Source organism: Pecten maximus, chromosome 11, assembly GCF_902652985.1.
Source record: "Pecten maximus chromosome 11, xPecMax1.1, whole genome shotgun sequence".
NCBI lineage: Eukaryota > Metazoa > Mollusca > Bivalvia > Pectinida > Pectinidae > Pecten > Pecten maximus.
Window position 1 is genome coordinate 22894891 of NC_047025.1, and position 144179 is coordinate 23039069.

Genomic DNA, 144179 nt, shown 5'->3' on the forward strand with positions numbered 1-144179 from the left:
TAAAATGAGAACTGGGATAGGGACTAAGGAACTATCAGGTATGACGATGAGTATCGAAACATCTAAATTATAAAGTCGCACAATGAAATATAATATATTTCGATAAGACAATAATGTCGAGCATAAAAAGGTGCTCTTAGTTTTCATTAACTTGCGTTCCATGACATCTAGATGGATGTGAGTAATTTTTAACCTATCAACAGTCTACATCTTTCAAGAAAAATATGATGTTCGAAACAATCGCGACGATCCTGTTTCTACCTTCAAATGAAGCAGACACAATTGGTCAACTCCAGAAACAGGAAAGGTCCTGAGCGAGGTAAGTTCTATTTCTGAGAGGCCGAAACCGCTCAGAATGACGCTGGAACACGATCCATATTGGGCCACGTGACATATATAGCCAACATATGACAACACTAACTTTTTATCTTTACTGAGTTATACTAGGGTACTGATTATCTGTAATACATACTAGCTATCTCTATTGTATATAAGTAGATTAGGTTAGTGAGAAGACTAGATATTCACCATGATGAGGGTACACACATTGGTGCTGGGTGTCCTGGAAATACTCACCTTGGCTCACTGTTCACAGATCCGATATGAAGGGTAAGGATGATAACTATACCACATATGATACGATACAAAATTACACGCTAAGGGTTATTTTCATTTTCATTTTCATTTTATCACCATGATTTTTTCAAGTTTTCATTTTTCCATAAAAAAGCATTACTGGAATTTAGGAAAACGTCTAAGACAAGGAACCTTCTTCCGTAGTGCTTTTCTACGGGTAAAGTTTAAGCTAAGAAATGTTGAGGAACGCCGGAACCTCATATTATACAACATGGAAGGTGTTTATGGTGTAGTTGGCTTATCTTCATAATTTGCAATGTGACAGACACAACAACAATATGCACATCCAATCACAGATACTACGACAATAAGTACATCAAATCACAGATACTACGACAAAAAGTACATCAAATCACAGATACTACGAAAATAAGTACATCCAATCACAGATACTACGAAAATAAGTACGTCCAATCACAGATACTACGAAAATAAGTACATCTCATCACAGATACTACGAAAATAAGTACATCAAATCACAGACACCACAAAAATAGTGACAGATTTATGTTGTGCAAGATAGAGCTCGGCGTTGAGAAGGTATATAACAAGTATCAGGACGTCACTATACAGGGAAATAGTTACAAAGGGAAATCCTTTAGGCCAACGTTTTGTAGAGAAACTATTTTGCAATGTCAATACGCTGATTGTAATGACATATACTTAGATAATGAACATTTATGGAAACTCTTCAATTTGACCCAGTTGTCTGACATTGGCTAAGCGAAATACAACATAGTTATCAGATATATATATTAGCTTTTATCTATGTCAGATAGACGATAACCTCGCTGATGTAAAAAGTATAACACAAAGCCGAGATTATCGCCCTGTAAATGGGATGTACGATGTAGCATGATAATGCCTTATTTTGTGTGTCATATAAAGGACGAATCGTTCTATGCATTTTGACTGGCCTGTCCACGTGATGATCATGTTACGTAAGACCTCTCAAATGAAAATGTAGTAAAGGTCTGAGTTGTTTTGATATACTACTACGGGCGTTTGTGAAGGAGGCATCCCAGCTATGTTACAGTGCGGATATCAAAACAATGTTAATTTGAAAATAACTCTTATTGATCGATATATCGATACGGGAGGGCAAGCGCTTTGTAAAATGAGTAGTATTGTCAAGAAGCTGTATGAAATTGTATCACTTCATTATATCAATGACAGGACAAGGATATATACATATTTTTAAATTGCATATATTTAAAATTCTGTCAGATATACACACTACAATATCAATATAAAAGTCAAATTCTTTGTGTTGTTTCCCGGAAGTTTGTGTCGTAAGAAAATTCACAGTATAATGTTTTTACAGTTTAATTGGAATGTTAGGATTAGCAAATATTAAGCGTCGAATCACAGTCATGTTTTTGTTAAAAGTATACCGGTCTTGCCTTCACAAATTATACGTGCGCGTGATTTTACAAAAATGTCATGGAATATAGATTTAAAAGTTTAATATGTTTCTTTGATGACGACCATGACTCAGTTAATTGTAAACTATCGTATCGGTGTAATTCACTAAACGTAGTATCAGTCTTTGTGTCAAGCTCTAGACATAATTAACAGTGTACTAATGATATCGTGGTAAAGGATTGTTAAATCAGAACAGTAAACATGGTTCATGGTTCGGGTTACGTTCAATATCTCTACCACATAAAATATATATCTGAAAGATAAACGTATAAAAAAGTAAACATCAAAGACTTAAAAATAAACTACACAAACTATTAAGATCTCCTCTGTACAATAGCATTACTTCATGCCAAAATACTATTACAACATACATTATAGTCATGTACGTGACGATGACATATACATATATACTAAAGTAATATCTAACTCATCGTTTCTCATATAAACTTCTAGAGATAATTTATAAGGGAAACTATTAAAATCAGGAAAAGTGAGTAGATTCATTTTTAGAATACAAAATAAATTCGCTGTCTTATTCCTGGCTAAACTTGTAATGTGATGCCTTGTGGACAGATTTAATAGGTATGACAATATTGATAGTTAATTTGGTAACTAGATAAGAGACGTACATGACCCTGATGTAAATACACTGGATTGCATACAGTTCCACATAATTAAATAACACAACAATAATAATAAAAGTTTAAAGCATTGATTTCAGACATTTTTCTATCTCTATGTAGCTACAAGGTAGTGAGGGTTGTTCCACAGAAAGCTGAACATTTGTTGGCTCTCAAATCACTTCAAGAACAAACCGGGCATGATAAGGTATGTCAGATATATCACATATACATATATTGAAACCAATATTCAAATTGTTCTGATCACAGAAAACAACATGGTACTCGAATTAAACTGGCTCATTTAATCATCGTTATTTGGAATACAGTGTCAATACCAACAATTGGATTAATCAGAATTAAAGCGGACAGCATACCTTACATGTATGTACAGCTTTTATGACTTCTGTTTCACTTTTTCTATTTTGATTATGCAGATAGATTTCTGGATCGCGCCTCGCCAGGTAGGTGTACCCGTAGACATCAGTATAGCCCCAGCGCTGTTTCAGCATCTGTACGCCTCCTTCACTTTGTGGGGAATCTATCCGGTTGTCCTCATCAACGACCTTCAGGAGAAGATAGACGCCCAGACACAACATGTCCCCATTAGAACAGAGGCTGACTTCGATTATGGAAAGTATCATCGTCTAAATGAGGTATTGCAGAATAGTTGATGTGGGTTACTGTAGATTGCATAACAGACTTGCGCAAAAAATAATAAATTCATAATATGAGGTATTCTTTATTACTATTTATGATTCATTTTACATTATGCGTGGTTGGAATAACAACAGGCAATAAAGGAGCAATGTTATATACATATTGTAGCACACATCATTTGGAAAATATTCGATTATTTTCAATAACAAAGTTTGTAACCTTCTTGCAATTCTTTATTGATATATGTTCTACTTGCTGTGGATTCAACAATCTCTAAAATTGTGTATATGTTCGGTGTACCGGTCACTGCAAGAAACAGACTATATCGTTTTATCCCGTAAATCGTATGTAAAGATGAACTCCCCTTTGCGGAAACTTTCTTTGATCTTCGAAAAACGTTTTTAAAAATCAACTCAAATAATGTAGTTAAATGATATCAGTTAACTGATCCAGGACCAAGGGCTGGGAGCTACTCTAACCAGCTGAGAACAAATAACAAAGAAATTGCTTTGTAAAAACACAAAAACTTAATATGATAGAAATATCGATATATGTATGGATATTGACTCATATCTTTTCACGGCAAAAAACTGTAAATGGACATACTTTGGCTCACGTAACGTTAAGCACCTAACAGAAAGCAGCGCAGCGGTAAAATAAGGTTACCGCGAAAACATGTACGGTAGTCTGCTATATTTCATGTTAAGTAACCGGTTGAAGTTGTTGCCTTTATGTCAGACAATAAAATTAACATTATACACTAGTAATTCAAGTCCGTGTTTCTAGAAATATGGTTTAGACGTTTACAGAGGGTACTTCAGATATTCTAGATACTCTGAAACAATGCGGACTGAAGCGTTGTCATGTGGACAAATGACCTTGTTTTCAGTGAACTCCCAAGCTTGTCGCTATCGTAGGTTAGGATGTCAAAACACGAGATGATTTATATTAATTGGTAGATGAGAACGTGCTTTATGCTCTATGTTTCCTTTTATAAGATTGAGTCGTGGATGAAGAACATCACTGATACGTACAGCGACAAAGCTTCATTGTTTGAAATAACGAAATCCTACGAGGATCGTACCATCAATGGCATCAAGGTAATCTAAGACACGCATTCTCAAGGACAGATTCTCAAGAAACAAGAGCCAATTTTTTAATGTGACATGACATTCTCAGGGACAATATCTACTTTTGACATGACATCTTTTAAGTTGAGTTTCCTAAATATGACAGGAACTTCTTAGCGACATTTTCTATATGTGACATGACGTTCTCAATTAGAGTTTCCTAAATACAACAAGAACTTCTTAAGGACAGTTTCTGAAAGTGACATGATCTTGTCAGGGACAATTTCTACATGTAACATGACATTCTCATGGACTCTTTCTAAATCAGGCATGACCTTCTTAATGAGAGTTCCCTAAATAAAAAAAAAACTCTCAAGGAGAGTTTCTAAATCTGACATGACCTTCTCAAAGCCATAATATTTAAGTATATTTTCTAATTCTGACATCGCATCTGACATTGGTGGAGAATATGGTCCCAAGAAAATTCGGGAATGTAGATGTTATCATTTGCTACCTGCCTTATACGAAGTATTTGTTTGATTGCATTTCAATCTGTCAAATTGAGAGTAACCAGTCTGGAAGATTGCCAGTGTTGAATTACAGAATCTTAAAACTTATACTTTATCGAAGGAATATTTATAGTGTAAATTTTGAATTGTTAATTTAACCGAAATTTAATCAAACCTCTTTAAGATAAAATACATAATGATGGACGCAAGTGCAATTTATTAAAACGAGATGATTAAACTTTCTAATACAGTTATTCATTCATCTTTTCTTTATAGCTCAGGTGTGTTATTTATGATGTTAAATCTGTTTGATGTTACATGATATCAATATATACTATGTTTTGTATCAATATATACATAGTTATATCGAGAAAAAAGTTCGTGTCCATGTAGAGTTGGATATATAAAAAAAACAAACAAAACTTAACGACAAACTTTCTAGCGCTTTCACAGCTCTTGCTGCTCTTCAGTAAATTATTTTATATAAATAAATAAATATATATATATATATTTATACAGATCAGCACCAAGAACACTCCTAATCCTAGACCAGCATTCTGGATGGAAGGAGGGATCCATGGTCGGGAGTGGATATCACCAGCCACTGTTGTATACATGACATCACAGGTAAGTTGTTTCTCTGACTATACATGTCACAAATAGGTATTTCTCTGAAAGTCAATTATTCTGCAGGTTCCTTCGGCAATGGTTTTGTTGTGTTGCGTTTTTCAGCTTTCTCGATCTTCACCAATGTTTTGTTATCGCATGTTTCAGTTTTATCATCACCAATGTTTTGTTATCACATTTTTTCAGTTTTCTCTTTCACATTGGTCTGTTGAGTGGCGATGTTCAGCTTTCTCTTTACCAATAGTTTATAATACTGCCGTGTCCAGCTCTCTCACTTTCGTCCTTTTTCTCTGTTGTCGGTAAAAAATACCATTCCATGACATCTTATCTTATCTTTCATGTACTTTATCATGGTCTTCATGTGAACTCACATAATATTTATATATGTTTTTTCGTTGTATCGTGTTTTCTTGTTCGAATTACCGTTTCGTTGTCATGTATTTGATGTGCTGTAGATGCTGGACACATACGACAGTGACTCGGCTATGAAAGAATTTGTTGACAGCTATGACTGGTACATACTCCCTGTCTTCAATGTGGACGGATACGAACGCACCTGGAACGGGGTACTGTTATCTTTATGACATCTATGATATGTGTCTTCATAATTCAAAATAATTCAAATAATTGTTAAACATTTTCGTAGAGTACACTTCCTCAAATTAACATATTCGTAAGCTTAAATATTGTGCATCACTATTCATTGTTGTCTCTTCTTTAATACAGAGACATCATTTCTCTCTTTTATGGTCATGTTCAGTTTGCCCATGTAAGACTTTTATGTAAAAAAGATATTCCTCTTATATCTCATGGATCGAGGTTACTTTTGTAAGATTGCTATGTAAATAGACCAAATCGTAATAGTATTTCACGCGTGTGGTAAAATATTCGTTTAAGGGAGACAGCTCTTGTAACGTCTACTTGTGTCAACATCTGTCAGTTGTCATCGTTGTGACACGTTTACCTTACTAAAAACACCATGCGAGATAAGTGTCCAATTCTCTTATAACAAACACACTTGAAGTATACTAACATCTAACACTTCTTTGTCGAATGGTGCTGCAGGACCGGATGTGGAGGAAGACTATGTCTAAACACGGATTGTGTACCGGAGTGGATCCGAACCGAAACTGGGATTACAAATGGTGCGGTAAGTGTTGGTGATGTTGCAGTGTTTGTGTTTACTAAAGTAACACCAAATAGTAGATTGTTATCAGACGGATACTAAGCAAACAATTAAAATAAATTGAAGCATGTTTTAGTAACAGCAGTAGGTAATGAAGATATAGATATATTGAATAATGTATACAACTGTATCATGTAACGTTCTTCAAGGAGTATTCCATGATGAGGTGTGGAAACTCAAAACCGACTTAAACAAGGGATATTATCGATATATTTACATTTTGGTGGCAAAGCCACGATATAAACTAAGTAAAAAGATTTTCAGTCTATGTGACCATAATTGACACCCAAAACGTGACATCAATCCATGCCGTGCATGAATATATTCACCCACCGGAACTACTTGTAACTAACGTAAATCGTTTTTTTATGTTAATTAAAAAGTATCAAAAAGACATTTTATACAATATTGTTACACAAATAATAAAAAAAAATTGAACAGACTGTGTTTTTTTCGTATTATTTCAATGCACTTTTTTGTTTGCCAATCTGCACGTGACAAATGAATTTTGAAAAAATAGGCTGTTCTATTTGTCGAACCCCATTGACGAAATCGCTGAATATTGGCATTTTTTATGCTAACTCAATTTTAATTTTCAAAAATAACAAAACGAATATGTCGAGAATGTAAATATAAACATCAAACTTTCTTTTTTTGGTGTCTATGGTCGATATGGATGCCAGAGCTTTGCAAACAAACATGTCATGTTGTGCTAGCGCACAATATGACGTTTGTTTGCAAAGCTCTGGCATCTATATCGACCATAGACACCAAAAAAAGACAGTTTAATCCTTAAATATTAACGAAACTTTATTTCTAAAGATCGTTTGAACGAGTGAAAAATACAAACAAAAAGTATAGATTTGCATGGAAATAATATAAGGAGAATAAACCAGGAGTTCCTGGAAGATAAGCGATATTTCTGCTTCATCGACGTCACCCGTCGTACAAATCCTGCTCAAATCCAGTCATACTCTCAAAATGAAATCTAGGTTGACGCATACGTGAATACAAATGTTTACATTTCCTTTGTTTGCGCATGTCTTGTTTTGACAGAGGAGGGAGCAAGTAAAGACCCGTGTTCTGACCTATACTGCGGTCCTAAAGCATTCTCCGAGGTCGAAGTCAAAGGAGTTGCGGACTACATCAAGACAATCAAAAACATTAAAGGATTTATCGATTTTCACAGCTATTTCGAGCTTTGGATGAGTCCCTGGGGGTGGACAACTGAGCTGCCAGAGGATTATAAAGATTTGGTATATCTAACGTTGTCCCTAATTTCCTAATGTATTCAAGTAAGAAAGTTATTTTTTTGTTGAAGTTCCAGCTATTCTTCCTCTGTGTCGTATACATAAGCATTTTCCCAATAAAATACCTAAATTAGATTAGTGTCAATTAAGCCTACTTATAGGACACTCATGTTTTTATTCTCAATCCGGACATTAGAAGGAAAAAAAAAAGAACAATAGAAGTCACTCTCGCTTATCAGTATTGTTATTTTATTGTTCGAACATATTTCCTTTCCAGGACGCCGGGGGGAAGGCCGCTTGTGACGCATTGGAAGCCGTCCATGGAACAAAATATGAACACGACAGTATTGCTAACTTATTAAGTGCGTATTATTGTCTCACATTCTGTAGTTCCTATCGCAACTGTATTTTTGTTGTCCTATTGTTGCTGTTTTCCTTTTGTTACTGTATTGCTGTTGTCCAATTGTCACTGTATTGTTGTTTGCCTATTGTTACTGTTTTGTTGTTGTCCTATTGTTACTGTATTGTTGTTTTCCTATTGTCACTGTATTGTTGCATTCCTATTGTCACTGTACTGTTGTTTTCCTATTGTTACTATATTGTTGTTTTCCTATGGTTATTGTATTGTTGCTTTCCTATTGTCTCTATACTGTTGTTGTCCTATTGTTACTGTATTGTTGTTGTCATATTGTTAATATATTGTTGTTGTCCTATTGTAACTGTATTGGTGTTTCTATATTGCTATTGTATTGTTGTTTCTCTATTATTTATTAATTGATGTTGTCCTATTGTTACTGTATAGTTGTTTTCCTATTGTCACTGTATTGTTGTTGTCCTATTGTTACTGTATAGTTGTTGTCCTATTGTCACTGTATTGTTGTTTTCCTATTATCACTGTATTGTTGTTTTCCTATTGTCACTGTACTGTTGTTGTCATATTGCTACTGTATAGTTGCTTTCCTATTGTCACTGTGTAGTTGTTTTCCTATTGTCACTGTTTTGTTGTTGTCCTATTGTCACTGTTTTGTTGTTTTCCTATTCTTACTGTATTGTTGTTTTCCTATTGTTACTGTATTGTTATTGTCCTATTGTTACTGTATTGTTGTTTTCCTATTGTCACTGTATTGTTGTTGTCCTATTGTTACTGTATTGTTGTTTTCCTATTGTCACTGTATTGTTGTTGTCATATTGCTACTGTATTGTTGTTTTCCTATTGTCACTGTTTTGTTGTTGTCCTATTGTCACTGCATTGTTGTTTTCCTATTGTCACTGTTTTGTTGTTGTCCTATTGTCACTGGATTGTTGTTTTCCTATTGTCACTGTTTTGTTGTTGTTCTATTCTTACTGTATTGTTGTTTTCCTATTGTTACTGTATTGTTGTTTTCCTATTATCACTGTATTGTTGCATTCCTATTGTCACTGTACTGTTGTTTTCCTATTGTTACTGTATGGTTGTTTTCCTATTGTCACTGTATTGTGGTTTTCCTATTGTCACTGTATTGTTGCATTCCTATTGTCACTGTACTGTTGTTTTACTATGGTTATTGTATTGTTGCTTTCCTTTTGTCTCTATACTGTTGTTGTCCTATTGTTACTGTATTGTTGTTGTCATATTGTTAATATATTGTTGTTGTCCTATTGTAACTGTATTGCTGTTTCTATATTGCTATTGTATTGTTGTTTCTCTATTATTAATTAATTGCTGTTGTCCTATTTTTACTGTATAGTTGTTTTCCTATTGTCACTATATTGTTGTTTTCCTATTGTCACTGTTTTTTTGTTGTTGTCCTATTGTTACTGTATTGTTGTTTTCCTATTGTCACTGTATTGTTGTTTTCCTATTGTCACTGTACTGTTGTTGTCATATTGCTACTGTATTGTTGTTTTCCTATTGTCACTGTATTGTTGTTTTCCTATTGTCACTGCATTGTTGTTGTCATATTGTAACTGTACTGTTGTTGTCATATTGCTACTGTATCGTTGCTGTCCTATTGTTACTGTATTGTTGTTTCCCTGTTGTTACTGTTTTGTTGTATCCCTATTGTAACTGTATTGGTTTTGTCCTATTGTTACTGTAATTTTGCTTTCCTATTGTCACTGCATTGTTGTTTTCCTATTGTCACTGTTTTGTTGTTGTCCTATTGTTACTGTATTGTTGTTTTCCAATTGTCACTGTATTGTTGCATTCCTATTGTCACTGTACTGTTGTTTTCCTATTGTTACTATATTGTTGTTTTACTATGGTTATTGTATTGTTGCTTTCCTATTGTCTCTATACTGTTGTTGTCCTATTGTTACTGTATTGTTGTTATCATATTGTTAATATATTGTTGTTGTCCTATTGTAACTGTATTGCTGTTTCTATATTGCTATTGTATTGTTGTTTCTCTATTATTAATTAATTGCTGTTGTCCTATTGTTACTGTATAGTTGCTTTCCTATTGTCACTGCATTGTTGTTTTCCTATTGTCACTGTTTTGTTGTTGTCCTATTGTTACTGTATTGTTGTTTTCCTATTGTCACTGTATTGTTGTTTTCCTATTGTCACTGTATTGTTGCATTCCTATTGTCACTGTACTGTTGTTTTCCTATTGTTACTATATTGTTGTTTTCCTATGGTTATTGTATTGTTGCTTTCCTATTGTCTCTATACTGTTGTTGTCCTATTGTTACTGTATTGTTGTTGTCATATTGTTAATATATTGTTGTTGTCCTATTGTAACTGTATTGCTGTTTCTATATTGCTATTGTATTGTTGTTTCTCTATTATTAATGAATTGTTGTTGTCCTATTGTTACTGTATAGTTGTTTTCCTATTGTCACTCTTTTGTTGTTGTCCTATTGTTACTGTATTGTTGTTGTCCTATTGTTACTGTATTGTTGTTGTCCTATTGTCACTGTATTGTTGTTGTCCTATTGTTACTGTATTGTTGTTGTCCTATTGTTACTGTATTGTTGTTGTCCTATTGTTACTGTATTGTTGTTGACCTATTGTCACTGTATTGTTGTTGTCCTATTGTTACTGTATAGTTGTTGTCCTATTGTCACTGTATTGTTGTTGTCCTATTGTTACTTTATTGTTGTTGACCTATTGTCACTGTATTGTTGTTGTCCTATTGTTACTGTATTGTTGTTGTCCTATTGTTACTGTATTGTTGTTGTCCTATTGTTACTGTATAGTTGTTGTCCTATTGTCACTGTATTGTTGTTGTCCTATTGTTACTGTATTGTTGTTGACCTATTGTCACTGTATTGTTGTTGACCTATTGTCACTGTATTGTTGTTGTCCTATTGTTACTGTATTGTTGTTGTCCTATTGTTACTGTATAGTTGTTGTCCTATTGTCACTGTATTGTTGTTGTCCTATTGTTACTGTATTGTTGTTGACCTATTGTCACTGTATTGTTGTTTGCCTATAGTCACTGTACTGTTATTTTCCTATTGTCACTGTACTGTTGATTTCCTATTGTTACTGTATTGTTGTTGACCTATTGTCACTGTATTGTTGTTGACCTATTGTCACTGTATTGTTGTTGTCCTATTGTTACTGTATTGTTGTTGTCCTATTGTTACTGTATAGTTGTTGTCCTATTGTCACTGTATTGTTGTTGTCCTATTGTTACTGTATTGTTGTTGTCCTATTGTTACTGTATTGTTGTTGTCCTATTGTCACTGTATTGTTGTTGTCCTATTGTTACTGTATTGTTGTTGTCCTATTGTTACTGTATTGTTGTTGTCCTATTGTTACTGTATAGTTGTTGTCCTATTGTCACTGTATTGTTGTTGTCCTATTGTTACTGTATTGTTGTTGACCTATTGTCACTGTATTGTTGTTTGCCTATAGTCACTGTACTGTTATTTTCCTATTGTCACTGTACTGTTGATTTCCTATTGTTACTGTATTTTTGCTTTCCTATTGTTACTGTATTGTTGTTGACCTATTGTTACTGTATAGTTGTTTTCCTACTGTCACTGCATTGTTGTTTTCCTATTGTCACTGTTTTGTTGTTGTCCTATTGTCACTGCATTGTTGTTTTCCTATTGTCACTGGATTGTTGTTTTCCTATTGTCACTGTTTTGTTGTTGTCCTATTGTTACTGTATTGTTGTTTTCCTATAGTCACTGTATTGTTGTTTTCCTATTGTCACTGTATTGTTGTTGTCATATTGTTATTGTATAGTTGTTTCTCTATTATTAATTAATTGTTGTTGTCCTATTGTTACTGTATAGTTGCTGTCCTATTGTCACTGCATTGTTGTTGTCATATTGCTACTGTATAGTTGCTGTCCTATTGTCACTGTACTGTTGTTGTCATATTGCTACTGTATAGTTGTTGTCATATTGCTACTGTATAGTTGCTGTCCTATTGTTACTGTATTGTTGTTTCCCTGTTGTTACTGTTTTGTTGTATCCCTGTTGTAACTGTATTGGTTTTGTCCTATTGTTACTGTAATGTTATTGTATTTTTGTTACTGTATATATTTGCTTTCATATTGTCACTGTTTTGTCATACATCTAATTGTTACTGTATTGTTGTTGTTCTATTGTCACTGTATTGTTGCTGTCATATTGTTACTGTATTGTTGTCATATTGCCACTGTATTGTTTTTTCCTATTGCTACTGTACTGTTGTTTTCCTCTTGTTACTTTATTTTCTCATTGTGGTTTACCAGTCGTTGCTATAGTACTTTGGTTCCTATTTTCTATGTTTGGTCCCTAATTGACGTGAATTTGATCTATATTTACAGGCGTTGCTAGTGGCAGCAGTGCAGACTGGACGTACGGAGACTTGCAAATCAAGTATTCATATGGAGTTGAGCTGAGGGACAAAGGTCAGCACGGATTCCTACTGCCAGAGGACCAGATTCTTCCTACTGGTCAGGAGACAATGCAAGCCGTTATAGCGCTAGCTAAATTCATCACTGAAAATCCATAAATATCATCGGATTAGTGACATCAGAATTATCTGGTGGAAATATTGGACTTGTGGAGAAGAAACAAAATATAAATGTAATATTCTGGTGAAAGTACTAGTAGTTACAGAGGTAACTAGTTGTTGAGGTTACTATGAAAATTGTTAGTTTAATGTTATACGATTATCGATGAAGTTAAGAAAAGTATAGGTATTTGATATATATATATATAACACTTCTCCAAAGTGTTACTCTGTGTTAGTTGCATGGGTTCCAATCAGTTTACCAGTTTATATAAAATACCAATTATACAGAAGATTTATTGTACTGTATATTAGTTTGTCGCATAATAAAATGTTGTGATTTGACAATTGGTTTATTATGATAATCGCTTTAACAAATTAACACACCAAACAAAATACACAGCAGCATTTAATGGGATTAACGCAAGTGATGTACTGTGGCTTAAAGTTTTCTTATAACTCTACAAAAATCACTGCTTTCAACGTAATAAACAGGAGCAGTTTTGTTCTAATCTGTAACGTAATTGTAATGTTTTCGATTTTATTATGATCAATTACCCATTTCTAGATAGTAACATCCCTGCTTTCTCAGTCAAAGTATCACAGTTGATTTAATATTCTTGCCTATAAAACCAAATCGTCACCAACTGGTCTTCATGGGTTTGTTCAAAATATCAAGATTTATTCAATCTGATTAAATTGTACATAATTATGATACGCTACGTTATAAAATATATAGTGATGATCTGTATTTTAATTAGATTGAAGATTTTCTTGATTAATATCCACAGCTAAGGGAAATATTTTTGATATAGGGTTTCAAGGGATGCACGTTGATAAAAGCAAATATATATATAGTTGATAAAGTAATCATATTGGAGAGGATCTATATTTCCTTTTCGTAATGAAGTTTGACGTGTTCGGAGCTCGTGGTTACACGTAATGGTTCCGTTGTTATCACGGCGGCATGATTTTGGGAACATCACATTACTTATTTGTTTTTAAATTTACATGGTGGGTCATCTTTTATGAAGCATAAAACACTGTAGTATCTTTCCCGAACATTTTTGCGTCCCCGAGTAAATATTTCATTCGTTTATCGCAATTATAGCGTTATTGTCTTTTACAGTTTTTATCAAAAACAAATTAACTGCAATGGTATTGATTTGTACGTAACCAACAAGCAAATACATTATTTACTATATCTGAAAATGCTGGTTGTACTATGATATCTCCGTTAAAGTGTGGAAATGCTTGACACACCTTTTGTCCCCTTGGAGTTATATTCTCTCAGATGATCAATTTTGAATGGAACTTTCCTCGACCTAGTCACACAATTATTGAGTAGTAAGAGAACAATAAAACACACTTCATTGTGTAATATCAAGAGCTAGAAGTTGATGTATGGCCATGTTACAATACTCTCTAGCAGGAAAACATAACATTCATCATAAACTTAAGTAATTAAGGTCAGTATTTACTGTCGGTGATTATGCGAAGCACCGACAAGTAAGAATCACACTTGATTACAGGTAACAACAGCGAGACAGCTGGTAATGAATGTATCATACCCTTACCTCACGCAACCAATAACGACCCAACCAACAAGTGATGCTGACAGTGTTGTACCGATCAGGTAATATGAACATACTTAAGTATCAAGAATATTGGCCAGGCTGAATATGTTCACGTGACTGCGGTACCATGACAATGGTATATAAAAGTTCGTTATAGCTACTTTATATGGAAGTGAACGCGTCAGTTCATATATGGTATTGTGTTAGCGTCCGGAAACTACATAGAGTCTATAATGGATACAGAAAGTTTATAATGGACGAATGAAACTTGTGTGGCATTGTGGGGCAAGTGTATTGTAGTGATGGAGTCAGCCTGGATGACAATAACAGTGATCTGCATCATAACTTACAACTTCAAAGGTGGGTATACGTCTAATTGCATGATTCAGGTCTTCTGTACAAAAATATTCAGCAACAGGCAATACATAAAAAAATCGCCATCTTGTTTTTCCCGAGAGAGCAGGCGATTCATAATCACTTTATAATGTTAAAGGTATGACCTATTAATATTAAAAATCATCTAAATAGTAAACGTCATGCGAGAGTTGTCACAAATCAATTGATAATATAAACTCGATTCTGTTACATATTTCTGGAAACATACACGGTGACTGTTTTACAGTATTGGTATTTATGAACTGTTTGATCGAACATTAAATGTTAGGAATGTATCCGTCATTAATTAAATGCTTTCTCTTACTTCAAATGAAACATAATACTTGCTTGATAACATATTCTAAAACTTCATTTACATTTTATAGAATATTTTGTCATATCAACAGTTATCACAGCTATTCAATGAGTATACAGACATTAACACTTAATAAGAAGATAATTAAAAACAATTATGTTTATCAGAGGCACTGAATTATCATCAGGGTTATGGGAATTGTGTTGGTTGGTGCTCGAATGACTTTTGGCAACGTTTGTCAATGAAATAACATGGTTATCTCCACATATGTTTTTTGGTTTTTGGAAATCTCAATTTGCTTTTAAGATTTCACTACAAATGTTTTTGGCTTTCGACATCCTTAACGCATGATTTTGGTTTTCGAAATCCTCAACCTATGTTTTTGGGTTTCGAAATCCTCAACATATATTTTGTTTTTCGAAATCCTCAATAGATGTGTTTGGTTCTCGTAATCTTCAACATTTATTTTGAGCCTGCGGCATTCTCCTTGTATGGTTTTGGTTCTGGGTTTTCTCAACAATGTTGTTTTCTTTAACAGTCTTGATATATGTTTTTGGCACTTGGTATTCCCAACAGATGTATATATTTTGTTGTTTGGTCTTCTCAACATGTTGTTCTGGTATCTGTTTTCGGCATATATGTTTCCCCTAAAATGTTAAAAGATATAAGAAAGCATATCGATATTTTTTACAACTACATTTCCAGACTTTTCATGACAATGTAGTTACAGTACTACTTTTGTAAAGTCATGTTAATGTACATTTAATATCTCGCATCGTGACTGGCGATAAGTTACGTGATATTTTCAGCATACATTTCTCACTCCGTATGATTCCGCTTTCCTGTTGAAGTGGTACCAATTCGTATTATTTCATTTTGTCCAGTTTACTCATGTAGAAAACCAAGGTGTAAAAACATAATTTCACGCTATTTTGACATGAATAGTAACAAGGATGTTACTGCATATTGGATACATATCAGAATGACATAAAACATTAACAATGGAATTTTCCACCGATCAATGCAATATGTACTCTGAATATCCGCAATATGAATGAATTGGGGACGGTGATAATGATACTGTCGTCATCCACACTACGAAAATGTCATTTGATCAACTTTGAATTAAATCATTCTATAAAGTTCGAAGGATAACCAATCCTTATAGTATAGAAAACACTGTACCTGTCATTGACATACCATTGAGTCCTTCTTTCTAAATACCGTTGAGAATATAAACACATGGCTAAGATATTATAACAATATATCAATGACAATATCAACACACGACAGTCCACCGCCCGTCTATATACAGTTGAGAATACACACATGACAAGGTATTATGGTAATATATGTATCATTTACGATATAAACACATGAGAGTCGCTCTTTCGTTTAGATTGTATATAACACACACATTTGAATCGCACCTAAAGTAATGCAGAAAAAAAAATCTCAAACCACATCATAAAATTGCTTCGTCCAAATATCATTAAGGAAAATAATGAGTAACTTAAGACATGATCGACTGAAAACAATAAAAGGTTTCTGTAAATTTCATATTATATCATAAGTCATATATATTATATTATATATATTACCGCTCTACTTAAATTTGAGCTGCTGTTATTTCGAGTTCAAAGTAAATTACCTATGTTGGTGTGTTTACCCAGTAACAGATTCAGCGTCCACTCGTCTCGCCTGTGATGGGGATTATCTCTCTTTAGCTTGTTCCGACGGTCTTTCGATACATATCCTTGATGCCAATTTCGGTCGAACGGAAGTGGCGCCATGTGCCGGGAACACGTCTGTGACGAACTGTATGATGCCGGGCACTCAAGATATCATCATAGAATTCTGTGAGACATCATATACCTGTAAGATCCTGTCATCATCTACCGTCTTCGACGATCCTTGTCCAAACGTTACAAAGTACCTCAATGTCACATTCGAGTGTGTAGGGGGTAAGTAAGGTCAAACTTAATTATTTAGCAATTACATATGATAGGCGTTATATATCACAAACAATTCATTTTTGCAAATGTTACGTTTAGATGACTCCACTGTCACCTTCATCAGACGAACGACCAATGTAAAGCATACTAGCACTGACATTGGCCAAAATCGGAGACACTGGATTGCTCATGGCTCTACCATACTGCTGCTACAGATGGTGTCTCGGAACACAAACTATGTTGTTGTGAGTGCAAATTATAGCAAATCCATGATGTTTTGGATATGGTGCTTTATCAGTGGGTGTGTTGGTCTTGGGTGTGCAGTACATTATTAGGTTGTTCCCTGCATTGGTGTCTATATTGTGATTCGCTGATCTCATTTTCTTGCTTACGTTTTGCTAGCTACCAGTCGCCGTTTGAATCTTTTGGGAGGGGTTTTTCATATGTTTTGATGTCGTCAAGCATAGTGACAACTTTGTTCTCGTATTCGTCAGTGTCCATGACAACTGTGGCTTTACCATTGTCTGATGGTAAAACATGATTGATTTTTCCTGGCATAATTGTCGGAGTGCCACTCACACTTCCATTGATATGTTGTCTGCTGGTAAAATTGTGATTGATTTGTCCTTGCTTAACTGCCTGAGTGCCAGTTGTTCTTCCTTTGATATGCTGTCTGCTGATAATTTCGTAGATTTTAAGACACCTGTGTAGCATGGTATTTTGAATCATGGTGAAATGACCCCGGGGTCAAAATACCATTATAGTGAAATGACCGCCGGGGTCAAAATACCATTATGGTAAAATGACCCCCCCTTCAAAAAAAAGTCACCCTAATTTGTTTTTCATATATTATCTAACATATTTTATTATTAAAACTATGTTGTATCAGATAAGTGATTTTGATGTGAGTCAGGGGCAGGGAGGGGTTCACTTTACCATGGCCATGGTAAAGTGACCTCTCCCCCCTTTCCTGCTCCTTACATGAATCACATCAAAATCATTTATCTTAGGCCAATTTAGATTGATATAATGTAAAGATTGATGAATTGAGGTTTATTGAAAAAATATTCTGTGAAAAAAGTCAATCACAATAAAAAATAAAGGTAAAATATTTATTTCATTATAATCATAGTAAAGTGACCCCCACCTGTCCCAGCTTGCAATGATCTACCCCAAACTAATATTGTAAATACTTTTTATTTTTTTTTAAAGTAAACTTATAAAAGATTTAAAAGTATTGTAAAGGTAGTGGAAGGGAAGTGTGTGTGTGTGTGTGTGTGTGTGTGTGTGTGTGTGTGTGGGGGGGGGGGGGGGGGGGGGGGGTGGGGTAACTTTACCATGGCCATGCTAATGTGACCAACCCCCTCCTCCTCCTTACATGATCACATACATCAAAAACTTATCTCAGACCAATTCAGTTTTAGTTTTCGTATAATGTATAGATTAAGGTTTACTGAATAGATATTTTCTGGAGAAAAATATATAAAAAAATGGTGAAGTACTTTATTTCCTTGTGTTCATGGTAAAGTGAAAACTAGCTGACCCATTATCACTTTCTTCGTTTCTATCACCTGCCTATCTCAATTTATATTTTTCAAGTTTTGATGTATAGAATAATTGAAGTAAACTAATAAAAGGTTTAGTAAAAACATAATTAATGCTTAGTTTCTTGATGGGGAGAGAGGGGGGGGGGGGGGGGTGACTTTACCATGGAGGGGGGCATTTTACGATAATGGTACTTTGATTTTGACCCCGGTGTCAATTTACCATGGGGGTTTGGTTTGGTTTGGTTTATTTTGTTTAACGTCCTATTAACAGCTAAGGTCATTTAAGGACGGACTCCCGTGCGTGCGACATGCATGCGTGTGGTGAGTGCGTATGTGTGTTTTGGGAGGCTGCGGTATGTTCGTGTTAAGTCTCCTTGTGATAGGCCGGAGCTTTTGCCGATTTATAGTGCTACCTCACTGAAGCATACTGCCGAAGACACCCAGCAGGACACCCCACCCAGTCACATTATACTGACAACGGGCGAACCAGTCGTCCCACTCCTAATATGCTGAGCGCTAAGCAGGAGTAGCAACTACCATGGGGGTCAAAATACCATACTACACCGGTCACTTGTGATCTCCACTGATCAGCCTCGGCGTAGCTCAATTTCATGCACGCTTGTTCTGCGGCTATTAATATGAAGACTTTAAGGTGTTCATTCTAAATTCCTACACCGTAGCGTAAACATCAGGTGATGTTTGTGTCTCGTTAACTTCTTTTCAAGGTCCTCGGTTTTCGCACATATTTGACAAAAACTTGCCAAACTAAGATTGGATATTCTGGAACATTCCGTTCATGTTGGTAATGCACATTATTATGTAGTGTCAAAGATAATAATAGACTCGACTGACTCTCACACATCTATGACCAAGTGTTGAACAAAGCGTAGCCATTTCGACTACAGTACATCATACAATCTTTTACACATTTTTTTGTTTAAAAACCATTCTTTTGCTATTTTATTTTACCATATCGCCACAATGTTTTCAAATTCGTTGTCTATATAATCATATCTAGAAACGAAACATCCTACTAAGTCAGTCGAGCCTATTACCATCTCAAACACTACATATGTCAGTACTAGTACGCTTCACATTGGTCGTTAGTCTGATGAAGGTGACAGTGTAGTCACCTACATGTAACATTCTCAAATGTCATACTGGTTGTGTTATATGAAATCTATTAGATTTACATTATATATATCTTGAACTCACCCTCTTTGAGTATATTTAGAAACCGTATTTCTCTGAAACCACGAATTACCTGATGATTTTAATATCAACATTCTGGAATCTGTTCAAGAATATATCAAAGATACAAAACGTTTTGAATTATAGTATTTTGAGAAGTTTTCTGACCTTTCAATGTTATAATGATAAAAACACCATTTTTGTAATATATTGACATTGTACAAACAACTTTCTTCATAGATTAGTTCAGTTAATAGATTAATTCATAGATTAATTGATTTATGTATGTTTACATTTAATTAATTCACTATTGTTTAATTTATACATGATACTGTTCACTTATGAATTTTCATTTGTTTAATGTACGTTATAGTATTCATGAAAGCTTTGATGGGGTGTTGGGCCAACCGGTCTGAATCTAGCACAACTGGGTGGAAGGCTAGAGGAGGTGGAGTTAAGGACATTTAAGCCAGAAACCCTTGTGTTGCTAGATTCATGACTTGATGCCATTCAAACACTCCAATTACAGCTACATGTAATATCTCTTTTAAACTTTAATAAAAATATAAAGATATTTATTTTTGGATACTGCATATCTAAATGAAATTATTACCTCCCTTAAACCAGTAAGCTTATCAGTACAGATATGGCATTCCTATATTGACCAACATTTATTATATGTATATATATAATCTGTTCAATTCCTTATATTTATCTATATTAAGAATTATTTCTTTATACCTGGAGAAGATTAATATAGGCCTAGCCTGCTATCTGATCCTTTTGTGTACATGTATAATAACAATAAAATTTGTTGAAATGAAATATAATTTAGTGATTTAACAACCACCCCCCCCTCCCCCCCTCCCCCCCCCCCCCCCCCCCCCCCCCCCCCCCACACAAAAAATATATATATGATAATGATAAATTAACGATGTTAACAGAACCCTAACTCTAAATAAATTACCGTTAAGTGCGATTACTGAAATGATGCTAGATAAATGTTTTAGTTTCGATATGATATAACACATATTGTGTTTTGCATACATAATGACAAAATTGTAATATATTTCTTAAGGGACTACAAAAGAAACCATCAGAATACCAGATCTCACCACAACACCGGATGTAACGTCTGTTCCTACGCCATGGAGTGTTATTAACACAGACATATCTCTGCCAGCTACCCAGGATGCTTCGCAAGGCCAAACAACATGTTCTTGTGCCGAGTGTTGGAAACAGTCTAGAAATCAGCTGTCTTCAGTAGATCTGACAGCTAATCCAGAGATAGTAAAGCAACTAACCAAGAATATCACCGCGGAATTGAGGATAGATAAAAAGACATTGTCTTCCACCAAGAGACGGACGACATCCGTTCGAGACGACAGGATTAGCGCCACCTTCATGGGGTACATAGGCGTCGGAGTTCTGACCGTCGTATTCGGACTAATTGTCTTCACTGATGTCGTCAACATTGTAATTCCGTGTGTCCTTGGCCAGCGGACTCTACTATACGAACGCGACATCTAGTTATCAACCTCATTATACCCAATATATTCGTCGGTTGGCAATTGTCATACAGTGTGTCATTGGATTGCTGACTATTGTCATACCGTGTGTCCTTGGGAGCTGACTAATGCCATACCGTGTGTCCTTGGAGAGCTGGCTGATGCCATACAGTGTGTCTTTGGATTGCTGACTATTGTCATGCCGTGTGTCCTTTGGGAGCTGACTAATGCCATACCTGTCCTTGGAGAGCTGACTAATGCCATACCGTGTGTCCTTGGAGAGCTGACCAATGCCATACCTGTCCTTGGAGAGCTGATTAATGCCATACCGTGTGTCCTTTGGGAGCTGACTAATGCCATACCGTGTGTCCTTGGAGAGCTGACTAATGCCATACCGTGTGTCCTTGGAGAGCTGACCAATGCCATACCTGTCCTTGGAGAGCTGACTAATGCCATACCGTGTGTCCTTGGAGAGCTGACTAATGCCATACCGTGTGTCCTTGGAGAGCTGACTGATGCCATACAGTGTGTCTTTGGATTGCTGACTATTGTCATACCGTGTGTCCTCGGGTTGCTGACTATTGTCATTGTCATACAATAGTGTTTCGAAAATGTTTGCCTGTAAACTGTGCAATATATTGAATCTTCATCCTTTCGATACTTGTGCATAAAAATTGTACCTAGCGCCGCAGGTATAGGATCGTAAAAGACATCTAAGTCTGTAAACAGTATATCTCTTCGTCTCGAACGACATTGACTCACACTTGATACTTGAGCAACGCGTTCTTCATGTGCTGATGGCTATGGATTATGTAACCATGCCGGTATATACCTGTCAAACCTCTCTGAAAAACGACTTAATATCCGGCTAGATGTTTAACGCAAGGACACGTAACTTGCCAAATCCTTTGTCAGTGGAAGAGTTCAGCAGAGTAAAATCGAAATATAAAAGTTTCGTTACTTTATTCAAGTAGGCACACTCTAAGACCTAAATGTGTTCATGCTAAACTTTCCCCCAAAAGACGCTTTGTTTTGTGTAAATATGAACAATAAAAATAGGCATATTATCATATATACGAGTGTTTAAAGACTCTTAAAAAGGCCTAAACCTTTTCAGAACGTTCTTGAAGAATTAATGTTAGTTTTTTGTATTTGTTTGTTGTTGTTATTTTTATAAGTTTTAGTGTTAATCAACAAGTGGTTGTATATAAGGTGTATCTAGAGAATTCATGAAAGGAGATGCTTGGAGAATGTACTTAAAGGATTTGGTAGTATAGTACATTCAGAACTGGTTTACAATTGTCAAGGAGAGCTATATGAATTATGTTAGATTATTAATTGCCATGAGCTGTGAAATGTTGAAATAATTCTTCATTCTGGAGAAACGGATGGGGAAGGACTACTCAAGGTCAGCTGTTATACTATAAGTAATTGACAATGTTGATTTAATACACCACCTTGCACACCACTTAAATACAATTGTGAATGATCTCTGTAACTTGCTTAGCTTTGAATATATCATAATATTGTGTTTTGAACTTAGTCCTGGTTTTCATCATTCTGTTATTATCACGTAACAATATTGTCTTGAGGTATAAATATTTCTGTATGTTTTTTCATCAAGCCAAAGATTAAATCTTCTCTATGTTTTTGTTTTGATATTGATATGAACAATTATCATACTAAAATTCAAAATCCCCTATGGGTTTTTCTTCATTTAAATTTCCTTAAGATCAGCTCAGTAACGTCAACTATCCAAATTTAGAATATGTAATAAGCATCTAAAATAGAACGTGAACACATATTTATATTTGTGCACCATCTTAGAGACGCCCCGTTATAAGTAGACAGTTTCCCGGTTTTAATTGCCATCATATAAAATAATTACGACATGATTCTATTATTCGACATATCTTTTTTTTGTAATTTTGTCATGATTTATATATTACGAAATCATAGAGAATCTTTAAATTCACATATATCTTCATATGAATCAAATGCAACCATCGTCGGTACCCATGTGATCTGTCCCACATCGATCCCGTTGGGCACTGACACAAAAAATTCGTATTCATGACTTATGTATGAACTAAATCCGGTTATCTGATTTGTCTGACCAATCAGAAACATCGTTTGATATGCTCTTTGGTTTATTTCGCAAGATGTCAGATTATAAACCATGCCGATACATGAACGCAGCCATCTTGGTGTACAGTTTCTAAATTCGAAGAAGAGCTTCATTAATAAGAAGCATTTTGATTGGTCGATATAAATATGAATACTCACGTCAAACCGATGGTTTTCAAGCCAGTGTTCCCTCGGGTCAAACGCGCGAAGCGTAGAGAAGACTCCGAAGGGGCTAAAGATGAGGGAAACAGGAATACGTTGCAGGCGTTTGCAGCACTATACAGAGTTCAGAATAGATGCAAGTACATTTCTGTATGCATTAATCGAATTAGTGAATATATGCAGCTATCAGTTAGATGAGAGGTATTGGACCATACAGAAATTTCAGTTCCTTTGCACATAAGTCATGATTTTATATGTACACTGTTCAGTTTTAAAACAAACTTGAATGGGAAGGTGCTAGATTTTATGATTTTCACTCAAGATGGTTGGTGCCATATTTGATTTAAAATATTTAAGCTTGGCATATACAATCAGCAGCATGTTACATCACTGTGTTTACATTTGATTCTAATATTTCTTAGACTCAACCATATTTTGTAAATTTTGCACAAAATGACTTAATGGATATAATTTAAGGAATATTTCCCAATTTAGAATCCAAAAAGGTAGCATAACAATAGAAACGATATCATATTTGCGATTTAGGCCACTCCTCCTGTACAAAGATGTTTAATTGGCCATGCAATCATAATGAAATTTTTTAAAGTGAGGTCTAGTTAGAACTACACAATACGGACCGGTGTTTCAAATCTGAGATCATTCGAGTTAGTTAAGTGGCTGTTCAGACACTATAGATAATCCAGCGTTTTATTGAGAGTTCCCGATGACGTCAAATGATGAGGGGGTGCATCTTGATCTACTGGCTGGCAGGAAGGATGGAGAGGAGGAGCTGCCCCGAAGGGAGGTGTGGTCAAACAAGGTAGAATATACCCTGGGATTGATCGGGTACACTGTAGGCCTAGGCAGTGTGTGGAGGTTCCCGTACTTGTGCATGAGAAATGGAGGAGGTAATGTACTACATTATTATATAGTAACAAAGGTATAACTGGAAGTAGCATATCGTATTGTAACGTTTTTTCATGGAATGTTTAGTGTTTTGCGTATGAAATGTAATGTCATTGGTCGTAATGGCATGCAGTGGGCTCAGTGCACAATAAGTTAGTTATTGTAGAATTACTTCTTTCTGAACGGCCCGTCAGCACTGTCAAGGTCATTAGGGCCAAACAAGTGGTATACAGACATTCCATGCTTGCTGTATTATGGTGATAATAATACAGTTCATGTTGAAACCCTTAACAAATATTCGCTCATTATTGAAACAGAATATTCGAACAATACCTCACCACAAAGCATACTAGTAATAGACGTCACGTGATTACCACTGTTATTGCATAATCGACATCGCGTGACGACCTAGACAGCAATATAGCTGTCGAAGTAATTATAGTGAGCGTCGTTTTAATTTTAACTTCTGAAAGAGATCGTTTTTGTTGTAGTGACACTATTACTTTTGTCCGTAACATTTGCATTGCTGGTTTCTTACGTTCGATCTGTAACGTGGCTTCATTCAGTTGATAATAATATAATATTCCATTGTAGACTCATCACACATGCTGCATTATACGTATTGAAATTAAAAGAATATAATAGTTCTTCACACCTTAAGAACAGAAAGAGAATACCAAGACAATTGATGATAACAAAATAGTACTTCAAACATTTTCATTTAGATTAATGACATTATGAATCGTTACATTGTTATTGTTTTAACGCCACATAGAACCGCTGTATTTACTGATCATAATAGATCATAATAAAAGAAAACAAACAAAGTTTTTCTTTGATTAAATCTGCCTGATATAATACGTACTTCTTCAAAGCCACTGAAGTTCCCGAACATAATCCTCTTTGGACTGTGGCAGTAAGTGGTTTATTTCCTACACTTTTCCATTGTGAGAGGTATGAAGTATGCAGTAAGTAAGGATTATTGCACCGCCAAAAATAACCAAATAGAATTAGAAGTGATGATTTTTTTTTATTAAAAACAACATTTGCTTTTGCGAAATTACACACTATTATTTGAAAAACCAGATAGGAAATACTGAAGCTCCTTCGAGATAGGTAATTCCTTATGAATGAAAAGGATTTCAATCTTCTGAAAATGTAGGATTTCACTGCCTCTGTCTAGCTTCTGAACATTTTGTTTCCCATAGTTTGTTCTAATTGTTCAACAGACACTCCTTACCTTCCCAGACACCGGATCTGGATAGTAATCCAAAAGTTTCATACAATAGAAATACCCAAACTTCTCGTTATGCAGAAATTGACTCCAAATGAAAATATCTTTGTGTCCATTATGATGCGGAATGGCAGACTGTGTTGTTGTTATTGAGCCTAAATTCCCTGGTAGTGAGAAATACACATAGACATGTACTTTTTACAGAAAACAATAAAGACTGACACAGTGATTTTATTTCACTCACTCTTTTTGCTTGTTCGAGGTGAGAAGTATGCTGTAGGTCAGTTATTGCATGATTTATCGTCACTCGGGACTTATTACAACCTGTCTTAGCTCGGGTGTGGTATATCCTTTATTACTCGAAAGCCATGCAATAACCTATATATGAACTTCTGTTCTATAACGTGATGGAATGTGTGTTGTGCCGCCGTTTATCCGGTAATTGTTTGGCCACGACACCTGTATAAACACGACCACGACGCAGCCATTCTTAACACGAGTCTGGCACCTGTTCGACGAAAACATAGGCTGATGTGGGTATGAATGGAAGGGAAAAATGATAGTTCGAGTAATGGAGGGTATTCAGCGAATATATAAGTAGTTGGGCCCAGGTGAACATGCAGTTCGACTAAAAGGGTAATTCGAGTGATGTGGGTTCGAGTAAGTGATGTTTATAATATATACATTTGTGATATAAACATATATTGTATAAGTTTGGCCCGCCTGACAAGAGGCCAAAGGAAGAGAAGTAAAAAGCGATATATAATGAGACAGCACGTATATACTTGTAGTTGCCCCACGAATTGCGTAAAGTGTAACTAATACAAAAATTTAAAATGTTTAATAAAAGGTACTAGCCTCGTCCGTCAATACACCTGATATATAATGATTATATCATGGTTTTATTGACAGAGAGGGCTAGTATTACACCTGTGGTTTAATTAAATGACGTGACTACTACACCAGTAATAACATAAAGCAACTCTTTTTTTACATAAACTAAGTTAAAAAAAAACAAAAAACATTCCATTGGCTTTTTGTGACACGTGCAGACAGCTAAATATACATAATTATCAAGTTATGTTTATGTTGAAATTGAAATGACATAATTGAAGACGCTATATAAAATGGCCTATAGCATTGCAAGTCGTGAAACACGACAGGTACACGTCGGTTGACATAACGGGAAGAAATTAATTGGAAATATCAACAAAAGAAAATTATAATCTTGTGTGAAAAACATCTTATTTGGTAACTAAAACATTGTCCTTCCTTTCCACTATAGTTTATTGATGATGAATTGTGACGGCTAATTTCCAAATAGAAAATAAAAAAATAAACACTTTGTAGGTATAATTTGTAGGTCCATGAACACAAAGAAGGCGTGTACTTCGTTCTGTAATTTCAATCTTACAAGCAGGGATGCCTTAATTTCAATTAGGGTTTATAGCTAGCGTTAGATTTTCAATATACTTGTTGTTAATATTCCATTCCTAGACAGTAACATCCTCATTTTACATGTCTTATATGATACGATATTCAAGGACAATATCATAATTTCTGTGACAGATGTTGATTGCGGAAGGGGAATATCAAAGCAGGGTTTCATTGGGAGGATTTATGGTAAACAACATGTTCATTGGGAAATGTTCTCCCTATTCGATCTGATGATGCGTTTGACGGTCAATTATATGCCTACTGGTTATATATGTTGCCACCTGTTTTATTCAAAACATGCATTAATCTCTTATGGAACACTTATTCTCCTTGTACTATCTGGTATGATATAGATTAATGTTTTAACGAATATGAGAATTAAAATGTCGTCGTATATAGACATTTTTTTGTTTGCTTTTGTAATGAGATTTTAAATATTCAAGAAATTGACCATCATCACATATGTATAACACGAGATGAAAATAAATTGATCCATCATTATTAAATTACTGCTAACGAATGTATCGATAAAATAACATTAGTTTATTAGGATGTGTATCCTAACGATTTCAATGTTATTTAGAATAAATGGCTTTAATTTGCTTTAATGAAAAATTGTTAAAATGAATCGCTTACAATACAAAATGAATAGACAATCATGTGTAATTGAATGTTGTTGGTTATTTGAATATAAGATCGGTAACAGGTTAGCGTTAAAAAACATCGTTTTTACATATGCTATATCTAATATGTGATAATATTTTATAGTGCCAGATCCATCTGTCAAGTTTTCACTTTAGCAAAATAATTTAGTATGGAAGACGAGTATTGGTAATGAATCAAATGGAATTTGTTTTTAGATATTTCACTACCACAGGAATTAGTCACTCCCCTTGGATCCCCAAATAGATATACAGAAGTATGGTTGGAGCAGGACCCCATTGGAAAGGACTTCATACTACGAACCTAAATATAAACTTTATTTTCTTTACAACAATAACAATACAGGTTATACCAACATATATTAATCACTCTTGTTGGCCTGGATAGAATAAATAGAGGATATCTAACAGTGTTTTCAGTAATACCAAATATATTTCACGAGTGGGGCTAATATTTTGATATTTTTCACGAGTGCGCAGCACGAGTGAAAAATATCTAAATATTAGCCACACGAGTGAAATATATTTGGTATTACTGAAGACACTGTTAGATATTCTGTTTATTACATTTTTTATCAACGAAAAACCTACCCCGTATGCTAACTAGGCCTACAGCGATAATTTGTAAACAAAAAATGTAGTTCCCCCTGTCCAGGTGCTGAGATATATGTCGGGCTTTCTGATTGGTCAATTATTTTAGTATTTTCTAATCATTAATTTGATTGGTCAAATCAGCAAAAGTGATATTTTTCACTAGTGATAAATATGATATTTTTCACTAGTGATAAATATGATATTTTTCACTAGTGAAAAATATCACTTTTATAGAATGCATATTTTTTGATATTTCACTGGTAAAAATGTAATAAACTGGAGTACCCGGAAAAAACACGTACCAAGTACCTACAGAACGGTATTTTAGACTTTTAGATAAGATGAATATTTTACTAAGTAAATCAAATCACGTTTCCGTCTGAGAGTAGCGTAATTCATTTATATGTTTACTATTTATATATCCTCTTACTTACTCTTCTCTCTGTCATGTTTCTCAACCCCATTTTACTCCTTGTGATATATCACGGACGCATCCCGCGATGAATTGTGCTGATATCTTCCTTTTGTACAATCCTTGTTATATAGCCCTTGTGTCTATTTGTTAGGTGCATTCCTCATCCCATTCTTCACATTCACGCTGCTATGTGGATTCCCTCTATATTATATGGAGCTATGCCTTGGCCAGTTTTCCGGGAAAAGTGCACTGGTTTCCTGGCCACTTTGTCCGCTTCTTGAGGGTAAGTGAATAAATTCAATAAAGCCATGACACGTCAGAGTTCGTCGGAATGTTTATCCTGTGTGAGATTTATGATCAAAATTGGGTTTGCATACTTGATGTCCTGTCATGACTCATTCCTTGAAAATGGCACCGTTTTCCCTGATTGTCCGTAATTTATTGACGACACATTATCACGTGTATGACACTGACTATTGTTGCCCAGGTATCGGCTATTCCATGGTCTTGATGACTATGATATGTACATGGTACTACGGACTGATCGTGGCCTGGGTGCTATTGTACTTGGGCTATTCATTCTACCCGACCCAGCCCTGGGCCAGCTGTAATAATGACTGGAATACAGACGAATGTGTGGTACTGAGGTCGGGGATGCGGATGTCCAACACCACTCTGTTGAACTCTTCTTACTCCTACAACATATCTGGGGAAAGTCGGGACTTTTACCCGACAGCAGCGACCGAGTTCTGGAGGTAAGAATGACAACAATACGGATTCCCGTGATCGCGTCATCGCCAGATCCACGTGTTCGCGTCATCGCCAGATTCACGTGTTCGCGTCATCGCCAGATTCACGTCGTTTGCGGACTTTGTCCATATAATGCTACATTTCAAACATATTGAAGTTATTCGGTTTTTTTCTGAATAATTCATAACTTTCTACTTTTACATTTCCTGGACCCTAACCTATCATAGATCCAAGCCGATCACTTAGAAGAAGAGTTTTGCAATGTCTCGGTTTGTTTGAGAAGACGTAGAAATTATAACATGATTTGCTCCTTTTCATTTAATGATAACCGATATTTAAAACATTATTTTCGTCGATTTAAATGGGCCAAAGGAAGTATATGTATGGAAGGATCCTTCTGCCGGTAGGTGGTCCTCATATGTTTGATGTCCGATTAAGCAAAGTGCATAGTTTTAAAAGATCCATGTTATTTAAATGATGATATTGACATCATTGAATCGAAAAGGTTCAAAGTATATACCATGGTGCTTAGTTTTATAATAAATAATAAACACGCGTGATTTAACTAATTATAAAAATTAGTGTATGGATGTTTCGAAATGCATTTTATGTATCATATAGCCTACATGTTCTGTATTCTTTAATTCATATGTTAAAAAAGACATGTAACATTTGGCTGGTTTACGCAAGTGGTGGATATATATTCGCATCTTGGTCTATGTCAACTTTCATTATAATTTATTGATAATATGTAACTCGATCTATTTTACAACAATTGCGAAACAAGTTATACCAGCTTATATTAATCACATATTTTGGCACGGGTGGAAGCACGAGAGTATTGGGAAAACCCACGTGGTCGAAAAGATGATCCCTTACCTTTTCACTGTGCCACCCGACCAACGAAAATTTTAATATCGATCATGGTATATTTCCAGGTACAAGTTATTACAGGCATCAGCTGGAATAGAAGACTGGGGGACACCGCAATGGCACATTATTCTAGCGTTGTTCTTCTCATACGCGTCAATGTTCCTTTGCATCGTAAAGGGAGTTAATTCTGTCGGAAAGGTAAAGTTAAAACATAACATTGGTTTGTTATATTTTTTTTATTAAATGATTATAGAAACGATATACAAGTAAATTGAACGTTGAAGCTTATTTCACTGGATTTTAACCTCGTCAAACGTCATAACAATGAAAGGTATCGTAGTTCAGTTTTTGTTAATTGGTCGCTTTTGTGCTGTAATTATTAATTGTTTTCCGACATTTTCTCGGGTTTTTTCAGGTTGTTTACGTGACAGTGTCGACGCCGTTTATTCTCCTCCTTGTCATCCTAATTCGGAGTCTGTGTCTAGAAGGTTCTTTAGACGGAGTACTGCTGTACTTAACACCAGATTTTTCAAGACTGCTCCACATTCAGGTACATCCTTATACATACCAATATGACGTCCATGCTGAATATTGGTTTACTAATCAATAATTAAACGTATTGCTTTTACAATGGTATTATACTATGCAAGTGTATGAATATTAATATACTCAGCCATCAGGATTTTACATAAAAATCTGAAAGATCAACAATCATGATAATCACTATATCTTAAGAGGAGAATGTTTTGGGCACCATTCATTCAGATTTGGAGTACTTTCTCCGATGTTGTAAATAAACCATTAATCATTGGATATGTATGAGAGTGAGCTGTGTATATATGTGAGCTATATTTGCGGGGGTCATCTAATAACTTTTTTGGCCTTGCAAAGAAAACAAATCATGATAATAAGCCGCTGCGTTCTACCAAGCCATAGAACTGCTTGGTGCGATACAATACCAGGGTGCGATCACATGTCACTATGTGAGCTGTATATTATAATATGGTCTACCAGATCTTATCCAGGAAGAAGTCGATATTCACGAAATTGATATTAGAAGTAGAAATGTTTGTATTACCAATGATATGTTACTCTCTTGAAACTAAGCCTGACTCTAAAGAGTAAAGGCGATAATATATTGTATTCCCATTGAGAAAGCATGATGCCATATTTATATATGACTGCAGTATCTGATCACCAGGAGTCTACTCAGATTTCGTTTATATTTGATAGATATAAGATGTAAGTTTCATACGCATGGAGTAGCCCACAGATTATTGCATCGCTTTCGAGTAAGAAGGGATTTACTTTACCCGAGCAAAGCGAAGCTGTGATAAGTCCCGAGTGACAAGAAATTAGGCAACAACTGACTTACTGCATGCTTTCACCTCAAACAAACGGAGTGTGTTAAAAACCTACCTTGACATTCCCCATACCCCACATCTTGATTGTTTTTTTCTGTAAATTTTACCTGTGCCTGCATGAGCCAGGGAAGCTTGGCTAATACCACCGTCTGTCTTTATGCATCTTATAAAAGGACAAAATGGAATTTTCATTTGAAGTGAATTTCTGGCTTAATATTTCAGCATAAAATATAACCGGAGTTTTGGAAAAAATTCGACAGTATAGAAGTTTTGGATTACTATCCAGTTCCGATGTCAGGGAAGGAATGATGAGTCAACGTTTAACAAAATATGGGAAACAATATGTTAAGAAGCTAGAGATGGATTGTCCTTAACGGTCACCGGACTTCTGGAATTTACAGACATACATTCTACGTATACATGCGTGTGTGTCTTAGTAAATATTAGTCACTTCAGACCTAAAAGAAGCCTATATTTTCATTTTAGATGTGGCAAAGTTACAATATATTGACACCATTTTCATGCATTACTAATTACCAACCCCTTAGGAAATCTAGTAATTCAAATATATACATTTTAAAGAATTGTATATTTGAACGTGTAATTTTGTATAAGGAAGTAGCTTCCGAATGTTATAGATAGATAAGGGAAGTTTCGGTAAAAGTGGATTTTTTTAATCAAGAAATTATTATCCTGATTTGATTTGATTTGATTTATCTATTTTTATTTATCTATTTTTTTAATGTGTCAACTAAGTTTATCCTTTCCATTGTGTTGACTCCTTTTTGATGATTATATCCCATTTCATGCAGAATGTGTTCCTACAGTCCACTGCACACGTGTCTTTCATGATTATATATCCACCGTAGGCCATGAAAGGGGATCATGTATGCAGTAGACTGTCTTCAATTGATTTATTGCCCAAACTTTGCATTGCAGTTAACAAAATGAAAGGTATTCAGACGGATCCATTCGATAATGACCGAGGTTTTTTTTTCTAAAGTTTGTGATTGCTTATACAATAATATTACTTCCGTGACCGAAATAGAAAATTGTACTCGGGTAAGATGGATTACAATGTGACCATGCATTACTTATGCAGCAGTTAGGCATTCATTTATCATAAAGCAGATTAGGATTCATTTCTTAAACATTCATTTCATCCTAGGAATGACTCTGTCTCTCGCCGACTTGCTCGAAGTAATATAATGCATGCGCATACTTGAGATAACGAGTATTTGTTTAAATATGCATGGGATATTACAGCATTATCATTTATTTCTATCAATTATAAAGTTTGGAATAAAATCCTGATCCATATATCGTACTGCATTTTGAAAACTCATTCAACAAATTCACACGTTTACTGCACTGGCATAAACGTCTGCCATGTTAAATTTGCAGATAGATTCAAACATTTCGGACGGAAACGTGATCTAACATTGAACGCCATCGTGGAATCGTTCGGCATTTTCTGTTTTACTTTGACGTCAAATCGCGATGGGCTTCACGTGACATGCTTTCTACATAACGTCATGTTTTTGGGGTTTTTTACGTTCATTCTAAAAAAGATTTTGCGTTTACGAGGCTTAATTTTTCTTCTCTTATTACGTGCCACCGATCAACGTACCTGAATTAGTTTTTAATTAAGATGATTCAAAATCATACACCTATACATTCAATATTGTTAATTTTATACAAATTATTGTATTGTAAAATTGTTTATCGTAATGCAGAAATTAAATGTGTTCTAACCATTGTCAACTGGACAGTATGGTTTATATAGCGTACGTACATACGACGTGTTGCGTACAGGGCGGTGATGTAAGGCAGGATGTACGGTTATCTGGTCATAATGCTCCAAACGTTTCGGATACGGCTACAGCTACGGACAAGGTTTCCCCCAATAAATCTAAAAAGAATACAACCCGCCTCTCCAATGGTATTATTACAACTATAAGACGATCCGTTAGATGCTCACATTCACAGCTCATTTTCACATTCACCAGTTGATGGAAATGTCTGATAGGATTCACAAGGAACCGATAACAGAAATGGTTACCCCATTGTAAAGGGTCACTTATGAAACAGGTCATCATCGTCTGTGTCTATAGTAAGAATATTAGAGAAACTAATATTACAGCTGGTTATGCCACTCTTTACCAATATGATCAACTCCACATCAGGGGTTTCTGTCAAATCTTCAATAAAGGCTTCGTTGGCGTTGATTCAGATTCCGGTCATATTATACCCTGGCTGTATCAAGGAGCTTAAATCCTATCAACAGATCGCTTTGCCCTAATATGCTCTGTCCTAATATCCTCTGTACTAGTATACTCCTTACTAATTTACTCTGTACTAACATACTACTGTATAGTTGTTTAATTTCGCGGGGTGAAAATTTCGCGTTTTTCTGTATAGAATGTATTTTGTTAATATTTTTTTCTCGAGTGAATGCCATCATGTGTATACCCTCCACTTTTACACTTGTACCAACCTTTGGATGGGTTCAGATATTGACATTATAAACACAGTATATTAACAAGCCACATTCACACATATTGGAAAGGTATCCATATAAAAACACATAATAAAACAAGGATATTGTTTTTTATATAGGTATGGTTGGAGGCGGCTTTACAAGTGTTCTATTCTCTAGGACCAGCATGGGGTGGAATAATCACCATGGCCAGTTTCCACAAATTCAAGGGCAACTGTCTAAGGTAGGATTTTTCATAATTCCGCTCTATATAAATATGCATGACATGCAATCATAGCACAATTTTAATGAGGACTGCGATCAACTCGAAATTAACTCACAAAAGCAAAATATAACGTCATACTGTAACAGAGCGTATGATTGATTAAATTAAAATCACTGCCTCCGCTAGGGCTCGACCGCGGCTAGTATTCACCAGGGTTACTTCCCCTCCAGTAAAGAACTCGTCCTCGAGTGTCCAGGGGTGACACAAATAACGCTAAGTATAATTCCCGAGTGACTACGTTGGCGTCAATGTAACAAAGCGCATGGTTTAAATCACTGCCTCTGCGAGGGATCAAACCTGGGACCTTTAGCTTACCAGTGTAGACCATCTTTCTAGACGAACTGTATATTGCGGCTAATTGCGCATGTTCAAAACTATATTCATGACACGATTTTAACGATGTTATAACTACCTAACGTTGTGTACAAGCCACAAGATGTATTTCGCTTGACACGCCTTCAAACTCCGTTGATGGGATAGAATAGAATTGTCGCCAGGATGGCTGATTGATACCTCACTCACAATCATACCTGATCCCCGTGCCAACGCTATCTGAAACAATTATTGATAAAGATGAGAAGGAAACAAATAGTAGATGAAAACATTAAGCGAATGTACACAACGTAAGTGTGCTGATTACATAAGTTTCTAAAAGTTTGGATAAGATATTATCTGCAAACATGGGGAGATGAGAATAACCACAACATTAACGGTTGGATTAAAGGCATAAGCTGACTACGTCTATGAAGTTGGGAAACGTTTACATATAAGCTATAGCAATTGCACGGACAAGATTCTATCTGCAAAGATAAAGGTGAGAATAACTACCATATAAATAGTTGAATCGAAAGCATCAGCTAACTACATAGGTGATGTTTGGAAACGATTGTATAAAAACTGTAGAAGTTGTCCGGACACAACTATGTTTACAACCATAAGCGAAAGGGTGTACCTGCCATATACTTAGTATTATTAAAATAATTATGACAAATAGTATGACAAATAAGAGTAAGTTATATGAACATGACAAATATCTTGGCTAGGATTTATCAACAACCGGGTATTTTAGGGAAATAAACTCATACACTCCACGATATATCATCCCGATTAGCCCTGCAGGTTGGGAATAAGATTCCACAAATTCATTTAGTCATAACAGGCGATTAACTTGTATATATAATTTTGTTTGTAAACCACGGGTCTCTATCCCCTGGCCTTTAGTTGAGCGCTCGCCCCTATAAGGAAGGATATGGATTCATCCACTGACCTTTAGTTGAGCGCTCGCCCCTATGAGGACTCTATCCCGTGCCCTTTAGTTGAGCGCTCGCCCCTATGAGGAAGGTTATGGATTCATCCACTGACCTTTAGTTGAGCGCTCGCCCCTATGAGGACTCTATCTCCTGACCTTTAGTTGAGCGCTCGCCCCTATGAGGACTCTATCTCCTAACCTTTAGTTAAGCGCTCGCCCCTATGAGTAAGATTATGGATTCATCCACTGACCTTAAGTTAAGCACTCGCCCCTATGAGGACTCTATCCCCAGACCTTTAGTTGAGCGCTCGCCCCTATAAGGAAGGATATGGATTCATCCACTGACCTTTAGTTGAGCGCTCGCCCCTATGAGGACTCTATCCCCAGACCTTTAGTTGAGCGCTCGCCCCTATGAAGAAGGTTATGGATTTCATCACCTGGCCTTAACTTAAGCGCTCGCCCCTAACGTACAGGTTATGGTTTCCATACCCTGGCCTTTAGTTGAGCGTTCGCCCCTATGGAGAAGGCTATGAAGTATATCCCGTGGCCTTTAGTTGAGAGCTCGCCCCATAACGATCAGGTTATGGTTTCCATACTACGGCCTTTAGTTGAGCACTCGCCCCTATAAGGAAGGTTTTGGTTTCCATCCCCCGGCTTTTGGTTGAGCTCTCGCCCCTATAAGGAAGGTTGTGGATTCCATCCCCTGGCCGAGTCTTGCTGTTCTCTGTTTAAGGCCTAGCTTTACAGCTAGGGTTAAAGATGGATGTATCCTCTTAAACGGCTTTGTTGACAGGGACGCCATTATTGCTGTAAGTGTGGATACCTTCTCAAACTTTCTGTGTGGTCTCGTGGTTTTCTCAATCCTGGGATTTCTGGCTCGGGAAGCTAACGTATCCATAGAGCAGCTAGCGGAATCCGGTAAGTAATAACTTCATCAATGAATAGCATTACATGGGTATCATTGAAAAAGGACAAGGAGAATATGACCATAAGTTTCCTAATTGGTGAGCTTCTTTTGGTTATTGGCACCATCCACCATGTAAATCTAGGTCAAATCCAAGCAATGTTACATTCTCAGCAAGGGTGGTGACAACAAGTATCGAACGTCTTAATTAAGTTCCCTAAGGAAAGGAAATAGAGTTTTGTCCCAATGATATCTTCTTAATGTCGACAATAAAAGTTATTCATGAACCCTGGAAACACTGCGATGCTTGTGTTTTCTGCCAGTCACGAAAAGAGTGTAATTTAACCAGCTGACTGTTGACAGGTCCCGGCCTAGTGTTCCTGGTATATCCCGAGGCTCTCACCCGCCTGCCTTTTCCACAACTGTGGGCTGTCATATTCTTCTTCATGTTGTTTACTGTAGGACTCGATAGTCAGGTATGTCATAGAAAATTATCCTAATAAACAATATATAGCTATTGCACATATACTTGTAATGTCACTTTCTCTCATTATGTCATAGACAGCGTGACGTTCATATCGAGCCATTCATATTGATTATATTGTGTCTAATTTTCGCCGTCCACAATGATTATGGAATAAATTGATCGCTCTTTTTAGGTTTCGAAATATATTATTGAAATATAACCGTTCACAGATTCTTTCAAATCATCACTATTATCATTTCATCAAACTGAATAATAGTTACCCAGACATTCAAGAATTGTTATGTTGACATTATTGTAATTGACAACACCTAATTATGACTGTTTTAAAGTGGAATGTTACACTGAAGCAGAATCTATTTACATCTACAGTTTAGTATGTTGGAAGAGGTTATCAGTGGACTAACGGATAAATTCCCTAAAACCTTACGAAATCACAAGATGTATGTCCTGTTAGCGGTGTTTCTACTCTTCTTCCTGACCAGCATCATGTTTTCAACACAGGTAATATTAATAGTATAAATTGTGTTACATAGGACATTTCAGTGCATTTGGAATTTTGTTGATATTATTGTGATGTTTTAACTTCTTTGATGTCATTTCAGTGTCATTAATGACAATTTTAGCAAAAGATGTACTTTATGATATGTGATTGCATGTATTCTGGATAATGATAAGCATGAATCTAACAATACGGTCTTTCAGTAACCTGATTATATTAGGGTTTTCTGTTGTCAGAACATTTTATTTATGTACGTATCTGTCTTCTGTCGAGATCGTTCTGAATATCAGTAGTTAGGACACATTTTTTTAATGTTGTATTTCAGGCAGGGGTATATATCTTCCAACTTGTAGACTGGTACTTGTCCACATTTTGTCTTTTCATGATTGCAACCCTAGAATGTATCGTAATTGGATGGTTGTACGGTGAGAATGCGAACGAATTTATATCTTTTATTTACATTTTTCATTTAAATGAAAGTTTTGGTGAATATAGCACAGATCAATTAAAGATTTGGTAATATAGAAGATAAATTAAAGTTTTGGTAATAAAGAAGATAAATTAAAGTTTTGGTAATAAAGAAGATTATAAGACTCTTTCATATGTGTATATGTAGGATAGGGACATTCCACCCGAGGGGTCACAAAATGTGGTGAAACCCGAGGCTTGCCGAGGGTTTTACCACATTTTGTGATCCCGAGGGTGGAATATCCCTATCCTACATACACACATAATGAAAGAGTCTTTTTCTCTCATATCATTACCGAATTTCTGGCGAAAGTGTCCCTCAGCCATCCATTTTCTTCAATTTTTTAATTTCTTTATTTGACGTTTTTACTAAATATACTTGTGATATTCTGAAAGATCATACCCTATTTTTTTAGCAAACGATGTTTGCACACAAATTTCATTCATTTTGTGGTTAAGTGATGAACGAATGAACAATTCGCCGATAAAAATTACCGTAACTTGACCGACTTTTACGTGGCCGTGATCAAATTGTCAACATCCGAGAAAAAGAAGTTCTATCAACAATACTGAAAGCCAACGCTGAAATGAGTTTCCCAACTTCACATATAATTTGATTTGCACCTCGACATATTTAATCATTTCACAGAACACACTGTACTTTTAAATGTCAAGTCAAATTTTTTTTTATAAAATACTACGTCACTGCATGACGTCACGACTGTCATTGGAATTCCATTCATAGTTCGATGAGAGTGATGTCGATCTCGATCGCCATGACGCGGCGATGTTTCGTGGCTGGTAATTTTAAATTCACTGTGATTTTGGCAACTTCGTGTGTGAACCAGCGAACAGTGACTCTATACGAGTATTCGATCTTTTCTGTGACATAGGATTATATGTGTTTAACCGGTTGTCTTGATGGAATGACGAAGGTAGGTCAGTCGATAGGCTAACGATGATCATATTGAAAGGCTAGGATGGCAGTTAGTTTTCATGGTTAGGTACTCTACACAAATATAGACTCTGAGTTACAATTGAAATAAATATTTTTTATATGAACATCGAGGGGTGTCATTTTTACCGAATGTTCGTTCATTTAAGAGCCAATTCCCAACTTCAAAATACACAGGTTACTGAGTAGGCCTAACAGTTACTGACAGTACCGTAGAGTAAACAAATTCCAGGGCCCCCTGCTGACGCAAACGGAACCATTTCATAGGTTGTGACGTTGGACATTTTCTTTTTTATATTTTTTTATGTATGGCTTTTATTTTACTTCCTGTCATTGCCAGGTGATTGTGTGTGTTTACATGTTTTTAATGACAAATGACAAATCTGTCGGGTAGGCAAGTCTGTATTGTACTGTAACTGCTACAACAGGCCTGTAACGTTAGGCGTAGTCTAACTGTTTGTTACAGTAACGGAGTTATATGTTCGCTCAGATGAAATGTCTAATCGTTTAACCGTGTAGCCCTATTGATTTACTGCTGATATGATATATATTTATCTAAGAATGTATGTATTTTTATAGTTAAGTCCAACGTTTCAAAACCGACACCGACGATAAGGACTGTCGGATGTGAACACAAGCAGACGACGTTGTGAGAGTTGTCCCCCTTGAACGCAGATTAATCCGCGCGCGTGAAATGCTATGTAAGATTATAAGACTCTTTCATATGTGTATATGTAGGATAGGGACATTCCACCCGAGGGGTCACAAAATGTGGTGAAACCCGAGGCTTGCCGAGGGTTTTACCACATTTTGTGATCCCGAGGGTGGAATATCCCTATCCTACATACACACATAATGAAAGAGTCTTTTTCTCTCATATCATTACCGAATTTCTGGCGAAAGTGTCCCTCAGCCATCCATTTTCTTCAATTTTTTAATTTCTTTATTTGACGTTTTTACTAAATATACTTGTGATATTCTGAAAGATCATACCCTATTTTTAGCAAACAGTGTTTGCACACAAATTTCATTCATTTTGTGGTTAAGTGATGAACGAAAGAACAATTCGCCGATAAAAAATTACCGTAACTTGACCGACTTTTACGTGGCCGTGATCAAATTGTCAACATCCGAGAAAAAGAAGTTCTATCAACAATACTGAAAGCCAACGCTGAAATGAGTTTCCCAACTTCACATATAATTTGATTTGCACCTCGACATATTTAATCATTTCACAGAACACACTGTACTTTTAAATGTCAAGTCAAATTTTTTTTTATAAAATACTACGTCACTGCATGACGTCACGACTGTCATTGGAATTCCATTCATAGTTCAATGAGAGTGATGTCGATCTCGATCGCCATGACGCGGCGATGTTTCGTGGCTGGTAATTTTAAATTCACTGTGATTTTGGCAACTTCGTGTGTGAACCAGCGAACAGTGACTCTATACGAGTATTCGATCTTTTCTGTGACATAGGATTATATGTGTTTAACCGGTTGTCTTGATGGAATGACGAAGGTAGGTCAGTCGATAGGCTAACGATGATCATATTGAAAGGCTAGGATGGCAGTTAGTTTTCATGGTTAGGTACTCTACACAAATATAGACTCTGAGTTACAATTGAAATAAATATTTTTTATATGAACATCGAGGGGTGTCATTTTTACCGAATGTTCGTTCATTTAAGAGCCAATTCCCAACTTCCAAATACACAGGTTACTGAGTAGGCCTAACAGTTACTGACAGTACCGTAGAGTAAACAAATTCCAGGGCCCCCTGCTGACGCAAACGGAACCATTTCGTAGGTTGTGACGTTTGACATTTTCTTTTTTATATTTTTTTATGTATGGCTTTTATTTTACTTCCTGTCATTGCCAGGTGATTGTGTGTGTTTACATGTTTTTAATGACAAATGACAAATCTGTCGGGTAGGCAAGTCTGTATTGTACTGTAACTGTTACAACAGGCCTGTAACGTTAGGCGTAGTCTAACTGTTTGTTACAGTAACGGAGTTATATGTTCGCTCAGATGAAATGTCTAATCGTTTAACCGTGTAGCCCTATTGATTTACTGCTGATATGATATATATTTATCTAAGAATGTATGTATTTTTATAGTTAAGTCCAACGTTTCAAAACCGACACCGACGATAAGGACTGTCGGATGTGAACACAAGCAGACGACGTTGTGAGAGTTGTCCCCCTTGAACGCAGATTAATCCGCGCGCGTGAAATGCTATGTAAGATTATAAGACTCTTTCATATGTGTATATGTAGGATAGGGACATTCCACCCGAGGGGTCACAAAATGTGGTGAAACCCGAGGCTTGCCGAGGGTTTTACCACATTTTGTGATCCCGAGGGTGGAATATCCCTATCCTACATACACACATAATGAAAGAGTCTTTTTCTCTCATATCATTACCGAATTTCTGGCGAAAGTGTCCCTCAGCCATCCATTTTCTTCAATTTTTTAATTTCTTTATTTGACGTTTTTACTAAATATACTTGTGATATTCTGAAAGATCATACCCTATTTTTAGCAAACAGTGTTTGCACACAAATTTCATTCATTTTGTGGTTAAGTGATGAACGAAAGAACAATTCGCCGATAAAAAATTACCGTAACTTGACCGACTTTTACGTGGCCGTGATCAAATTGTCAACATCCGAGAAAAAGAAGTTCTATCAACAATACTGAAAGCCAACGCTGAAATGAGTTTCCCAACTTCACATATAATTTGATTTGCACCTCGACATATTTAATCATTTCACAGAACACACTGTACTTTTAAATGTCAAGTCAAATTTTTTTTTTATAAAATACTACGTCACTGCATGACGTCACGACTGTCATTGGAATTCCATTCATAGTTCAATGAGAGTGATGTCGATCTCGATCGCCATGACGCGGCGATGTTTCGTGGCTGGTAATTTTAAATTCACTGTGATTTTGGCAACTTCGTGTGTGAACCAGCGAACAGTGACTCTATACGAGTATTCGATCTTTTCTGTGACATAGGATTATATGTGTTTAACCGGTTGTCTTGATGGAATGACGAAGGTAGGTCAGTCGATAGGCTAACGATGATCATATTGAAAGGCTAGGATGGCAGTTAGTTTTCATGGTTAGGTACTCTACACAAATATAGACTCTGAGTTACAATTGAAATAAATATTTTTTATATGAACATCGAGGGGTGTCATTTTTACCGAATGTTCGTTCATTTAAGAGCCAATTCCCAACTTCCAAATACACAGGTTACTGAGTAGGCCTAACAGTTACTGACAGTACCGTAGAGTAAACAAATTCCAGGGCCCCCTGCTGACGCAAACGGAACCATTTCGTAGGTTGTGACGTTTGACATTTTCTTTTTTATATTTTTTTATGTATGGCTTTTATTTTACTTCCTGTCATTGCCAGGTGATTGTGTGTGTTTACATGTTTTTAATGACAAATGACAAATCTGTCGGGTAGGCAAGTCTGTATTGTACTGTAACTGTTACAACAGGCCTGTAACGTTAGGCGTAGTCTAACTGTTTGTTACAGTAACGGAGTTATATGTTCGCTCAGATGAAATGTCTAATCGTTTAACCGTGTAGCCCTATTGATTTACTGCTGATATGATATATATTTATCTAAGAATGTATGTATTTTTATAGTTAAGTCCAACGTTTCAAAACCGACACCGACGATAAGGACTGTCGGATGTGAACACAAGCAGACGACGTTGTGAGAGTTGTCCCCCTTGAACGCAGATTAATCCGCGCGCGTGAAATGCTATGTAAGATTATAAGACTCTTTCATATGTGTATATGTAGGATAGGGATATTCCACCCGAGGGGTCACAAAATGTGGTAAAACCCGAGGCTTGCCGAGGGTTTTACCACATTTTGTGATCCCGAGGGTGGAATATCCCTATCCTACATACACACATAATGAAAGAGTCTTTTTCTCTCATATCATTACCGAATTTCTGGCGAAAGTGTCCCTCAGCCATCCATTTTCTTCAATTTTTTAATTTCTTTATTTGACGTTTTTACTAAATATACTTGTGATATTCTGAAAGATCATACCCTATTTTTTAGCAAACGATGTTTGCACACAAATTTCATTCATTTTGTGGTTAAGTGATGAACGAATGAACAATTCGCCGATAAAAATTACCGTAACTTGACCGACTTTTACGTGGCCGTGATCAAATTGTCAACATCCGAGAAAAAGAAGTTCTATCAACAATACTGAAAGCCAACGCTGAAATGAGTTTCCCAACTTCACATATAATTTGATTTGCACCTCGACATATTTAATCATTTCACAGAACACACTGTACTTTTAAATGTCAAGTCAAATTTTTTTTTATAAAATACTACGTCACTGCATGACGTCACGACTGTCATTGGAATTCCATTCATAGTTCGATGAGAGTGATGTCGATCTCGATCGCCATGACGCGGCGATGTTTCGTGGCTGGTAATTTTAAATTCACTGTGATTTTGGCAACTTCGTGTGTGAACCAGCGAACAGTGACTCTATACGAGTATTCGATCTTTTCTGTGACATAGGATTATATGTGTTTAACCGGTTGTCTTGATGGAATGACGAAGGTAGGTCAGTCGATAGGCTAACGATGATCATATTGAAAGGCTAGGATGGCAGTTAGTTTTCATGGTTAGGTACTCTACACAAATATAGACTCTGAGTTACAATTGAAATAAATATTTTTTATATGAACATCGAGGGGTGTCATTTTTACCGAATGTTCGTTCATTTAAGAGCCAATTCCCAACTTCAAAATACACAGGTTACTGAGTAGGCCTAACAGTTACTGACAGTACCGTAGAGTAAACAAATTCCAGGGCCCCCTGCTGACGCAAACGGAACCATTTCATAGGTTGTGACGTTGGACATTTTCTTTTTTATATTTTTTTATGTATGGCTTTTATTTTACTTCCTGTCATTGCCAGGTGATTGTGTGTGTTTACATGTTTTTAATGACAAATGACAAATCTGTCGGGTAGGCAAGTCTGTATTGTACTGTAACTGCTACAACAGGCCTGTAACGTTAGGCGTAGTCTAACTGTTTGTTACAGTAACGGAGTTATATGTTCGCTCAGATGAAATGTCTAATCGTTTAACCGTGTAGCCCTATTGATTTACTGCTGATATGATATATATTTATCTAAGAATGTATGTATTTTTATAGTTAAGTCCAACGTTTCAAAACCGACACCGACGATAAGGACTGTCGGATGTGAACACAAGCAGACGACGTTGTGAGAGTTGTCCCCCTTGAACGCAGATTAATCCGCGCGCGTGAAATGCTATGTAAGATAGATTTATCTTACATAGCTATCTTACATGGGCAAACTCTATCCAACATGGCGAGATATGAGAGAAAAATTAAAGTTTTGGTGAATAAAGTATAGATATAAAGGTTTAAATGAATACAGTACAGATCAATTTAAGTTTTTAGTGAAAATGGATCAGAAAAATTAATGTTTTGGTGAAAATAGTACAGATAAATTAAAATTTGTAAAGTGTGTATGACAACTTTTGATGTTCCTGTAGGAGCTGAGCGGTTCAGCAGAGATGTAGAGATGATGACTGGATCCCCAGTACCGGTGTTTATACGGATATCCTGGTGTATTGTTACTCCGTCAGTGATGCTGGTGAGTTTAAAAACAGATGTGTCTTAGTTATATTGACAGGGTGGTAGTTTCTTCTATTCTGTTTGTTCTGTAGCTTATAAGCGAACATAATCAGAATTACGTTGGACAACATGTTATAAAATTTAGTATTGCTGTGCTGGTGAACTTCGACATTGATTTGACAGGCCTGCGTTCATTGTTATGTTAGTAATCTTTGGCATTGTGTCGGGAGGTTGCATTCATTGATTTATTCAACTTTAACATTATTGTCTGGATCGGCTGCATTTATTTTTGTTTTGGTGATCTTTGATATTGTTTTGGTAGCTTGCGTTCATTGTTTTGTTGGTGATCATTGATATTGCTTTGGTAGGTTGCGTTCATTGCTATGTCGATGAACTTTGATATCGTTTTGATAGGTTGCGTTCGTTGCTGTGTCGATGAACTTTGATATTGTTTTGATAGGTTGCGTTCGTTTCTGTGCCAATGAACTTTGTTTCTGATTGGTCCATGCCTCAGTCTTGAGGCGGGGCCAATTTCAAATGTGGGCGTGACAAATGAACAAAGACAGGAAATACATTTTAAACAAAATTTAATGAAATACGAGTGCCGTTTAGAAATGTTCTTTGTTGTCTTCTTTCTTCACCTTGTATGAACGTACAGCCGTGCTGCGATGTTCCGTCCTGTCCATATTGAGTTGTTCATCAAAACCTGACGAAACAGAATATAAAACCCTGTTCAGTATATTTTAACAGATCAGTAAAAAAATGCATTCATGATTACATATAAAATTTCAGTCATTTAAAAAAATGGTTATTCAGATTACGCCAAATATAATCGTACATTTTCGTTGCACAAAAATCTTATCATAAACAAAATAGTGATGAAAATAATAACAGGACGAGTGGATAAAAATACCGATTAACCGATTCATCCATGTATCTAAACAATTTCATGGACTTTGAAAGATTCGTGACATCGTGAACGTCGAAATTTACGAAAAATATTTCATTTCACAATTTGTTCAAACAATATGATTTTAGACTTACCTGCTTGGTAAAGGGAAGTAGCGCAGGTCCTCTTTCCGGAGCAGTTACCGTTTGTGTAATTTCCCTCGAATCCTGCAGTCTTTCACATGTTTTTCACATTACCATTCAGTTTGTTTACAATTGGTTGCGTTAATTCCTTGGTATCAAATAATCCAATGTCAGTAGCTACCGTGTCACTATCTTCCAGTTCATACTCATACTTGGTCGAGGTCGGTAAACACATCGACATCAATGATCAGTACCTGATCCGCCATGGTTGACAGTCTCACTAGAAATGAATAGGCTACTGTGACAGAATGAAACGTGTCAGAAATTGGCGGGAAACATATCACAGTGACAGGTTTTTATCAATTGTATAGCTCCACCCCTAGGCACGTGGGTGACAAAACCTCGGCTGTCATTGGATAAAACAGATACAAAATGGGTACTCGTGACGTATCGCATATAATATCGTTTTGAGAGGTTGCGTTCATTGCTGTGTCGGTGAACTTTGATATTGTTTTGAGAGGTTGCGTTCATTGCTGTGTCGGTGAACTATGATATTGTTTTGAGAAGTTGCGTTCATAGCTGTGTCGATGAACAACTTTGATATTGTTTTGATAGGTTGCGTTCATTGCTGTGTTGGTGACCTTTGCTATCTTTTTGATAGGTTGCGTTGATTGCTGTGTCGGTGAACTTCGACCGTCCTGTATACAAAGGTTACATATACCCAGAATATATCGGCATCATAGGGATCTTGATTGGCATTGTCTCCATCGTACCAACACCATTCATCTTCCTGAAGAGAATGATCTCCAAGCGAGGCACACTTATACAGGTACATATGCAAAATTAATTCATAAGCTATGATTGCCGAACTATTAATCATTATCAGTTTTCAAGTCATCTCACAATCGATACAGTCCGATTATACGAAGTTACACACATCCAGTGTCATTTTAATATGGAAAAGTATAAATACCATGCATTTTTAGGTTCAATCTGTAGGGCTTCGTTCTGCGTCATTTTTATAACGTACAGTGTCACATAAAGGCGATTGTCGTAGACGATTTAACAGCCATTGTTCCTTGATTTTTTTTTTTTTACATGGAGAATGGTCTCATATTTCCAAAGGTATCTATTCAGGGTGTCCTATTTTGGAAAGAATAAGTCCAAATTGTGAAGATGATACTTATCCGTCACCTGTTACCAGTATACATGCAAAAGCATGTCAGTTCAAATTACAAATAAATAAGCCTTTAATTGATATTCCAAAGTGTCATGACACCCTCTCTGCGGAAGATGTACTCACTGTTCTCGATTGCTTTATTAACAGCCTCACGACTTTAATTTGTAAATTCTTATAACCCTGCTTTCTTGATGGGATATGAAACATTCAAAAAATGCCATCTCCCTTGAAAAAGTTTGAGTATAGCTTGTAAGAGTTATTCCCCATTGAGCGCTGAGACAGAGCAACGTGATTTATGTGACAAAAAGAAAAAAAATACATCGATGTGCTGTATTGTTTTTGTTCTCCATTATGTAATATTTATCATATTTATCATAACATATCACGGTGAGAAAGTTTGTATGGTTCTCTTTAAATCCCCTCACCCTCTAAAACGTCTCTCAACTCGCTTTATTGAAAAAAAAATCCGAAACGTCTACATACATATGTAGAAAGACATACGCTATTTTGCAGCAAAGATCGCTTGTATTGTTTTTATGACAATAGGTTCATTATTTCCTAACCGTGTCGTATCATCTTAAAAGTGATTTCTGTTATCTACTGTTATTTACTGTTATCTACTGTTATTTACTGTTATCTACTGTTATCTACTGTTATTTACACACTGAGTATTACTTAGTATTGGTGTTTTGTTTCAGAGATTCAGAGGCTCGATTGTACCGTCTACAGACTGGGGCCCAAACGACGAACGTGCGCGTCATACCTATACTACATACAAGTACAAACAATCATTTTGCCATGCATTCAAAGTCAACTTAACAGGCCGTCCTTCACAAAACGACATTTAGTTTTATCCGTTAATCATAGCGTAAACTACAGCCCAATAACCTAATAGTAGTTTAAAAGCATTCCAAGGAAGTTCTGTCTGTAATCATGGAATATATAAATCATTGTTTTATTGGTATCTCTTTTATACGTATATGTCAATGAAATAGAACAAGTCCATTTTGGTTTACTATATTTCATAATGACCTTTCACTTAGAAGAATTACACTAGTCAAATCATAGAACGTGTGGTGACACCAAAATAAAGTGACCGATACAGTTGGGTTATCTCAAACATAAAACAATCGTCGGGAGCATCTGGAATAAAAGAGCCGATTGTGAGGCAATATTATCTAGCGTTCACAATATATATCGCTGATTTAAAACTTACAGTTTCTTATTTTAAACCATTAGTTTGATACATGTCAACTAAAATGTATTAATCATAATCCAATCAGAGAGCCTGAGGATAGAATGCTATCAAAATGACAATTTATGACAGGCATCCCGGCTACAGATACGACAGACAGTTTGGCTGGTGTATTACATGTAAAAAAGTATATTCGTTAATATATATATTTTTTTAAATACATGGTCATTATGTTTGTGCAACGAACATCTAACTTTATCACCCTTGTGATGAGTATTTTTAACATGTTACAGGTAAGATGATTAACATTACAATATAGTTTACTATTATGCAAGGTAAGAAGCAAGCATTAACACGAAAAACGAATTAGATTCCAATGCTGTCAATTGGTATCAGTGCTGAAATGTACGCTTGGGAAGTTTATTGAATGATTGTTGAAAATGTATCAAATAAAATAAAAATATACAAACATCTAACCAGCCAGCATTGTACCAGTAAAATCATTTACCGTACAAAATGAAGAAAGTATAGCATGCTGGTTGTGTCATATGAACACGCATTACTGACTTTATCGGTAGGATTGGTGTTTCATGTGAGGCACATGTTAAGTTTGTTATAGTCACCACAAAGTTCATAGTTCACTGTCAGACTTCCAGTTTTCTCGTATATGTAATAAAATAACATTATAATGGACGGTCAGATTGATATTTGTATAAGACTGTGTTAACGCTATTTACAGACTGAATTTACTACTTGTTCCCCACGACCCTGTTACAGGATGTTTGGTGCACATGTAAAGCTCTCTATTCTTTCCGTTTCATAATTACATGTTTATCAAAGTGTGCATCGTAATACATTTTCAGTAGCTTAGCAACTATTTTAAATCATTGAAATATTTAAAGTATTTGTGTATATTTTCTTTTTAACATTTAAAGGAGTGAGCAAGAAAATAAGGTAACACATCCTCAGTATTCTATGTAATTTGAATTAAACTCGCAAATTAAACGATTCACAGAACAATGTTATCATCCTTCTACTTCTAACAGGCTATCGTCATGACAAGTTTTCATAATCATTAAATGGCCAAGATAGGGACTTGATTTTATAGTCAATAACGTGATAAGGTGACCGACCCAGAAAGCTGATTGATATCAAATTAAGTTATAGTAATTGATTTACATACAGAAAATGTTCAGTTCGAAATAAACAAACTACAAACTGAGCTGTATGGTCCTAAGGAGATAAGGACCTATCAAATATAATGTCATTGCTGAAATATTAGTTTTCACAACTAAAATACGTAACATTGAAACAAAACTTTGTAATATTTTGCTGACAAAGACAATATAGGGTATGATTTGTTTAGCTAATGTTACACCTGTAAAACACGATGCATGTCTATAACGTTACCATTGTAGTTGTGAGCAAAAACAATGTACTAACCCTATGTCAGCTGCGTGGTTATGAAACGAGGATGAAATGTCAGATTGTTTATTACTCGGAGATTAGAACAGGTAGTTTTCGTTACAGGTTTTAAATCGTGTCGTGCACAACATGTACCCATTGTCATATCAATTAGGACAGAGGTTGTGAGTCTGACTATACAATGTATGTCAGTACATTGTGTTGTAACAGCCTCTAGATAGGTTATCTTGTGTAAACGTTTGTACAGCTCCGGTATTACCTTGCCAGGATGTAAAATGGCGGGTATAGCTTACTCACGCCGACTATTTTTTTTTTTATTACGAGACAAAAGTATTGATCGCCACATTTGATGTTGTGCGGAGGCAGTGTGAATGAAAGTTGTAAATGTATCGGTCTGCTGAGCTGCACTGCGTGTGTGTGTAAAGCTGGTAAAATCGATTTATACAAAGGACATGTCGGAAACAAGGAATCCGTTTGAATTTCTGGATAAGCCAGCTGTGATTTCACAGTTTAACTATCCCAGTAACATCACCTCCATCCATCCTACTGAGGATGGACACGCCTGGATATCGGACAGTCAGTCCAAGACAATCGTCCTTGTGGATAACAAAGGCACCGTGGAAAGGAGGGTGAGTCATCAAAGTAGCATAGCGGACATCAGTATATCACCCGATACAAATCATCTGTGGTTCTGTTGTTTGAATGAGAAAGCGGTGTACGAAGTGCCTACAACTTCAGATCAGCCCATACAAGCGATTCAAAACTGACGACGAACCTTTCTATCTGTGTGTCAGCAAAGAAGGTAATGTCGTGGTAGGGTCGGAGTGCAAGGTTACGGTTTACGACGGGGAGGGTTTGGTACTACATCAGACTACACGTGACGTCTCGGGGGTCGTGTCCCCTGCTTCTATCGCTCAGTGCCCAGTTACAGGGAACATAGCAATCGTGAATGGGGAACCTACAGGAAGTGACACAGAAAACATCAGTAGCTGGAGGAGTCATGTTGTAGTGTTTGATAAAACCCTCGGCGTGAAGTTCCAATACAGAGGGGAAGGAATTCAAAACCAGGAAGCGGCACCAACTGATTCATTTGGTCCGAATTCAATTTCTTACGACTCTTTTGGGAACTTGGTAATTGCCGATTACAAAACCTATACAGTGGAGTTAATTAATGGGTCTGGACAGTTCCTTAAAACGCTACACAGAAATAGTCTTGAGCAAGGATCCATAGGGATAGGTATCGGCAATGTTTTGTGGACAGAGTTGGAGTTGGATTCTGGAAATTGGATGATACAGCTTATGAAGTATTACAAAGAATGATTCGTCGACGGTGTGTTTCTGTAGAACAGATATAACAGTATCCCATGTGTTTAATGCCCCATCTTCAACAAGATACATTTAACGGAACACGTTTCAGAATAGTCCGAAATGTGTGAAAATTACTGCACTTTTATTTGCCTCAAAACATTTACTGTGAAATATCAGCTTACATTCAATGCCCATTTATATTTAATTTTCTGTAAACATATAATCTGCACAGTGATAATAATTAAAGGTTCTAACTTAATTTTGATTTGATTTCTACATCACCTTCATTACGATTGACCTTTCTTTTCGTATATATACACAGTATCTTATTGTTCCAGTTTGGGAATCCACATTGTGTCTTGTTTGTCCAATCAATGAAATATTCTAAATTTCATACCCGTTAAACGATCGACATGTTTTGCTTGGGTGATAATGTTAATACGTATCGTAGTAAGATATCGGTTTTTTTTAGTTACAGGCACAAAGTATGATAAGGTAAAGTTGTCATTTATTCAAAGAGCAAGTTTGTTCCAGTATTTAATTTTTTTTAGTTACAGACACAAATTATGATAAGGTAAAGTTGTCATTTATTCAAAGAGCAAGTTTGTTCCAGTATTTAATTAAAGTCACTAAGATTTCTGTATCATTTTTCATTCAATACGGAATTCACATGCTCCATGAATGACAATTTGGCTTGCTATACCAAAGTCATTGACAAACGAAAACAAAGAGACAGAACAGTCTAAATACACAGGTATTCGTCACTTAATAGTATGACATTACGTGTGCTGAATATCTTATTCACAAAAACAATTTTTATACTGATGTAGTAATATAAAAATATATAGAGTGTGTTCGTATTGTATAACTATGAGTGTTAACGTGGGAGTCACGGCGCTATATTTATGTGGATCATGTGTTTTTGACACACTGATACATTCAAAGTGAACGAGAAATGTGTGCGGACTGAGATTACATGCTATTTGTCGTAGATATTACATAGGACAACCAAGCTATGTTCTGTTTAGTGTGCTATATACCTGTCATCTATGGACCAAACATGTAAGTTTGAAGCAGTGTATATTTTATAAAAACCGCCTTATCCGTCTGTGGTAGAGCTTACCTAGCATCTTATTTAGTTGTTCTAGTTTAGTAGATAGTTAGGCTCGGACACGTTCTCGGGGGAACTGTAACGCAAGAATTAACAGTTAGCAGCATTAAGGATAATATCTAAATAAGATTTTAAATCATGTTTAGGCTATACATCTGACCATAAAATGTATAGTAAACCAAAAACCAAAGGCTAATACCGACATGCAAACATATATGAGACACACAAGATATTAGCACCTTACAATAAACAATGAGAGTAATAGTGGAATCGAGAATGAATTAAACTCCATCATACATAATACACATAAGAATGGAGACCCAAGGGTAGAATGGAGACCAAAGGGTAGAATGGAGACCCAAGGGTAGAATGGAGACCCAAGGGTAGAATGGAGACACAAGGGTAGAATGGTGACCCAAGGGTAGAATGGTGATCCAAGGGTAGAATGGAGATCCAAGGGTAGAATGGTGACCCAAGGGTAGAATGGTGATCCAAGGGTAGAATGGAGACCCAAGGGTAGAATGGTAACCCAACGGTAGAATGGTGACCCAAGGGTAGAACGGATACCCAAGGGTAGAATGGTGACCCAAGGGTAGAATGGAGACCCAAGGGTAGAATGGTAACCCAACGGTAGAATGGTGACCCAATGGTACATGTAGAATGGTGACCCAAGGGTAGAACGGATACCCAAGGGTAGAATGGTGACCCAAGGGTAGAATGGTGATCCAAGGGTAGAATGGTGACCCAAGAGTAGAATAGTGACCCAAGGGTAGAATGGAGACCCAAGGGTAGAATGGTGACCCAAGGGTAAAATGGAGACCCAAGGTTAGAATGGTAACCCAACGGTAGAATAGTGACCCAATGGTACATGTAGAATGGTGACCCAAGGTTAGAACGGTGACCCAAGGGTAGAATGGTGACCCAAGGGTAGAATGGAGACCCAAGGGTAGAATGGAGACCCAAGGGTAGAATGGTGATCCAAGGGTAGAATGGAGACCCAAGGGTAGAATGGAGACCCAATGGTAGAAAGGTGACCCAAGGGTAGAATGGAGACCAAAGGGTAGAATGGTGACCCAAGGGTAGAATGGTGACCCAATGGTAGAATGGAGACCCAAGGGTAGAATGGTGATCCAAGGGTAGAATGGAGACCCAATGGTAGAATGGTGACCCAAGGGCAGAATGGTGACCCAAGGGTAGAATGGTGACCCAAGAGTAGAATTGAGACCCAAGGATAGAATGGTGACGCAATGGAAGAATGGAGACCCAAGGGTAGAATGGTGATCCAAGGGTAGAATGGTGACCCAAGGGTAGAATGGTGACCCAATGGTAGAATGGTGACCCAACGGTAGAATGGTGACCCAATGGTACATGTAGAATGGTGACCCAAGGTGGAACGGATACCCAAGGGTAGAATGGTGACCCAAGGGTAGAATGGAGACCCAAGGGTAGAATGGAGACCCAAGGGTAGAATGGTGACCCAATGGTAGAATGGAGACCCAAGGGTAGAATGGTGATCCAAGGGTAGAATGGTGACCCAAGGGTAGAATGGAGACCCAAGGGTAGAATGGTGACCCAATAGTAGAATGGTGACCCAAGGGTAGAATGGTGACCCAAGGGTAGAATGGTGACCCAAGGGTAGAATGGTGACCCAATGGTAGAAAGGTGACCCAAGGGTAGAATGTTGACCCAAAGGTACAGGAATAACAAGACCAGGTGTTCCGGAAGAGTAGGCGTAAAAATGAGAACAAGGGTTGTGACAACAGAACCAACATAATCAATTGTGTACGACTTCATATCGTAAAATGAAATAGAATATTTCCCAATGAGATGATGATGTCGACCAGACAACTTGTCCAGTCTTCATTAACCTTTATTTCTGGTGTTAAGTTTTCCTACAGTAGTAGACATCTGTCTCAGAAATCGCCTGTTTTGGAAACAAGTCATTGTATATCGAATAAACCAAGATAAGTGAACATCGTTAGGTAAGGGTAGCATGGATGTTACTGTCTAGAAATGGAAAATCGTCAGTTGACAGAGGATAGTTTCCTTTTATTTTCCGTGTTGGCACCGCCCTTCTATTTCCCTCTGTAACATCTCTTAGATGATTTCGAGTTCCAGCAACCGTTTTGATGAAGTATCCATAATGGACTCCCTCATCCTTCTTTCCCACCATAGAGTGTAACACTCGTACACCATTAAGACCGTTGTCCACTCCGGTCCATACCTTACCTACCAGAAGTGTAGCGATTATGGAGTAAAGTTTTTTAACGAAAGAGTTAAAAGATACACATTGTATAATTTTGATTTTCAGGTTTATGGTGCTATTATGAAAAGGTCAATCGTTGAATCCACCAGACAATAAATTACACAAAGGATGTTTTGTTGCTACGGCAGATGTTTATAGGCCCCACCTTTGAAATTTGGAAAACAATGAAAATATGTAAGCTTCACTCACGAAATGATGTAGATATACCTAAAGAATTAGAAGTCAAGGACACCACAAACTCTTCCTCATGAACTAGAAATTAAGGACACCACAAACTCTTCCCCATTAGCCTCCTACTTCAACCTTTACTTCAAACGTAATTACAACAGAGGGAACATGAAGATTAAATCTTCCTTTTATTGCTAAATTTTCCTGTTCAAGATAATGACATTTCTGCTTCTCCTAATAACGTTGTTTACAGACACAGTTGATTCAATATTCTAGGGGTAGTTTCCCGATGCCGTCAGAGAGGTCAAATGTTGACTGAGAAATCAAGCACAAGTTTAGAGAAATGCACTTTGTAAAGATTACTGGAAGACATCGGAATCTCATTCGGAGGTGTTAGATTTCCTTGTGAGAAATATTTGACAGGGCTGTTGTCCGTTATTATGTCTGATGGGTTCATTGTCATCCGATTCTTATTGTGAGAATGTGACATTCGCTAGATTTTAACTTAGATTTGAATGGCAAATGTCTTTACTCTTAGAAGATGCTTATCTTTTCAAAACACGGGCCATGGGCTGAATTATCTTGTCGTATTTAAAGTCTCCATAAATAAGCAACATTCAAGTGCCACAATGAAATATTTTGTGACTTTATAGAAAAAGAAACTAATTTATTTAAATTGTCCCATGTAAAACACATGAAGGCTTTTGCTGTCATCTTTATAAGTATACATGTTTATCTATATATGAAACAGATTTCTCAGTTTTAACAACAAGCCCATCCAACAACAGGTCATTAAAACAGACACTAGCTGAAATTCAGGAGACAAAACCGTTTATGGCACCAATCTATGCCTCTCTAATCAGTGTTATGAAATTATCATCAAAACAATCAAGCCAGGTGTACATTTTTTATATACACCGATTGGAAAAGGCCTTCCTCTTTTACACCACTTTCAACATTAATATGAAAAGAACTCTAATTCTTGTATGAAAATTCATCAATTTATTTATTCATATATTTTTTTAACATTTTCAAATTTACAGGAACAGAATATAACAGTTACATCTGAAAGAATAAGAATTTCAGCAGAAGCCAGGGTTGGTAGGGAAAGCCTAGTTGGTGTATCTATAAACGTTTGTTTGAAATAAGGACAGTTACAGCCATTTGTATCTATTTGATTTCAGAACATATGAAACCATAATATTTAAAGTTCTATTTTTGATATTCATGAAGAATATTTTAGTAAAATTACAATTAAATGCAAATTAAATGCATTACCATTAATGGAAAGCAGGATAAATACAATGGTGTCCTGTACACACCTGTACACACAACTTGTCAAGTTGTCACAATATTCCAAACTGTAATACTTAAGGAAAGAATTTAAAACAGCATATTGTGACATTTTCTTAACTGCCAAAAAGTAGCACTAACTTAGTTTAATTTGAAAAAGAATATGAATCAAATTATTCATACTTTGTTTATGATAGAGGGAAATTATTTCATTGGAGAAAATAATGTCTTAAACAGATTAATGTAGTAATGTGTGTACACAAGTTGGGTACTAGTGATATGTATGGATCTAATGTTCCTGACACCTGTACATCATAGTATCTGCAATACCGTTTTCCCTATGAAAACTGAATGCAATAAAAATGAGAGAAAAAGATACCAGAATGCATGGACGCACTGTTTTTTGGTATGAAACACTAGCTGTGAAACATTCTGGTTAACACTTACATAGATAATAACATAACAACAACAGACTTGTTGGGCCTGCATTGCTTACCTGTAGTTCAATGCGAGATTCAAACTTGGTCAAAAGCAAATATATTTCATAAACTTTATATTAAGACAGTTACAGTATCTAGACTAAATACCATTACTTTTAACAATGTTAGTCTTTGGGAAGCTTTAACTTAAAGTATACATGCAACTTTTAAACTTAATCATTACAAGATCATTCACAAAATGAAATGCATGAACAAACTTGGTAGTCCTCTACATCTCAGCATGTCAATGTCAAAATACCATGACTCTAGTCGTTTCTGTTATTGTGATAATGTGTAATGTAATCTTAAATTTATTTTCAGCCATGGATCCTAAAATAGGTCACGGTCATTAATTTGAACAAACAGAACATCACTTACTCTTGCATGCAACTAGCTAAATAGCATTATGCCTGTTGCGTGTACAGAAAACAAGAGGCCCATGGGGCCTGTATCGCTCACCTGGTTGGATTTGACCAAATGTCAAAATAATGTTCATGTTCAATTCCTTTTGTTTGTTAACCTCAAACAATGCTATTTATGGTTATAGCGTGGGAATCCCAACTGCTTTAAAGAAATAATGAAGTCCAGACTCTCTGAGTTTACAACATGCATTTATAACTTTATGACTAGTAGTGATTTAAAGGAATTACCTCTATTTCCTATATGGGGCCCCGCCCCTTTTGCCCCTCGGGGGTCAGAGTCACCATTTATGCAAAATCTGTTCCCCTTCCCCCAAGAATGTTTCTTACCAAATTGGGTTCAAATCCATTCATAACTTTATGACTAGTAGCGATTTTAAGGAATTACCTCTATTTCCCCATTAGGCCCCGCCCCTTTGGCCCCTTGGGGGTCAGAGTCACCATTTATGCAAAATCTGTTCCCCTTCCCCAAAGAATGCTTCTGACCAAATTGGGTTCAAATCCATTCATAAATTTATGACAAGTAGCGATTTAAAGGAATAACCTCTATTTCCCATATGGGGCCCCGCCCCTTTGGTCCTTTGGGGGTCAGAGTACATTTATGCAAAATCTGTTCCCTTCACATAAGAATGTTTCTGACCAAATTGGGTTCAAATCCATTCATACCTTTATGACTAGTAGCGATTTGAAGGAATTACCTCTATTTCCCCATTAGGCCCCGCCCCTTTGGCCCCTTAGGGGTCAGAGTCACCATTTATGCAAAATCTGTTCCCCTTCCCCATAGGATGTTTCTTACTAAATTGGGTTCAAATCCATTCATAACTTTATGACTAGTAGCGATTTAAAGGAATTACCTCTATTTCCCATATGGGGCCCCGCCCCTTTGGCCCCTTGGGGGTCAAAGTCACCATTTATGCAAAATCTGTTCCCCTTCCCCAAAGAATGCTTCTGACTAAATTGGGTTCAAATCCATTCATAACTTTATGACAAGTAGCAATTTGAAGGAATTACCTCTATTTCCCCATTAGGCCCCGCCCCTTTGGCCCCTTGGGGGTCAGAGTCACCATTTATGCAAAATCTATTCCCCATCCCCAAAGGATGTTTCTGACCAAATTGGGTTCAAATCCATTCATAACTTTATGACTAGTAGCGATTTGAAGGAATTACCTCTATTTCCCCTATTGGGCCCCGCCCCTTTGGCCCCTTGGGGGTCAGAGTCACCATTTATGCAAAATCTGTTCCCCTTCCCCAAAGGATGTTTCTGACCAAATTGGGTTCAAATCCATTCATAACTTTATGACTAGTAGCGATTTAAAGGAATTACTTCTATTTCCCCATTAGGCCCCGCCCCTTTGGCCCCTTGGGGGTCAGAGTAACCATTTATGCAAAATCTGTTCCCCTTCCCCAAAGGATGTTTCTGACCAAATTGGGTTCAAATCCATTCATAACTTTATGACTAGTAGCGATTTAAAGGAATTGCCTCAATTTCCCCTATTGGGCCCCGCCCCTCAGGCCCCTTGGGGGTCAGAGCCACCATTTATGCAAAATCCAATAAGAACTTTTTGACTAGTAGCGATTTGAAGCAAATGTTGACGGACGGACGACGGACGCCGGACGCCGGACGACGGACGCTGCACCATGGCATAAGCTCACCGGACCTTCGGTCCAGGTGAGCTAAAAAGCGTAATGGAAATATTGATGGCAGTCAGACTGAAAAATTGAGAAGCATGTTCATGTTATGTCAATCATGACTGAGTTCATCATGATCCAATCAATCAATAAAATGACTAGTGAATTAATGTAACAGTGTAGCAAGAGAGGCAAGTTTCCATCATCATGAAGTTGAACATTTTAAAAAAATCTGTAGTTCCTTAAAATATAATTAAGCTAGCCTAGATTTACAAAGTTCTGAAAACCAGGCCCTGACTTTTTTATTCCATACCAAGCCTCTATACCCAAAATATAATTCCAATTGGATTAAAATCGGCTACAATATACAAGCCCTGAACCAGTAGCCATGTAACAGGTGATTTTAATCAGACTAGCCACTACATACACTTCCTAACAAAATGTTGTATTAACAGTATATAAAAAAGTATTACATACATTTAATATCTGTATATGTATAGAACAACCAATCAACATATTTAACATGTAAAGAATTTCAACAAAATATTGCACATTGTCTCTGAAACATTATTTAATGTTTCAAAAAAAGATAACCAAAACAGAAGGGGTACGGCAAGTGATTTACTCTGCTATCTAAACCATTCTATTTTAGCAGTAATAAGCTGCTAGTGGTAATGATAATTTAGCATTTTTGAACTTAAAATACTGATAAAATCAGCAAGTTAATAATAAATTGTAGTTTGATTTTTAAATGAATGCATGATGTATCTACCAAATCAGACATTACAGAAAATAGAATCCTGATCACACGCTTGTTTGGGGTAAACCATTCACTCATCAGTTTCCAAACTAATGAAGGTTTTGGATTAAACAAAATTTGACTGACTATCCTATTTAATTGTTCTTTCCACTGCTGATTTTTTAATCAATACCAAGGTCTTGACCTTGAGTATATCCACCATCCTATACCCCATTACAGTCTTGGTCTAGAGTATACACTTCATCCTATACCCCATTACAGAGTCTTGGTCTAGAGTATACACTCCATCCTATACTCCATTACAGAGTCTTGGTCTAGAGTATACACTTCATCCTATACCCCATTACAGAGTCTTGGTCTAGAGTAAACACTTCATCCTATACCCCATTACAGAAGTCTTGGTCTAGAGTATACACTTCATCCTATACTCTATTACAGAAGTCTTGGTCTAGAGTATACACTCCATCCTATACTTCATTACAGAAGTCTTGGTCTAGAGTATACACTTCATCCTATACCCCATTACAGAAGTCTTGGTCTAGAGTATACACTTCGTCCTATACTCCATTACAGAGTCTTGGTCTAGAGTATACACTTCATCCTATACTCCATTACAGAAGTCTTGGTCTAGAGCATTCACTTCATCCTATACCCCATTACATTAGTATTGGTCTAGAGTATACACCCCATCCTATACTCCATTCAGATCTATGTTCATTGGCATGAGGAAATCATGCATAGCATATTTCCATGTCCATAATCGTGCTATCCTGTTGAATTCATTCCTGTTTTGAGCATACAATTGTCCTACTGTTGGCTCCATACAAACATGACAGTATGGATCTGTTAATAATGACTGAATGCTTATCAACACTTTAGATATTGTCAGTGCTAAACTCCAGTTGTGATGTATAGAGTCCAAGCCTACGTCTCCATGGCGACTGATATTCGGATGAAATATCTTTGTAATGAATCGTACTTTTGGAGGTCTCATTGGATAACTGCAACATAATAAAACACTAAATAAGATTTATGGTGCTAACAATATAGAAATGACATCACATATCAATCAACATAATTTTTTTAACAATTGTCAGTGCAATGTAGTTGATTAATTCAAAATATATCTATAAATATAATGCATTATCACATTTTGAGAATAGAGCAGTCCTCAAATCACAGGATGATACATTTTCCTTTTTTTAGATCTTGGTCCTGTAGAAAGTTATCCCATCCTCTCCTCTATATCATATACATGTACTGGTATCAATATTACTCAACTAATAACCTTGCACAGTTACACTTTCTTTATTTAATACATGTATATTAGTCTAGATATTACTAGGTTTTGTGTAGTTGAACAGATCCACATGTAAATGTATTGATATTTGAGTTTGAAACAAAATCAGAAATTATTACCAAGAGTATGTACAAATTGTGATTTTGCAACTTTTCTTTTAAAAGAACAAATCTGGAAAGATCACAGCTTGTGAAATGTTTTTACCTTTGTGGTATCTGTAAATATAACAGAAACAGTCCTCCCTCGTAAGGACTTCCCTGGGGACCAGTGATGGAAGCCTGCCAGTGACAACAGTGTCGGTCTAGAGGAGTAGCTTTTATACCCTCTGGAGGGTCTGACTTCAGGGTCTTCAGCTCACTCCTTAGTCTGCGATGTCGCCAGGAGTTCTCCTCTATTGGTGGGGTACTCTGTAAGTCACAATGTTTGATATGAAATCATTCTAATGAATCAGTTTACAACATTCACTTAAGTATTATTTTAGTGAAGTAGCAGAAATGTTTGTAGGCTTGCTAAAATAGTAGTTAGGGAAAGTGCACTTTGTATTATGAAAATATTTACACAATTAAATTTGTGAGTCTGGATATATTTACCGACAATATTGTAATATTGTTATTAAATATTTAACATGATTGTTATATTATTATTCAATAAACATCCTTATAACAAATAACCATATATTTATAACTAACAAAGCAATATTTTTTTGATAAAATGATAGCATTGAATATTATATAGTAATGGTTGACATATTTTTTAATGAAACAAAGTAAGGGAGATAACCATGTTACCTGTAACATCATGCTCTCTAAACAGTATTTACAAGGGGAGCTCTCTAGCCTGTAAACAATAATGTAGAAAACAAGATTGGTAAAAAATTGTGTTATTTTCAGTCATGTCTTACATTGATAAATACATCATATATATATCAATACTTTAAACATTACATTTGTCACAGGCCAGTCTTGAGTCACTCAAAGTCAAATAAAAATCATATACAAACTGTGACAAACACTGCATTTTAACAAAACCTACTCCCTTGACCATGTATTTATGTACTGGTGAAGAAAATATATCTGTAACTAAAGCTTGTGGATGAAAAGATGATACACCCATGTATATTCAATTCATAATGATACACCCATGTATATTCAATTCATAATGATACACCCATGTATATTCAATTCATAATGATACACCCATGTATATTCAATTCCAGATGATACACCCATGTATATTCAATACATAATGATACACCCACTTATAATCAATTCATCATGATACACCCATGTATATTCAATTCATAATGATACACCCATTTATAATCTATTCATCATGATACACCCATTTATAATCAATATATAATGATACACCCATTTATAATCAATATATAATGATACACCCATTTATAATCAATTCATAATGATACACCCATTTATAATCAATATATAATGATACACCCATTTATAATCAATATATAATGATACACCCATTTATAATCAATATATAATGATACACCCATTTATAATCAATATATAATGATACATCCATTTATAATCAATTCATAATGATACACCCATTTATAATTAATTCATAATGATACACCCATTTATAATCAATATATAATGATACACCCATTTATAATCTTTTCATCATGATTCACCCATTTATAATTAATTCATAATGATACACCCATTTATAATCTATTCATCATGATACACCCATTTATAATTTATTCATAATGATACACCCATTTATAATCAATATATAATGATACACCCATTTATAATCTATTCATCATGATACACCCATTTATAATCTATTCATCATGATACACCCATTTATAATCAATATATAATGATACACCCATTTATAATCAATTCATAATTTGATTTATTGGTCAACACACACTTACAATTTTGTGTAAATTGTTTTCCATGTCTTCACTCTGTACTGTGGGTAAAAAAGTGGCCAACGCAGTTTACAAAATTCCTTCCATTGGGAGTCGGTTGTCTCCCCTTCCAAAATTTGTCTCCATCTTGAACATACCCGTCCAGCTGTCCACAGTGAAATATCGTCCAGGTACTTAAATACTACTAAAAGCACTGAAAGTTAAACAAACATTACAACATTGTTAACAGGAATTACTGATCTTTGCATAGCAATACATTTGAACTACATGTTGTGAAAATGCACACAGATTTGCCAATGCATTGATGCACACTGCTCTCAATTTAAACAAACCCAAACGCCTAATCCCCTAGATTAAAATGATCTAAGGGGTAAGGCCTTGGGGTAAATTGTTATTCTGGTTCATAGGAATGTGTCAAACCCCTGTCCGTGCATTGATGTGGAATGTATGTTTTATAGCCGTGTTTAATTTATGGATTACTATTTCCATACTTTTTGAAATAATTCTGCTGAAAAATAATCCTACCTTGGTTTCATATCTTATAAATGACTTGTCTGGAAGTTACATGCTAATTATAATCAAATATTTCATTTTCAGTTCCCCACTTTGCCTCCGATATATTCACCTTAAACATCTTATAATATTTTACATTATCATCTATCAATACATTGTATCCGCTGGAACATTCTTTTACTTTCCAATCTATTGTGTTTGCAATACTGCTCGGTCAGAGATAACATCTCGTTAGCTCAATCGATAGAGCATGTACCAGACAAGTAATCCAGAAGTCTTGGGTTCGATCCCTTGCAGAGGCAGTGATTTTATAGTAAATCATGGGCTCTGTTACATGTTCACTGCGTAAATTGTACAGTTAAAAGTGTTATATGTTATATATAATTGAACAAAATAATTTGTCAGAGACCTTCTGGGGGCATGGAATCCACCAAGCCTTCAGGCACTGTGTCTTTTTCTCTTGGCATTGTAAGTGAGGATATACGTTCTGTGAGTTTGTCCATCTTGTGAGTGACACCAGATTTCACCCTCCTGGTCTCCTGGGCATCCTGACTTCCATTTGTGTAAAAGTCAAATGCTGCTCCAGGCTCCTCATTTCCCGAGTCAGCATCCGAATCTGCCTTCTGTTGATAGTTATATAATAAAAACAAGTACAGATTGATATTGAATTACACATTATCATGTGAGTTATGTATTCTGATAAAATATTCAGCTTTTGATAACTACGCAAAACTCAAACAATACAAATTAATGTATTTTGATGTTTTCAGGGGTAACCTCTCTGACTGATAAAGTATGAAAAACAATGTTGCATTCTACTTTTTGTCCATACAAAAGAAACAAAATATTTCACATCTATGATTATAATAAAAAATATCCTTTCAGTACTTATGAAACAGTGATAACAAGAATTGTTAATGAATGTTGGACAGATGGAAGGAAGGCCAGCACACCACAGACACAGAATGATTTGAACATATAGCCCACCACCATCACATCTGATGACATTGACTGAGCTCAAAAAGCAAAATTTGTTTGACCTCATTATAAATTTCCTGTTCTCCATCTTCTGAATTGATGTCTGATGTAAATAGGAACAAATGGCAGGTGCTACACACAGGCTGGCCGAAGTTGGAGCCATAAAACCCATCACATATCATGCATCTTGAATACTGTAATAACAAAGACGTATTGTATTATCTTCATGTAAATATACAGAACACAAACAACACTATATGTATACTTAAAGAAACATGTTCATTCCTGACTTACCCACATAATGTTAATTTGCTATCTAATTTATAATCATGACAGTATGATTTTTACTTGGACATAATTAAATGTAATAGCAATTAAGAGTGAACTTTTAACACGTGTAGCATAAATATGTTGTTAAACCAGACAGTTATAAAGTGAATAAGGTCAATGACATGGTCTTATTGATAAAGGCTGAAAGTAAAGTTACAAATTGTACTTAAGAAATTCATTAAATGGGAGGGCAAATGTGTATACGCCTTATAATGATATTTTTGAACGAATATTAGTAAGTGAAACCTATTTTACTTCAGAATTTTATTTCCACACAATCTAGACCTTCAGGTCAGGGAGAAGTCCTGATTTCACTATTATAGTGGTATTCCACTATAATAGCTATATATAGCTATATATATAAACAGTAGCAAATTGAAGCATTTCCGCCAGAAAAGGCATACCTGACAAAAAGCGAGAGTTATGGTCGGTAGGTACATAATCCATGTCAGTCCTTGGTTGCCCCAGATAACTGTGTTAAAATTGAAATTTCACCTGTGCGGTTTTCTGTAAAATCATCTTTTTTGTAACGGGAAATTGCAATTTCTGTTTCATTTGCTTATTTCTTGATAAATAATTCATCTGAACGTCACAACAATCTGTATATACTTTCCTGTAATGTTCCCAATCCAAACAGAGCCGCTGCAACCGGAAGTGGAGTAACGCAACATTTTTTCTTGTTTCCCCCCCCCCCCCCCCCGACTCTGGAGATGACAACCACCATTCTGATCTATTAGAGTTACTTCCCTTTTTCCATTCGGTTAGTATAAAGATTGAAAAACGGCGATTTCACAGAAAAATTCACAGGTGAAATTTTAATTTTATTGTTGGTATTGTAACAACCAAGCACATGAATCATGCATCTACAAACCATAACTCTCGCTTTTTGTCAGGTATGCCTTTTCTGGCGGAAATGCTTCAATTTCCTACTGTTTATAAGAGCGAAGCTCTTCGGGCAGCATAACCTGCCCGAGCATAGCTCTTTACCATTAACGTGCACGTATGTATAATATTCTAGTCTATCTTCGCATAACGTCCTGTGGGATGGTACAGCCAGAAAAAATTCTGCCAGAAACGGAAAAAGTTAGGAGCCCGGTGCAGATGTCTGCAGAAACTGTTAATGTAAAAAGTCTATATAACGTACAATCCAGTTGGTGTGTTTATAATGCTGACTAATTATTTTTATAAAAAGTATCTCTTATAGCATGCGAATAAAATATAGCTCTAGTTATGGTTTCGAGGACGGAACTTGGAACATTCGGCTTATTTCCGAAGATTGTCGGAAATTTACAGAGATGTTGTGATTGCATTTGGACGGAAAGTACCGACAGTCCCCGGTTGCAGAATCGGTATGTCGAAAATTACTGATAGTTAACGACTGTCAGAGGTCTAGCCCGAGTTTTCTCCGGCCCTGTTACCATGTCTGGTGCAGGGCCAGAGCGCACTACTATATGAAAACGTGGAATTATCCGACACCAAACGGTGTCGCTAAGAATTCGGTGCAAATACAATAAAATCGGGTGTGACATAACACCTACCTTACATGTATGGATAAATGAGATATTTATTTACCCCGGAACACCCATTTAGTCCCATCTAGGTGTTTTATTCCGTCTGTATAGACCCTCGCTTTACGCTAGTCAAAATTTCATACTTGACTCGACGCCATATTGCTAACTATGTAGGTCGCGGGCGGCCTAATTACCCTAATCAGTGTGCGATGGAGAGAAAAGAAAAAAATATAAGATTTATTTTTATATATTTTACCCCTTATAATTTATAAATAATGAATTTTTGAAGTTAATATAACAGGTTTGGGGAAATAATAAGCTTAGTTTTCTTAATTTAAACTATGCAAGAAGAAAAACACAATAAATGATATATGGTCTTTTCGGTCCATTGCGTTCCGATTCGGGTGGTTAGTCGTACTGTCACTTACAAAATGGCGGGTCAACAGTATGATATTTTGACTTGCGTAGATGGGACTAAATGGGTGTTCCGGGGTAAATAAATATCTCATTTTAGTACTGTAACGGAAAGCGAAAGTAGGTCTTTTGGCGGGAAATAGAAAACGAAACTAGACCTCGTCGGGCAGAAGCTTCAACGTTACGTCCCAGTAAAACATGTAAAAGACATAGATATCTGTAATCACATGGTACTTTCGTTAGTATAAATACAGGTGAGCTGAGCTGCTCGGGTTCCATTCTGATTCTGATTAAGGCGAGTGAAGATCAGGGAACACTAGTAACGTTATACTATAGAATTGCATAGCATTACCATATACATAGGAAACAGTGTGGGCCTGAATAAGGCTGGAATACTAACACACTGTGGGGTTAGCGGATTGACAGGGTTACGGTACTGTACTTATATTATCACAGCGGTGATAAGGAGCCTGACAGTTGACTGTTGGCAGTGCACTGTTGGCAGGTCAGTGTACAGGTAACTCTGGGAGGCTGACCGACGTATAGCTAGCGGTCGGTTGTTGTGTATATATGTGCGCATACAGGAGCTCGCTGCAAACAGCAGTGAGAACGGCGGTCTGACGGACTGGTGCTGTATGCGTGGTTAACATATACACAGGCTCTAGCAGAGTGTATTGCAGCGGTTTTACTAGTAACGCGGTAGCGGCATTCAGAATCCCTGTTGTTAGTAGTATAGATAATTACGTAGTGGTCAGACAACCACTGGATACAATCATACTCATTGTTTTTACGCCCGGGCGGCATTACGCTCTTATAGCAGAACACATATATGTATATATTGTACTTAGGGTAATATGTAGTAAATATCTCGAATCCCAAGACGTGACTTGGTAACGAACCCCTTACACGTCACAGTACCATACATGTAAGGTAGGTGTTATGTCACACCCGATTTTATTGTATTTGCACCAAATTATTAGCGACATCAAACGGTGTCGGATAATTCCACGTTTTCATATAGTAGTGGGCTCTGGCCCTACATCAGACATGGTGACAGGGCCAGAGAAAACTCTGGCTATTAAAAGTCATGTCATATAATATAAGGTCACATTCTCTTAATCGGCGAAATGTTTATCACTATATTTTTATGTTGTACATTGGCATACTAGCTAGCTTCGCTCTTTTCAGGCATTGACTCTTTCATATTATAGTTATACATAGCTATTATAGTGGAATACCACTATAATAGTGAAATTAGGACTTCTCCCCGACCTGTTTGTAATTACATATAGATCTACTAGATCTAATGAATATTGACAAGACATACTGCAACTAATCATAAGTAATACTCTGGAAAACGTATGACAGAGACTCATTCTGCAAACAAATATCAGAGACTTATCCTGTAAACAGCTTATATCAACATTGCGGATTGCATGGTACAAAATTGAACTATGTCACTATGATATCATAGATTTAATATAATTAGCCAAGTGTGCGAATCTGGAGGGAAAGCTAATTCCACTTTTTACGTATTTGACTCAACTCCAATGGGTATGATTAAAACAAAAGTATTACATAAATATGGAGATCGTAACATATGGATGAAAGAATATTTCTGATACCTCTATCTTGAGAAATTCTGAAATATTTGACTTAGAACCACTGCTTCCGGTCCTAGTGTCAGCCATATTGTTTGGGAATTACCTAATGCTGCGCATGCGCCACACCAAAGACAGTTTCCGGAAATCACCGGTGCGTGCCAAACAGCAACTCGGTAAGTAAGAATATTTCTTCGCAAAGACAAGTTACAACGGTACTGAAAAAGTGCCTGGTGGTGGCATCTGTATAATTGACAGGTATTTTCTACGATTGTAACTAAGCAAGCTTATAGCAACATGAAATGCCAATAACGTCACTATATAATGAAAACGTTGCAGGTTTGAATGGGTTTGTTTTTGGGGGGGTATATTTACATATGATATAGAACATTGTATCGAGATGACCTGTACGTTATAAAGTACATGTACATCGTAACATATTCAGACCTTACACTGAATCATCTACTACAGTAACGTTACTCTATTCACTGTGCCTTTTCAGCTATGCAATGCAAATTTATGGACAATAGTATAGGCTACTTGTTGTAACTGTTAAAACATGTATGGGGTATAACCCTATAAATTCAATGGATCTTCTATCGGACAATAATTGAGACTTAGAGTTTGATTGTCTATCCCAAACAAAAGGTGTATTGCTCTTAATGTTGAGTCATATTCACTTTTTCATATCGTCAATAAAAAACAGATAATCTAGCTCTATGTGCATAGACTTTTACATTATGTAAAACATGAATCATGTTTTAAAAGTCTGTTTATCACACATAATTAGCCAGTTTAGCCATGTCACCAATATTGTAATGGTAATACACATGTAATAATGATAACACCATTGTGACGTTGTCACAAATATTAGTTTGCCTATAGAATTGTGGCATACAAATTATAGAACTTTAATAAATTTGATTTTACATAGCCACTCATGTAAGATCTTCTAGAATCAGGTAAAGAAAACCAATCACAACAGAATCAGGGTGTGCTTTTTTCAATTAATAAGGACCATTTTGCACCATGTTTTTACCATTTCATACAATAAGCAAAGACAAATCTGAAGGTTTACCTACATATGGACTGAGTCAAACTGATTATTTACGATCAAGATAAGAATTCCTGCCATATATATAGTGAAAAGAAGGAAAAAATCTAACTTTAATTTCCTACAAGTTGACTCTTAGTTGTATGTTGCAACTAACGATATTTATTTCTATTTCAATTTGCATATCAATATTCTATATCTTGAAGGATACACATTGGGCCAATGATGTTTTTTATTAAAAGGCTGATAAAAAAAACATCAAAAACTTTTGGATTAAAAGAAATATTGATAGATCCTTTTGTACATGCCATATCAGTATGAAAGAATATGATGAGTGGTGACATATATATGTATTGCATAATATACATTCTTTTTTCAGATCTTATGAATTCAAAGATTGTGGCTATTTCATCTCAGTCTGATGGTAAATAGTACAGGAATTCTGTGGAAATTTATCATCTTTACCTTCTGGATGATTGGGATTTAATGTATTGGCCTATAATGAAGTGATAACTACCACTTTGTTGGAGTTTATGGTATTCAGTGGGTAAGAAGAAATTTAATGATTCTTCTGAAGAATCATTAATATTTAAACATCCTGTGAATAAACATAACGAACAAAATGACAGAGGCATTACCTAGAGGTAATTTCGGACCTGGACCCACAACTCTCCCTGTCATCTCTTGGTTTGAATTTCTGCTGAATGACAAACTGCTTGAAAATCATCTACAGCTTGAAAATCCAGGTAAACAGACTAGAAATATGTATTTTGATAAAAACTCTCAAAGTCTTAAAAATGTCAATAGCATACTTTATATATAAATCTTTTACACAGTTGGACATGTGTGATAAATAGAATTTCTTACATACAAAATAAGTTCTTAAAAGCTTATTATAATAATAAGTAAGTCATGATATACTCCTGTACTAATTATTCTCTGATGATTAATTTTTATGACTGAATATTTTAACAAGTTGATCTGTCAATAAGTATAATTTGATCTGGTATTTAGTTATATTACACATACATACAAATCTATACAAAAGGTTCCAGATATTAGATAGACACTGGATGATATTTAACACCAGTTAAGGGGCTTCGTGCGCAATTGTTTTGTACATTTAAATGATATCTGCTTACCATGGGAAACACAATAAGAAATATGTGTACCAGTTTATGGTGTGTGAACATATCACGTAATCCGACACATATGTGCTACGTGTGTAATCACAATCATTGAAGCATCACTAACGAGATCGATTCAGAGATATCATTAAAAAATCTTTTGTTTTAAGCCACTCATTAATTAGCAGGTCACCTTATCAGATGACCATTGTTATTGAAGCTGTAAATCAAAGTTAAATTGAACACACAGTGACACAACACTGTTTAAATGTCCTGTTTCCAGTGTATTTTACACAAGGTTGTTCAATATTAACATGTGCAACCTGTCGGTAAAGGTCAAAGGTCGGTTGTTTATATCTAAACTTTAGCTTGCTAATTAAATAACTATACACATATGTATATATACCTTTTTTCTCTTGTCAATCACCATTGTTAATTATGTGTATTCATAAATCTATGACACTGCAGGTGTAATTAGTGAAGTTATTTTTCATTAAGTCATTTTAACTTTATTAAAAAATTGCATTTATGAGTTGTCTTGATGTTTCAAATTGATTGAGGTGCTTTACTGTACAACAATCTACCTTCACAGATCCGACACCTGTCCAGCTGATTATACAGTTCCTACAGCAGGCAGAGACACAACAGGTTGCCAACAATATACAGCAGACCATTACACGGGAGACCTTGTTACCCCTCCATCCCATCCCCACCAACAATGGACAGGGGCCAGACCAAATCAAGACAGAGGAACCAGGTAATATAATCACCTGTCTATAGTGTCCACCCTTTCCCACCAGCAACACACAAGGGCCAGACCAAATCAATATACCGTATATGACCTAATAAGGGCGCATGGCGCGGGTAATTGACAGTTGGTGCGCCCTTATTAAGATTTGTTTTCTGAAGTTTTATGAAACAGACTATACCTTATAGCAGAATACCCTAGGCTGTGGAAACAGTAAAATATTCTGTCATAAAAATATTCCAGATGAAGATATCTATTCATTATCATATAATAAGCTTAAACATCACTTGAATATTCCTGTAAACTTGTAAACCATGCCAGCTGATCTTTAGACCAGAGAACGTGTGTTCCACCATTTATGTTCTAATGGAACTCTTTTGTGTTCTATTTATAGACACAGGTGATTTCCCAGATCATGTCAGACATCGTTTTCCTTGACCTACTAATTGATTTACAATGTCTTTTACTATCTTTCTGTACTGAACAACAGTTAGTTAACAACAAGAATGAAGTCTTTTACTTTATCTTCAAATAAAGATGGTAAGTTATTATTTGTATGTGTTTAGTTTCGGGTGCACTTTGCACTGACATCTGTAGGAATAGACAAAATGTGGCGAAAACTTGTGTTCCAGTGACTTAATTTGCTTAAGAAAATTGATCACATAAAGTAGCAAACATTTCACCTGAATTATTACTTTTGAACACCATTTTGACACTCAGTCAAAGATGTTTTTACCGGGAAAAAAGGTAGGGGCGCCCTTATTAGGTCATATACGGTATCACCTGTCTATAGTGACCACCCTCCCCACCAGTAACACACACAGGCCAGACCAAATCACTATATCACCCTGTCTATAGTGACCACCCTCCTCACCAGTAACACACAAGGACCAGACCAAATCAATACATCACCTGTCTATAGTGTCCACCCTCCTCACCAGTAACCAAAGGACCAGACCAAATCAATTATTCACCTGTTCGAGACGTGTCCACCAGTAACACACAAGGGGCTACAAGACCAAATAAATATACCGCCTGTCTTATAGTGACCACTGTCCTCACAGCACACCGAACCCCCACACAAGGGCCCAGACAAATCAATAGAATCACCTGTCCTATAGTGACCAGCACCCTCCACACCAAAGTAACACCAAGGAACCAACCCAAATCAATATATCACCTGTCTATAGTGTCCACCAGCAACACACAAGGACCAGACCAAATCAATATATCACCTGTCTATAGTGACCACCCTCCTCACCAGCAACACACAAGGGCCAGACCAAATCAATATATCACCTGTCTATAGTGACCACCCTCCTCACCAGCAACACACAAGGGCCAGACCAAATCAATATACCGCCTGTCTATAGTGACCACCCTCCTCACCAGCAACACACAAGGGCCAGACCAAATCAATATATCACCTGTCTATAGTGTCCACCCTCCACACCAGCAACACACAAGGACCAGACCAAAACACTATATCACCTGTCTATAGTGACCACCCTCCCCACCAGTAACACTCAAGGGCCAGACCAAATCAATATACCGCCTGTCTATAGTGACCACCCTCCTCACCAGCAACACACAAGGACCAGACCAAATCACTATATCACCTGTCTACAGTGACCACTCTCCCCACCAGTAACACACAAGGGTCAGACCAAATCACTAAATCACCTGTCTATAGTGACCACCCTCCTCACCAGCAACACACAAGGACCAGACCAAATGAACTATATCACCTGTCTATAGTGACCACCCTCCTCACCAGCAACACACAAGGACCAGACCAAATGAACTATATCACCTGTCTATAGTGACCACCCTCCACACCAACAACACACAAGGACCAGACCAAATCAATATATCACCTGTCTATAGTGACCACCCTCCTCACCAGAAACACTCAGGGGCCAGACCAAATCACTATATCACCTGTCTATAGTGTCCACCCTCCTCACCAGTAACACACAAGGCCAGACCAAATCACTATATCACCTGTCTATAGTGACCACCCTCCACACCAGCAACACACAAGGACCAGACCAAATCAATACATCACCTGTCTATAGTGACCACCCTCCTCACCAGTAACACACAAGGGCCAGACCAAATCACTATATCACCTGTCTATAGTGACCACCCTCCCGCCAGAACGAATAAAAATAGAGAAATCAGATATTATCTGTGCATAAATAGACCTGCTCCCAACCTCCCATTGCCATCAACAATGGTGACAGGTGCCACATCAAATCAAAACACAGGAGCCAGGTAAGACCGAAAATTGCTTGGTTCTAAGGCCCGCCCACATCTCATTTAAGGGTGTCGCATTGAAGATTTTTCATTAAAATGATTTTAGATATTGGGAATGCGACAGCATCGGCCCACATATCAGTATTAATGGTAAGTCACCCAAGTCACAAGATGTTTGAGTAAAGAGCAAATAAGGCAAGCATTTGACTAGTTATGATCTATTTACTTCATGTTCAAGGCAGACGGTTTCACTGAGAATGTACTCATTTGGCAGACACCGAAACAAAAGTGAAACACTTAGATATTTGGTAACCATATAATGGATGATGATGATTCTTCTGATTCTGGTTCTTCTGATTCTGTTTCTTCCGATTCTGATGCTTACGATTCTGATTCTTCTGATTCTGATTCTTCTGATTCTGATTCTTCTGATTCTGATTCTGAGTATTCAAATGTTCTGAAAAAAATCATTAAAAACATGAATTAGTCTTATGTGTTATTTTGGTGATTTTTATAGAATGGTGTCGACTATATATATTGGCACTAGTTTGTAATATTTTAAAAGTACAAATTGGTATATTAGCTTCTAGCACTCTGTAATGCTCAATACCACTGTTAGTTTAGCTTCCATCTTTGTATACTATAGTAAATTGATCGATGGTTAGATAAACAAATCACTTCGTATTTGGTATTACATGAGGTGTGTAATTACTCTGTATTGGCTGTTTATAATTGTTTAACCAGCTCAGGTCAACATTAGTGGACGTTATATATCCTTCAGTTCACTACTAGTACAGGACTTACAGTTATAGGTAGGTATACGCAGTCTGTTTGTCTTTCGGATCAATGTAGGGTATAATACTGTATAGCTATAGGCCCGAGTTGAGAAGGTGCTGCATTCTGAGGATCAGCTATACTATAAAGAATAGAACTTCCTCCACAGTGTACTGGTGATTGGTATGGAGTTTCAGAATTCATAAGATAATACCTTACCTGTCTAAAGCGACCATTACCTGTCTAAAGCATCACCATTACCTGTCTAAAGCCAAAGCGACCACCCTCTTCTGTCCTGTTATTTTAGTTACCTGTTGTCTCCTTATATCAAGCGACTAATCCTCTTTTAATATTACTGTATAAAGCACTATATATATATTGGATAGTTGATGTTAAAAAAAATTAAGCAAATTAAACAGCTAAAAGATATCAGTCTGTAGCCTTTTAATAGTTTAAATATCCCAGAACTCAAGATATTTTATGTGAAATTAAAACTTCTTTATATTTCATTGTTTATTCTTGACTTGATATTAAACCTTTGTTTCATCTCTTAGTTCAAAAGTTACGCTGAAGACTGTATACATGTATACAAAGTTGTAAGTTTCTCTATATATAGATTGTTGATGTTAATTTTTTTTCCTGTGAAATGTAACTGTATAGAAGTTCCTATGTGCTTAAAAATGTCTGCACTCTCTTCACCTATCGTGTATATATTGCTGGGCATTCTAGGTATCGGAGCGTACATTGTGTTATGACACAAATATAATTAAAGGGTAAAAAAAATGCCATAGTATTTAAATACCTCATTGTTGTTATTAAGTAGATTATTTTTTATAAACATGAAGAAACAATGATACAAAACTATGTAATTTTAACACAATATCCATGCTAAAAGGTAAAGATGTTACCATTAAATTACGACTTTGATGCTCACGGAACAATATTGAAACAAAAGATATCTAAATTTACAAACACACTAAAATTCCAACAATCATCAGATTTGTAAGCTAGTTGACTGTACAATATTGTTACAGTTTGTTCCAGAAGATTAGCATCAGCTGGACTATCATGTGTAACACTTCATGAACAATGATGTGTTGTTCTGACGGTTCTCTTGTTCTGGTTCTCACAGATCATTTGTTCTTTGTGAGTCAGTTCCTCTGTCTGATCCTTGACAGATGTTATCTGATCCTACAGAAATATAATATTTAGTTCTATTCTCAATGATTGCTAAATGCTACCTGACTGCACAAGTTATTTTTACCACCATTCCTGAACACTTGTACAGATTTAGATATTGGACTGTGCTGGTCAAAATAAAGACTAGATCTTTGTCCACGGGAGGTAAAGCTTGTCTATAGGGTTATCAGTTTCAAACCTTTGTATGTAGAATGTCATGTTTGACACAACATGAACTTGGTTGGTAGAAGCTTATGTATATCAATTTTCAATTGTTATTTTACATGGGACAGATGTGTAAAGTTTTGTCTGTTCTATTGCATTTAGTAAAAGCATACACAGCTTTTTTCACGGTTTCTTACATTTCAATCTAAATTAAAGTTAATTTGATATTTACCAGTAAGTATATTGTATATACAATAAATTGTTGTGCCTCTTCCAATTAAATAGGCTTACTCAATAAACTGCTCAAGGTAAAAAGAATAAATTTCAATTAAAGACTCAGTAATTCATAATTGTATCAGAATTCTACATAGAATTGTGCTGCTTAAAGTAATAGTCAGAGTGAGAGGAAGGTTTAAAGACTATAATGGTACATACTGGCATCAATCATATGGTGATATCGCTATTATACCAGGGACATTTCAATTAAAGTTGATCAGTGTAAAAGGCTAGGTAGGTTCTATATAGAAAACTTGGACCCAAATGAATTTAAATCTGTTCTGTGTCAGCAGGACCCAGTTTATATATTATACATTGTGTTTAATCAAGATAATTCATAATCGGGAATAAAAGGGCATGGTGAACATCTCTGTAATATGGACATTGATCACTTCACTATCCATCATATGTGCCTTTTTTGGACTGAATAATACACAATAGCTAGTCACTTCAATAGCCTGGCTTATTCATTGTGTTCATTCATGATATATTTAGTTAAGCATAATGGGCATTTTTCTCTCCTGGTGATTGCTGTGTAATCGTTTCCCATGACAAACATTTCACCATTCATATATATGGCACTATTCCGGATTGTAGGACAAAATGTATTTGAGTTATAAAATGGGATTATAGATATATAGGTTTAAGCTATAGATTGTAGCTATATATAGGCTCCTCTCCACAGAGCAGTGTTTGTCATATGAACTCCTGTAACATCTGTAAACTAAATTCTCATTTTGTTGGTTTTAATTGTGACAAATTTGTCCTAAAATAATTGTTTATCCTTGTTAAAGTATATAATCAAATCAAGCTGAATTTCTAGAAATTTAACTCTTTTCAAAGAATTTTTTTGTATGTTTTTATTCAGAAAATAATTTTGAAAATTATAGATTTCTAATAATTTGTATTCGGTTATTGAACTGATTATCAGTTATATAAAAAACAGATGCTTTAAAAGTTTGTTGTGTTGTTGATGAAGGTAAACATGCTTTCCCCCATTGTATTTAAATTAAATAAGATGTACAATGTAGTTGATTGAAATGCAGTAAATTAATTTGTTGTACCTGGTATATATCTTATAAAATTATCATATATCTCCCTCTGAGTGAAGAGGGGGTAACATATGTATATATATAGCAGGTAGTTATCATTTTGTGTGTATGTATGTGTCCTTCCATCTGTTACGTGTGTTTGTTGAAGATATCCTAATATGAACCCCTGGACAGACTTTATTTTGAGGGGGTGGAGGTATATCTATGTGAGCCCCCTCCTCTTCTCACTTTGCTTTTACTTAAAAAAATGAAATACATGTAGATATAGAACCACCTCAACAGGAAACTTGGTTTAATTACTTGAAATCAAATATTGGGACCAAATGTATACCATAGAGAATAACAGTATATATCATGTATATGATAGGGTATTTGTGTCATATGCACATATTAATTAATTGTTGAGTATTTAATGTTATGGTTTTACTTCTTTATTTCAGAAACAAAACCACAGATAAAAGAATTGAAGAAAGTCACTGCTTTAAAGTTACTGGCACTGAAAGTCACAGCTTACCTCAACTGGAATCTGACATTGCTGCTGAAGAGGTGTGAAATTATATTGTTTTGACAATACACCAATTTACCAACAGTAAAACTTACTTGATGTGTAATTTAATATGATTTTTTATATCTATATATTGATGAAATGATGTTTGAAAAGAGATATGGCATTTATTCCATATAGGAAAATATAAAGATATAACCCCTAAGATTTGAAATAATATTTGTAAATAGATAACATTTAATTTTTTATCTCATAATTACATTTGGTTTATGTATAGGTATGTAACTATACAATATAGTATAGGGCGCAGTAGTTCAGTTGGTTAGAGTGTCTGCCACACAATCTCAGGTGAAGATCCGAGGTTCATGGTTCGATGCTCCCTACCCATGTCAGTTTGTGTTTCTCGAAAAGCAGAGAAATGAGCCAGTCTGTATTGTTGTGGTTGTGTCCTTGGGCAAGACACTTTACCGTAATTGCTCTGGATGGCATGCATTGGGCTTCCCATATGTTGTTCAGCTAAGTAGTCACAAATTACTACAAGGAGACCCTGCCTTAAAATGACCCTGGATGTTCAAGGGGCAATAAACCCAGCAAACAAACAAATACAATATGCATGGTAATATTTTCCTTTGACCCAGTGTGCCCCTGGTGATGCTGCATGCGCTGCTGAATGAGCTGCTGAAGATCACACTACACCTGGATGTGGACGCAGTCAGTGGGAGGGTGATGGAGTATGAGGAGATATCTGACCAGGCAGTCTTTACATTACAACTGTATTACCGATGGTGTCTACTTGCAGTTGTTAAGGACAGCTTTCCTACTCGTCCTGTTAGGTCTTTTCTACAAGTGTAAGTTATCTCCCTTTCTCAAAACAATCATGTCTTTATTATTCACTGAATTTGTGTGCCCCCCCCCCCCCCCCCCCCCCCCCCCAACACAAAGTTCTCACGTTAACGCACAAATATGTCTATGTAGACATATATATATCATCATCTAATGCCATTGACACCTTTATATGTTTGCAGTATAATTACCTTTACCTTATTCATTATGTAACAACACTTTAATAGATGATGATGGTGATATGACATAACAATGGTGAACCAAGTATTACAGAGAGCTTTCTTACACATTACTGAGAATCAAATTAAAAGAACAATCATACAATTTAAACCATAATCTGTTCTTAAATTGTATGGGAAGTGTAAATGTTGAAAAAAACCCTGAACATATTAGGTTTATAAAGTTATATCAACATTTGTAAATTATTTAAAACAGAAGTTGTTGAACTGAAGGCAAATAGTCTTATAAATGTATAAACTGTGAATATTGGTCTGAAACTACAGAACAATAACTCAGAACAGAGTTTGTTAGTTATTGGTCGACTTTCTAGAGTTTGATAGTTATCGGTCGAGTTTTATCAGAACAGAGTTTGTTAGTTATCGGTCGACTTTTATCAGAACAGAGTTTGTTAGTTATCGGTCGACTTTTATCAGAACAGAGTTTGTTAGTTATCGGTCGACTTTTATCAGAACAGAGTTTGTTATTTATTGGTAGACTTTTATCAGTACAGAGTTTGTTAGTTATTGATCGACTTTTATCAGAACAGAGTTTGTTAGTTATTGGTTGACTTTTATCAAGTTTATTACTTTAGAATATATTGGTTAATATTGTTGTGTATAATCTATACTCGGCAGGCAAGGTCAACCAGATCCTACAGCGGCCTTGGCAGCAGCTAATGAAAACCTTTTACGGACAGTAAGTACTTTTAAATTCATCTAGATTCATTGTAAAAGAAAGATATCAAGACTCCCATTTTAAGAATTTAAAGAAAAATTGGTATTTGGGATATTCTCAATATTATTAACCTAAACACACATTTCAAACACTTTAGACAATGGTTAAAGAATGGACAAATAATTGATAAGAATGATATTAATACAATCATGTAGTCATTGTTCTGCTATTGTAGCTAAAGGAGAGGACAGCTATGTCTGTAGCTAACTTAGAAAAGTGTGTCCATTGTGGGCGTACCATCAAGATGCCAACAGTCAGCAGTTTTCGAATTCCTGACGAACACACAGATGAGCCACAGTATGACTGGGACGCATCACTTCCCATCGTGCCAGACGAGTATAACTGTCAGGTGTGTTTTTCTACTAGATTGCTTTGGATTGTTGAAGTACGAGTACATTAAAATAGTGTTGTATAGATATTACATGAATTTACTGACCATTCATTAAGAAAAAGGTTCATTTAAAAAAAGATTCATTTAAAAAGATCAATTTATGACAATATTATTCTTTTGAATTACATTTTCTTTTCCAAATTTCAACATTTGCTGGTATATGTCAGTTCAGGCCTCATATAAGATGACTGATTTAGGATCAAATTTTTAATAATTTAAAAGTTATAATGTTTATTGATTTAGAATATTTAGCAAAAAACTTTTCAAACTGTATATGTATATGATATATATTGACAATTCTGTTCTATTTCTTACAGATCTTTTATGATATAGGGAACTTCTACTTTTATGAAAAGGGCTATAGTCATGCATATGTAATGTTTAAGAGATGTACAGAATTATTTGACCATGTAAGTATAATATGGTAATGAAATAAACAGTATGAAATTTATGTGTTGATAATGCACAAGATTTAGGTTTATGACAAACAAAATATTTGTGTGAACTCAATTTATATGGTTTTTAGCTCACCTGCCCGAAGGGCAAGTGAGTTTATGCAATGGTGCGGCGTCCGTCGTCCGTCCGTCTGTCCGTCCGTCCGTCCAGACGGACGGCGTCAACTTTTTCATTTAAACAACTTCTTCTCAATAACCAAGAGGCCCAGGAACTTCATATTGGGCCTGTAGCATACTGGGATGAAGGGCTACCAAGTTTGTTCAAATAATTGACCTTGACCTTAATTCAAGGTCACATTTGTCAAATAGGCTATAATCTTCAAACGACTTCTTCTCAATAACCAAGAGGCCCAGCGACTTGATATTGATCCTGTAGCATGCTGGGGTGAGGGGCTACAAAGTTTGTTCAAATAAATGACCTTGACCTTCATTCAAGGTCACATTTGTCAAATAGGCCATAATCTTCAAACGACTTCTTCTCAATAACCAAGAGGCCCAGGGACTTGATATTGGGCCTGTAGCATGCTGGGGTGAAGGGCTACAAAGTTTGTTCAAATAAATGACCTTGACCTTCATTCAAGGTCACATGGGTCAAATAGGCTATAATCTTCAAACGACTTCTTCTCAATAACCAAGAGGCCAAGGGACTTGATATTGGGCCTGTAGCATGCTAGGGTGAAGGGCTACAAAGTTTGTTCAAATAAATGACCTTGACCTTCATTCAAGGTCGAATGGGTCAAATAGGCTATAATCTTCAAACGACTTCTTCTCATTAACCAAGAGGCCAAGGGACTTGATATTGGGCCTGTAGCATGCTAGGTTAAAGGGCTACGAAGTTTGTTCAAATAAATGACCTTGACCTTCATTCAAGGTCACATGGGTCAAATAGGCTATATTCTTCAAACAACTTCTTCTCAATAACCAAGAGGCCAAGGGACTTGGTATTGGGTCTGTAGCATGCTTGGGTGAAGGGCTACCAAGTTTGTTCAAATAAATGACCTTGACCTTCATTCAAGGTCGAATGGGTCAAATAGGCTATAATCTTCAAACGACTTCTTCTCAATAACCAAGAGGCCAAGGGACTTGATATTGGGCCTGTAGCATGCTAGGGTAAAGGGCTACGAAGTTTGTTCAAATAAATGACCTTGACCTTCATTCAAGGTCACATGGGTCAAATAGGCTATATTCTTCAAACAACTTCTTCTCAATAACCAAGAGGCCCAGGGACTTGGTATTGGGTCTGTAGCATGCTTTAGTGAAGGGCTACCAAGTTTGTTCAAATGAATTGCCTTGACCTTCACTTAAGGTCATATTGGTCAAATAGGCTATATTCTTCAAATGACTTCTTCTTAATAACCAAGAGGCCCAGGGACTTGATATTGGGCCTGTAGCATGCTGGGGTGAAGGGCTACAAAGTTTGTTCAAATGAATGACCCTTGACCTACATTTAAGGTCACAGGGGTGAAATCGGCTTAAATCTGTAAACAATAATTTTGCGATAGCCAAGAGCCTCCTAGACCAGATATTAGGCCAATAAAATGCTGAAATGGTGGACTAGAAAATTTATTAATATGAATAAACCTAGCTTACTATGATAATCAGCATAGTATCTGTAGAAATGACCTCAATCAACTTCAAAGTTGCTGTAGAGCCAGGTGAGCGATACAGGCCCATTGGGCCTCTTGTTAATGAATATATCTTCAAATGAAACAATATCTTAATATCTAATATTTCTCTTGCCACAGTGATAGTCTCTGGTTTACAGTAATGTAGATGATACAAGACTTGGACATTATTCATTCAGATAGTAATATCTAATATTTCTCTTGCCACAGTTAAAGTCACCTGTGTACTGTAATATAGACGAGGCGAGACTGAGAGGCTACATGACAGGCTGCCATAGTCTGAGGAGTGTGAGTGAGAACCAGGAAGTCAAACCAGACAGTCTGTATGAACAGGCTGAAAACAGCAAGAAAAGCCAGTACACGGTGAGGATTTCAATTCAGACATAATAAATAATTGTTTTTGCATGAAGATTCATAGTGATAAATTAAATATCAAGTTACTTTGAATCTGTAAGATAGTCTGACTCCTATATGCAGGGCTTTTTGAATTATTTCAGGATATAGTGGAGATACTACTGGCAGACAACATGAAGCAGGAGTTGAGCACGTCATATCGTAGTGATCTGGAGGCGGACATCGCCGACAAGGGTGAAAGGTACTTCAGATTATCAGTGTCTAGATTTATTTCACTACACTGATCCAAAAATAAAAAATTAGTGAATTTTAAAGACAGTTTCAAATCTTTACTGTATTTCTGATGAAGAACAATATTTTGATATATTATTACTGCAGAATATTTTAGACTTAAGTGTGAAATAAATGTCCTGGAATGATATTGTCTCTGTATCCACAGCTACAGTCACCTGTATGTCCAGGTAGGGATTTGTAATGTGGTGCGGGGGGTAATGGAAGGCAAGGCTCTCGTCTCTCTACTTGCCGATGTTCTGGAGGAAGCAGATGAGAACACTGTTGATTTCTTACTCATGGTATGTCCTGTTTCATTGATTAGTCACTGAAAATTTAATTTGAAAATTTACAGGTTCCTGATTATCAATCTAATTTCCTCTATGTGGAAATAAATGGGTTGTTTTTGCTCTTTTGTTATATGTGCTTAATAATATAAATCTTCACATTATTGGGAGTCTAAGGTTAATTGTCAAGGATAGAATAGCCTCTGCTGTTGATTGTCAAGGCCTTGGAAGACAGATTATTTGTTTGCTTAGGTTGCAGGTCAGAGGTCACTGGATTTTACTATGGTTATAAGAGATTGAAAGTTGCAATAGATAAAACCATATCTAAAAAGTATAATTTTCAATTAAATGATGTTTATATTACTTCAGATTTAAAAGTGTATATATAATGCCATCTAATTCAATGATTTTGCTTTTCACAGGTGATAACAAAGGCTTTGAGTGGTGCTTCCTATACACAGAAAAACAACCTGAAATGTTTTATCTGGTAAGACATAGCTGATATAGTGCCCTCTGGATTACAACATTGCCCCAACATCACATGGAATATTTACCCTGTTACTTAACAACAATCATGTTATCAGCTATTCCACTGTGATATTATATCACTATTAAGTGTTAGATTTACCCCCTATTTCACTTGGTGGTATTTTCCAGGCATCTTATGGACCTGTCACCTGCAGGGTCAAAGTTTAACACCATGGTGATGAAGGAGCCGTTGTCGGACAACTTTACGAAACAAGAGTTGTCAGAGATGGCGCTACTGGCGGATGAAGATGGCAGTAATGGTTACGGTCAAATGATTGACGATGATGTCACAACCACCTGTTCAAGTTATCCGGGAAGTCGAGGTAAACCCACAGAAATACCATTATCTCTCAGATTTGATATTTAACAAATATTAAAATATACACATCGGACACCAAGCATCTTGACAGTGAATTGTGATAGATTTGTGAAGGCCTTGAAAGGATGGTCGCTGTTTCTGATGTATCCTAGGGACAGAAATGAAAACAAATCTTCATTTTCAACATTATGACTTATGCAATGTAAATCATAATATACTGGTATAGTTTTGTTTGATTAAATCTATGTGCTGTACACATACTTATATTAATTTAGCAAACTCATATTTTCTTTACATCAATTTGAAGTTACTGCAGCAGCAACAATTTCCAACTAGGATGTATCATTACTAATAGTGACACATCTACATATGATACCCAGAAGTAGTGATTTTATATTCATAGACATAACTAAGTAGGTTTTCAAACTGTACAAAAATTCTTATAATTCATATGGCTATGGTCATCTTTCCTTTCATAAGTAGAATTTCATATCTAGCACTTAGTCTTGTAAAACATTTACCCTCTAGGTAAAATGAATTCTTTTATCAAACATAAAATTTGATAATAATTAAACTTTGAATTTTAATGTAAACATACTTATGGTACTCTTAAGTCTGATGTTGTGTGTTTAATTGGCCCTGGGTTTATTGCTGGATGAATAGAGTAGGTTACAAATTCTCCCGTTCGTAATTATCAGTAAACATCATTTAGGTCCTGTACGAAATGTTTCAAATTTTATTTGCTGCTAAAATAAGTATGTTTCCAGTATCATGATGGTGGTGGTGGTGGGATAAAGTTTAATTTGTTTTGTCATTAAATTGTTGTATGAATGTTCCCCTGTGCCTGTCTTCATGATTCCATTTTGAAATCTTCAATTAAGTAACAAAATAATATCTAATATTCTTCATGTGTTATCATTTGGAGGAAGATTAATGTAGATTTTAGGTGTGTCGAGTGACATTTTCATGATCCTTTATCATTATCACTCTGATTTTAGCGTGTTTTAATTATGAGAATGGTGCCATGAAAACAGGTCCAGGTCATTATTGTATTGGAGAATGTAAGGCAATTTTATTTAGATAATTATATGGGTGCTATTTTCTTTAAAAATTCAATAGGCGAGGATATCGCAGAAAAAAAATTGCCTTTCAATCCCCTCAATCATTCTTTACTTGTTAGATGCTGTTTTCAATGTTCTTGATAAAAAAGGTAACCAACTTAATCACACAGTAGGTCTGAACGTAGACTGTTTTTAAAAGTGACATGTCACAATCATAGTTTTAATAGAAAGAATGGCTTCATTTCAAAAAGAAATTTTAAAAAGTATCAAGAATATGACTTTTTACATTTTATGGTTGACTGATTATGCTAACGCAGTGTATTTTTATTGAGTATAAAATGTTTATATTGTCTAGTTGAAAAGGTGTTAAGTATTTGATACCAGTGATATTCATATCTTAGTTTCTTTTCATTGATTTATTATGAATTGTTTGTTTCATTTGGTTATTAAATCAAATTAAAATTGAAAGAAATTTTCGGTCATCATTGCCATTTTTCTTGAATAATTTATAGATGCATGCTGCATATTTCAGTCATTTTAAGATGAAGAAGAACACATTTTTAAACATTTATCATTTCACATCAAGTGTATTTGGGTTTTTTTTTCCACTACATTTTTTTCATCCATTAGTTGTTTGATACAACAAAATTATTTTCAGACATTCTACTTTGTTTCATTACTAGTAATATTGTTCTGACACCTAATTAATATGATGTGCCATTCAACTCGAAGAGTTAAAATTCTAACTGAAACTTAACACTTTGTGCCTATGCAGGTGTTTCTTTCTTATCAGAGGGGACCGGTAAGTTTTGTCATCGTTATATACAACCTGCTGTCCTAGTGGCTAACAGTCCTAACCGTCCTAACTGTGGAATATTAGCATGGCGCGGAGAACTTGCCAATTTGTCCATGTCACTAATCATTTCAGGATTCCATTGTCTGTGTCACTAATCATTTTAAATCAAATTATTGTTTAATAAATGTTGTGTTCTGTTTAATATATACATGATCATCATATTGAGTTCTTATAATGATGCATGAGAATATTAAAAAAAAAATTGTCCACATCCCATTGAAATATAATATATATTCATTATCATCTTGTCATCTTGTACTGATGGAGAGGGTATTGAAAACAAAATTCCATCCCATGAAAGGCAATGCGTTTTCAAAATCAAGCACCACCTAGTCTAAGAGAAATGGATTAGATTTAGATAGATTTTATTCACTTAATTTCACAGAATTTGTCTTTAATTTCTGCCTTTCATGGGAAGGGGATATCCTTGCCTGGGAAATAAAACTCATTTATTAGATTTAGAGCGTCAATCCTTTCTGGAAGATTTAAGCTTCTTTGATATACCAAAGTACTGTAACCTGTTTTCCGTATATAAGAGACAGCACTGTCCATTATGTGGTACCATGCTACAGAAGTTTCTACAAATTTTTAATTAATTTTTTTTTAAAAAAGAAAAAAAAGATCATTACAAAATATAGTTTCTAATGTGAACAGTTATAAAATGTGAGAGTTTATACATGTATTAGATAAGTTATGTTTAAAATGTAGATCAAGTACCAGAGCTGTTTGTAAACACCCACTAGGCATGTGATCTTAAAACTGAATTTTTTTAATTGTTGAAAACTGTCAAAAAACATGTACATCTGTTATTGGTAATTTCATGATAGACTCAATATAATTTTGAGAAAATCCACCCTCACTAAATTGTCCTTTTAAAATTGTGTTAGAGTTGTAGCAGTGCTATTGGGTTTTGCCTATATTTCATTTTGCCTATAGTTTTTTAGTCTTAATTATCTCTAAATTTGCAGTCATGTGCTAAAGAGACACTTTAACAGGTGCTTGTTAAAATGGAAAGTTCTGATGGAATCATGTATAAATTGAAACTTGACATATTGATTTAAATTATCTTTATATATTTCTCTTTTAAAACTGGAATGTATTTAATTGCTATCATACTCTGCTGTAATCACATACCTATAACTGCAGAATTTACCAGCTTCATGATTCCCTGGTTGAGGGCTTGGTTGCAATTGATGCTTAAATTTGATTAAGCTTGATCTTTCTTCATTAAATTAACCAGTGAATGAATATATACACGTATTGTATTCTTAGATTTACTAAAGAATTATTAGGTACAAATATTGATTATGTCTGCATAACTGTACAGTAAATTAATCATGATGTGGATTTACTTCATAAGACATAATTAAAAGTAGTCCAAGATAGGTAGAGTTTTATTGGTAGTAGTAAGCTTTGGTGTGAGGCATCAGTAGGACCAGCCATGGAGTCCCATGTTGAAATATAGTGTTTGGTCAGCAGGGATTTTTTGTAATAAACATCATAATTAAGACAGACTCTAGTGTTGGTGACAATGGGGACTAAAATCGCCTAGATTGACTTTTGGATAATTACTAATTACTAAATGAATATTCATCAGATTTCATGTTGGGAAAAACTTTTAAGATATTTAAATTTTTGAACTACAGTAACTGTACTCAGTTTTTAGATACCCACGTATCATTGTGAGTTGTAGCATTTCCTTATTCAGATGCATGTTTTACGATCATAACAATAGATCTGATAAAAGTTTTTCTGAGATGAATTAAACAAAGCATTCCTTATGTTGAATTTTCATTGGGTAATTGTTGAAATAGACAGTAGCTAGTATACATGTCAGATTAGGTTGTGAGATCGTAGATGAAGAATATGTTTTACATTTAATGGATAATTTTGTAATCTTACACCAATTTAGCTAACACCCCATTTTGTAGGTAAAAATTGACAGAACATCCATTTGGTAAATGAACATCTAAATCAGTTTACTGTTACAAAAAAGAGGGAATGCAGTAGAATAGTTTTGGACTTGCATGCTGGACTTCTAAAATTTTAGATGGATACTCAAAGGTACTAAACAGGGCCTGTTCCAAATCCACTGATAGCATGTCAGGAAGATTTACCAGGGCCTGTCCAGTTCCACTGATAACATGTCATAATTATTTAATAGGGCCTGTCCAGTTCCACTGACAATTTAACAGGGCCTGTCCAGTTCCACTGATAACATGTCATAATTATTTAACAGGGCCTGTCCAGTTCCACTGATAACATGTCATGACGATTTAACAGTTTTATAAAATGAAAGAAATAATTTTATAGTACACAAAGTCACACCCTGATTTCTGCATTGTTTCATACCCCTGTACTCTCACCACTACACACACTGCTGGTATACCTAAAGTATTAGTACACCGGACTATTCTTGACAAAATAGGAGCAAGGAATTATAGGATTGTACTGTGACCACTATATTTGTTTGAACATATTTTAAATAAGAAATATATACCGGGTATTTGACTACATTTTGACACAAAATCAAAACTAGCAACCAAACTCATAGCAATTTGCTAGATAATAATGTACTGTGCCTGAATTTGCTGTGACAATCCTTGTTGCCTTTTGATAATGTTTTTTTTTCCAGTAATTCCATTGATTCAGACTTCATCAAGAGACCTTTATTCATTCTGAAAAGTAGCCCACTTATGTAAAATCATGTGTTTTGATTAATATTATGTTCACTGTAAAAACTAAAACTTATTATATGTGTACTACAGTTAGTATTCAACTGTTTTCTATACATGTATTTTATAAACATGAATGAGAGTCACACAAAATGAATATTCCTAGGAAATACTAATATGATTACCAGAGTTACTTCCCCTTGTTCAATTCTCTGTTTACCCTATCATATGAATAGATGAGAAAAGTTGACATTCAATTTCAGGTTAAAAAACATGAAAATAAAACATTAATTAGGGGAATGAAACAAAGAAATATTTAATGAATGGGAAAAAAAATTCTGTGTTTAAATCAATTTTTAATCATATTATTATAATAATTGTTCTTGTTTGTGCAATTTAATCCATATATTTTAGATATACAGGATACTTTTTCTTGTATCAGAACTGTTGTTATATTTGTAGATTCATCGGTGAGTTTAGGAAATGCAGAACACCAGCTGATGTATATTTATGATCCAGACATCATGCGCCGCCTCATCGTGGAACTCTGTCAGAAGTATAACCGGTCGCCAGCATACATCATGTCCTTGAATGAGAAGTGGAAGGTCCCACGTGACATGCATCACATCATTATGAATCTTAAGCCCAGTGAAGACCAGGCTTACGTTTATCTTCTCATTGGGAAGGCTAATCATTGCATGGATGTCCGTGTAGGTTTTTTCTGAAATAAAAAAGAAAACAAAAGCTTGTAACAAAAACTTCATTTTCTTACAAGCTTTTGCATAATAACATGAGATATTTGTTTGTACTTAGGGTAGATATTTTCATTGTGCACACTTTAATAGGTACTCATTATAAACAATAATTGTTACATTAGTAGTATTTAAACTAAATTTGGTATGTCTTTTAGGTCACCTGAGACAAAGTCTCAGTTGACCTATTGCGATCGCCTTTTGTCCGGCATCGTCCGTCGTAAACAATTAACATTTTCAACTTCTTCTCAATAACCAACTGTCCCAGAGACCTGATATTGGGTGTGTAACATGCTGGGATGAACGGCTACAAAGTTTGTTCAAGTGGATGACCTTGACCTTCATTCAAGGTCTCAGGGGTCAAATATGCTAAAATCTTTAAACGACTTCTTCTTGTTAACCAAAAGGCCCAGAGACCCAATATTAGGTCTGTAGCATGCTGGGATGAAGGGCTACAAAGTTTGTTCAAGTGTATGACCTTGACCTTCATTCAAGGTCACAGGGGTCAAATATGCTAAAATCTTTAAACGACTTCTTCTTGATAACAAAGTGGCCCAGACACCCAATATTGAGTCTGTAGCATGCTATGATGAAGGGCTACCAAGTTTGTTCAAATGGATGACCTTGACCTTTATTCAAAGTCACAGGGGTCAAATATGCTAAAATATATCATAACTCAGGTGACCGTTTAGGCCCATGGGCCTCTTGTTTCATGGTGCCTTACCAACTGCCAGAATCTGCAAATTTTGCACATCAAACTTTTCCTTTTCATGTTATTTAGTATGCATGTTTGATGTGAATGCATCTTGAAAATTGAATGACATAAATCTTGATGATTTTAAAAGTTTTAACTATTTGCAACAACACAGATATTTTTGTTATATATAATTGATTATATTATGCATTTTGATAGAAAAAAATCCATGCCAAGAAGTTATCTCTTGAAGATTTTCATCAAAGATAAATTCAGTGTATATATAATTTTCAGATCTACGAGCGAGCAAGACAGCTGCTTTATGTTGCAGGACCGTGTGGTGGCAGAAATGTCTTATACACTGTCCAAGCATGTCCGCTGGCACATCCTTCTGGCAGATCTTCAACAGTACTTCCTGTCGGAGACTCTAGCTGACCAAACCTCACTACAAGACCTGGTCAAGAAAACCAAAACATGTATCACTTGTGTACGACTTGGTCAGGGTAAGTGTTAGGTAATCTAATGTTAGTGTATATTAATGCTGTAATCGAGATTGAGAAGGAAGGTAGTTTTACACTGATTGATATACAGTGTATATAAAACTACAATGTCCTAATTGTAGGTCTCACCATAAAGTTGTCTATGTATTGAGTAAAGATCTTACTGACCTCAATATTTCCACACATAATTAATATAAAATGATAAAAACTCCATTATGACACTATGTACAAAGAATATGATTACAAGCACACGTAATTACAACCTTATTATATACACTGTATATTATGTACAGTTACTGTAATTAAACTTGATAATATCCCTTCATTGTTTACAGACGTACAACCGAGTCGGTTTGTCCTGGAACATTGTGCAGCCTTCCTACTCAACATCCGTGACTGGAACTACTTAGCCAACATGGATAACTCCGGCTCGGGTCATATCGAGGTCAGGTTATATCACAAGTCTCAGTAGGGTTTATTTTTAAGGAAAGCTAGTAATTGACTACATACTTGTCCAGCTTAAAATAATTCAACCTATAAAAATTTTGCAAATTTTAAGTTAATCTTAAATTCATACAGTCTAATATCAGCTCTACAGAGCTTTTTTTTTTTTTTCTTTTGAAAAGTTTTTATTTGCTTTTTCAATGAATTATACAATATACAATTTACACAACACATTAGACAACTTTCACTCACAGTTCCTCTCATCTCAAACTTATTGTATAAAGTTGCAATTATTTTTAACTATATACATTTTCATAGAATAAAGTAACATTTATTACAAGGTAAATACACTTTAGTCATTTGTTATTAAATTGACTAATAATCTCCATCTTTTAGCGAATGCTCCTGTTCTTCCGTTACATAAAGAAATAAATTTTTCATTGTTATGATAATTCTTATATCTTTCTTGACACTTTCAATGTGTAACATTTCACCTGTCACTCGCTGTTTGTAAATTTAATGTTTCACAATCAACACAATCAGGTTTTGTACTTGATATTGCTTACCACATTTACCAAAAATAAGCTCTACAGAGCATTGAACAATTCTAAACTAGACAATTGTCATTGTTTCCTTGTATTACTATATTGTACAAAAAAAATGTATATATTTCATAATAATTTTAGAGCAATAAATATTTCTATATGGTTGCAATTAATATGACAGAATAAATTATATTTTTTTAATTCCAAAAACATGTTATTGTGAAATATCTGGCATTAACTTTGCTGAAAAAAATATTATTTCAGCTATGTCGGCTGTTTTCCTGTGTATGTAAAGAACTGCCGTCCATTAAAAATGCCAGAAAACCAGGGAGAGATTTGTGGGAAGCTTGTAAGTTATAGTTCAAAATTCCAACCAGTTTTTACTTCTCACTTGTCAAATTCTGCATTTTAAAAATGATAAAATTTAATAGGAATGAAGAATTACGGTGTAACAGATAGCTATATCATTCACAGTGAGATATATATTCACCACAAGTACCCAACAAAACCGAGGGAACAGTGCGGCTAGGAACAGTGCTATTCACAGGGAGCCCAACTACGCCTGTGTTACCAAGGACGCTTTCATAGAATTCCTCAAAAAGATCAAGGTAGGTCGAAACTTATATCAAACTTGAGGAAATCATTATATGCTTTGTCATATAAATGGTGAATTTGAAATATGCAATTTAAATGCACATATAAGTAATCCATCATGTTAAATGCTCAGTTGATAACATTGCTGTTGGTTTTCACTTTCTCTTTCCGAGATTGTCATGTCTCTTTACTGTCAATTGCAAGTAGAGATGGTTTGTGCGGTTGACATCAAACACGGTATATGAAGCCATGTAAAAGAACCATGATCAACCTTCACATTGAATGCTACAAAACCATCACCACACAACTGCAGCTTAATTGGTTTTAATTATTTGTTTTTTTATCGGGTCAGTGTCACACTTGCAGTAAGTGGAGTGCCAAATTTCATTATGGTTGGTGAGCAAGTCATCAACATAAGGCCTTACACATATACCTATAGCTAGCCGGCAAGTGTTACCTGTCATATAGGCTAAGTGAAACTAAAAAGAAGAATAGGGGCTCCATACAGGGTTATCAAGAGAGGCCTACCCAAATTTCGAGATTACCGTATATTTGATCAATATTATGAGAAGATGGGGCAGGGAGTCATGAAATCGGGAAACTCCCAACTAAATTAGGAAAGTTCGCAAGTATGTAGTGTAATGAACAGATGCAGCAAATAGTGATGAGAGTATTAGAATTGTCATCACAGTCACAGACATGTTTGGTAGCTATTTGATCCTATATGGTTTACTCCTCAGGAGCCAAGCATTCTCTCTTTGCTGATATCCGTGATAACCAAGTACTACAACATACTGAGGGTAAGTCAGGTTGGTCACCCACTCCTCTCTTTAATTCATATATATACATGATATAACTCAAACTGCTATTCATTGATTACCCCGTATTGAACTAATATAGATCCCCTTCCCTACATATATATTCATACCATCAATCTTATGTTTATTGTCATATCTTTTCTTGTAATCTGATAAGGCTGCATTGCTCAGTTTATAACATTTAAAATAATTAAATGTTTCAAATATTCGTATGTCTTCCATTTTGTACTATTATAATAATAGAACTTAAAATTGTAAAAAATCACAACTATTGGCAGCTTTTCTAAGCATTCAGTCTAGTTTATTATACAGCCCATTGCCACTTATAAACTGTTGTTTACAATTCCTTAGTCAACAACAATAAAACATTCGACTTATATCCAATGTTATCTACAGTAATTTTGCTTTCCTTTGTAGGATGATATATCTTGTGAAATTTCTAGTGACTATATAGCCTTGTGGCCTACAACATTGAGCAAGTAAGTTTGTATCTGTTTTATATGCAATTCAGTTCACAATCAAAGCCATATGTCATGAAAAGAACTTTTAACCAGATCAATGAAAAATTTCTTTAAAGCACATAAAACTCATTGCTAACGTGCACACTCGTTGCTGATGTGTGCAGTCAAGTGTGATTTTCCAAAAGCTTGCTCTCCTAAGAGTATTTGGGTTACTCCATAAAGTATGTTTAATGATTTATGTTTGAATATTTATTAAACTACATGTACTTGACAAATTGTGTGATTAACTGTAAAACACAAGTTTGATTTATGTTAAGATTAAAATCTGTAAGATGTAACATTTTACACTTGTGATCCAGTTCCTCGTTGGTGAATGGTGATGCTGTGGAGGAGGCCTTGTCAGTACTGATGCAGCATGTTCTCCGTGTGAACCCTGCCCAACCTTCCTGGCTCCGTACACAGGCTGACATACACTTTGGTGGGTACTCATTAGAGAAATTTAAACCAAGCTCTGCTACTTGGCAAGTCTCACTTGCAGTTATGATTTTTCATTTTTGTGAGATCTGATTGGGGTGGGGGCAACATAAGACCCTTGGTGTTCATTCTCTTTTCTCAATTGTTTTTATACTTTAATCACATAATTTTCCATATGAACAAAATTTACCACTACATATCTGTCACACATTGACATTGATACAGGGTTGTTTCTTTTGGGTTTCAGCCAACAACCAATTCTCTCCTGCCATGAAGTATTTTATGGAGGCTGGAGTGGTGGCATCAGACTTCTTCTCCAGTGCTGTACCTAAGAGTATCTATGATGACCAGGTATAATAAAGACTTTGTCCCAGAATTTGTCACCCCTTGTACTGATACTTGATAGATATATTGGGTTACCTCCCCCTTGTATCCAATACATGATAGATATATTGGGTTACCTCCCCTTGTATTAATACTTGGTAGATATGTTGGATTACCTCCCCTTGTACTTACACATATGATAGATATGTTGGATTACCTCCCCTTGTACTTTCACATATGATATAGGTATTGGATTACCTCCCCTTGTACTAACACTCCATTGATTACCTCCCCTTGTACTAACACTTCAAATGTTGATTATCTCCCCCTTGTACTTACACTTTTGATAGAAATGTTGGATTATCTCCCCCTTGTACTAGCCCTTTTGATACAAATGTTTGATTATCCCCCCCCCCCCCTTGTACTAGCCCTTTTGATACAAATGTTGGATTATCTCCCCCTTGTACTTACACTTTTGATAGAAATATTGGATTATCTCCCCCTTGTACTAGCCCTTTTGATATAAATGTTTGATTACCTCCCCCTTGTACTAACCTTTTTGATACAAATGTTGGATTACCTCCCCTTGTAGTAACATATATAATAGAGATGTTGGATTACCTCCCCTTGTAGTAACACATATAATAGAGATGTTGGATTACATTCCTCTTGTACTAAAGCCGGATAGACGTGAGGTTACCTCCCCTGAAATATTATTGTTAATAAGATGTCTTTCACAGAAAGTAAAAAAAAACGTTTCATTGATTTTGTTATTTAAGGATTAACATCAATTATTTTTTCTGTTATACAGTCATAACAGAAAAAACTGGAGTGTACTCTAAATAAACCGCGAAGCGGTTTATTTAAGGATTAACATCAATTATTTTTTCTGTTATACAGTCATAACAGAAAAAACTGGAGTGTACTCTAAATAAACCGCGAAGCGGTTTATGAAGAGAATACACTCCAGTTTTTTATGTTATGACTGTATAACAGAAAATATAATTAATGTTAATTCTTATAATTTAATTTCGTCTTATACACACCAAGATATTTCATTTTCTTTGGCGAACTCTTTTCTGTGATAAATTATTACGCAACGTCATCAGCCAATCAAAAATGACGTTACATTTCGCAACGTCAAAATTTTTGTTATGGAGGTATAACAAAATTATTTCATCCAATGAAAATGCGTGTTTCATACAAAATTAAATTATGAAGAGAGTACACTCCAGTTTTTTATGTTATGACTGTATAACAGAAAAAATAATTAATGTTAATTCTTATAATTTAATTTCGTCTTATACACACCAAGATATTTCACTTTCTTTGACGAACTCTTTTCTGTGATAAATTATTACGCAACGTCATCAGCCAATCAAAAATGACGTTACATTGCGCAACGTCAAAAATTTTGTTATGGAGGTATAACAAAATTATTTCAGCCAATGAAAATGCGTGTTTCATACAAAATTAAATTATAAGAAATTTATATCTTGGAAAAATGTAAACATGTATATCACAGTTTGACAAGAGGCAAAATCTGAACCATAGGAAGTTTGCCCACACAATAAACCTTGGTTGTGTAAACATGTGTTTGTATCAAGAATTTTGCATTGATACTCAAAGAACACTTCCAATAAGTAATACATGTGTTTTCAGATTATAATTGTGAATTACAGGTATACAGGAGAATGGTGAAGTGTTGTTCCTATCTTCAGTGTCATACCCAGGTATTGTACAAATCTGTCTGACCCCTTCCTTCTACAGACTATTTTTATCTAAAAAAGAGAAAATGGAAAAGAGAAATCAAATGTATTATCTGACTGCAATTTAATAGTGATAGATCTTCATAAAAGTGAAGTTCAGATTTTGAAATGGTTGTTTGTAAATTGATTAATTATTGACTACAACAGGTGTGTTATATATATATTTTTAACTCAATTGTAAAAATTTGAAATTTTATCTAAATTATTTAGACATTTTTCTGAAAGTAATTACTGAGTCCTAAGATACTGAGTTTCCATTTTGATTTTAATTATTTAAATAATTGATTTAAGGAAGTTATTTAGTGAAAAGGATTTGATGCAAATTAATTTGTTGTATTTTTCCCATAATAAGCATTTAAGTTACATCATACAACTTCTCATCGATTGTCAATGCTCAGCTTTGCTTCTCTAACACAAGTCGTAGTGACATACATCCTTAAGTATATAAGTTAATTTCTAGGTGGCAGTACTGTGTCAGTTCCTGGATGAGGTTGACTACACCACAGCTTTTAAAGGCCTCCAGGAAAAGAATGTGTATGATGCAATGGACTCGTACTACCCCTGTGTCTGGGATGTCAGCATGCTTGAATTTCTTGTCCGTATCCTTTACATATGGCTGTGGTACTGTTAAGCTAAGTCTGTCTATTCTTGTAATGTTTTCACAGTGGTTAAATTATATTGAAGGGTGATGTGGCCATGACCTTTCCCACTCCTTTACTTCACCTAGTTTTAAAATTTTCTCTAAATCTGTATTGTCATCATCTTTTAATTAGTATTTGAAACAAAGGAAATTACCACACAAAGAGGTCTCTGAATGTGTTGCTAGTTAAAAGCAAATAAGTGTATCAGGACTTTCTGACCTCATTATAGAACCTTCCTGAAGTTTTTTCTTTTTCCCGGAATAAAAGTAAGGGTGCACTGATTACTTTTTGAGTAATTGTGTGTTCACTTGTTACTGTGTGGCCTTTCAAATCACATTGGGACATCTTTGAACTTTGGCCTTAACTCAACCTAGATCTACACACAAGAAGAGGAGAAGTGGAGAAGAGGCAGGCAGCAGTAAGTCCAAAGTTTTAGTTAAACTACTTTATGAATAAATATTATGGAGACTTTATATTAAGCAATTTGATTTTGAGGATATGAATTTTAATGCTTAATTTTATAATAATAGTGGAATGGAAATCTGAAATGACTGCATATTGATTGCAACAAAAGGGAAATAACTCTTCTGTACTTAGTGTATAGGTTTCAGATTTCTTCAGATCACAATTTTTTATGTTTCAGATGAAGGCACTCAGCCAGATTGACCTGAACAGCAACAACCCAGAGGATATTGTACAGAGAGCTGTACAGATGAGGAAACGGAAGTTCCTTCGCTCTCTAGCCAAACAGTACCTCTGATGTTAGCCACAACTAGCAAGACTCCAGTTACCAAACAATACATAAACTCCTACAATCTAATGACAAGAAGCAGCAAACGTTTAGAGATATTGTCACTGTACTAGTAAACCCATTTCTGTTTCATCATTATGCATACATGTGTAATTGTAGTCAGCTAATTTATGTTTATTTATTTGGTTTCTCCAAATTTCCTGTTGATGGCATCAATGATGGAGAAGCATGTGCTTGTCCTGTTGGTCAACCTCTGCAACACCTGGGTAACTTTAGTATTTAGCTACCTGTGTACTATGCTGCTGCCTAACAGGTCTCCGAGATTATAGATCTGTTTAGTTTTAGGTGTACATGTTCTACACCAGTGTATATCAACATTAGTGCTGCTGCCGGTGATATGGTAGGTTACCAGAATAAAAAAATATTTTCATTTCACTATGAAAACTATGAATGACCTATCATTCTAAGTTTCAGATTTTGGTTAGACTTAACAGTTCAAACTGAGGTGGACCATATGTAATATTTTCTAACTCATTGTATGAAAGCAGTGTCTGAACTCAGACATGCCAGTTGGTCATAAGTTTTGAGTAAGGTCAGACCCTGTTTTAATCACATATGCCTGGCCATGACATGAAACCAGAAAATCAAATAACATTTGGCATATTTCAGTTGCTTTTGATGTCAGTTCTGAGACATACAGTGGTTCATCATTAAATCAAATGTGGATCAGAAAGTAATTTTCTTGAAAGTTTTCCTGGGTTTGGTTGTACATGTGTATCTATATACAAACACCAAACAGAAGCCAAATTGGTTGTCTGATTAATTTGATTTATTTTATTGAGTTCAAGTTGCAAATCTGACTGATTACTTGTGTAAAAATCTCAAATGATGTTTTACATGTGGCCGCCATGTGACTTGAAAAGTTAATTGTCTTTAATGATACCGAGAACACAGTCGATGATGGAAATTGACTTGTTTTCTGTTCCATTAATCTGGAATATTAGTAGTTTATATATTTACATTAGTAAATATCATTTTTAGCTCACCTGGCCCCCAAACACTTCTGCTGTGGTGTGGCATCCATCAAAATCCAAAAGGCCCGGAAACCTTATATTTGGCTGGTAGGTTTCTGGGATGGAACTCAAAAACATTTGTAAAAGAAATTACCTTGACTCATATTCAAGGGATTCAATTTGTTTAAAAAATGAATTCTTCTGATTAATTAAAAGGCCTTGAATCAAGATATTAGGTTGGTATGTTACAGGGATAGAGCCTGATCAAAGTTTGCAAGAGGAAATGATCTCGACCTATATTCAAGGTCACAGGGGTCAAATTTGTTAAAACATTCAAACAGCTTTTGCTGATTTACTAAAAATCCATGAATCAAGATATGATATATTCCTTGAACAGAGTGTGACAAAGACTGCAAAAGTAAATGGCCTTAACCCATATAAAGGGTCACTGGGATGAACTTACGTAGTTAAAACACTCAGATGAACTCTTCTCAATAACTTAAAGGCATTAAATCAAGATATTTGCTGCTGTGTTCTTGAACTGATGTCCAACATTTGCAAAACGAAATTATCTTTACTTATATTCAAGGTCACAGAGGTCTAATTTGTTTAAACAATCAAATTACTTTGTCTGGTTAACTGAAATGCCTAGAATCAAGATATATGGCTAATTGGTTCTTGGGATGATGCCCAACAAAATTTGCCAAAATAATTGACCTTGACCCTTATTCAGACCCAGATTGAGGATGCAAGCCCACTGGGAACACTTGCTCCTTTAGCAAGTTTTCATTGTTTTACGCAATATGTTAATAGAACTTTTATTGTACTATACACATGATATTAAACGTTATGACTGACAACTTTGTGTGATCTGATGTGCTTTGACAGTATCTGTATATGAAATGAAACATTTTTTTCCAAACAAAAAGTGCTCAGTGACACAGTTATTTTTTGTCACATCAGTAACATAATGTTGCAAAAGTTGTTACTTTATTAGTGATGACGTCATTATTTCACTTTAAAGTTATGTGTGTGTATCTGTTATTCAAAATGTTTGTCTTGCTAAACCAAACTATGTACATAGGTCATATTGGATGGAGAATAAGCTACATGCAGCATGATCTACTGTACATGTAGCAGAAATAACAATTATAGTGACAAATTAAAATAGACATAAAAGTGATATTGCAGTTCCAAATGTTTGTAAAATACTTTTGAAACATTTGCCTTGTACTAGCGGTAACATGGGTAAATCATATATATACATTGTACACAGTCAAAACACAAGTGTACAGACATGCATCGTGGTAGGAAGCAATTATGAGGAATATTGATGCATATCTGTGTACTAAATCATTTTTTAAAATGTGTGCTACATTATACTGCATAGTGTTCATCCAATTACTGTGTAAGTCATGAACAAAATCATCACTTTTTACCAGTATGACGATACTTGTTAAGTTTGAAGGGACCTTCATTTTGTTATTTTTGATATTTCCTTCAAAGGAAATAAGAAGGTGAAAATATGAATGATCTGGTGATTGTCTTTGTATATTTTTGTATTTTTTTTCTCAGTAAAAAATTAAAAAAATATTTTTTTCAATATCTGCCTTGGTTATTTGATCATTATCTCATGTGACAATTGGAAACGATACTAACTAAAGTTGCAAATGTTTTTGTCAGGATTGAAACTACCTTGCAGAAAAATTAAATTAAATTAAATAAACATGTCAGAAGAGCTAAGTTTGCGAAATTATATTATTGAGATAGAACTGCACCAACTTAGGTTTGCCACTTGCATCAGTGTAGGGCCGCGGTGGCCGAGTGGTTAAGGTGTCCCGACACTTTATCACTAGCCCTCCACCTCTGGGTTGCGAGTTCAAAACATACGTGGGGCAGTTGCCAGGTACTGACCGTAGGCCGGTGGTTTTTCTCCGGGTACTCCGGCTTTCCTCCACCTCCAAAACCTGGCACGTCCTTAAATGACCATGGCTGTTAATAGGACGTTAAACAAAAACAAACCAAATCAAATGCATCAGTGTCCAGAATTAACGGTTGTTTGAAATCTGGATGGGCCAGTGTAAGGGCATTGATTAAGTGATGCTTTAGTTTGGTGAATGCCTCCTGGCACGCATCGGTCCACTCAAAAGTTCTGTCCTTCTCAGTCAGTCGGTGCTGACAGATAACAATCTGTGAAAAGTTTCTTAAAAACCTTCCGTCATATCCGCAGAATCCAAGAAAGGTCTCACCTCTTTTATGTTCTTCGGCACTGATCACTGTTCCACAACTTTCACTTTTTCACTATCAGTAGCTATTCCTTCCTCTGATATCACATGTCCGAGAAAGATCATCTCTTTTCCAAACAGCAAGGAGTCTCTAAAACACAGTTTGTTGATTTTGTAGCATGTCCTCAAAATCCTTTCCGATGGGTGGTCGGGTGACACAGTGGTAACACACTATCGTTTCACCTAGGCGGCCGGGGTTCGATTCCCCGATCGGACGTGAAAAGATTTGGGGTCACCTGCCGACCACGTAGGTTTTCCCCGGGTACTCTGGTTTCCTCCCACAGTAAGACGCCTCGCGCGCTTTCATCCGGGCCGAAAAGCGTGATTGATATAAGTTGATGTAATTTTTTTCGCAATTGTTGCAAAATAAATAAAGTTTACGTTACTTACATTATTTCATTTTCCAACACGATCATGATCACATCATCCTGGTAAGTGGGGACAAATTTGCCACTGAAGTCCGGTTAACACAGTCTCCATAAGCCGCTCAAAGGTGGCTGGAGCAGAAGTCAACCCAAAAGTATAACAAAATACTTGTAAAGTTCAATTTGGTTGGTTGAAGTCTTTATTCCATGGTTTGTTCTTAGCTGCGTTTGTTCGATATACTCTTTAGGTCCGTCAAAGTCTGTGTGTCTTTAGTCCCATATACGTACGTCACGCCTGTGTGGTGGCTGGTCAAATTCTGTCTCTCCCTACAGTCCATTTCGGGCTTTTTGTAAGATAGTGTAATCCTAACTCGTGACATGTATACTTATCATTTTATTACCCTGTCCGTACTTATACATAAAATAATTAGCTGGACATACCACGAGGTACGTTTAGCGTCTTGGTATATGGTATTTATATGGCTCTCGGGCCATTAGCCTGTCAACAAGTTGTCACCACTGAATTCTAGCCACGGTGTAGCTACTTAACGTGCCTAATTAATTCATCATATAATACATTAGGCTTTACATAGGACGAACTGAATTCATCAGAAAGTTTCATTCTTTAGTGTTATACCTATGAAATAGTTAAATGCATGAACTTGCTTAAATCCACAAGTTATTTTGCTACAAAAGGCATCACCTGGAATTCATATAATCCAGTCCTGGTTGAAAAGGCAGTTTTAGGACGATCCTCCCTCTCTAGTTCAACCTGTCAGTATCCTGCATTCAGGTCGAGTGTAGAAAACCAAGTACACCCCGACAAGTGGTCCAATGCCTCATCAATGCATGGCAATGTATAGGCATCATGGATGCTCACAGCACTGAGACGCATATAATGTCCACACGTTTTATTTCCTTTATCCCTAATATTTAGAAGGTAGCTTCACTAAGGCAAAGATCCAAATTCTTGGAAAAGAGCATTAGTTATGCCAATTTTTGAAAAAAAAGGTGTCAAGCAAAGTCCCAGTAATTATAGACCCATATCTCTGTCAAGTACAGTTGGAAAAGTTTTTGAAAATGTAAAATGTTAATCGTTGTATATCTTTTACAATCGTTCCACACGTTTAAATAATTAGATGATGCATTCCTCATTTTATAACTACCACGATACATATCGCACATGTACCGTTCCAATCGCCCATCGTGCGCACATTTTCCTGCACGATCCGTATCGCACATATCGCACATCGTGCAGACTTCGTGCGCACATCGCACATCGTGGAACGTTGTGCGATCACATAACTGTACCATTCCAAATAATCGATTAAGAACTACAAACCTCTCATTCATACCTTCTACTGTAAGACTTTGGAACGAATTAGACCCAAATATTAAAAATGTACCTTCTTTTAATATCTTTAGAGATATTCTACAAAAAAAACAGACATGTAAAGTACCTGATTTTTATCGGACTGGTGATCGGAAATTGAACATTCTAACTACTAGGCTGCGACACAAGTGTAGTGCCTTAAACGAAGACCTGTTCAATGTCAATCTTATCGATTCTCCAAATTGCACATGCGGATACCCCAATGAAAACTCTCATTTCTTCTTCACATGCACAAAATATACTGACCAACGATTACGAATGCTCACTAACCTCCATAAATATTGGCCTCTAACTTTAGAGAAACTACTATCTGGCGGTGAAAGCTACTCGAGCAAGGATAATGAAGAACTAGTCATTCGAGTCCAACAATATATATCGAGCACTCGCAGGTTCAACTAGGTCATATTCTCAACCTTCCCTTTCTACTTCCGACCCCTCTCCTACTCTTCAAACTCACATGATAAAATATAGCAGATATATTCTCTGTTGTGTTTCATGTTTGAAACTATACATACACTATATCAACTTCCATACATGTCCACATCTCTGTAATTCCTAGTACATAAAAATATGTGTGAGTGTGAATGTTCTATCTATTATTGCAAATGCATACCCATGCAATAGTCATGTGGCTGGTCATTTCCGGCGTGGACGGCACAGTGGAAACGGATATTTCGAGGAAGAATTGAATGGAGAAGGACGCGCTGGGGGCCTAGACCCCTCGCAAAAAAAAAAAAAAACCCACTAAATTACTGGACCCCCCTTTCGAAAATCCTGGATCCGCGTCCGGTTGAAACGGAGACAGTTATCAAATAGTACGCTAATTATGCAGAAAAAGAACAACAATCAAATGGTATTTGGAAGTTAGAATATTCAGATTGCAACAAAGAAAGAAGCGTTATATCGTAAGCAAGCATGGTCTAGGGCCAACTGATGAGCAGTGTCGCTAACAACAAACATCACGGTAGATAACTATAAACTAGAATGAGATGTAAGCATTAGTGCAATAGTGGTGATTTCATTGTAAAAATGCAACAAGTCCACGGGGTTGTGTGCGAAGTTTTATTCCTGCAAGACGTCATCTTAAAAATATAGCTCTGTAACAAATAATGAAACAATAATAAATACACTGTCAAGCTAACCATACATTCACAACTCGCGATCGCATACACAAAGGGAATTACGTAACACTAAAAACACAAACAAGTCCTTCTCTACTTTCATACAAATTACACACATAAAACTACGACTTATACCAAAAATATACATTTCATAAAATATCAGGGTTTAAGAAATAAACCAATAAACCGTATACAATGCTAATGATAATTACTTCGAATATAATGTAACTGTACCTATATAGATAGTTCTTAAACAGTTATTAGAACGAGATCTTATTCATATTTCGTCTTACATAATTCATCTAATATTCAATTGATATACTTATTCCACATATGTATAAGATAATAAGAGAATATTAGAATAGTAAAATAGTGAAAGACTTACAAGTTGGTGAGGTTCATTCTCACTTACACTGTGTATCATCTCCAATGCATCGCCACCGGATATTGCATTAGCTGAAGCGATACAGTTGAAGCGGGCGTCTTTGTTGATGGGAAGATTTCATATATTTCCCCTATAAAATATTGTTCTTGCAAGTTAATAATATTTGTGTGTATATATAAGAGTTCCATCTTTACTATGTATTAACGGTAGAGCCTTGATTACGATTCAAATGTTGTTTTGACGAAAAAATGTATCGCCTAATGCAATCGAAATGTCACTGGTGATCATGTTTTGTCATACAACCTGTGTCAAAATTAATTTGTTTGTGCTTTTTATTGACGGAAGACATTGTATATAACAATGATATTATCAGACGCAAGTTTGAAGCCTGTCTGCGTTGTTTTAGCTGAGATATTGTCAAAACAATAAAAAAAAAGCTGGTGTACGGCAAATTGTTAAAATTTGTACGGCGTCTTGCAACAATCTCATAAAATACTGTACGGCGTTTTGCAGAATAATCAAACTTGTTATTTCTTTCTCATTCCAGATAATTATGCAATATGGAGAGGATTTTTATTTGTATGTATTGTTCAGGACAGAAGCCGATATTTCGGGAAATGATACGGCCTATTGTGGACGAACATGGCGATATAATAAAATGTCCTAAAGTTATACACCAATCAATCGTGTTATAAGTTCATCAGAATTTCACACCGAAAAAATCTTTGTAGATCCAACGGTCTATGATAACATTATGCTGGTGTTGCCGGATAAGCCAGTTAACTTGTTGTAACCCCGTTCCATATCGTAGTAATTCAAAGTGATTTCCGTATTGGGATATTTCGGCTGTGATCATTTTTTAGTTGATTTGGTGCCTGGCATGTGATCACCAAACATTTACATACCAAAATAAAACGTCGTCAGTATCAAAATGCCGAAAAAAATGCCGTTTTCTGGCTCGGTAATTAGGGAAAGTGGCCTATTCATTTCCGTGAAAACAATGAATAGCTTTTCATCGGCATTTCGCCTTTTTTTAGGATGAGCTAGGGTAGCGGTTTCTTCAATAGAGATGTAGTTCCTAGATACACCTGTACGATAATATGCGGCCATAATAGTTTCTTTGGCAATATATACTAGGACTACTACTACGACCCCGGCCGGAGGGGTACAATTGTGGGGTCTAAATAAGGGATCAATTTTACGTTCATCATGATAATCCACTTCCTCACGTTGTATATAATGGTGATCTGTATTTTAATCAGATTGCAACAGCTACATTCTTTGAATATGTAACAATTTATCTCACTCGTTTATGAATGTTTATAAATCTTAATACCATATGACCACTTTCTATTTCGGACAATCGTTCAACATACCGGTATATATTTTCGTCTGACCAAGGTAACTGAGAACATTCAGTACTTTGATATCTAAAATAAACTACTAAAAGTATCATAGGCTGTCCTTTTGCCCTTAATTGTTGAACAGAAACATAAATTTAAGATGAATATTAACTGACAATCTTGAATTATTATAATTGTGCGTGCACAACTATGGAAATTCAGTGAAATCTATACATCCCGAATCTTCACGTAAAGCATTCCCTCTAGCAGTTTCTAAGAAATAGTGAAAACAAAGGATTTAAAAGGTTGATATCGTTGGAACCAACAGGCGACCGTCTTCCATTTTAACATGAAGATTCTTGATCCATAGTTGTGCCAGCTTTATTTCGCGACTGTTTGGAATTACAAAATGGCATTCAGGAACCCATTTTCGGTTTCACAGCTTGCCAAAACGATTTCTCAACAAGCTTTCGACGGATCTCACTTTTAAATTTTATTTGAAGAATATAGAACAGCAGAAATGTCAAGAGATAAATCCATCTGAGAAATGAAGTATTTGAAAGTGAAATATGAAAAGTTGCAAGTTTGGTAATAAGGATACAAAATACGAAACGCCAACCTCCACAGTGTCGCATACGTAAAGCAGTATATTGGTATTGTTAATCTCTAAATTCACACTTGGAAATTGCGTGTTTTTCATTTCATGGCATAATACACCGATGTTGTGAGAGAAAAACGTTGTTATACTTTTGTTTAATTAATGAACCTAGCAATATGCCGTATACCCAAACTGCATTAGGCCGTACACCAAATTTCTGTCAGTGATCGAGGCAATATGCCGTACACCGGCTTTTTAATTGTTTTGACAATATCTCAGTTAAAACACCGCAGATAGGCTTCAAACTTCCGTCTGATGATATTGTTATTTTATACAATGTCTTCCGTCAATAAAAAGCACAAACAAATTAATACATTTTTTCGTCAAAACAACATTTGAATCGTAATCAAGGCTCTATCGTTAACACACAATAAAGGTGGAACTCTTATATATACACACAAATAGTATTAACTTGCAAGAACAATATTTTATAGGGGAAATCTATGAAATCTTCCCATCAACAAAGACGCCCGCTTCAACTTTATCGCTTCAGCTAATGCAATATCCGGTGGCGATGCATTGGAGATGATACACAGTGACTTAGCCAACATTCTGAAATTTCGGTATTACCTGGCCAACATGTCAAATTTTACACCTGAGTGAGTTTCAGCTATAGTCTGTTCTTACTTTTCATGAAAGAAAATATGAAAATGACAAGTTAAATATGACTTATGTAATAAAGATTGAAATGAATTTATGTAGGCTACTTTTCATAATAAATCTTAGATGTTTGCATTAAATACTTTACCAAATTTTATTTAATCGACATATATTATGAAACCTAGCTTCATCTCTAGTTTCAAGTTTAAATTGTGCTTTTAATAATAGATGTATTAAGTACAATTGTCTTTAATCACTGTTAATTTTTAGGGTCAGAAGTCATCCGGAGCGGACGGACGTGTTTCTCCACGCTCCGAGTATAATCAACGCATAAGATGTCTTTGCGCATCCATGAGTTCAAAAGAAACATACCAGCGACCAAGGTACCCTACATATTGTTGTTTATCCTGCAACTGCCACCGCTTTGTCGGAATACATCCACCATATATATTTTTGCTGTGTACGGCAGTGACGGAAAACAGCTGTATTATGGAATCTTAGCACGTGCGTAAATTCGACTGACCTACTTCAAAGTGAAACAACGTTTAAAAGGCGAACATATTTCTGTCATTTTTGACACCGTTTCGCTTCAAAATGATTATTTTTTCATTGTTGCAGGATAAATAGAATACATGGTCAGTGTCTTAAAATATAAGCTGTATTTTTGGCTCGGGACAGAAAGACAAAAGTAGCTCGCCAAGGCTCGCCACTTTTGTCTTTCTTTACCCTCGCCAAAATACAGCTTATATTTTAAGACACTGACCATGTATTCTCTATTTACGAACTTTATATTGTTTTCGAACCCAGTATTTAAACGCTAGTCAACTTTCGTTGTGGCGGCGAGTGGGACTCAGGTATACGTGTACACGTCACGCGCACGGGATTTGTGCACACTCTATACATGTATTATGGATGCCTAGCTTCCCCAACGCTTTTGCAATCTACATAAATTATTTGATTGAAGAACTTAATGCTTCGGAGCTGGGTATTGACATCGACGGCGTCAGTCTTTGTTGTCTCTTTTATGCTGACGACATTGTGTTGATGACGTCATCAGAAGACCGATTCCAATCCCTTCTGAACATAGTCTCATCTTGGTGTTCCGGTGGCGCCTTTCGGTAAATGCTGGAAAGACTAAAGTAGTTCATTTTAGACATAGGAGTACACCAGCTACTCAATATACATTCACCTGTAATGACCACTTTTGAACGAACAGACCGTTATAAGTATTTAGGGCTTTGGTTTGATGATTCCGCTGATATGCATCTAGCCGTGAAAGCACTGTCCAAATCTGCAAGTCGAGCCCTAGGGCTTCTCACTTCTAAGTTTTATTGTGCGGGTGGAATGACATACTCCGTGTTTACAAAGCTATATGAAAGCCTTGTACAACCAGTCCTTCTTTACTGTTCTGCCATTTGGAGCCAATCACAACGAAAGGAAATGAATAATGTACAAAATCGGGCAATGAGAACTTTTATGGGCGCATCAAAACACACTTCCAATGTTGGCATTATTGAAGACATGGGATGGCTATCCACCCTTAGTAAACAACGGATTGAATTTTTTCGTATGTACTGTCGGGATGAATTCCGTTGATAACGGCCGTCTGCTTAATAAGATTCACATATGGGCTAAGCGAAGACGTAATTCGTGGGATGCGCGAGCACTTCGTCTAAGTGAACAATACAATATTCGTTATATTTTGGAATCTGGATAGTTATAAAATCTTTAATTAGGCAGAAGGACGAAAGCGAATGGTTCGGTCAACTCTGGAACGATCGGGGTAAGCCCAACGGAAATAAATTACGGACGTATCGGCAGTTTAAGAAGGATCTGAGACCATAACATTATAATTTAACTTACATACCTGAAGCCTACCGTAATGCTCTAACCAAGTTACGATGTGGGAGTGCTCCTTTAAAGATAGAGACTGGTCGCTATAACGGACCCCCGATTCAATTAAATGAGCGATTTTGTCCTTGTAATGATTCAGTAGAGAGCGAAGTGCATGTTCTGTGTGACGGTCCATTATACAGTGACTTAAGATTTAATCTCTTTTATCAAATGGAAAATTGTGATACATTTAATTATTGTGATAGTTACGGCAAATTCTGTTTATTAATGGAAAATCCGTCTGTATCCTATCATTATTTCTTTATTTCCTCCAAATTGAAGAGTTACAAAAAGAAATATACATTGTTGTCAAAAAAAAATAAACACATCAATTATTTACAGAGATGACCGGGTAAATGAATACATAATGAAATAGTTAAATAACTACATAATGAAAGGTCACGAAAATAGCAAATGATACAAAAATCATTACAATGCATGTAAAGCCTGAGGTTTCCAGCGGTTGGGGAGAGCCCTACCAGCAAAGTCCTTTCAGGCCTTCACAGGCATTAACACACACGAAGGGGTGATATAATAATAATAATAGATAAATAATTGATAAATCAATTAAACAGTTATTAATTTGGCACTACTCATGTAAAAAAACAACATTGTATGCCATACGTGTATTACACTATTAATGCTGATATAACAACAACATTTTATCAACAAAAATAGCACTATGCAGTACAAATATCACATGATCAGCTGGACTTAATCTGTAGGGAAGACTACCACCAAGTAGTACATGAATTAAGTTATATTCCGATAAGGAATGTAAGAACACGCTAAATTCTATATCAAAAACAGCACTAATAAGACACCAGAGATCGTCTCTAAGACTTTCAGTTTTTGTACAATGGAGTACTATATGTGATATACGGTCATCATGTAAAATACCACAGAAATGGCACAATTCTATAAGGTTTGTTGATCTTAAATCCGTACAAAGTCGAACTATATTACTTAACTTGCTGAGATGTTCAGGGAATACTGTCCATAAAATATGTGGAGAAATTACATCTTGAATGAGCATAAACCTACTGAAATCTGAATCGTTATTCATTCTATTGTACATCATTAATTCTTCCCAATTAAAAACAGCTTTATAGACGATTGACTTCCATTTCGAACTACTTGGAAAAACTGTATCTGAAGTATACTGCAACAACTGATTAAACAAATCATACTTGCGAAGTATTCTCACGATATCAGGAATAAAACCAGTTTGACATGATTCCTTCAAAAGATACATGAATAGACGTTTGAGTCCAGCCTGCAAAGACGACCAAGAAATAAAAGTTTTCTGATGTCAATAAAACCTTCTATAGTGGTCCATCCAATTAGGGAAATGGCCATATCAGTTCTAGTTCTAATGTTTAATCCTTGAATGGATTTTACAATAAAATTTTGAGCGCGCTCTAATTTGATTAATTCGGTTCTCGATAATTGCCACACCCATACAGTGCAGACGGGAAAACTTTAGTCTTAATAATCTTTGAAATAGTTAAAGGATTAAGGGTCCTAGGGTGAGCACCAGATCGAACAAGAGCCATGGTTCCACTTTTCATTCTCTTACATGCAGACTCCGTTCTGTCTGCTGAACACAGTTTAAAATTCAAAACCACACCAACGTGCGTAATATTCTCAACAACTGGTAATGCTTTACCATATAAATACACATCTTTTACCAAAACTTGTTTTCTGCCTTTTGTAAAAACAACAATTTTACTTTTATCTACAGAGAATGAAAATCTCCATTTACAACTATAACTTTCACAAATTGTAACCATATCTTGTAAACCAACACTTGTGTTACTGATCAAACATATGTCATCCGCTTGTGTGGGGATATTAACCCTGGTATCAATAACAAAGGCTCCTTTTCCCGACAATTCGACATCAATTAACAGATCGTTGATAAAAACCAGGTACATTTTAGCAGATAAGGACCCCCCTTGCAAGATCCCTCTCTCCATAAGAACAGGTGAAGATTGATAACCCTTAAAGGCAACGTGACTTACAAAACCAGTATACATATTTCTCAATATAGTCCAAATTTTGCCTTTAAATCCCATTTTGTACAGTTTGAGCAATAACCCTTCGTGCCAAACAGTATCGAAAGCTTTTTTGCTATCTAAAAATGCTACGAAAGAATCAGAGTCATTTTCTAGATTATATCTCACACATTCCTGTAAGTTGAAGGAAGTGCATAGACTACATAAATTTTTCATATAAGCTGATTGTTGTCTGTTTGGAAATGTTTCAGAATCTAGTAAAAAATCCATTCTGATAGATAAAATTGACTCGAATATTTTAAAAAAGACAGGTATGAGAGTTATACCCCTATAACTATTTGGGTCGTCTTTGGGTTTTCCATTACCCTTATACAAAGTGAAAATTGTTCCTCTTTTCCAGCCTTCAGGTATATGCTCATATTTTACAACTAAATTGAACAGTTTGGTAATGAAGCGCAATAGTCTATCACCTCCAAACTTAATGTGTTCATAAACCAGGCTATCATACCCACCAGCTTTGCCGCTCTTAAGTTTCTTAGATACTTCTCGCATTTCATCTGTGGTAAACATTTTTGACAAAAAGATATCTTTTTCTTGATAAGACTGATTTTGAATTTCATTAACTTTAAGTAGTACATCTTGAAAAAAGTTTTCATCAAACGAATCAAGTATCTCATTCTTGAACAACTTACTAAAATGATGGCCCCATGCATTTACAATTTGTTCGGGTTCGCGGAGTGTGGTACCATTGTGTTTCATTTCAGTTTGACAACAACCATTATTTTTTGTACGATTTTTAAGTAGTTTCCAAAAGAGGTTTTGGTCAACGTCTCCAGATTTATCTATTTCGGCAAATTGCTCTTTCATATATAGATTAAAAGCATGACGAAGATTTCGTCTGAATTTTGTTTTCACAACCTTGTATTCAAAGAACATTTGATTATTCCCTCTTGGTCTGCCAGCCGCATTCCAAAACGACCTCTTGGAAACCATTTCATTATGCAATTCAGATAAATCCTTGTTCCAATATGGTTTCAAATACTTCTTAAAAGAACATCTCTGAATTGACTTTTCTGATGCCTCAAGTAAACAACATTTAATTTTGTTGTAAAATATATCAATATCATTAGTATGTACATCATCTTCCGGAATTTCAACTTTGTTGAGGAGACTATTTAAATGATACCTATAAAGGTCGATAGACCCATTCTCTTCAGCTTTTCTCCAATTAAATCTGACCCATTCTGGACTAAAAACTTTGGAAAACTGTTTGGGAATATTCATCATACAAATTACAGGATAGTGTTCAGAAACATTTAACTCATGATCATCTAACACTTCACAATGTTCAACCAAGTCTAAACAACTTGAATTAATGATAATATGATCGATAGTCGAGAAATATCCAGTTGTTGGATAATACGTGTACATTGGACCTTTGCATTTTCCTGTCACATTTACAGACACCATATTTGTATTACTCAAAAAAAGTTGGACACTTGAAGATCTGTCGTTACTAGCAAATCGACAGCGACTTCCATGGATTTGCACATTCATATCTCCGAGTATAACAACCTTACCCTTCTCGGAATATACAGAAACCATAGATTCTAAAATATCTATTTGATCTAATAAAACATCAATTGATCTGGATGCAGCAGGCATGTAAACTGAGAAAACATAAAGGTACTCACTATTTGGCATTTGAACTTCGAGACCCAAGATTCGTGGGCTATCGACAATAATTTCTTGTACTCTCAAATTATCTTTGAATAATATACAAACACCGCCTCTGATATTGCATCTATAGCGGAAAGGATCGATTTCATTGACAGGTTTGACAAAACAAGAATAGCCGGTGTTTTTAAAAGATTCAAAGAACGAAATATTACATTCCCTGATCCAATGCTCAGAGATACCACATACATCAATGTCATGTTTATGTAAACAGTTAAGAAGGTAGGGCATACCGGCCATAATACCCTCAATGTTCCAACACATGAAGTTAAAGTTAGTAGGTGTCTCCATGTTGATTCTGGAAGACAGTTCTTGGCATCCACTCTCGGACATGGACACCTTTTGGCCAGAACATGGGATCTTCGATACGTTTTGTAATAGATTCATCGTCCACTACATTCAATTGCGCAGATGCAGTGTGTTTCCAAGACCGAGCGAAGTATCGTAAATAAGTGTATGTGATAGAGTTCTCATACAAGAAATCGCGCAAAGCATTTTCGGACGACACCTTTTTATCAATACCATGAATGTAATACCGTCGGCCTCTCCTTTTCTTTCTAGGAATGAAACCAACGAACAGTGAGCCAGAGGAAATCACTGGTGATGAGTTACGTTTCTCAGGTTTTTCCAAATTATTAGAAACACACACGGAAGAAGGAAAATGAACAGGAATCGCGGCTACGGGTTGCTTCAGATAACTTTTGTCTGAATCTTTTTCAATTTGCATGAAGTGGTCACAAGTAGGCGGGATGGAGGTTTCATCTTCCGTAACATCGCGTATAAGTTCTGGAGTTTTGCACTGTGTATCTTTGGATACGCTGGTAATTGGTTTTGTCGGCGAAGGACGTGATGGAGATGGTGGTGTAACAGTTTTAGAAGATCCACATTGTCCTTTCTTCACAGTAGTCGAGGGCCGCTCGGAGTGTTCTTCTTTTCCCTGCTTTACTTGTCGCTTGACATCATTCATTTGCTTTTGTAGCGTAACCAATGAATGTTTGTTTTGTTCAACAGAACGGGATGTCGATTGGAGGCAGTCGTTAATTGTAGTGACGTCATTGACACAATGTTTGGTTGTTTGGAGAACATATTTTAATTTGTTCTTAAATCCTTCGATCCCACTTGAGTGTTCATCGTTGAATTTCTGAGCAATTCTCTCACAATCAGATATTTTTGTCCAGGTTTCCTCAACTCGTAGCTTGGCATTCCTAGCGAGTTTTAGAGCTTCAGTTACGGTTTTTTCCAACATCCTGTTATTTTCATTGTGTTCATTAAGTTCTTCAGATTGTAGATCCACTTTAACAACTAATTCACAGTTCTCCTTCTCTAGTTTGTTAAGTTTACATTGCATAGTCTTTAGTTCTTCTGTATATTTCTTTGCTCTTTCTCTTGCACTGTCTTTGTCTTTTTGTAGATTTTTCATTTGTGTAATGAGATACTCGAGATCAGAAGCATGAGCTGTATTGCTAGCTTTTAGATTATGTACATCTGATTGCAGAGATGCAACCGCTTCTCTAAGCATTTTTATACCATTCTCTCCATCCGTAGAAGGTGTTTTTGGGGGCACTTCACGGTGTTTTTTCCGTGTGGCTACAACTTCGCTTAATTCCTCGGTATACTCTCCGACAGCAGCACGAAGGAGCACAAAACAATCTCTAGCGAGCTTTGACTGTATTGGTTGATCTCCAGGTCTACGGGCCCTAAGCCTTTTGCGCAATACGCCTTCTTTGATGGGGAAATCTTCCTTCCCGGATGCTAGCTTAAATAGTTCATGACGTAACTGTTCGAGGTCAGGCTCACTGTCGTGGGTTATAGTTCGAATCTGTTCCAATAACAATGCCCGGGGTTTGTCTATAATGGATTTAAGTTCACTTAGATACCCAGGTATATCATTAGATGGGTTACATGGAGGTTCATAAAAAGAGACTTGGGAAATGTCATGATCATTTGGCGTATTTGGCGTGAAAATAAACTGTCGGATAAAAGCTTTTTGAATTGTATTAGTACATATGACATCGTTTGTCTCCATGAGTGTTGATAAGTAAAGAGATTGATGTACAGTTACCCAATTTAACATGTTATTATATTAACCGCTCCCTAGCTAAGAGTAAGCAAGGAGGGGCATAGCAATATTTATAAAGGAATCTTTGAAATCATATGTAAGTATTTGCTCTGCGTCTCACGACACATTTGTGTGGCTTAAACTTGACAAACATCTATCAGTGTGTGAGAAAGATGACTTTATCGAGCGGCGTATTACAGGCTCTACAACAGAGATTTATTTTATGATCTCGAAAACGAAATACATGATAACAATTATTCCTTTATCTAATAAACAATATTGTGCAGTTACAGATAAAAACAAAGTTCATGCGTAAAATCATCTTCAACATAGACACACGATTTACACACGGGAGTCGTAAATGACAGCATAATATTCTATGAAAACGTTACATACATTATAAGAATATAAATGTATATATTGTACTCATATTATTTATCTTAAAATCCGTTTATATTGTTCTCCAATTTAACAATATTAAACAAAAAACAGTCCGGGAATATTGATCGACTAGCTGTACGCGTGCTGATTTTGTATCAAAGGTGAAGGCCGCGGTCAGTGTTTATCGGCTGCATAATCATGCATTGCCACAATCTTTTGAAAAGAGTAAAACATCCCGCATATCATTGTTACTATTGCATCGTCGTATTCAGAATTTAGGCATATATAAATAAATCAATGACAGACAGGTATTTTTTCTTTGCATTTTTCGATGGAAGATATGTAATTCATCGTTTACTTTTTCCTTATTTTTTTCGGCGGCCGTGCGCATCAAAACAGTAAACAGAACACATATTGGTTTGTAGTCTAAAACGTGTACATTTTATTCTTAGTTATGTATACCTGAACGTTTTACTTCACCTGAGCACCTGTATAAACAATGGGATGATGCGTAACCGACAGCCGGAAACTAACAATAGGCTCTGGTAACACCGTTACGGCTGATCGGTCACACTCGGTCAATCAGACGAGGCCAGCAAATTTTACCTGAGACAGCATGACGCCTCGATGTTCGACACAAAAATGGAAATTTTGGTATAGTTTAGAAGGGAGGGACCACAAAATATATTCGACACAACCGCAGTATTCGATTCAACAGTGTTCGAGTCATCCGTGCTTAATTTACTAAGATAAAGAAGGGAAAAAATCGGGACCGAACGAAACGTTCGACTCATCCGATGTATTCGATTCAACCGTGTTCGACACAAGTGAGTTTTACTGTAGCTGCATTCTCTCTAGAAGGCACAGTTATTTTGGTTGATGACTTTAACGGTAGATGTTCAAATTTAAATGATTTTTTGTACGTAGATGACAGGAGTGATGATATTTTTGATAATCTATCTGATTTATATACTTACCAACCAGACGTACAGTTACCTCCACGGGTATGTCCCGATAGGGTAGTTAACTCTTTCGGTCTGAAGTTGCTGCAATAATGTGTTTACTCCGGCTTACGGATCTTGAATGGTAGACGTCCCGATGGCTTCGCCAACGGATATACTTACTGTAGCCCAACGGATATACTTACTGTGGCCCAACGGATGTACTTACTGTAGCCCAACGGATATACTTACTGTAGCCCAACGGATATACTTACTGTGGCCCAACGGATGTACTTACTGTGGCCCAACGGATGTACTTACTGTAGCCCAACGGATGTACTTACTGTGGCCCAACGGATATACTTACTGTGGCCCAACGGATATACTTACTGTAGCCCAACGGATATACTTACTGTGGCCCAACGGATATACTTACTGTAGCCCAACGGATATACTTACTGTAGCCCAACGGATATACTTACTGTAGCCCAACCGATATACTTACTGTAGCCCAACGGATATACTTACTGTGGCCCAACGGATATACTTACTGTAGCCCAACGGATATACTTACTGTGGCCCAACGGATATACTTACTGTAGCCCAACGGATATACTTACTGTGGCCCAACGGATATACTTACTGTGGCCCAACGGATATACTTACTGTAGCCCAACGGATATACTTACTGTGGCCCAACGGATATACTTACTGTAGCCCAACGGATGTACTTACTGTGGCCCAACGGATGTACTTACTGTGGCCCAACGGATGTACTTACTGTGGCCCAACGGATATACTTACTGTGGCCCAACGGATATACTTACTGTAGCCCAACGGATATACTTACTGTGGCCCAACGGATATACTTACTCTAGCCCAACGGATATACTTACTGTAGCCCAACGGATATAATTACTGTAGCCCAACCGATATACTTACTGTAGCCCAACGGATAAACTTACTGTGGCCCAACGGATATACTTACTGTAGCCCAACGGATATACTTACTGTGGCCCAACGGATATACTTACTGTAGCCCAACGGATATACTTACTGTGGCCCAACGGATATACTTACTGTGGCCCAACGGATATTCTTACTGTGGCCCAACGGATGTACTTACTGTAGCCCAACGGATATACTTACTGTAGCCCAACGGATATACTTACTGTAGCCCAACCGATATACTTACTGTAGCCCAACGGATATACTTACTGTGGCCCAACGGGTTGCAGCGTAGTAGATTATATCATTACTTCGCCCGATGTTTTTCAATGTATCTCTCAATTCATAACCTGCGGGTTCACTACTTTTTCTGACCATGCACCTCTACATTTTGAAATAAGTTGTAGACTACTTAATTAATAGTAACTGTGATCAGGTTCCAACAAATGTACACACTTATAGGATGCATGATACTTTTCGCTGGAACCCAGATAATGCTGAAGATAGTATTCGGGCGATCTTTGAAAATGTCGATTCCATTAACAATTGTGCGGAAGAAAACGATTTGTCGACTGATAATGGTATTGAGAAGTGTTTTACCTCTTTCATAAATACTGTGAAAACCCTTATGTTACCGTTTCACTCATCTAGGCAATGTAATAGAGAGTTTAAATCGGTTCGTTCTAGGCAAGGGGGTCATCCTAATATGTCATGTAACAAGCCTTGGTTTAATTACCAGTGTACAATGTTGTACAGGCGATATACGGATTCTCTGAAAAGATTTAATTGTGTTCCGTCCAAAGAAAATCACGCACTACTTATTTCACGTAAGAGTTTGTACAAGTCTACTGAGCGTAAGTTAAAGCGATCATATTTGAATGCACAAGAATGGCGTGTCAAACGTTGCAATATTCAATAATTCCACATTTGTATTCAATATTTTATATTTATGTTCGATAATTTATATTTGTATTCAATATTTTATATTTATGTTCAATAATTAATATTTATATTCAATAATTTATATTTATGTTCAATAATTTGTAAATATATATTCGATAATTTGTAAATCTATATTCAATAATTTGTAAATATATGTTTTATATATATATGTTCAATAATTTGTAAATTTTTATTCGATCATTTGTAAATACACATCGGTTTTTAAGGTTGAGTAGCTCAACTCTGTTTTATCCCTGTACATGCCTTATTAAGGTAAGAAAATGTAGTGTCCAAATTAATTCTAACTACCTTGGGCATGTTTATGACAGGTTTTTAACGTCTTACTTGAAAGATTTAAGTTGGACTTGGCGATTTTTTTTTTTTTTTTTTTTTTTTTTGCTGTTCATAACATGATTGTCTAGATGATATTTATTTAGGACATTAATTCTGTTTTACCTGTGTATGCTCTTTATATACCGCATTTGTTCTTACTATGCATTTTATTTACTCTTATGGTATGTTTTATCAATTTGTTATCAATTCTGTAATTGGACCTTTTGGTCTGTTGAAATTGAAATGAATAAGAAATAACCCAATAGAAATAGATCACGATGACATACTCATTACAGTTTGAAGTTTTATGAAACAGTCTATAGCCTTACCTGTAATTATCTCCTATTGTTCTACCTTTCACACCTAATATCACTTGGCCAACAAAATACCTTACCTGTATACCTCAAAATTCAGAATGTTGCTAAGTGAGAGGACACCGTTGGTGAAAGTCCTGTCCAGTCAGAGGAAAATGTATGTCTGACCCTAACAAAGAATACATCCCGCTAATACAATCAAATGAAATAACAGACACTACCACTGGGAGACACGAATGTACTAGTTTTTTCATATTTTCTACTAATTCTGAAATTTTCACCAATTTTACCAAAAAAAGATCTAATTTAACCCAACCCAGTCCATTTTTTCAGCATCGTATCTAATTATGAATTTTCATGGCTAATTTTCGACGGTCAAAGCTAGTTCTGTGAATCATATCCAATTTAACATGACCACCGTCTAATTCTATCGAGCTATCTAGAAATCATGAACTTTACACTATTTATTTCATGACTATCTAAAAGTTTCCCCGACAGTCTAGAAATGTCCGACAGGATCTATTTTTTTCTCCACTGACGCTAATTCTGCTCCTCGAATCTAGTATTGACGGAGCAATCCAGTTTTCGTGAAAATCGCCTAATATTAAACGTCATGACGAATATTGCGAGATTCGCCTCGGGCGGTTCTGTCACGCGGCAATACCAGCACTGCCAGCCGTAGACTACTTTACCTGGACAGCAGCCATCCGTGACCATCGAGTCCCGCGGCTAGCCTCGACTTGGGAGCGCTCAGCCGTGAAGCGGTCCTACCATAATCACCTATACGGTGTCGGTACCAACTCGAATTAAGTGTTCAAGCTATAAATATGCGATACATACACGATAAGATACATACATTATGTATATCACATGATGTATATCTATATTTCTGATATCACATACGATACATTCACTTTTTTTGCAGATTGTTCCAGTTAAATTTTCATTAAATGTGCTGCATGTACATCAATATCATAAGACACCTGAAAAAATAAAAGTATTACATTCAGAATACGACTATTACATATTTATTGTCATTCAATTGAGGCAAATTTTGTATCAATAAACGATTAAGTTGCGTACTTACCGTACGTTTAAATCTGTTTTTACCCCAGAATCATATATATATACTGTTGTAAATTTTAAGCATAGGCAAACGTTAGCCAAGTTCCGTTGTGGTAATTTGAAATTGAAAATAGAGACAGGCCGGTATTCTCGTCCTCCCTTAGCATTACATGAGAGGAAATGTATTTTATGTCAGTCAGGATAAGTAGAAGACGAGCGCCATTTTTTAATTGACTGTGAGTTTTATTCAGATATTAGGCGAATTTTATTTAGTGAAGCAAGCAATTATTGTCCAAACTTTTTAGAATTAAACCCATATGAACAATTTCATTATCTTATGACAAGTGATGATCTTCAGCCTATTTTAGCTTCTTCACTCTATCTGATGTATCGCAGAAGATCCTGTTTTACCTATATTTAACAGAACTTTTTACTATATTGTGTCTCATAAGTCTGGATGTGAATATAATTTTAATGCAACTTGTAAAGTTTTTATGACTTCTACTGTATTTTATATATCTGTAATATTGACACGTGACACGTTAATAAAATATTTTGTATTGTATTGTATTAATAAAAGAAAGAATATTGTATCGAAAACCTCTTGTCATCCACTTCACAAGGACACCTGGACAGTTGTTGATTACAAGGCCTGGGGCATTTCTAAATTGAACCTGCTGGTTGGCTTCCTACCTTAGGCGAGAGCACAGGTAAATCCCCGCCCCCTTTTTGGGATGAACTATAAGCTGGTTCTGTATTTAACAAGACAAGTATATTAGTCCTACAATATAAGACTTCGAAGGTACAAACGTTATCTTTTACGTTTATTGTCGGGTATCAACATTTTTGTTATTTGCCGAACCTCTAAGTACATCTTCTTTGGAACAGATGCCTGCATCAGAGACCTATATATCCACTATATACGTCCCTGGTTAAATATAGAGGAATATTGTAATTAGCAATGGGTTACACTATCCGAGCTCTAATATATACAAGCTTACTAATAAGAAAATTTGAAACTGTATGTATCACATCGATGAGATTAGAGACTTGTGATATACAAGTCTCTGATGAGATATAGAAAAACAACTAAACTATAAATCCTATATAGTGTCTCCGATATTCTATAGATGTTTCTTACTGAATATTGAACTGTTTTTTATTATCCATACATTTATAATGACGCCGAGGGTATAATTTGTATGCATTTCATGTAACATGTTGAAACCGACTTCTCTGTGCATATTTTGTTGTGTATAGTGTGACCAGTATAGTCATTATGAATCAAACATGAAATAGAAGATTTGTAAAAAAAAAAAAAAAAAGATGTGTTGAACTATCATGTCTTACGTTTGACATAAAGAAAACAACTGTGTTATATAATAAAATCTTTCAATTCAATTCAATTCATTTATTACTTTAAACCTTACGGTTTATCAGTAGTATTATCAGCAAAGCGTCGTCGTTCCAAGCCGATGTTTTTAATTCAATTTGTGAAACACCTGATAATAATAATATGTTTATAATATGTACTTATGGGCCGTATGGCCTAAAGTCAATAAAGAATTTGAAATTTGATAAAACGTTTCGTGTTATTAAAGATATTCTTTCCTTATATATGATCAGTGATAATCCTATATAGCTTTATGGATTCGTACGTGCTAACTTCGGAATAACATATATTGATATCGGAGAATTTGAAATTGTGTTTTACAGCACGTTCTAGATATCGCCTGAATTAGCTGTTTTTGTTTTCACTCTTATCAGTTTCTATGTTTGCAATATGACTACACTATTGTATACTCCACACACCACTCATTCATTCGATATTACCGCTCAGAAATGTCATAACATCTGTATCGTCATTACATTGTATATTGATGCTGTCTATCTTTCGTTAAATTGCATTTTAAAAATAGTGAAGATAAAGAATTGTATTCTGTCATTTTCAGCATGCTTATAAGTCGTAAGGATTGAATTGAATAAACATTTTAAACAAAAAAAGACCGGTCTATAATCCTTTAATTGATTCGATCGCTGTATAGAAAACCAAGGTACCGTTACAAAAACTAAATTGTACGGGTTAATGCCGGGGGCTAAGATCTCGCAGCGGTTGCTATGACTACTCTGTGTGTCAAGCGACCGCGATCTACTACCTGTTCACCCGTCGACACGGGTGACCAACTCAGACTTTTTATCTATGTGATGAGAAAAACGTCCGGATTACTGCTGGAATTTTACTTAACTAACATTTCGTTTCCGATATGGAGCTCCGGATTCGGAATCAGAACTTCCGGACTTGTGAGTACAAATATAACGTTACGGAAATTCGTTCCCCGACATTTCCGTCGGGATTGTGAGTTTTACGGACTATCGGCGTCCAGATTTAGCGGGTCAGCTGTATTGGTATATATAACAGAAATACAAACACAAAGTGGAGTACGGGTTAGATATATACATATTATGTACAATTTGGATCTCATGGGATTCGAAAATAACCTACACATATTTATACATATGATCCCCCCCCCCCCCCCCTACACAGAACAATAGAATATTTTCACTAAATACATATACACATACAAAAATGTACATGCACAATTATATTGATATTATCAAAAACACGTTCATCTTTATAATACCGTCAGATATGTCATATGTCTCCGATACCGTGAATCAAACGTTTGTATTCAAACTTGTGATGTACAGTGGACCCTCGATAATCCGAACACCTTCGTTCCCAGTCCAAACCGTCCGGATTACGAGTTTTCCGGACTGCCGAATTTCGTCTACCAGGTCAAAAAAATTGTCGTGTAAGAGTTATCTCCCTTGATTACATACAATCCGGGACGTTTCATAAACACGTCTAATTGTCAGACTTTTTAACAATAAATATACTTATGTTTCTGATATGATTTTTGATTTCTTTTGTAGAAAGTAAAAAATAAACTTTGTTTTTAAAAGAACATGTAAAGTGAAAGTTGTTTTATTTATAGCGGGCATATGTGTCCTACAAACACCACACATGTGTCACGTCCCGGAGGTTCACAAACAAGTAGAAATTACAAACGTTAAATACCTTAAATAAAAGACCCGGATTTTACAACTTACCATCAGTCCATGTTTTTTTATGATTTTTACGTACCAGAAACCCCAAGCTATGTATCTAAAAGTACGCTACACCAGCGAGAACTACCGAAGAAGTCCGATAATTATTGAACCCGTATTAACTTAACAATGTGACGCTTAATTAAGTATCATACGACTATTGACTAATTTGTGTGTAATCAACCCAGTTCTTGTGATCACTGCTTAATACGTAAATGTGTATGTAATTAATAACGTGCATCTTTCAATGAGTCGTCGTTTCACGTAACGGTGTTACAAAGCCGATATCCGTGTTTACCCAATACAAGTGTTCATGATGTAAATTACCGATCATAAATTTATTACATGTATTTGAGATTGATTAATTATGGTATCACGTACTGTATGTTTGTGCGTAAATTCTTGCTAATTACGAAATAGCAATATGTGTTCCTATAAAAGTTGCCGTCTGTAAAATAACTATAATAGATATTGTACGTCAAGTTCATAAAAGCAAGACCAGGCTATACTATAAAATCCTTTAATACTGTAAAGTTTAAAAAGGTCGTAGAGAAAAAGTAATGTACCGTTATAAAAACAAAAGTTACACTTTGTAACACAGGTAAACACCCGGGGCTATGACCTGGCAGCGGTCACTATGACTACGCACAGTGTCAAGCAATAGTCTGTGTACAGCTGTCGACACGTGTGACTTGCTCCGACATTTTTTCTCCTCGTGGTGAAAAAATCGTCCGGATTATTGCGGGAAATTTACTAATGAAAAGTACGTTCCGTTCCCAAAATGGGCTTCCAGAATAGGAATCCGAATTTCCTGACTGGTGAGTACAAATAACGTTACGGAAATCCGTTCCCGTGCATTTCCGTCCGGACTGCGAGTTTTCCGGACTATCGGCGTCCGGATTATCGCGGGTCCACTGTACACTGAATGGTCAACAAATGATAAACGTTCTGCCTGATGAGAGTCGCCGAGCGATGTGTGCGACATCATAGGGATTCCATTAGTTCTGTTTCTAAATAATAAGACAATTTAGGCAAACTTGCTATAGAAATGCAAGATATTTAAATATGTTTTCTTACATATTCCTTGTTGGAATCATGTATAAAGTAAAAATGTAATTTACCTAAATATACAAGCAAATATAGGTGTTTTTTTTTTAAAAACATATTTTTATTGCTTCAAATGTAGGCATGAGGATTGGGCAGAAGTTATACAACTTATTAAAGCCCCCTCCTCCAAACATTTTTACAACAATGTGACACAAACAATGGACATTTACATTAATTTTACGATTGACAAATTAGAAAGGAAGACTAAAGAGAGAAAGTGAAAGGAATACAGATAATTATACAAAAATGAATTTATGTCTAAAAAAATTTTTGATTTACACACAATAACATAATATCTGCCTAGAACAAACTAACTACGTTTGCACGCTCCTTCATCTTATCATTGTCCTTTCATGCTCATTCCTTAATCGTTCCCCTTTTGATAATCAAGCTCCTGCTAAGTAATATAATATAGGTTTACAACAGGGACATAAACCCTCAGTAATTGCATGTATGACATATAGATATTAGACCTCTCATTTTATGAATACTTGGGTTAATACAGTAATACTGTGGGATGCATTTTGAACGAATAATTTTCATTTCAATATGTTAAAGTGTACCCTGAATGAAAAATTACATTTTAATATGTTATTGGTATTGATTAATAAACAAGAATGCAGAAAACCGCATCAAAATCGGCCGACCCATTTCCGAGTAATTGTGATTTTTCTCGAAAACACACCTGAAGCCCAAAGCCGAAACCAGGGACATATAACTTTCTTTTTAAACGGTGCCATATATAACATGTAGCATCTCACTAATTTTCTCTCATAACGAGCCATACACAACATGTAACATCTTACTAATTTTCTATTATAACGGGCCAAATACAGCGTGTATCATCTTACCTATTTTCTATTATAACAGGTCGTATATAACATTTATATTAAAATATTTTATTCATATTTTTTTTATTTTAACGGGTCGTTGTAACATGTATGACATTTGAATAACCGGCCGTTTATAATGACTTACATCATATAGCCTTTATTATGGGGGCATGACAGGCTTGTTACATACACATGTACCAGTATTGATTTCGGTTATAATACTTCTAGTAACACAAGTTTAAAATGCAATTCATTCAAGATGTGAAATAAATGCTGATCATTTTGGGGTTTTTTTATTAGCCAAAACAGAAATTATACCGTTATTTGTGATTTTTGGGTAATTGTCCGCAATTGATAAAACGTGTCCATGAAAGCTCAGTAACTCCCAGACAAGATTCATAGAGTACATTTCAACATCATGGGTACATATATGAATGAGGTAATTTAGGTTAATTATTCTATAGACAAACGTTTGAGATATGATTTTTTATTCGTTTGTATAGAAAACGAAACTCACTGAATTCCAAAAATAATGTGTTTGATTTCAACAAAATGTATTCCCTATAGTATAAACGCAATCCTTAATAAAATTCAAGCTCAATTTATGTACAAACAACCTGTAAAACCATGTTTTCGGAACTCCTTTGAAGTGCACAGAAACCAAACGCGTGAACTCACGGCGTGTGCTGATTAGAACACCAGAAATCACGGACACCTGTGGTGCAGTGCCAGGTGTGATGAGCTTGTGGACCGTAATTTCACACCTGGTAATTGTTTAGCTGTATACTAACCAATTCAAACTTGAGAATTCGTAATTCTCCGAACATGTTTATACATCTTTTAAAAGTCCTTTTTTAAGTGAAGATATGACTTGCAACACGAATTGAAAGCAAAACCACCAGGGTCTCGATCACTTCATAATAATGACACAATTACAAAAATAAAAGCAAAAAAATACATAAAATTTGGAGGGAAAAAAAATCATACACGAAAATCATTACGAGTTTATAAATTTTAGTATTAATTATGATTAGTCACGATGAAATAAATTGTTTGTGTTTTATCATTAAAAACGGAGCTAAAATAATGGTTTTAATAAGTACCTATGCTTTATACCTGTACAGAAAGTATCAATTATATTATAATTGTTGCGAATCACTTTTATATAATTTCACTGACAACGATCGTATATAAATTATGTCTTTCTCAAGCATTTAATCGTCCTTGATCCCTGAGACCATGACATGTAAAATAAGGGATAAAATCTGTATATGTAGAAGTTTGTTGTAGACTTTAACACTGGTATTCATACGGGAGAGAGATTTAGTATATTGTAGATCATGATGATTATAATATATTACTTTCTAAATTAAGTGTCCTTCATGACTAAAGCGGGTTTTGCATAGACTATAACGCTTGAATTTACTGTACGTGTGTTCGTCTTTTCTCACAAACCAGAGTATCCAGAACTGTTGTATTGTTGGTATGTTTATTTGAATATTAATTTGCGAATGAAATGGCACATTATTTTAGTTTAATTTGTTGATGCTGTGTTGCTTTCTTTGGTAACGAGTAAGAAATGGTAAACACATAACTAATATACATTTATTGGTGATTGACCGATTATTACACCAGTCTGTGTAAACCAAGCGGTCATTTTCAGAGTCAATTTCACTATGTTATTATTTTTTTTTTAACTCAAACTTATATTGTTGGATTCCGACTTCTCGTCGGCAATATTCGCCAAATTCAACAACCTCAAATCTCATGTCCAGATCGTATTCGAACATATTTGTACTGATACTGTTCACACTGTCCTCTATGCTACTGGCCACCATACCAGTCACTCTGTTCAACCTGTGACGTCATAGACTGAAGAGTTCCAAATCAGCGTGACTGACCGATACGCTGATTAGCAGTCGATCGACAGGTGCAAATCGCGTACTTCGATGTGCGATATCTCGGCACTCGGCCAACCGATTTTGATGCGGTTTTCGACATTCTTCTTTGGTGGTTACAAAGAATAACACATTTGATTATCGTTTTTCGTTCAGGGTACACTTTAACATAAATAGATGAAGGAACTCGTCTCCAATACTTTCATTGCAAAAATCTCCTTTATATATATATTATACCACCTTCCTGTCATTATACGAATTTTTAAATTAGACGTATGAAATTTAGTTAAATGTAGTGTATTTATTTCCGATAATATTGTTAATTGTGGAAGAACGAATCGTCTGTATCATTTGAGTCGGTACCGACATCGTAAGTATAGGTGATTATGGTAGGACCGCTTCACGGCTGAGCGCTCCCAAGTCGAGGCTAGCCGCGGGACTCGATGGTCACGGATGGCTGCTGTCCAGGTAAAGTAGTCTACGGCTGGCAGTGCTGGTATTGCCGCGCGACAGAACCGCCCGAGGCGAATCTCGCAATATTCGTCATGACGTTTAATATTAGGCGATTTTCACGAAAACTGGATTGCTCCGTCAATACTAGATTCGAGGAGCAGAATTAGCGTCAGTGGAGAACAAAATAGATCCTGTCGGACATTTCTAGACTGTCGGGGAAACTTTTAGATAGTCATGAAATAAATAGTGTAAAGTTCATGATTTCTAGATAGCTCGATAGAATTAGACGGTGGTCATGTTAAATTGGATATGATTCACAGAACTAGCTTTGACCGTCGAAAATTAGCCATGAAAATTCATAATTAGATACGTTGCTGAAAAAATGGACTGGGTTGGGTTAAATTAGATCTTTTATGGTAAAATTGGTGAAAATTTCAGAATTAGTAGAAAATATGAAAAAACTAGTACATTCGTGTCTCCCAGTGTACATGACGTACCATCACGCAGACTGACCACTCGGACACTACAATTACGGGGTACAACAGAAACGAAACGAACACACACAAAACGTATACATAACTAGAGTAATGCGGACGATACTATTACGGACGCATTACATATTACGTTGGACCAGAGACCTATATTAATAAAACTATCAAACACATTAAAATATGTCCCTGCTACATGAGGAATAAGGAGTAGCAAGTAAGAATTAGAAATTAGAAATTGGATTGAAATATAAGCATTAGGAATGAAAGCATGATAGCAAACAAGAGGAAGAAAAAAAGCACATGAACGGACGCAGAGTCAAGGACGATACTGTCAGCTCTACAGTTTATTGCATGGAATGAATTATGTCCTTTATTCTACTTTTTAATAAACTATCAACGTTTGGAACCCACTTGCAAATACGGAATTTCCATCATAGGACTACGACTGAAGAGCGGAGACATTGATACCGTTCTCTACGCGGGCTTCATATTTGTTGATAAGTGTAGTGATGTAATGACCTTGTATTAATAAAGGAATAAAGATACTAGGTTTTCTGAAAAACTTAAATACTTACGTAAGAGTACTTTAAGAGTGATTTATGGGAATTTTGTATCAAACTTTGAGAGCGAAGCGTTATCTAATTTACATATTAATATTTAAGTGTGAGGACTATATTGTGTGTGGGAGAGTACTAGTGTTAGTGCGCTTCCGGTACTATAATAGTTGTAAATCCAAAGTCCGGGACAAGTTAACAAAAACATAGTTTAAATGTAATCTCTGACGGACAAGTGTTATTTCAGTATTATATCAAATCGAAATTAATTATATACCGAAAAGACATGTGATCGGCAATTATTATAGAATTTTGTCATTACAAATGATTTATTGTCCGGCAAAGAGATTATTGTCTGGTGACGGACAAGCGCCGATTGGTCAGATTCGATCACGTGGTCTCTGGAAAGTTTATAATGTCGAGAATTAAAGTGGCTTTATCAGATTTGCTCAGCCAGCGACATGTCGAACATTGCTCCTGCAGGTACTTGGTCGAGCCAAGATTGCTAGGGATTTTATGGATATTTCGTATGTTTTTTTGTTATTAGTAAAAATTAATTAACCATAGAAACATGGAGTAATCAAGAGATTAGAAGGATTAAAGTTATTTCTATATAAACCTAAAAGTAGTTATCTCCCCTTTACTAGTGATATGTACTGAGGTGGTACATGTATGTCCAGTCAGCACGACCATTGTTAATAATAATATTGCTGTAGAGCTAAGCGTGATATCTCCCACTGCACAAGCAACTTTGAGAGAAAGAGTGACTAAGAGAAAGTCCATATTTGCTTTTGTAACTATTGAGTATGTTCCTCTTAATGAATGTATAGACTTGGATAATTTCTTCATGTTATTATTGAGAAATGGTTTCAAGGTGATGAATTGAATCGGCATTCCTGCCACAATATATTTAACCTATATTCTTTAGCGTTATATTACTGTTTTCATAAAAATATCACCCCGTCCTTATCAACAAAAACGAGTATTGATTCATAACAACAACTTTAATAACATGGTTAATATTTGCTTTCTTTAAGATAGTCAAGCTGTGAAATAACAAGACATCCCAGAGGCGCCCATCATTGAATGATATCTTTGATTCTATGACACACTGATGTTTTCTCTATTTGTCCATTCTTTCTTCTTTTCCTCTTGATAATCTGATAACATACAAGAACAAATGGAACCTACATCTGAAGTTGGAGAAATATCCCTCTGGTACTATTCACGAAAAAGAGATTTCAGTTTTCAAAACTCACGATGGCGAACTGTCGGCCTTTTTCTTTTTCCGATGAAAAATCTAACTTAGATTGGCACATTAAGGTACCAAGGGAATCTATACATGAAGTTTGTGGAATATCCCTCCAGTAATTTTCAAGAAAATCGTGATAACGAACTTCAATTCTCAAAATCAAAGATTGCCGCCTATTGGCAATTTTGTTTTTCTGACTAAAATTCTAAATTGAATTGGCACAACTAGGGACCAAGGGGACACTACACATGAAGTTTGAGGAATAGCGATTCTCTAAATCTAAGAGAACTGTCTGTCAACCATTTTTTTTTTTTTTTTTTCCTTATCAAAAATCTTAATTAAATTTGCAGAAATAGGGTTCAATGTGAACCTACCTATGAAGTTTGAGAAACACCCCTCCGGTACTATTCAAGAAATAGAGATAACAATCTTCAATTATCAAAATCCAAGATGACCGCCTGTCGGCCATTTTGTATTTCTTATCAAAAGTCTCAATTAAATACGTACAACTAGGAACTAAGTGGTACCTATACATGAAGTTTGAAAAAATATCCCTCCAGTACTTTTAAAGAAATAGCGATAGCAAGGATTGTTTACGGACGGACGGACGACAGATGGAAGCAGTGGAATTTTAATAGAAAGCAGTCCAACATTTCTTTCACCCGGTGCATTAAATAGGTCCCTTGTACAGCCAGGCCGGGGTTATACACAGAGGGGAAAAGAAACGCAATTAGAAATTGCCTAGTTTACTTCGGGAAACAAAAAGATGTTATGAAATGGGAACCACTCTGTCTTCTGTGAACATTTCATCCAAGTACGTTGGGTACTCTCGTCAAATTTCAAGTTGATCCGACCTCTCTCCGATAGAACATTTATGGTGACATGTTTGACATGAATCGAATGTAAAACTAGACACAGTAAGGTAGATATATCACTTACCATGTGTTACACAAGTACGAATTTTGATGTTATTTTTATCAAAATACGACACTGCTTTGTTTAATTCAATTGTTGCAGGTTGCAACGCTTATTAGATAACAATCCTGACATGTAATTGATTACCTACATGTTTTTTTTTATTCATATTTGTTATCAATTTGCACGCAATCTTGGGATGGCATAAAGCAAGCCAACTCCGTGTGTTTTTGTAATTTTATCCAAATGTCGTTTTCAAATTACATTTATATGAAGGGACAATCAATGTTTGATACGTCTTGTGATTAATATATCCGGGGATCAAGGATACAGGTGACTGATTTATTTCTCTGGATAAACTTACCGCTGGTTAAAACACGTGTTGGACTAGAACTGTTCTTCTGAGTGAAACAAACACTTAGCAATCATTAGTATTATTTTTTTTCGATTATCATTCTTTTTATTTCGCCTTTTCCTTGGTGGGACCTTCACCAAATCAACTATGGATATTGAAATGATATAATTAGATATATTATATACAACGATTTAAACAGTAAGCTAACAATGCTAAGCTAAACTGATATGTCGGATAAACTTGATCCGCCACAGCTGTGATGTCAATTTCCTTTGGTATATTCGATTACCATGCAGCCTATTATTTTACATATTATTACATGATACTTCAATTTTGGAACAAAAACAGTGTTCATGTATGTCAGCCATTCAAAATTGTGCTTGTCATTTCTCCTTTAGTGTAGGTCGATATATGCGGCAGCAAAGAGAGATATGGGATGGACCCCGATCTTTATTAGGCAATGGGAAATTGTTGTAAGATAATTCCATAGATTTAAGTACTATGAAAAGTGACTGGTTAAATAGAAAAGTGTTTAGTTAGAATGATCAGCGTAGATGTTGCAAAAAATGGAACTTTCGAGTAAATAAGTACCTGATTTAGGATTAGATAATTATGTAATTGACTGAGTTCTTCTAAGGTTAATAGCCTGCTCTGTTACTGAGGCTAGCTATGATAAATACTTGTGTGATTGGCAGTCTCAGTTAAACAGGAATTTATCACAGCGAAATTCTGGAGGGTTACGGTAAACTATGGCGTAGAAAAGTTAAGGTTAACTATGGTGAAGAAAAGTATACTAGCAGAAAAAAGAAACGCAATTCAGTTTTTCTAATAGTACCTTTAGACACGTGGTCTAAATTCATTTCAATTTCACACTCAGCACAGGCGTCTGCTTCTGCTTAGTATTTTTAGGGAAAAAATATTGGCCATTACGCCTACTATACCAACAAGACCAATCTCCAAGTTTTACACCTTTTTGTGGTAGGGTTGGAGCAAATACTTTTTTCTATAAATACCAACCAGATGCAGACGCCTATACAATGAGCTACATCCGTGCACTGTGAAAATGTTCTTTAGTTAAAATTCAGTCGACGGTGACCCCGCTCGACGCTGCATACTTTTAGCAGATTGCACCCGGGGTACTCTTACATCATATCCATATGTGCTGGTAAATCATTACAAATCGAACACTGGAACAGAACAGATCAGCTACACATTTCTTTTCGAAGCGACTGTATAGCGAAACGCTGCGATTGAGTGAAGTCGATCGATGTTGATCGATATTCTGACACTTGCGTAACGGAAAGCGATATATTCGTGACAGGGTCTGTTATGGTATAGGTAGGGATATAACACCTCTCGTGGTTATCCATGGTAATCTTACAGCAGTGAGATATCGAGTCAAGGGTCCATATTCATGAAAAATTTAAGTTTGTAAAAATTGAGGAAATTTTTCAACTTTAATGAGTAGATTATATGGTGACTGTCTGCTTACCATACTCTATTGTTCATTATACTGACAGTTTATTCTACATGTATTTGGAACTCTGTAGTCATCTAACAGCGGAATTAAGTTTGTGTTTATTTACCAGACTTCGCGTACAAATTATGACTCAGAATGTAAGACCCAAGATCAGCGAACCTGGGTATAATGGTTTAAGGTGTCGGTTTGAGGTGAAAAGCCGCTCCTTTTATATTGGTGCCGTCAACTGACCAGGATCTTGGTAACCCGTTTTAGGCATTTTTGAAATTTTGGTGTAATAAAATTTTTTAAATTGAAGCTGAAGAAGTGGCAAATAAACTTTATTTGGGTGTGTTTACTAGAAGTGAGAGGCCGTTATATAAGGGCATGTATTCTGAAAGTCGGTCAAGCACGGGGATCCGTCTCAAGTATGTGTCATTGGAAAAGTTGTTATAATTGGCTTGGTTGAATACCATAGTTTTTCTTTTGTGAATGCTAAAGGGTATGTTGAAGGTTCCTTGTATCTTGTAGAGTCTTTGTTTAAGTTTATATCTATACCAAAGGCAAAGAGGACAGAGTTGAAAAGCAGAAATGATATTGCTGTGCTCAGCCTCAGTTGACAAGTTAGCAGTGTTTGTGGTTTATATTAAACTTTATAAGGATATTTCTGTCGCTTAGTTGAACTACTTGTGTAGTAGTGTGGAGTTCTTGTAGTGATAAAATTTCGGTCATTATATGGAAGAGAAATCCATTTTAGAATATGACTCTGAAGTAAAAAAAAGTATGCCATCCTACAGCTAACTGTGTGTGTGAAATTGTGTCTCAGTGCTAGCTGACTAGTAACGTCACTTAGATGTTGTAGAGGTGTGTCTGTCTCTAAGACAGTACAGTGGATATAGTGGAACCAATTAGATGTTGTAGAGGTGTGTCTGTCTCTAAGACAGTACAGTGGGTATAGTGGAACCAATTAGATGTTGTAGAGGTGTGTCTATATCTAAGACAGTACAGTAGGTATAGTGGAACCAATTAGATGTTGTAGAGGTGTATGTCTCTAAGACAGTACGGTGGGTATAGTGGAACCAATTAGAGGTTGTAGAGGTGTGTCTATATCTAAGACAGTACGGTGGGTATAGTGGAACCAATTAGAGGTTGTAGAGGTGTGTCTATATCTAAGACAGTACGGTGGGTATAGTGGAACCAATTAGAGGTTGTAGAGGTGTGTCTATATCTAAGACAGTACGGTGGGTATAGTGGAACCAATTAGATGTTGTAGAGGTATGTCTATCTCTAAGACAGTACAGTGGGTAAAGTGGAACCAATTAGATGTTGTAGAGGTATATCTATCTCTAAGACAGTACAGTGGGTAAAGTGGAACCAATTAGATGTTGTAGAGGTATGTCTATCTCTAAGACAGTACAGTAGGTATAGTGGAACCAATTAGATGTTGTAGAGGTATGTCTATCTCTAAGACAGTACAGTGGGTAAAGTGGAACCAATTAGATGTTGTAGAGGTATATCTATCTCTAAGACAGTACAGTGGGTAAAGTGGAACCAATTAGATGTTGTAGAGGTATGTCTATCTCTAAGACAGTACAGTGGATATAGTGGAACCAATTAGATGTTGTAGAGGTGTATGTCTCTAAGACAGTACGGTGGGTATAGTGGAACCAATTATATGTTGTAGAGGTGTGTCTGTCTCTAAGACAGTACAGTGGATATAGTGGAACCAATTAGATGTTGTAGAGGTGTGTCTGTCTCTAAGACAGTACGGTGGATATAGTGGAACCAATTATATGTTGTAGAGGTGTGTCTATCTCTAAGACAGTACGGTGGGTAAAGTGGAACCAATTAGATGTTGTAGAGGTATGTCTATATCTAAGACAGTACAGTGGGTATAGTGGAACCAATTAGAGGTTGTAGAGGTATGTCTATATCTAAGACAGTACAGTAGGTATAGTGGAACCAATTAGAGGTTGTAGAGGTATGTCTATATCTAAGACAGTACAGTAGGTATAGTGGAACCAATTAGAGGTTGTAGAGGTATGTCTATCTCTAAGACAGTACGGTGGGTAAAGTGGAACCAATTAGATATTGTAGAGGTATGTCTATATCTAAGACAGTACAGTGGGTATAGTGGAACCAATTAGAGGTTGTAGAGGTATGTCTATATCTAAGACAGTACAGTAGGTATAGTGGAACCAATTAGAGGTTGTAGAGGTATGTCTATCTCTAAGACAGTACAGTGGGTATAGTGGAACCAATTAGAGGTTGTAGAGGTGTGTCTATCTCTAAGACAGTACAGTGGGTAAAGTGGAATCAACTATTGGAGTAGCAACACATGGATAATTGATGGCTTTGTATTTTGCCGGAAGATGTGTTTTTGTGAGAGTTGCTTGCACTGTGTGTACACCTTAAAACACTTTATGATTTGGATACTTAAAAGTTACTGGAACTGAATACTATGTTATCATGCCATTATGCAGGTACTCTGTACATATTGGTTATGGTTATGTACAAAAGGAATCTGTAATATGGTAGAGCACGAGATAATCATGTGCTTGTCTTGGTATGCATTTTTTCTTATATATTATTGTATTGTTATTTTGTAATAAAGGATTTTGTTTTTCTTATGTTTGTGCTTCTGAAGAGTGTTCATCCGTGTAGGTAAAACGCAATGTTTGACCATGGTACCCTGGCATGGTAAGCAAATTTATGAAAAAAACCCTGTTTACTGGGCACTTTGAATGATGTTCTTGTATTGAAGCTATTATAACAGAGAGGAGTGTTCTGTGTAGTTCTGTGATTGTAGTTCTATTTTTATATTGTTGTTGTAACATACACCAACTTAGTAACACGTTAATTACTTAGTATATGTCAAGGGTGAACCGTGTGATTGGAGGTAATTTGGACACTTTCCGGTGCTTATGTTTTACCTTTAGTCATCACTTTCATACTGCCCCACAACAATGGACAGAATACTGGAAAGGCAATTCAATTCAATTCAAAATTATTCCTTAAGATTTACAACTTACTGGATAACATAGTATATACATTAAAGGAAAATGGCACCCACTCTTACTTAATAAATCATTCATTCTACAACATAGTTCTTACTGTCGTCACATACATTTACATTCAATAAAATGATACTTATTACCGTCTCAAAGAACAACAACAATTATAATACTAGATTTTATCAAGATCAAATCACGGGATTTCCATCTAGGACATGATCGCCGACATGTTATCGTTCTGACGGACGCTTTTGTACGTTTTACCTACGTTGTCTCTTCGTTTTCTCTTTGTTTCCCTTCTCCAACCGACCATTTGATTTTGAACCGTGTCCTTGACCATGAAATTCGATGGTCAAGATTATTTGACCTTAAAACATTGCAAACATTTTCCATTTTCGATTTTTTATCATTTGACATCCGTGACCTTGAACGAAGGTCAAGGTCAATGAAATGTTACATAATGTCAAATCTGTGTATGTAAAGATATAGGAGTAAAAGGGAATTAAGTGCATTTTTGGGAGAAATTTGAATTTTGGCGGGAAAACGAAAAATTTTCAAAGTGCATTTTTCTGGGACATTTTTGATCGCACGACCATAAAACTTGCACATTTCGTCTTGATTAATCATGCACTTTGTAATGCATTTTAAAAATTAAATCATTTTGAATTTTTAAATTTTGACCTCGTTCTAGGACCTTGACCTTGACATCCTTTCTGATAACATGTTACAGAGAAAAGTAAGCCCCGACCATGAACTACAAGATGCATTGATTGTGAAAGGAAAATAATGAAGAAACAAATAACATGGTTCGAAAGAATTCTTAAATTTTTTAATTCTTTTGATTATTTGACCTTGAATGAAGGTAAAGGTCAATGAAAAGTAATAATTTTTGTAGTAACTCTTATTTGCTATTGCATGGAATCGAACGAACGTTAATGAAGTTATGGTCGTTCAAAAATCGTTTTTTTTTAATCTATTTTTAGACCTGTCAGCTTGCCCTTTGAACATATGATCACCAAAATGTCAGTGTGATCATCAGCGCGATATTTCCTGTCATATACTGTAATATGAACGTTTTATCTGTTTTTTTAGTAAAAGTGTTCACAAGAAGTGTTAAGAATAATAAAAAGAAAAATAAGAATAATAAGAACAAACATAACGAAAACAATAGGGATTTTCACCCGAAATGGAAATTCCTAATTAATTTGATTAGCTAATTTTATCAGATCTGTTACAAGGAAACAGTAGAAATAATCATTAAAAATGAATTTATTCTAATAAGGATTTGATAACAAATCTTTCCTACGTTTATTTGCTAGAGATGTAATATGGTTTAATCAAATTAATACGAATGTCTACAATCAAAGATTTAATGGTATTCGTCTTCTATATCATTTTAATAACATTTTCATCACATAAAATGCACTTTCTTTCTTTTCTTGCTTCGGAACGTCTTTATATATTTCACATCAATAGATAGATCATGAGACGGAAACTGATTTTCTTTTGATGGTAACAGTGACATTGACCTTTGTCGCTGAAAAGCAATCCCAAGCAAGCGCTTCCAATAAGGAAGCACTGTATGAAGTTTAAGGTAGATCGTTTTGAAGTATTAGTTTGATTGGAAACTGATTTTCTATATTTTGACACAGTGACCTTGACCTTTGACACAGAAAATTAATCCCAAGCTAGCACTTTCAATAAGAAAGCACTGTATGAAGTTTGAGTTCGATCGGCCCAAGTTATTGCACGAACATGAATGTGCTGATGGGCGGATACAGTGATCTCTATAGGACACCAACATATTCATATGGGGCCCTAATTATCTATATATTTTTTATCTTTTATTTGATCTGAATCTAGTATTAACGATTTATAGATTTGGGTATTGAATGTTTAGGAAAATAACCTATGGAGCTGTATACTTTATTATTTCACACCTTTTTTTTTATCACGTCACCATTTTTCGGTACATGGCTTGGGCTCCGCCCATATTCTCTTCTACAGACTGGCATCAGTCAAACCTGGCGGATAATTAGCGTACGGAAGTTAGTTAGCGTAACAGCGAAAACATATTTTATGTCGAAATAATACCTTAGTATCTCGTAATAATAACTATTTTACAGCCCTGAATTTCTTTCTTATCAGTACTAGGTACAATGCGACAGCTTTACAAATTGAAGACTGATAAAGCATGGGGCCTACTGCAAAGAGGGCAGCCGCCAGACGGTATTTGACTATTCGGATACTCTCCGGCTGAAGAAATGAGACACACTCTGTTACCTATTTCACAGGAATGTTGAGGTTACGAAATGCATCTGAACCATTTATAGCAATACAAGATGTGCAAAGCTTGGTGACGGAGGTATTTTAAAATGGAAACGCGACGCCTTATGTAACAGCAGATGGCCGCTACCAGTCAGGTAATCAAGTGAAAGAAAATTTAGGTGCATATGCAGCAGTAATACCAACAAATACAGAGACACTAAGTTAAACTTGTAATAGTACATGCTCTACTTCTTTAAATGATATCGGACGCACAATGTCCAACCTTGATAATGTCCCTAATATTGTACCAGTCTTGGCGCAGATATCCACTGCCTCTCCAGATGACATATTAGCTTTCACTCTCTCGTCCATCTCTCTATCAGATTTAGTTTTAAGGCAAAAAATCTGGGCTATCATGACTATTTCGGGATCTTTTCAGGTAAGTTAAAACTGAATCCAAGGGGTAGAACTTGGAAAATTTGAAATGTGACAAGTTTACGCACGGCGGACGACGACGGACGAAGCATGATGATTATAAGTCATCCTGACCCTTCGGGTCAAATGACTAAAAACATTTAGTCCCTGAATTAAGTTACCGATATAAAAAATAATAAATCCGATTTGAATATTCTAAATGTGCTACTGTCCGTCATAAGTGAATATTCATTAGCACTTTGGTTTATCAACAAAATAAGTCGCATCGATCTTAATAGAATAATCTAAATAAATCCCAAATATGAGTGTCACACGTGTTTCTGATAACATTATAATCCTTGGAAATAAAACACAATGTGAGAGCACTGCCACTCACTTTTCAATACTGTCATTGTTTACGACGGCTTTTCCATCTCCAAGCTTTGCAATTTTAAGTTCTATACGGATGTGAAAATTCCGAACCATAGACGCTGCGAGAAGTTTGTTTGGCTCCCAAATTGTATGTCTCTGGTTCTTCAACTGAACTAAATAAAGTGCTCGACGCGATATTTGCAATAGGCTTACAGCTTTCTGACAACACCCCACTCAGTATCATGTTCTGTAGGTTTCTCCCTTTGATTGTCTGTAACATTCCTAGGGCTCGGATCTGCTTGATTGGCCATGGGTTCCTCCTGCGGTTTGTCATTTTTGACATCCTCTCTTTTTTGAGGAGAATGCTGTTCTCTCATGTCCTTGTCCATACATGACTTCAAACGGTTGGCATGTATCAAGACTCGCATCTTTTTGTTCGTACCGCACTCATGAAGTTGATGAGTGTGATTTTGCCAAATATCTGTGATGTAATATGGTCCCACTCCTTTTGCAATGTAGTTTAGATGAATGTCCTTTTTGGCACACTTAGCTGGTGTACCCAAACACGCTCCCCAAGAATAAAATTTGGTTCCTTAGTTGCATTGTCATACTGGGCCTTGTACTGACCCGGAGATATCCCCATATTGTCTCCTGCAACTGTTCGAGTTAATTCAAGTTTTGACATAAAATTGTCCACGTACTCTTTTGCAGATTATGGAAGAGGAGTCTATAACACAGGCGCTTGCATACAAAATGTGAATTTAAATAAAAAATATGGCAGTGGTAACGTGTACTGTGTAAACCACAAGGTTGGCTACTCCGCCACGAGCGAAACGGCACCCCACTAGATGTACACTTCACTCGACTAAAAAAGACATTTATTCAAACTGACACTACCGCCATCTAGAAACATTCATCTTTAACCTACCGTGTCACTCAATACGAATTGTTACATCCAAAACACAATAATCCGTGAAAACATACATACGGAGTTGAAAGGTCATGCATTTATATAATCAACTGTCAACAGGTGCATTTTTGGGGGTCATATCGGCATACTTCATTTTACAGGTGCATGTACAGGACGTCGTTTGTGAGATCACGGACTTAAATAGTTAAATAATTTTGTTTTGATACCAGTGATGAGATCGTCCTTTCCTTTTCTTCAACTGCATCATTTCGTTTCTTGTTGAAGCTTCGTTTTAAAATCGAAAGATTGCATGTAACCTAATTTAATATGTTACTCTATTAAATTCATTCATCAAATAGTAAAAGAATAACAAACGACATCAATGAATTTTATACTTTTAATTGGCCTATAGAGGTCATGGCTTCCAATAACCCTCATGAACTCTGGGAGCAGAAGCCCATGATATGGGTAATAGCAAAAATTATCCAAATGGATTTACTATGATCCAAAAACCCTCAAGAGCTCTGGGAACAGAATCCCTTGATATGGGTAATAGCATTAATAACGAAATAGATATGTACAACATTAAATTGATCAGTCACCTGTTGCTAGTCAGGAAAAATCCAAAGTCTATTGAAATCATTTCAGGTGTTCCTAAAATTCCGCCAAATGCCTGGTAAGCATGACTGAAGAAACTGAAGGCAGAGACCAGGCACCGCCACCACAGTGACGGTAGGAACACCCAACTGCTGACGGAATGAGAAGCCATGACCAAAAGGACAATTAAAAAAGAATGCATGACATGTTTTATATCTAACTTAGTGCATACAAATTAAAATTATAGGAGTTCAAATATTAAGCTGTGATCAGATTAATCACAATCATCATATGAATCATAGTGACCAGATTAGTCATAGTGACCAGATTAGTCACAACTAACTAAATGACTAGAACAGACATAATGACCAGATTAGTCAAAAAATAACAAAATGACCAGATTAGTCAAAAAATAACAAAATGACCAGATTAGTCATAGTGACCAGATTAGTCACAAAATAAAGGTTGACCAGATTAATCATAGTGACCAGATTAGTCACAGAGGCAAGATTGACCAGATTAGTCAGCGTAACCAGATTAGTCACCAAGATCAAATTGACCAGATTAGTCAGTGTGACCAGATTAAGTCACAAAGCCGAGTTACCTACCCTAGATTAGGGCGAGTATGGCAACCAGCAGATAGCTGCAAAACAAAACATTGACACTGATAAATTTAGTCAATCACACCCCAATGCATATCCCACCTTACAATGTAGTTAATAAATCAACCAATGGCAACATTCTGGAAAATCAGGAGAAGCGCTCGGCTGTATTTTGTCCAACAACATTCTCTGTAAACCTTGTTGTAGACGAAATAAAAATAGATCATTCCCCAGGTTGTTAAGGTGAACCCCGTCCTGTAAAAATAAATCTGGTGTGGTAGCAGATATTTCAGGGTATCTGAAATACCACCCCAGCACGTATTACAGCAGCCCCAATTTGGCTATTAACTCGACATCTTATTTTTTCACATGCCAGAGAGCAACGTTCATTTCTCCACGACAGACGAGGAATAATTTGGGACCAAACCACTTTGGTACAAGGGAGCAATGTGTAAATGCTTTTTAAATTAGCCAATATGCTGTGGCGCAATACACAAGAAATGGTTGAACCTATATCACTACCACCACAATGCACCACTAAAATCTGAGGAGGGTCTTCATGAGTCAACATTTGCTTGATTTTTCTTGGAATTTCAGCAATCTTCATTCCTCCTTTACCTTGCCACCAAATCTTGGCCAGGTGACGTCCAAGAGTCAAATCAATCCCCTCGAGATAGTACCTGACAGTTGCTAGAGTTTCTGTCCCCAGCGAAAATAAAATCATCTAAGTAGTGGTCAAGTGTAGCTAGTTTTGACCGATCAGAAACAATCCATTGTAGGAGTGAAGCAAGCTTTTCAAAAAGTGAACAAGAGTTGGAGCAACCCATCGGTAAGCATTTATCAATGAAAACCTTGGCCCCGATCTTAATAAATCTAAATCTGAAGGATGCACTGGAAGAAGTCTAAAGGCAGATTTAATGTCCATCTTTCCAAGAAGTGCCCCAGTACCTAAAGATCTGATAACCTTCGGAATATTATCAAAAGGAGAATAATATGAACCGAAGCTTGATCTTTGTCAATAAAATCATTAATCCCTGAACCATGAGGGTACGACACATGTTGAATTAGACGCCATGTACCATCTTTCTTTGGAACTAAACCAATTGGGGATAACCTAAGGTTTGGAATAGGAGAGGTCAGAAAGGGGCCAGCGATCCTTCCTAACCTTATTTCCTTATAAACTTTCTCAAAAGTTGCATTTATATTATCCTGTGCAGACTTGAGATCCGGACAATTTTTGCTTTCTCTAGGACCATCATAATGTAAGTGAAACCCCTCAGTAAAACCATCAACCACCTCAGCAACCAAATCTCTATCCTTATGGTCCTTCAAAAACCTTTCCAAAAGCACGCTATTGATTGGAGTGTGACCTAGGTTTTGGGATCTATTTGTTGTACTTTGTGCTGGGAAAGTTTACTTGGCTGCAGAGATGCCGGATCTAAAATTAGAACTTTTTTTAGGAACATTTAACTTACATTTGATTTGGGGATGATAACCAGAACATTTAAGACATTTGTGGGCAAAGGAACAACGCAACTTTGAACGACTGTCTTCATAGTTAAAGCTGTAACATTTTAGGTCACGAGCTTTTTGCTGCCCAGAGTTTTGAAAGCTAGCCTTGTTATTGAATTGACTAGATGAATACATATATAACAGTTCTTGGTCTACAAGCCCCCCATTGCATTTCCGGACGAGAAGCTTTCCTTAAACGAAACTGCTCGTCATAATATTTCCACCCCAAATTACCAACACGTTTTGCTCCAAGCCTTACAGTATCCATGTACTTCAAAAGACCCTGTGTCTCGTCCTGGTGACTGGTTATGAAAATAGATATAAAAGTCAGAAAAGCATCTGACCATTGTTCGATGTCAACTATTTTCGGCTGCTTTGACTTGGACTTTAAAACTAATTGACCATTAACAAAAGATATCTGTTTTTCATTGTCATTTAGTGTTACTGAATTGTGTAGCAACAGACTGAGGTCAATGTATTGGCCATCAAGGATGTTTTGACGGATAGATTCCGACACGTTAAAACCCAACACATGGTCATAGCTGTTGACTTGGTGTAATGATGGACTATAATCTCCAACCACATTGTCAATTATATCAAGATCTCGATGTGGTGAATCAACATTACCTTCAGTTCTAGTGGCGCTTATAGCTTGTATGAGCTGTGGTGTTACACGGTCGGCCACCCTCTCCACAATGGTGTCCAGAGCCTCCCCGGACAAGGTAGGATGGTCGGCTGCCTGCGAGGGCTCCCTCGGTTGTTCCACCTCCACCCTTTCGTTGGTAGCTCCCTGAACATCAGCCTCGTTATCCTGAGTAAATCTGGCTGGTCTCCGCGAAGGCCTCCTACATGGGAGTCTAGCTGATGGTGTTGTTTTTTTTTTGTACTTTTTGGCATTGTGGATAATACTATAACTTAAAAAGACTGATGTGAGCATATGGCTTATTCGATAAAATATTAAGCGTAAAAAAGAAAGGGCCACTCATTATTGTCCCTTTCATTTAAAAACGCAAAAAGGATCAAATACTTGAGCAAGGCAGCCAACGTGCTCGATGCCCACACGCTAGTCATGTGTAAAATATCATAAACGACGAAAACGAAGCAACATAGACAAATTGCCTTTAAAATATTATGTAATCTATAATACGACAGAGTTTGCATTACATACTATCAGATTATATCGAACCTCGATGGACCGCCCCACCAAGGACGAGAATCGCACATGTTGTACGACAATAAAACATAACATTTACCTCTAATGAGGGAAAATAACAACGATAAATGTAAGCATTACTATTGAGTTATCTAACAATTAGAAATGAAATAAGTTAACCAGTATTGTCAATGTTACTCGACGGATAGCCAAAACCGGCATGGTATTATGGCCGGTGAAATCGGGGTGAAATAAACATCCGTTAACATCTTAAAAATACTGCGATTTTTTTGCCGACAAACTGTCGAAATTTGCATCTTAATAAATAATCCTTAATTACTGATAATTAATTCCTACTGATGAAAGAAAATAAGCATCTAAAATCAAATCCAATACTCCCTGAAATTACATTCAAGTTCGTAAATGTCGGGCTGATTACCTGATTACCGGAAGAGTAAACAACAAAGGGAGATAACTCCTCTTCAAATTTTGGGACACACTAATGTCGGGAACCAAATAGCAGGCATACTAATGACATGAACGGAATCGCGGTGGAGTTACATTTGATAACGGCGCTCAATAACTTGTTCCAGACAGGGACTGGGCATTATACGTACACCGTGAACTACATGTAGCAATATCGGTTGAAAAGTTGTTCAGATTTGGACGGGTAATAGCTGATAGTTGTTTGATATTTTGTTTTCGAATTGAACTTGCCACCTATTTAGGGTTATGCCTATCTTCAATTAAAAAAAATATCAACAACATGGACCACTTAAAGGCCTTGTTGAAAATTGACTGTAGTTTGGGAATAAGCAGTTTGCAACCGTCAGTTCATTTAATTTGCTATAGATCCTTTTTATTTAATAATATTTGACCTCTATTGTTTTAGTGTGATGCATTTTCTCTCTCTCTCTCTCTCTCTCTCTCTCTCTCTCTCTCTCTCTCTCTCATATTTATGATATTATATAGATTTCTATTAATGTCATCTAATGATATATACATATCTAAAGGAGAAGGCGTTGATAATGTTTGTGAAACTTGTGCCCAAACATTTTGCTATTTATGGTAATAAAATATGTTTAGACTAAAAAAAACATCAGCATTACATATGTCTATTGCATGGGCAAAAAACTGTAACATGGCAAATTACCTTCATTACAAAGTTAAAATATACCCCTGATGTGTATTCATGCGTAATATGTTCATTTTAACAAATAATACTTAAGGTCATCCATAAACTTGAGCCCAAATATTTTGCCATAATTCTGTATCATTGTTATTTTTATACAAAGTAAACAAAGCTCACAGCATTTGAGATATACATATGCATTACATAGTGAAAATGATATCTTGGAGGAGAGGACTGCATTTTTCCTTGTCATGGAACACAGAGCAAACATTATACTGGTAGGGTATTAACTGTCAAAGGTCTCAAGTGAGCAAGCATCACCATATCCAACCATCTGGTGAAGCAGTTGCATAGATCAAGGACGTTACGTCAGTGTTTTCAGCGCGTGCAGATCATTCTTGTCTTGTTGATGAAGCTGGTTGTATTTGTTAAAGCGCTTTTTCTTTCGAGAACTAAAAAGCAGAGGACCGTCAGATAGGGCAGTACACGCTGCATTAAGATTGAATGTTGAATTTATCATCAAATAAGACCATTTATCTCGCTTGTATTCCCAGGACTTGAATTGTTCATCGAATTGTTGAGTTTGTCAGCAATCAATTCTTAGGAACAGTCATACGTCTATTTCAAGAACTCTTGGAATTCCTATTTTACTTAAACCGGGATCTGAAAGACTGTCTAAGAGGTCTGGAAAACGCGCACTGAAGGTATGTAGACAAGGTACCTATATCAACTTCATCAGCCACATAATAGGAGGTAATTGTTGGCGATTTACAAAGGTGACAAAACTTATCAAAACACATGTGTCAATGTACTCAGGCCTAAAACATAATATATGCGTTTCCACTAACATGCCAGAAAAAAGGAGGGTACGTAGGTAGGGAAACTTTTTTTTATACTTTTTTATACTAGTTTTTACTAAGGTTATATAGACAGGAGATCTTGACTTTAATAGTTGTTCCTTGAAAATGAAAGCGTAAACAAAAGCAAATAAACAAAACAAAAACAAAAACAAAACATCTTCAGGGTAGGCACAAACATATACGGTCGGAGGTTTAGCGGAAACACGGGTATTTTTAGGCCTCATTTCATATTATTCATTTTGCATCAAATACAAATGCCATGGGTACTAATTGTCACGTGCCGGATTAGTAAACAGCCCTCAATACCTCGAAGCTACCAACAAAGGACATAGACTAGATATGAAATTACAAGATTTCGCACCAATTGTCTCTTGCATTGCCACGTTTCATTTTAGTCGTTAACATGTAATGTACTGAACTACGCCTACACCAGTCCAATGCGGCCACGTCTGTCCTGAAGTTGTCCAGGGGACGAGTCATGATCCGAGCAGACGAAGAAGAATTAACGAGTAATAATTAATAGAAATACCCCCCCTTTTTTTTTTATTAAAATAGTATTTCCTGAGCCCCTTTTGTTTTGCAAAAATTAATTATAGATTTGTCGGTATATTGGGAAAAGTGACATATTTTCCGAGATAAAAAATTGATGTTTTTTCTTATGAATTGATATTGGCTGCTTTTATACTATGATAGCTTTACAAATTAATACTAATGTAAAAAGGTTTATGAACTTCATCAAACAGTGTAGAGATTTATCTGCTTTCGTGATGTTATGAATAAAGTGTATACCTTTTTTGAACCATGCATTATTGAAAATTACTTCTTTTATTTTATCTATTTTGATTTTACTGTTATACCGTATTGGATTTTCAAGAATATTTGT

At 35.9% G+C, this 144179-nt stretch overlaps 6 protein-coding genes and 1 long non-coding RNA gene across 7 annotated transcripts; 5 read left to right on the forward strand and 2 right to left on the reverse strand.

The window, feature by feature from the left end:
* Positions 1 to 475: 475 nt before the first annotated feature.
* On the forward strand, positions 476 to 13122 carry LOC117337864 (carboxypeptidase B-like). Its single transcript, XM_033898999.1, has 10 exons — positions 476 to 609; positions 2805 to 2889; positions 3119 to 3337; positions 4340 to 4441; positions 5440 to 5547; positions 6003 to 6113; positions 6613 to 6697; positions 7790 to 7989; positions 8261 to 8345; positions 12732 to 13122. The coding sequence occupies exons 1-10, from the start codon at positions 530 to 532 to the stop codon at positions 12917 to 12919; spliced, it is 1263 nt and encodes a 420-aa protein (XP_033754890.1). The 5' UTR covers positions 476 to 529; the 3' UTR covers positions 12920 to 13122.
* A 1560-nt stretch (positions 13123 to 14682) lies between these two features.
* On the forward strand, positions 14683 to 23008 carry LOC117337865. The gene is made up of 3 exons (XM_033899000.1): positions 14683 to 14856; positions 16861 to 17151; positions 20959 to 23008. The coding sequence occupies exons 1-3, from the start codon at positions 14799 to 14801 to the stop codon at positions 21408 to 21410; spliced, it is 801 nt and encodes a 266-aa protein (XP_033754891.1). The 5' UTR covers positions 14683 to 14798; the 3' UTR covers positions 21411 to 23008.
* A 1252-nt stretch (positions 23009 to 24260) lies between these two features.
* LOC117338503 (sodium- and chloride-dependent glycine transporter 2-like) lies at positions 24261 to 49775 on the forward strand. Its single transcript, XM_033899859.1, has 13 exons — positions 24261 to 24585; positions 29077 to 29208; positions 29413 to 29680; positions 30614 to 30746; positions 30964 to 31098; positions 34532 to 34635; positions 36720 to 36844; positions 37194 to 37306; positions 37687 to 37818; positions 38142 to 38241; positions 44817 to 44917; positions 46592 to 46759; positions 47809 to 49775. The coding sequence occupies exons 1-13, from the start codon at positions 24402 to 24404 to the stop codon at positions 47956 to 47958; spliced, it is 1845 nt and encodes a 614-aa protein (XP_033755750.1). The 5' UTR covers positions 24261 to 24401; the 3' UTR covers positions 47959 to 49775.
* On the reverse strand, positions 45469 to 46383 carry LOC117337995. The gene is made up of 2 exons (XR_004534930.1): positions 45943 to 46383; positions 45469 to 45604 (listed from the first exon to the last, which is right to left on the reverse strand). It is a non-coding gene; the product is annotated as an uncharacterized LOC117337995 (long non-coding RNA).
* Positions 49776 to 50021: 246 nt separating the features above from the next.
* On the forward strand, positions 50022 to 51301 carry LOC117337994. Its single transcript, XM_033899155.1, has one exon. It carries the CDS (start codon positions 50433 to 50435, stop codon positions 51048 to 51050), a length of 618 nt encoding a protein of 205 aa, XP_033755046.1. The 5' UTR covers positions 50022 to 50432; the 3' UTR covers positions 51051 to 51301.
* Positions 51302 to 58454: 7153 nt separating this feature from the next.
* Positions 58455 to 67813, reverse strand: LOC117337668. The gene is made up of 7 exons (XM_033898764.1): positions 67744 to 67813; positions 63926 to 64057; positions 63295 to 63508; positions 62376 to 62565; positions 61252 to 61300; positions 60668 to 60870; positions 58455 to 60164 (listed from the first exon to the last, which is right to left on the reverse strand). Exons 1-7 carry the CDS (start codon positions 67807 to 67809, stop codon positions 59855 to 59857), a joined length of 1164 nt encoding a protein of 387 aa, XP_033754655.1. The 5' UTR covers positions 67810 to 67813; the 3' UTR covers positions 58455 to 59854.
* A 47-nt stretch (positions 67814 to 67860) lies between these two features.
* On the forward strand, positions 67861 to 98994 carry LOC117337070 (integrator complex subunit 8-like). Its single transcript, XM_033897856.1, is given in 28 exon segments — positions 67861 to 67895; positions 69153 to 69519; positions 70493 to 70657; positions 76794 to 76899; positions 77497 to 77706; positions 78556 to 78616; positions 78831 to 79004; positions 79364 to 79456; positions 81337 to 81489; positions 81624 to 81721; positions 81920 to 82052; positions 82460 to 82524; positions 82695 to 82888; positions 84721 to 84747; positions 87939 to 88186; positions 89217 to 89252; positions 89254 to 89425; positions 89758 to 89867; positions 90676 to 90760; positions 90886 to 91019; positions 91746 to 91805; positions 92241 to 92302; positions 92644 to 92762; positions 93006 to 93109; positions 94765 to 94815; positions 95312 to 95450; positions 95867 to 95910; positions 96136 to 98994. Coding segments are annotated over 27 exon segments (3084 nt in total). The 5' UTR covers positions 67861 to 67895; positions 69153 to 69395; the 3' UTR covers positions 96253 to 98994.
* The last annotated feature ends 45185 nt before the right edge of the window (positions 98995 to 144179 follow it).

What these genes read in the sequence shown, in the direction of transcription:
- LOC117337668 (XM_033898764.1), bottom strand. Translation starts at nt 67,809, where the DNA reads ATGGCTGACACTAGGACCGGAAGCAGTGGTTCTAAGTCAAATATTTCA. An exon ending in GGATTCCATGCCCCCAGAAG is followed by an intron (nt 62,566 to 63,294) that starts GTCTCTGACAAA and finishes TTTAACTTTCAG; the next exon opens with TGCTTTTAGTAGTATTTAAG. An exon ending in TATTTACAGATACCACAAAG is followed by an intron (nt 60,165 to 60,667) that starts GTAAAAACATTT and finishes ATTATGTTGCAG; the next exon opens with TTATCCAATGAGACCTCCAA.
- LOC117337864 (XM_033898999.1), top strand. Translation starts at nt 530, where the DNA reads ATGATGAGGGTACACACATTGGTGCTGGGTGTCCTGGAAATACTCACC. An exon ending in ACGAACGCACCTGGAACGGG is followed by an intron (nt 6,114 to 6,612) that starts GTACTGTTATCT and finishes ATGGTGCTGCAG; the next exon opens with GACCGGATGTGGAGGAAGAC. An exon ending in CAGAGGATTATAAAGATTTG is followed by an intron (nt 7,990 to 8,260) that starts GTATATCTAACG and finishes TTTCCTTTCCAG; the next exon opens with GACGCCGGGGGGAAGGCCGC.
- LOC117338503 (XM_033899859.1), top strand. Translation starts at nt 24,402, where the DNA reads ATGACGTCAAATGATGAGGGGGTGCATCTTGATCTACTGGCTGGCAGG. An exon ending in GAGTTAATTCTGTCGGAAAG is followed by an intron (nt 30,747 to 30,963) that starts GTAAAGTTAAAA and finishes GGGTTTTTTCAG; the next exon opens with GTTGTTTACGTGACAGTGTC. An exon ending in AGCGAGGCACACTTATACAG is followed by an intron (nt 46,760 to 47,808) that starts GTACATATGCAA and finishes GTTTTGTTTCAG; the next exon opens with AGATTCAGAGGCTCGATTGT.
- LOC117337994 (XM_033899155.1), top strand. Translation starts at nt 50,433, where the DNA reads ATGAGAAAGCGGTGTACGAAGTGCCTACAACTTCAGATCAGCCCATAC.
- LOC117337865 (XM_033899000.1), top strand. Translation starts at nt 14,799, where the DNA reads ATGGAGTCAGCCTGGATGACAATAACAGTGATCTGCATCATAACTTAC. An exon ending in CATAACTTACAACTTCAAAG is followed by an intron (nt 14,857 to 16,860) that starts GTGGGTATACGT and finishes GTGTTTACCCAG; the next exon opens with TAACAGATTCAGCGTCCACT. An exon ending in CACATTCGAGTGTGTAGGGG is followed by an intron (nt 17,152 to 20,958) that starts GTAAGTAAGGTC and finishes ATATTTCTTAAG; the next exon opens with GGACTACAAAAGAAACCATC.